The sequence below is a fragment of the Bubalus kerabau genome, chromosome 15 (genome assembly GCF_029407905.1).
Source record: "Bubalus kerabau isolate K-KA32 ecotype Philippines breed swamp buffalo chromosome 15, PCC_UOA_SB_1v2, whole genome shotgun sequence".
NCBI classification, from domain to species: Eukaryota; Metazoa; Chordata; class Mammalia; order Artiodactyla; family Bovidae; genus Bubalus; species Bubalus kerabau.
In genome coordinates, this window is record NC_073638.1 from 81,993,404 (window position 1) to 82,131,396 (window position 137,993).

At 55.4% G+C, this 137,993-nt stretch overlaps 6 protein-coding genes across 9 annotated transcripts; 1 reads left to right on the forward strand and 5 right to left on the reverse strand.

Annotated features, from left to right (window-relative positions):
• Positions 1-21,077: 21,077 nt before the first annotated feature.
• TNKS1BP1 (tankyrase 1 binding protein 1) lies at positions 21,078-45,205 on the reverse strand. Of its 4 annotated transcripts, none has more exons than XM_055547155.1 (13): positions 45,087-45,205; positions 43,089-43,305; positions 41,986-42,093; positions 40,296-40,926; positions 38,806-38,875; positions 32,902-34,602; positions 28,747-30,764; positions 23,748-24,090; positions 23,421-23,571; positions 23,187-23,314; positions 22,404-22,558; positions 22,112-22,184; positions 21,078-21,486 (listed from the first exon to the last, which is right to left on the reverse strand). In XM_055547155.1, the coding sequence occupies exons 3-12, from the start codon at positions 42,077-42,079 to the stop codon at positions 22,124-22,126; spliced, it is 5,352 nt and encodes a 1,783-aa protein (XP_055403130.1). In that variant the 5' UTR covers positions 42,080-42,093; positions 43,089-43,305; positions 45,087-45,205; the 3' UTR covers positions 21,078-21,486; positions 22,112-22,123. The 4 variants fall into 4 exon arrangements, with proteins under 4 accessions (XP_055403130.1, XP_055403131.1, XP_055403133.1 ...); XM_055547156.1 differs by lacking the exon at positions 45,087-45,205 and adding an exon at positions 44,237-45,030; XM_055547158.1 differs by lacking the exon at positions 43,089-43,305 and having other exon boundaries at positions 45,087-45,162.
• A 1,173-nt stretch (positions 45,206-46,378) lies between these two features.
• SSRP1 (structure specific recognition protein 1) lies at positions 46,379-56,366 on the reverse strand. The gene is made up of 17 exons (XM_055547159.1): positions 56,231-56,366; positions 55,648-55,770; positions 55,034-55,219; positions 54,007-54,112; positions 53,540-53,730; positions 53,223-53,453; positions 52,994-53,097; positions 52,778-52,906; positions 52,360-52,581; positions 51,468-51,540; positions 50,937-51,075; positions 50,814-50,859; positions 48,836-48,965; positions 48,271-48,441; positions 48,017-48,105; positions 47,135-47,321; positions 46,379-46,884 (listed from the first exon to the last, which is right to left on the reverse strand). Exons 2-17 carry the CDS (start codon positions 55,699-55,701, stop codon positions 46,813-46,815), a joined length of 2,130 nt encoding a protein of 709 aa, XP_055403134.1. The 5' UTR covers positions 55,702-55,770; positions 56,231-56,366; the 3' UTR covers positions 46,379-46,812.
• A 1,894-nt stretch (positions 56,367-58,260) lies between these two features.
• On the forward strand, positions 58,261-90,262 carry P2RX3 (purinergic receptor P2X 3). The gene is made up of 12 exons (XM_055548027.1): positions 58,261-58,379; positions 66,592-66,727; positions 67,227-67,298; positions 67,458-67,521; positions 68,664-68,757; positions 68,986-69,063; positions 69,819-69,960; positions 70,668-70,804; positions 87,686-87,779; positions 88,034-88,099; positions 88,644-88,721; positions 89,123-90,262. The coding sequence occupies exons 1-12, from the start codon at positions 58,261-58,263 to the stop codon at positions 89,231-89,233; spliced, it is 1,191 nt and encodes a 396-aa protein (XP_055404002.1). The 3' UTR covers positions 89,234-90,262.
• A 9,229-nt stretch (positions 90,263-99,491) lies between these two features.
• LOC129628712 (proteoglycan 3-like) lies at positions 99,492-103,254 on the reverse strand. Its single transcript, XM_055548171.1, has 6 exons — positions 103,230-103,254; positions 102,883-103,016; positions 102,161-102,453; positions 101,550-101,681; positions 100,309-100,420; positions 99,492-99,550 (listed from the first exon to the last, which is right to left on the reverse strand). The coding sequence occupies exons 2-6, from the start codon at positions 102,941-102,943 to the stop codon at positions 99,492-99,494; spliced, it is 657 nt and encodes a 218-aa protein (XP_055404146.1). The 5' UTR covers positions 102,944-103,016; positions 103,230-103,254.
• A 14,490-nt stretch (positions 103,255-117,744) lies between these two features.
• On the reverse strand, positions 117,745-121,203 carry LOC129629308 (proteoglycan 3-like). The gene is made up of 5 exons (XM_055549298.1): positions 121,143-121,203; positions 120,410-120,708; positions 119,800-119,931; positions 118,560-118,671; positions 117,745-117,803 (listed from the first exon to the last, which is right to left on the reverse strand). Exons 1-5 carry the CDS (start codon positions 121,201-121,203, stop codon positions 117,745-117,747), a joined length of 663 nt encoding a protein of 220 aa, XP_055405273.1.
• Positions 121,204-130,102: 8,899 nt separating this feature from the next.
• LOC129628572 (proteoglycan 3-like) lies at positions 130,103-135,767 on the reverse strand. Its single transcript, XM_055548029.1, has 5 exons — positions 135,601-135,767; positions 134,868-135,166; positions 132,208-132,339; positions 130,917-131,028; positions 130,103-130,161 (listed from the first exon to the last, which is right to left on the reverse strand). The coding sequence occupies exons 1-5, from the start codon at positions 135,659-135,661 to the stop codon at positions 130,103-130,105; spliced, it is 663 nt and encodes a 220-aa protein (XP_055404004.1). The 5' UTR covers positions 135,662-135,767.
• Between the last annotated feature and the right edge of the window lie 2,226 nt (positions 135,768-137,993).

Here is a 137,993-nt window from a genome sequence, read left to right on the forward strand (position 1 = left end):
TTTCCCAATGCAGGTCAGGGAACTAGACCCCGCATGGCACAGCTAAGACTTGGTGCAGCTAAATAAATAAATAAGCCATTGAAATGAATGAGTATTACGTCCTCGCCACAGCCTTAATTAACACCCCTGCCCCTCTGAGATCCAGGCTTCCTTTCTCCAGTTAGTCCCTATGACAGTTAATTTTTATCTCAGCACAACTTACAACAAGCTACTCTAGTTATCTTTGTCCCTCTTTCTAGATCATGACTCTGACGATAAAACCCAGGTCATATTCCTTTTTTATGCCAGGAGCCCAGACCATGAGCTGCTGCAGAGTAAGCAACCCATTGTGAATGGAGAGGAAGTGAGGAGAGTGAAAATGCATTCTGGTGGAGAGATATCCCCCATCACTACTGTTCAGAGAGCCATGTGTGTATTTTGGAGAACCAGTGTATCAATCAGGACTCTTAAATCACTGAAAAATTCATTCAGCCTTCAGGTACGGTTTGATCCAGGAGTTTACACACAATAGCCTCAGGATGTGACCTCTGTCCTTCTCTCAACACTACATTTTGCTGGGTTAGCCTTGGGGAGAGTTTCTCCCTGTACTTAAAAGCTTCCAGAAGTTCCAGGCTCATATTCTCCCAGCCATGAGTCCAGTGAAAAGAAAGATTCTATTGCCCCACAGTTCAAACAAAAGATCAGAAACCAAATCCCATCTGACCAATTGAGTCACCCCTGAACCAACCACAATGGCCCAAAAGAAGTGATGCTGGAATCGGTCAGGTTCAGGTCACTTGCCCAGCTCTGGAGCTGGAGCCAGCTGCGCTGAGCCTATGGGTTTAGAGCAGCTCGGTAACCAGGAGACAGGGCAGAAAAGACCCACTATGTTCATTCTGACTAATGTTTACAACTGAGCTCTATCCACACCAATTGTTTCCACTCTTCCCTTGGGAGTCACAGCTCCTGACCCTCCTATGAGGCTGCGAGCCGTGCAGCTGCAGATGGTGGTACTTCCCCTTCTCCTTGCCTCTGAGATGTAACTTCAGTGAAGCACCTCCCGGCTTCCCACCATCCTGCTCTCGTTCCACCAGCCCAGAAACTGGTGGACTGCAAGCCAGAGACCCTCAACTGTGGAGCCCCGAGGTGGACCGTCTCCCACCCCTCCCCATGCAACTCTTCGCATGGGAGAACTCACCCCCAGGAGAGGCGCTTAGCCTTGATGCTGGCTTCCTGTTACTGCCCTTTCCACCAAGACGTCATTGACCTTGGCTCCCTTCCAGATATTTCTGTTTTTCTAGCTCCTACTAAGGAGACAGCAGAACCATAAGAGAGTTTCTCCAATAACCCCAGTAATTTCAGGCTTTAACTCCCTGTTGGTTAGAGACACCCTTGCAAAATCCAGAGAGTGATGTTTTAATATTTTGTTGATATCATTGCATGGATGGATGGATGGACAGATGTGTGGATAGATGGATGCAACGCAGGCTGGATGAATCAGTTCTAGGTGCCTTCAGGACACTCTATCTCCACGTCTTTTCCTACTTACCATCTTAGGCTCCAGATTCCTGTAAGACTAGAGCACCCTTTCCTTTGTCCTGAGATCGCACATTCCTCCCTTGTAACAATGACTGATATTTACCATGGTTAATTATTACCAGACACTGAATAAGGCGCTCTCAGAATCTTCACCCATCTCCATGGGCCGATCAGGGAGCTGTTACTGTCTCTGCTATTGTCTTACATTTATGGTAAGGAAACCAAGATTTAGCGGTAATTTGTCCGAGACGCACAGCCAGGACTCCACGCACATGACGTGAACTGTGCTGTACGGCCCTGTGTGTGAGGAAACCTCAGCTCCATCCACACCATTGTTTTCATTCTTCTTTTAACAAGGCATATCTTACTGTCGCTGCTCTGCCTGGAGCAGGATTTTCCCTCCCCTCTTCTAGGTACACTGATAGCAGAAAATACATTTGTCGGGGCCATGCTAGGCTACATTGCTTACCAAATGTGGTTCATCACAACAAAATGTATTTATTAGAGATGGCTTCCAGCAGAGGGAAAAAGAGATGGAAGGGGAACACAGGAACTTTACTGCCTTGATCTGGAAGGAACACGTGTCCTTTCTGCTTACATTTCACTGGCCCTGACCAATTAGCGTGTGGACATTTGATAAACACATTCTGTCTTTGCCACAAAGAACCACACAGCTCCTGCCAAGGGTGAAGGATAAAAGGCCAAGACAATCAGCTCAGCCCACCAGTGCAGATGGGAGGAAGGGGATGAAGGCAAAAGGACCAAGATTCAAGAAGGTGGATGGGAAGTAGGCAGCGATGGGCCCGAGTCAAGGCTTGACCGAGTACGGCAAGCCCCAAACTCCAGTGTTTGGGCGGGGCCCCGTTGCTATTGTCTTGAATATTGCTCTGAAATGAGTGAGCCAATGCTGAACTTCTTGGCTAAGACTCGGAACTCTTGTTATCTAGATTTGAGGCTGCTAATTACAGGATTTGACCTGAACTAAGGGAACAATGCAATAAGGATAACAATTCCTGACTTTTCAGACTTTAGCGTTTACAAAGCGTTCTCACAGCCATAATCTCATCTGACCCTCACAATAACCCTATGACGTAGATGTGTTATCTCCATTGTAAGGTAAGGAAATTTGTAGGGAGATGATGTCATGGACCAAAATCACACAAAACCTGAGCATGCAAGGGTAGTTCTCAGGGCCAGTTTCCTGAACCCGTGCTCAGGGGTCCTTCTACAGCTCAGCCGCCTCCCAGGCAAACTTCTATGGAAATTGACAATGTGAAAATGAACATCAGCAGGGTTTGGATTCAAGAGCCTGGTCACTCTTGAATTTGAGAAGGAAGAGTTTCAGCCTGCAAGAGTTGAAGGCAGACAGCCTGCGTTTGAATCCCAGCTCTGCCACCTGCGGTCTGGGTGAGAGTTGGAGAGTCCACCCGTCCAGGCTCACTTCCCTCATTTGGAAAACAATGACAAAACTGTGCCTAATCCGCAAGGCCATGGTGGGGACTTAAGGAGATAACAAACATAAAATGCTTAGTACAATGTCTGTCTTGTCAAAGCTATGGTTTTTCCAGCAGTCATGTATGGATGTGAGAGTTGGACTACAAAGAAAGCCAGGCTTCAGCAATACGTGAACCGTGAACTTCCTGATGTTCAAGCTGGTTTTAGAAAAGGCAGAGGAACCAGAGATCAAATTGCCAACATCCGCTGGATCATCGAAAAAGCAAGAGAGTTCCAGAAAAACATCTATTTCTGCTTTATTGACTATGCCAAAGCCTTTGACTGTGTGGATCACAACAAACTGTGGGAAATTCTGAAAGAGATGGGAATACCAGACCACCTGACCTGCCTCTTGAGAAACCTGTATGCAGGTCAGGAAGCAACAGTTAGAACTGGACATGGAACAACAGACTGGTTCCAAATAGGAAAAGGAGTACATCAAGGCTGTATATTGTCACCCTGCTTATTTAACTTATATACACAGGACATCATGAGAAACGTTGGGCTGGAAGAATCACAGGCTGGAATCAAGATTGCTGGGAGAAATATCAATAACCTCAGATATGCAGATGACACCACCCTTATGGCAGAAAGTGAAGAGGAACTCAAAAGCCTCTTGATGAAAGTGAAAGTGGAGAGTGAAAAAGTTGGCTTAAAGCTCAACATTCAGAAAACTAAGATCATGGCATCCGGTCCCATCACTTCATGGGAAATAGATGGGGAAACACTGGAAACAGTGTCAGATTTTATTTTGGGGGGCTCCAAAATCACTGCAGATGGTGACTGCAGCCATGAAATTAAAAGACGCTTACTCCTTGCAAGGAAAGTTATGACCAACCTAGATAGCATGTTCAAAAGCAGAGACATTACTTTGCCAACAAAGGTCCGTCTAGTCAAGGCTATGGTTTTTCCAGTGGTCATGTATGGATGTGAGAGTTGGACTGTGAAGAAAGCTGAGTGACGAAGAATTGATGGTTTTGAACTGTGGTGTTGGAGAAGACTCTTGAGAGTCCCTTGGACTGCAAGAAGATCCAACCACGGCATCCTAAAGGAGATCAGTCCTAGGTGTTCATTGGAAGGACTGATGCTGAAGCTGAAACTCCAATACTTTGGCCACCTCATGCGAAGACTTGACTCATTGGAAAAGACCCTGATTCTGGGAGAGATTGGGGGCAGAAGGAGAAGGGGACGACAGAGGATGAGATGGCTGGATGGCATCACTGACTCGATGGACGTGAGTTTGGGTGAACTCCAGGAGTTGGTGATGGACAGGGAGGCCTGGCGTGCTGCGATTCATGGGGTCACAAAGAGTCAGACACGACTGAGAGACTGAACTGAACTGAACTGTATGCCCATGAGACCATTACCATCATCTATACTGTGCCATTGATATGTCTATCCATTGCCTCCAAAAGTTTCCTCCTATCCTCATCATTGTGTGTGTGATAAGAACACTTAATAACAGATCTACCTTCTAGCAAATTTTTAAGTATACGACACAGTATTATTAACTATAGACACAAGGCCATCCAGTAGTCCTTACTAATCTTGCATAACCTAAACTTTGTACCTCTTGATTAACATCTCCTCATTTCTTCACCAACTCCTGTCAACCACCAGTCTACTCTCTGCTGCTATGAGTTTTACAATTTTACACTATTTATGTAAGTGTTGGCATGTAGTATTTTTCTTCTGTGACTGGCTTATTTCACTGAGCATAAATGTCCATGTTGTTGCAAGTGGAAGGAGTTCCTTCTTTTTCACAGCTGAATAATATTCCGTTGGTGAAGGATGGGGAAGTCTGGCATCTGCAGTCCCATGGGGTCGCAAAATGTCACACATGGCTGAGCAACTGAACAATAGCAGATGCATGTTTTATGTCTTGGCTATTGTGAACACGCTGCAGTGACCATAGGGTGTGGGTATCTCTTCTATGTCCTGATTTCAATTCCTTTGTCTATATACCCAGAAGTGGGTCTGATCTGAAAAATCAGATCAATCGCTCAGTCATGTCCGACTCTTTGCGACCCCATGAATCGCAGCATGCCAGGCCTCCCTGTCCATCACCAACTCCAAATAGAACAGCACTATTTTTAATTTTTGGAGGAAACTCCATACTCTTCTCTTTGTCTCAGGATCAGCACTGGCCATAGCTGCCAATCCCGGGGTCTTCATCTCAGTTTTGCTGCCACTCAGACATACCTGGAGGAACAGGCAAGTTTGGCCGTGGAGTACAGAATCAAGCAGGGCAAAGGCTAACAGAGTTCTGCCAAGAGAATGCACTGGCATAGCAAACACCCTCTTCCAACAACACAAGAGAAGACTCTACACATGGACATCACCAGATGGTCAACACCAAAATCAGATTGATTACATTCTTTGCTGCCAAAGATGGAGAAGCTCTATACAGTCAGCAAAAACAAGACTGGGAGCTGACTATGGCTCGGATGATGAACTCCTTATTGCCAAAATCAGACTTAAATTGAAGAAAGTGGAGAAAACCACTAGACCATTCAGGTATGACCTCAATCAATCCCCTTATGATTATACAGTGGAGGTGAGAACTAGATTCATAGATTCAAGGGATTAGATCTGATAGACAGAGTGCCTGAAGAATTATGGACAGAGGTTCATGACATTGTACAGGAGGCAGTGACCAAAACCATCCCCAGGAAAAAGAAATGCAAGGAGACAAAGTGACTGTCTGAGGAGGCCTTACAGATAGCTGAGAAAGGAAGAGAAGCGAAAGGGAAAGATATCCCTAACTGGATGCAGAGTTCCAGAGAATAGCAAGAAGAGATAAGAAGGCCTTTTTAAGTGAACAGTGCAAAGAAATAAAGGAAAACAATAGAATGGGAAAGACTAGAAATCTCTTCAAGAAAATCAGAGATAACAAGGGAACATTTCATGCAAAGATGGGCACAATAAAGGACAGAAACAGCAAGGATCTAACAGAAGCAGAAGAGATTAAGAAGAGGTGACAGAAATACATAGAAGGACTATACAAAAAAGGATCTTCATGACCCATATAACCACGATGGTGTGATCACTCACCTAGAGCCAGACATCCTGGAATGTGAAGCCAAGTGGGCCTTCGGAAGCATCACTACAAATGAAGCTAGTGGAGGTGATGGAATTCTAGTTGAGCTATTTCAAATCCTAAAAGATGATGTTGTGAAAGTGCTACACTCAATATGCCAGAAAATTTGGAAAACTCAGCAGTGGCCACAGGACTGGAAAAGGTCAGTTTTCTTTTTGTTTTTAATTTTTTTTTTGCAATATAAATACATTTATTTATTTCTTGAAAGTGAAAGTGAAGTCACTCAGTCGTGTCCGACTCTTTTCCACCCCATGGATTGTAACCCACCAGGTTCCTCTGTCCATGGGATTTCCCAGGCAAGAATACTGGAGTGGGTTGCCATTTCCTTCTCCAAAAAGGTCAGTTTTCATTCCAACCCCCAGGAAAGGCAATGCCAAAGAATGTTCAAACATTTGTGCTTATTTCATTCACATGTTAGCAAGATAAGCTCAAAATCCTCAAGCTAGACTTCAGCAGTAGGTGAACTGTGAATTTGTAGATGTACAAGCTGGATTTTTAAAAGGCAGAGGATGAAACTGGAGCCTATTATACAGAGTGAAGTAAGCCAGAAAGAAAAACACCAATACAGTATACTAACGCATATATATGGAATTTAGAAAGATGGTAACAATAACCCTGTGTACGAGACAGCAAAAGAGACACTGATGTATAGAACAGTCTTATGGACTCTGTGGGAGAGGGAGAGGGTGGGATGATTTGGGAGAATGGTATTGAAATATGTATAATATCATATATGAAACGAGTCGCCAGTCCAGGTTCGATGCTTGATACTGGATGCTTGGGGCTGGTGCACTGGGACGACCCAGAGGGATGGTATGGGGAGGGAGGAGGGAGGAGGGTTCAGGATGGGGAACACATGTATACCTGTGGCGGATTCATTTCGATATTTGGCAAAACTAATACAATATTGTAAAGTTTAAAAATAAAACAAAATTTAAAAAAAAAAAAAAGGCAGAGGAACCAGAGCCAATATCTGTTGGATCATCAAAAAAGCAAGGGAATTTCAGAAAAAAAATCTACTTCTGCCTCATTGACTACGCTAAAGTCTTTAACTGTGTGGACCACAACAAACTGTGGAAAAAGAGATGGGAATACCAGGCCACCTTAGCTGTCTCCTAAGAAACCTGTATGCAGGACAAGAAGCAAAAGTTAGAACCAGATATGGGACAACAGACCAGTTCAAAATTGGGAAAGGAGTACGTCAAGGCTGTATATTGTTACCCTGCTTATTTAACTTCTATGCAGAGTACATCATGCAAAATGCTGGGCTGGATGAATCACAAGATGGAATCAAGTTTGCTGGGAGAAAGATCAACAACCTCAGATATGCAGATGATACCACTCTAATGGCAGAAAGTGAAGAGGAACTAAAGCGCCTCTTCATGAGGGTGATGGGAGGAGAGTGAAAAGCCTGGCTTAAAACTCAACATGCAGGATTTCCGAGGGGTCCGGGGGTTAAGAATCTGCCTTGTAATGCAGGGGACACTGGTTTGATCCCTGGTTGGGGACCTAAGATCCCACATGCCTTGGAGCAACTAGAGAGTCCATGTATCTCAATGAAAGGTTTCACGTAATGCAATAAAGATACCAAGTGCCACAACTAAGACCTGACACAGACTAATAAATACATACTTTTTTTTTTTAACTCAAAAAACTAGGATTATGGCACCCAGCCCCATCACTTATGGCAAGGAGATGGGGGAAATGTGGAAGCAGTGACAGATTTAATTTTGGGGGGGCTCCAAAATCACCATGGACAGTGCCTGCAGCCATGAAAGTAAAAGACACCTGCTTCTTGGAAGGAAAGTTATGACAAACTTAGACAGCGTATTAAGAAGCAAAGACATCAATTTGCCGACAAAGGTCCATACAGTCAAAGTTATGGTTTTTTCCAGTGGTCATGTATGGATGTGAGAGATGGACCATAAAGAAAGCTGAGCGCCAAAGAATTGATGCTTTTGAACTGTGGTGTTGGAGAAGACTTTTGAAAGTCCCTTGGACTGCAAGGAGATCCAACCAGTCAATCCTAAAGGAAATCAATCCTGAATATTCATTGAAAGGACTGATGCTAAAGGTGAAATTCCAATACTTCAGCCACCTGATGCAAACAGCTGACTCATTGGAAAATATCCTGATGCTGGGAAAGATTGAAGGCAGGAGAAGAAGGGGATGACAGAGGATGAGATGGTTGAATGGTGTCACCGATTCAATGGACAAGAGTTTGAGCAAATTCTGGGAGATGGTGAAGGACGGGGAATCCTGGCATGCTGCCGTTCATGGAGTCACAAAGTTGCACACGAATGAGCGCGTGAACAGCAACAAACATAGGGGCCATTTCATGCCATGCCAGTGTTAATCTCAAAGCATTCCTTTTAGGACAGTGGTTCTCAAAAAGATAAAGGGGACCGGAGGAAAGATGAAAGCATATCTAACTTTTGGAGGAAGCTGAGGCTTTTGAGGATTGAGAGAGTCCCACAGAGACTTCCCTGGTGGTCCAGTGGTTAGGACTCTGCACTCTCAGTCCAGGGGCCTGTGTTGGATCCTTGGTCAGGGAACGAGATCCCACATGCTGCAGCTGAGAGCTGGCACAACCAAATAAATAAAGCAAGTTTTTTAACTCTCTCTAAAAAAAAAGGAAAGAGTCCGACAGGTGCTTCTGACATGTACCTCCCCTCTATACCATATGAGACTCACTGATTTAAGTGAAGCTCGAGAAATGAGAAGCAGGACGATCTCATCTGTTTTCACCAGCACCAGGAATGTATATTGCTTCCAAGAGGTATCAGCTCTGCCCCAGGAATGAAGCAATGTTTTGTTTCTGATGCAATTCTCCAGCCAGTAAACACAGGATCGGAGAAGTTATGAAATGGCCTTTCCTAAAGACTCTTCCAAATCAACCGGGATAAGGAACTCATATGGAGAATATGTAGAGAACTCTTACAACCCAGTAACAGAAAGACAAATCGGAAAAGGGCCTGAAGAGACATTGCACCAAAAAAATATATACAAAAGGTCAATATGCAAATGGAAGGTGGCCATCATCGGTACCCATCAAGGAAATGCAAAGCAGAACTACAAACATACACCACTTCACACACGTGAGGACGGCTGGAATAAAAAAAAAAAGCTGTTGGTGAGGAGGTGGAGAAATCAGAACCTTCCTGCATGGCTGGTGGGAATGTAAAAGGGTGCAAGTGCTTGGAAAACAGCCTGGCACTTTCCCTAAAGATTAAACATTGAGTTACCGTGTAACCAGGCATTCCACTCCCGGGTAGGTACCCAACAGAAATGAAAACATATGTCCACACAGAAATATGTGCACAAATGAAACTGAAACTCAGGTGGGGTCTTGAACACAGTCTTCTAACTGAGGTCACACACACACACCTGGTCTCAGGACTTAATGAAGCTCAGGTTCCTGATGTCTCATCGCAGAAAGAATTCAGTGGGAAACAAACCGATAGGTAAGAAGTGGATTTATTTAAAGAAAAACACACTCCACAAAGCCTGGACCATCTCAGAAGGTGAGAGAGGCACCAGGGGATGAGGCTGTCAGTTTTATAGGAGTGGGTAATCTCATAGACTAATGAGTGGGAGAAGTATTCCAGCTATTTCGGGGCAAGGGTAGGGGTTTCCAGGAATTGGGCTACTGTGCACTTTTTGGCCTTTATTGTCAGACTGGCGACTGTCATGGCAGCTGTGGGTGTGTCATTTAGCTTGCTGATGTGTTACAGTGAGCAGATACTGAGGCTCACTGTCTAGTGGAAGTCAGTTCATCCACCATCGTGGACCTGTTTGGTTCTAATCAGTTTGTGTCGTGGCCTCGGGCTAGGTCACCCTTTCAGAGGGTGTGCCCTGGCCCCTTTCCCTCCTGTTTCACCAATATGTATAAAACCACTCTTCAGAACAACCAAAGAGTGAAAACAACCCAAGCTTATCAAAGAGAATGGAGTGTAGTCCTACACGGAATATTACTTGGCAATAAAAAAGGAAAGGTGCCTGCCACACATGGATGAACCTTCAAAACAGGCAAGGTAAAAGAAGCAGACACAAAAGCACATGCATGATTCCGTTTATATGAAATGTCTACAAGAGACATATCTATAGAGGCAGAAAGTAGACTCATGGTTGCCTGGGGTCGGGGGTTGGGGAGGGCAGACAATTATGCCCAAGGGGTGCGATGTGTCTTCATGACGTGACACAAATGTTCTGAACTGATGGAGTGTGTGCCACTCTGTGAATATCCTAAATGCCATTGAACTGCACACTTTAAATGGGTGATTTGTATATGTAAATTATATCTCAATAAAGCTGTTAGAAATAATAATATCAGTCAGACTGTTCCTGGTACATCTGCTTGAAGCAAGCACAACTTCTAAGCACCTGCATTCAGTCTAGGTTACGGAAAAAAAAAATCAAGAGCCTTCTGGAAGGCAGGACAGTTGTACTGCAGTACAACCTTCTAGACCCAGAGGGCTCCTCGGTGGCTGCAGCCCGGCAGGGCCTGGCTCACTGGGGCTGGAGGACACACTGCAGTGGGCTGCCCACCACACTGCAAAGACAGCAAGCCGGCTCTACTGACCTTGGACATGGCTGTGAGCCTAGGCCTGTCAGGAAGCCCTGCAAGGTCACGCATGGGCTCCAGACCTGCTCTGATGACAGAATTACAGAGTGAAAGGAGCGTGGGCATCCGCCAACGGTCAGATCCGACTTGGCACCACACCGCTTCCCTTTATTAGTTCCGCGACCTTAGGGTTTTTCTTCGTCTGAAAAAATTCAATAATAATTCCTATCATATACACTCCCCTCCTCCCCACTCCTTTTCCTTTTGTTTGGCTGGGCTGGCATTTATGGAAGGCTTACTCTGCACCAAGCTGATGCTGTCCACGCACTATTACCTCATTTAGTCTTCCCTGCAGTCCTGGACAAAGCCAGGGCTATTTTTTACTATGCCCTTTTTACAAAATCGGGGACTGGAGGCTCAGAGAGGTCAGACAGCTTCTCGGTTGTCACACAGCCAATAGGAGGGAGAGCCATTGTGCCACCTCTGTCTGTCTCTTTAAGTGCCATCCTACACTCCATCCCCCAGCAAGGATGATATTCACAGTGTAGGTAATGAGCATGACCCAGAGCTGCACTCTCAGAAAACAGTTCCAAGAGCCAGGATACCGAAGTCCCGCTCCTGGAGCAGGGTCTCCACCCAGCGGCCACCAAGAGGACCCCTGGAGGTGGCGGGGTGGGGATGATGGTGCTTTTGATACACAGGTCTCTTGAGCACTGCCTGGAGACGGAAATGGCAACCCACTCCAGTATCCTTGCCTGGAGAATCCCATGGACAGAGGAGCCTGGCAGGCTACCGTCCATGGAGTCAAAGAGTCAAACACGACTGAGCGACAAACACCCTCCTCTTGTGAGCACTCTGTGCCTGGAGCTGTGTTCTGTGTTCTCTGCACACCTCAGAGATTGTCTGTACTCCCCCAATATTCCACACATACCCCTTTTCAGGAGTTTCTGATAGGGAGGAACCACATCCTTACTAGGAGAAGGCTTTGGCTTCTGGGGTGAGGAAAGCAGAGGATCAGTGGACAACTGGCCTAAAACCAGTAAGACTAGGTCTGAAGAGCGGGCCACAAGATGAGACCACAGGAGGGCTCTGAAGCAGCTGGTAGGCTCCAGAAAGCAGATTTTCTTGCCATTTTCCACCCAGGGAGAAGACTAAATTCAGCCTTCCCAAATCCAGCCACTTCTCACCCCATATTCCAGTTTTTATTGGGGTAACCAACGACTCCCAAACCTGGCAACTTAAAACAGCCGTTTAATTATGCATTCCGTGAGTCAGGGATCTGGAACACAGGTCAATCAGGGCGGCGACTCGTCTTTGTTCCATGACATCCAGGGGCTCAACCGGGCAGAAAAGGCTGAGGATGACGGACACCTGGGGGCTGCAACCCTCAGGGACCCGCTGACCCACCTGCCGGACGCCTGGGCTGCACAGACTCCGAGACGGACGGAGCACCCACGTGGTCTCCCCTGCGGCTTGCTTCCTCACAGCATGGAGGTGGTGAGACTTCTTCCTTGGGGAGCCAGCACTCCAACCAGCAGCGTTCCAGCAAATCGGGCAGAAGCTGCCTCACCTCTTATGCCTCACCTCGGAAATCCAGCATCACTCTCCACACTCTTGGTCAAAGCGGTCACAAGTCACCCAGATTCAAGGGCAGGGACACATTGACAGGAGAAATGCCAAGGAATTTTGGGGCCAAGTTCAGGGGCATATAAGGAAGAGACTGAGGAGGGTTTGCCCTGTTTCCTGCAGAATCCAGTGGGAGAATCTCTCAGATGTAACAACAAGTGTCGAAAGAAGCCAGAGGTAAAAGTGTATGTCCCCTATGATTCCCTTTATGTGATGTGTGTGCGTGGTCAGTCATGGCTGACTCTTTGGGGCTCCATGTCCACTAGGCCCCTCTGCCTAAGGAATTTTCAGGCAAGAACGCTGGAGTGGGTCGTCATGCCCTTTTCCTGACCCAGAGCTCAAACCTGCATCTCCTGCATTGGCAGGTGAATTCTTTACCACTGAGCCATCCAGAAAGCCCACTGATGGACCTTCAAGGAGGAAACTAATCTACAGTCAGAATAGTGGTGTCCCGCGGGTGGGGTGCAAAGGCTACCAGGGAGAGAGTCTTCTGGGCTCTGTACCTTCTATATCTGGATCTGAGTGGTGGTTACACAAACTTATTCGTATGCAAACATTCATCAAGGCTCTGTGCTTAAAATTCATCAATCGGACACACTAGGTCAACAAACTGGTTTTTTTTTCCTTTAATCACCCAGCAGAAGTATTCACCTCACCCTCCATCCCCCGCCAGCCAGCTTCCGGTGCCTCCCCAGTCCTGGGTGGGCGGAGGCGCAGAAAGGCTCTTACTAGAGGCGGGTACCTGCTCCACGCCCTCATTTGGCCCTTCTGCCCCCATTTCCTTCTCGGTTTGGAATCCTAAAGCTCGTGGAGGAAGGGCCGGGCCCTCTTGTTAAGGAGGAGGAAGCAGTAAAGAGAACAGTGGAGGGATCTGAACGTGGGACTTCACACCTCCTCGGGGCCCACGCCCCGGGATGGCCCACGCCCTCCAGGCAGAGCTCAGCCCAGCTTCCTGTGGTTGGCGAGCAGGCCTGAGCGCTCATTGTCCACCGGGCTCTGCTTGGAGAGGTCTTCGTACAACCCTGCCCATCCAGATGGGACTTCCTGGACAGCAGGAAGATTTCCTACAAGACAGGCATCTGGGACTCCCACAGCGGGCGGGGCGGGGCAGAGCGGGGCGGGGCTCCCACACGCCCAGGACCAGGGTGGATGGGGGGCTGGCCCCTCCTTGGGGCGGGGCCCCGATGACCAGTCCTGCGGGGAGCAGTAGGCCTGTGAGGTCGCACCCCGCCCAGAATTTCCAGGGCGCTGGGAACAGGAACAGATGAGCTACTTTCACTTTCCAGCTTCGGACCAAGCGCGGGCACCACCAAGTCCTGTAAGATAAAGCTTAACACTGACAGCCAAGGCCTCTGCTGACCCAGGTCTGTCCACGCCCACCCCCAGCGGTCCTCCGAGTTCCACAAACAACTCCTGTTCCCACAGCCTGAACTGTGCCCTCCGCCCCGAAGTCACATGTAAAAACACCTGGGATTGGGACCATGTTTACAGACACCATCCTTAGAGAGGGCTTCTATGAAAACGAGGGTGTGTGGGTGGGGCCCCAAGCCAATATGATTAGTGTCCTTATAAGAAGAGGAAGAACTTCCCCGGTGGTCCTGTGGCTAAGACTCCGCACTCCCAACTGCAGGAGGCCCAGGTTCAATCCCCAGTCAGGGAACTAGATCCCGAATGCCACAAGACTTGGTGCCACCAAATAAATAAATACATATTTATAAAAAGAAGAAGAAGATTTTAGGACAGAGACACACGCAGAAGGAAGCCCATGTGGAAGACACAGGAGATGGTGGCCATCTACGAGCCATGGACAGAGGCCTGCTGCTTACGCTGCCTGGCCGTGGTGTTTTGTTATAGCAGCCGGGGCAGACTAAGACAGCTCCCATCGTCAGTGTCACATGTTTTCACCCTGACTTTGCCCAGTCTGACCACCCTCGATCCACCCACCTGGGGTGCTGTTCCTTCGCTCTTCTCCCACCCACCACCTGCCCCGGACAAGCTCCACCTTGCGCGCTTTGCTAAGTGGTTAACGATGTTTCCCTTCAAGCTCCCCCAGGTCAGCACAGCACTCTGCCCTGTCTTGCACTGTACCTAGTCACTACTGCTATCTCTAAGACACCGGATTTCAGTTTATCTCCTGTAGTCATCTCTCTTGACTGAGATGCGGGCTATTCCTGACTCATCTCCACATCCCCAGCATGAGTAACAGATGGCCCGATAAACGTCTGTGGGATTGCACTGCATGGAGAATCTGTGGAGGGTCTCAGCATAGCCCTGGCTGGGTCCCGGGCCCTCGGAGCTCATGACTTCCCATTCTGTGCCTCTGCCCTGCCCCCTGCACAAACACTCATGGAAGACTTTAAAGTCAGAGGAATTACAGTGCCTGAGGGGCTTCCCGGGAGACACTAGTGGTAAAGAACCCAACGGCCAGTGCAGGAGATGTAAGAGACGTGGGTTCGATCCCTGGGTCGGGAAGATTCCCTGGAGGAGGGCGTGGCAACCCACTCCAGTATCCTTGCCTGGAGAAAACCGTGGACAGAGGAGCCTGGCAGTCTACAGCCCATGGGGTTGCATAGAGTCAGACACAACTGAAGTGACTAGCATGCACACAGGATCATACAGAGTGCATGTTCTAAACCAGGAGCCCCAGGGAGGACAGTGCTTGACTCAAAGATACAGATTGCTAGCGACAATCCTGGCTGCCAGCAGCTGGAAACAGCAGACTTGGGGGCGGAGGCTGCTTTCTCATCTTCCTAGAACCCCAGAGCTCGAGTCAATGACTCTTCCCCCTGCTGGGTACAATCATTCCCAAACTGGCTGTGAACCTGAGGAAGCGTGTGTGTCTGTGTGTCTGTGTTAGACAGAGACAGGAAGGGGTGGCTATGTGTGTATCTTGAAGTTATGAAGACCCCAGACTCACCCGCGTGGCGAAGCATGGCTAAAAGCTTCTGGAACCCCAGAGAGAGCACAGCATTTGAAGTTCGGGCAGACCCGGGGCCTGAAGTCTTGCTCCTACCCTGCCAGGAGATGAAAGGAGCCGACACTTGGATGAGACGGCCCGCAGAGCGCCTGGCCTTGGGCGGGTGCATCTCCGATCTTCCCCTTCTCCTGACCTCTCTTGCCCTGGTGCCGGGTCCGGAGCACAGAAGGCATCCTGTTCAGAGCCAGGCCAGCAGGGGTTAACAGAAGAAAGGCAGGTTGCTTCTCGAAAACAAAGGGCCCGGTCAATAGACGCGCTGCAGCAGCCATTCATCAGTGAGGGCAAAGTCTCCGCAGGGAGCTGCCAGCGGCTTCTCTGAAACCTCTAGAACAGCGCGATCGGGAAAGCCAGGTTGAGGCTCCCAAGGCCCCATGGTGCGCCTGGGCTGGGGTCGATACCCGCGGAACACAGGGCTCCTCCTCTCTCTCCACCCCGTCGACCTCCTGGGGACAGACTCCAATCACATGTTGGAAGAGCTGGATCTCCCCGGCATCCACCAGCTCCTTCTTAAGCTGGGGTCCTTGTTAGGAACTCAGCCATCTGTGAACTTGGAGTGAGGGGAAAAAATGTTCACTAAGCATTTAGTAATGCCAACCAAAGTGCAGCGTTTCTTTCTGCAGTGAACACAGACGTCAAACCACAGTAGAAACAGGAGGACCTAGGACTCTCACTAGGACATAGCAGTTATCAAAAGACTGAAAAACAGATTTGTGCCATGGTAATATATGTGTTTATTTGTTAATGCATTAAACAAGATCTGGAGGTGGGTCCAGGAAGTACTGCAATTTTGAGGCTGTGTATGAACAATGGTTTGAGGATTCTGTCATGACTGTCATGAGCCAAGAAGACACTTGACAGCAGAGAAGTCTTCCCTGATGGCTCTGAAAGTAAAGAATCCACCTGCAATGTGGGAGACGTGGGTTCAATCCCTGGGTTAGGAAGATCCCCTGGAGAAGGGGGTGGCAACCCACTCCAGTATTCTTGCCAGGAGAATCCCATGGACAGGGGAGCCTGGCGGGCTACAGTCCCTGGGGTCACAGAGTCGGACTCTGTTGAGCAACTGACTTTCACTTTCATACTGTAGAAATGTGATTAACACTGCCTCAGCTAGATGATCGGGTGAATAAAGAGTGATAACTCATATGGATAGCAGGCACCTTCTTTTTTTTAATTTTCATTATTTATTTTTGACTGCGCTGGGTAGCATGTATCTTTGATATGATATCATAGGCATGGTGCTTTACTTCTTTTTTCTTTTTTAATGTTTATTTATCTGGCTGCACCAGGCCTTGGTTGCAGCATGTGGGGGTCTAGTTCTCCAACCAGGGATCGAACTTGGGCCCCATGCATTGGGAGCTCATTGGACCACCAGGGAAGTCCCCTGGCACTTTACTTCTACCTCCTAAAAACCTGTAACTGCTGTCTGATCAGGAGAAAAACATCACACTAACTCAAGTTTAAAGGACATTCTACAAGCACTCCTCAAAACTGCCAGGTCATCCAAAATCAGGCAGCTCTCAGAATCGGTCACAGCCAAACAGAGCCTCAAGAAATGACAGCAAAATGTAATGTGGGGTCCTGAGCGCGTTCCTGGAACAGAAAAGACGTCTCGGGCAAAGACTAAGATTCATTGGTTGTAATCCAAGCACAACGCTAATACCGGATATTAACATCAAGGAAAACTGGGTGTGGCTTGAGAGGAACTCTGTACTCCTTGCGCAATTTTAATCTACTCTAAAATAAAAAGGAGTCTTTTTTAAAAATGGTATAGCTGGGTGGTAAAGGGACGGGCAATTTCTTCTTCATTGTATGGATACTTCTCTGTGTTTTCTAAGTGGTCTACCATGAATCTGTTTTGCTTTTTCTCGTCAGAAAAATCAAAAAACTTAAGTCTTCAAAAAAAAAAAAAAAATGAATGAATGGGTGTTTGGCTCTTTGGAGACAGAGTGCCATATAAATGAAAGTAAAATTAGAGTCAGTCTTTGGGCAGCGCTTAAAACCCGCTTAATCATTCTGCACGCGGGAGGCTGCAGTCTCGAGGGCCTGGCCCTCTCCCCGGGGTGGAGTGCTGTCCGAGACAGGCCCCTTCTGGCAGGGGAGGGGCGGGGAGGCAGGGCAGCTGCTCAGGGGCCAAAGGCTTGTCACAGATGACCCCACACGTCTGGCTCGGCAAGGCCCCAAAGGCAAACCAGCCCTTGGGAAACCCTGTCCCCCACCAGCTTCCAGGCCCGGGCCAGCCTGCTCCAGGCATCTGAATCGAGATGGATCCAAAAAAGCTCCTCTGTTCCCCTCGCCTAAATAAACAAAAGGAAGAAGACAAAAGCAGCCAGGACCACGTTCTCTGTCTCAGGGACATTCATTTGCCACTATTTAGACCTTGAACAGCTCTGTAGAGCAGATCCTCTATTTTACAAAGCTGAGACTCGAAGTTACTTTAAATACATTTAATTTGAAAGTGAAAGTGAAGTCACTCTTTGCGACCCCATGGACTGTAGCCCACCAGGCTCCTCCATCCATGGAATTTTCCAGGCAAGGATACTGGAGTGGGTTCCCATTTCCTTCTCCAGGGGATCTTCCTGACCCAGGGATTGAACCCAGGTCTCCCGCATTGCAGGCAGACACTTTACCATCTGAGCCACATATAGTAAAACTGAGACTCAGGAAGGGTGCCTGAGGGTCAAACAGATAAAGTCTGACCTGCTTCACTCCGCCACTGGGACTGCCCATCTCTAAGCGTCTCAGGGATGGGCTGTGTCCCCGGCAGATGGCTGGACCACTTTGGGGTGTGTGTGTGGGGCGGGGGGGTAAGGATGCAGGTGGAAGGACAGCAGGCATCACTAGTGGACAGACGTCCCACAACACCCATCACCACCACCCAAGTACCAAGGGCACCACAGGCAGCCGTCAACTTGTTCTCAGACTCAGCCCAGCACGAACCTCAACCTCGGGCTGCAGGGAACGCGGGACAGTCCCCTACGCGCCACCGCGTTCAGTTCCCGAAGGCTTCTTCCTCCATCCTCTAGCATCCAGCTCGCATGTGGCCCAGGCTCTCGGTGAGGGCCGTGGAAGCAAGGAATCGGGGGAGAGAGCGCTGAGACATTTCTAATCATAACGAGACTGGGACCCGATTCTCTGGGGCTATCAACAAAAATCCCAGGACGGGACAGCTCCACTTTCGAACGTGTAGGAAAGGGTTTGATTCCTTTAGAAACACATTGACTTGTTGCCTTTAAAGGGGAGCCCTCGGGACTTTCCCTGGAGGTCGAGTGGCTCAGACTCAGGGCTCCCAGTGCAGGGGCCCTGGATTTGATCCCAGGTAGAGCAACTAGATCTTGCCTGCCGCAGCTAAAAGACCTCGCAGGCTCTAAGGAAGATCTCAGATCCCGCATGCCCGGTGCTGGTGATTTAGTCGCTCAGTCGTGTCCGGCTCTTGCAACACGATGGACTGTAGTCTGCCAGGCTCCTCCGTCCATGGGATTCTCCAGGCAAGAGTACTGGAGTGGGTTGTCATTCCCTTCTCCAGGGGACCTTCCCCACCCAGGGATCGAACCAGCGTCTCTTATGGCTCCTGCATTGGCAGGCAGGTTCTTTACCGACTGAGCTACAAGGGAAACCCCGCATGCCTGGAGCAGCCAGATAAAGAAATATTAATATTTTAAGATATCAGAGGACTAGCAATTAAAAAAAAAAAGTGATGCCCTCAAAAGTGATGCCATCTTTATTCTAATGACTCTTCTAAAGTTCACTCAACTCTTCAGAAATTGCCTTCAGGGTCACCTTTAACCAAAATCGATCAGCCTGCCTGACTGCCCAAGGAATTCCCCAATCCAGGCAACCAAGTGACTCTCAGTTTCCAAAACTCAAAGCCAGGTTCCACAGACCTGCCCCTCCGAGGCCCCTCCCAGGAACCCTTGCAGGGCGTAGGAACAGTTTTCTGACTGTCCTCAGACACTTGCCGTTCAGCTCAGAGGTTGGGTACGCCGCTCTCCTCTCTGGACCGGGAACGGGCGGTCCTCGGGCGGAGGGAGGCTGGGCCGCCCCGCCCCCCAGCCGTGGCTCCGCCTTCTCCGGAAGCAGGGCCGGGCGCTGGGACCGCCAGGCTCGGTACTCCCCACTAATGAGTCCTAAGTGTTTGCCCTGGGCCCCTGCCAGTTCTACTCCTGCGAGGAGGCGGGACGAGAGGTGAGAGAGAGGGAGGACAGAGCTCGTGCCAACCCGGCTCCGCCGGCTCCCAGGAGAGCTGGCACGGGGCCGCGCGGCACAGACGCACCCCGGGCACGGCCAGGCACCCAAGGAAGGGCCCCTGTCTCTCCCCTCCGCTTCAGGGGGCTTCCCCAAACGCCGATTCCCGGGCACACCTACTAGATCGCAATCCTGGGATGCGCGTGTTTAGTGAGCACGCTAGGAGGCTAAGGACCACGGCTCTAGGACGCCAGGGATGGGAATTCCAGGCTGGTTTGTGCATTTCTCTAGAGTCCACAGTGTTGGTCAAGACTCTCGAGTTACATTAAGACCCCCCATGCTCCCTAAAAATAAAAAAATATAAACCAAAAGGCTAAGAAGCTCCGGTGGGTGGGAGGATTTCTAAGTTCAGCTTTATCTACAGTTCAAGTGATTCTGTTTGGTCTCTGTCTTCCCTGGTGGCTCAGCTGGTCAAGAATCCGCCTGCAATACAGGAGACCTGGGTTCGATCCCTGGGTCGGGAAGACCCCTGGAGGAGAGCATGGCAACCCACTCCAGTATCCTTGCCTGGAGAATCCCGTGGACAGAGGAGCCTGGTGGGCTACAGTCTGTGGGGTTGCAAAGAGCCAGACACGACCGAGTGACTAATACCTGCACTTTCAAGGGGAGTCCACCCAAGTCTCTCCTTTCCCCAAAGCTCAGGGAGAGACGATCCCAGGCCGGAAACAGGCTGGCACCTCTCAGATGACAGAGAAGGCAGAGAAATAGGCTGAGGGACAGCTGGATGCCAATGGTCAGGGGTTAAAGTGGGAAAGACCAGGGCCGGGGAGACATTCTTGAACATATGGGTTCAAAGGACCCTTCGGGATCACAGGAACCAACACCCTCCTCCCATGAGGATGAATTTTTACCAGTATCTGGTTCTCTCTCTCTCTCCCTACAAACATTTAGACTACATTTCCCAGTCTCCCTCGCAGGTAGCAGGGGGCGTGACTTGAATTTTGGCCAGTGGACCATGGGTCTCCCAAAGGATCGACCCCTGTCTCCACTGGATGCTACAGAGACTCTGGGGCCCCTGACCATGGCTGAGCCACAACAGTGAAGGGGCCTGGGTTCTGCATGACTGTGAGGTTCACAGCCCTCCTCCAGGGGATCTTCCCGACCCAGGGATGGAACCCAGGCCTCCTGCATTGCAGGCGGATTCTTTACTGTCTGAGCCTCCAGGGAGGATGGAGGCCATACAGAATCACTTGAACCAAAGCTGAACTGGGAAATCATCCCATCCACTGGAGCTTCTTAAGCCTTTTGGGTTTTTTTTTAATCTTTAGGGAGTGTGAGGGCTATTAATGTAACTTGACAGTTAACCCACCCCAGATGGGACTATGATCGGAAAAGAAATCTTTGTGTGTTAAGCTATGTAGATTTGGGTTTTGTCCAAATCAGGAACCAGCCTAGTGTAACCAAGACATCCTCCTCCGGGTCCCCGAGCCCAGGGAGTGCTAGGGAAGAGACAGGCTGGGCGTCAGCGCAAGCTCCAGGCTGGGCAGGGCGAGAGCCGGCACCTCCTGGGTTCGGCCTCCGACAGGGACACACCACAACCACACACCACAACCGGGGCAGCACCAATTCCCAAAAAACTTTATTGTTTCAAGTGGCAAAACGTTATTGGTTTCTGTGGGGCCCCTGGCAGGGCGGAGGGAGACGTGGGGTGGGGCTGGGCTCCACCCGTTACAAAAATCAAAGGCTTTTATAAAAAAGGCTATAAACTGGTATCAAAAGAAAACCCAAGGGGGGCTGCAGGAGGAAGCAGAGAGGGAGGCGGGACGAGGGACCAACACCGTGGAAGACCGGTGGGGAGGGGCAGTGCAAGGGAGCTGGGACGCTGATACAAAGTGCATATCGGGGCCTCCCCCAACGCCCCCAGAGGCGGACGGGCAGAGGCTGTGGCCCGGGGAGGCTCAGCCGTCTCCCTGCCGGGGACCCCACAGGGATGGGCACTGCCTGAGACTGCCAGATGGGAAGAACCTGCAACAGAGAGAAGAGAAGAGGTTGGATGGGGACACGGGGGCAGAGGGGACATTTCACCTCCCTGCCCAGGCGCCCCTCTGCGAGGCCCAGCATGAGGAAGGCCCTGCTGGGGACCTCCAGCCTAGTGAGTGCCCCCCAGGGGTGCCAGACCAGAAGGGCAGGCCACCATCCTTGAGCCCTAGGAGAAAGGTGGGGTGGACGTCCCCAAGCCGAGGGACCCTGGACTCTGGAGCTTGGCCTTAGCCGTCTGCTCCCAGCCTCGGAGTGTTCGTGGCTCAGTCGTAACCGACTCTTTGCGATCCTATGGACTGCAGCCCGCCAGGCTCCTCTGTCCACGGGATTCTCCAGGCAAGAATACTGGAGTGGGTAGCCATTTCCTTCCAGGGGGTCTTCCCAACCCAGGGATGGAACCCAGGTCTCCCAATTGCATGCAATTCTTTATCAGCTGAGCCACCAGGGAAGCCTAAGAATACTGGAGTGGGTAGCCTATCCCTCCTCCAGCCTCGCAGACGAGGGCCATAAAAGCCAGGTCTGGGGCCTCCGGAGGCCTCGGGGCAGGGGCCCCAGCAGCCCTGAACCAGCCCCCAACCCCAGACAGGCCAAGTCCAGCCCCTGCCCGCACCTCAACGACTTCTTAGACCTTCTTCTTCTTCAACTTCAGGGCTTGCAGCCAGTTGGGCGATGATCCTTCTGACCTACAGGGCAGGGGGCAGAAGTCGGAAGGAGTCAGAAGCACCCCCTGCCCCTGGCCAAGAGGGGTGGCGTTGGGCTTGGCTGCAGAGACCAGCACCCTGGCACCAACTGAAGAGTGCCGACCCGCAGCATGATACCCTCTCCAAGCCTCTGTCTCTCTGTAAAGCAGGGTTTTCCTCTTAAGGCCGAGATGGGTAGTTCCTGGCACGCAGATCACCTACCCTGAGGACTTGTCTGGCTTGGGCGGGAGCGCGTGGGGCTTGCCCAGCCCGGGGACCTTGCAGGACTTGGAGCGCTGCATCGACTCCTTCTGGCCCGCTTTGCCCTCTGAGGGCTCCCCCTCGTCAGCCGAGCGGTTCCGCGAGCGCAGCTTGGCCTGAGAGGAAGCCGGGGCACAGATGGACGTCAGTGGGGCCGGTGTGGGCAGGGAGGGCCAGGACTTCTCCCCAGGGCGCGGCGTCCCCGGCCCAGGCCTGGACGCCCTCCACAGCCCTCTTACCCCGGGGAGGGGAAGTCGCTTAGCAACGACCTTCCCCGAGGGCAGGCTATGCCTGCCACCCCACAGGCCCTCGGGGAGACAGTGCTGACCTAAATCCAGCCTGAGCGGGCTGGGCGGGGCCAGCGGGGACGCCCCCAGGGTCTGCATGCCCTGCGCCCTCTGCCTGCAACATCTCCCCACCGCACACACTACACGCCTGCTAGAGCCTCGAAGCTGTGACCGGAGGCCTCCCCGAGCCCCGCAGCCAGCCTCCTGCCTCCCCCTGCGCGGCTCAGCCCTGCCCTACCCCCAGGGACACCTGAACCTCCACCCGCCACACCGCTGTCGCCCCGCCAGCCCGTGGGGTTTTGGGACCCAGACCCTCTGTGTTCTTCCCTCCATCCTGCCTCGCGCCCACCACGGGCACAGCAGGCACAGAGGACGGACAGGGTTTCGGGGCTTAGAGGGACAGACAAACGGACGGAGGGCAGGCTGGACGCCAGGGGGTGGCACGGCCAGAGGGTACCTTCAGGGCCGACGGGCTCAGGCCGGGGAACAGGCTGACTTTCAGGCCCTTAGTCACCCGTGTCCGGCGGTTCTGAGGCTCCTCGACCACCTCCTCATCCGAGGACGGTGTCTGTGAAGCCCGTGGCTCTGCAAGGGCCCGGGCAGGGGCTCAGCACAGGGCGGCAACCCCAGACCCCCCGCCCACCACCCAAAGGACAGCGACATGGAGGTCGCCAGGACAGCCCGGCCCTACCCGTGGAGTCTTGGAACAGCCTCGCATCCGACGCTGCAGCCTCCGACAGGCCCAGCGTGCCCCCGGGCCGGATGGCCGGGGCGCGGTGCCCACGCTTGCGCCCCAGGTTGGCACGGCTCCGGTACATGGCGCTGTCGAGGATCTCGGTGTCCTGTGGGGCATGGGGGTACAGACCACTGCCATGACCTTCGCAGAGCCGCCCCATCCCAGCTTCCCACCCCTCGGGCTGAGACCGCCCCGCCAAGAGGGAGGTCCCGGGGTGAGACCTGAGCTACAGCACCTACACACCCCTTCCAACCCCACCCCGACAAGAGCCCACCCACTGACCTCGATGAAGGAGAAATCCTGGCTGGGGGTGCTGGTCGGCGGCCCCTGGGGGGTCTGCTCGCCCTGACTGGACCCTGTGGCATCCCGGGTGCTGTTGACCGCGTCTGTCCAGCTGGCCTCCCCGTCCGGCTGCGGCCTCCAGGAAGGCAGGGGGTCCTGGCCGGACTCCCGGGGCTCCACTCGGTCCGCACCTGCTGCGGCCCCTTCCTCCTCTGACAGGGCCCTGGACCCCAGAGATGCCAACTCCTGCGGGGCCGTGGCCTCGGGGCTGTGGGCAGCCAGCCTCTCACCCGGCTGGCCTTGGGAGCCCATAGGTGGGGAGCGGGCAGGGTGATCACCAGGGCTGCGGGGACAGAACAGAGGCTGAGGTCATGCGGGGCCCACCCAAACCCCACCCCCCCAAACCCCACCCCACCGCCCCCAAAGCCCACTCCCTCACCCCCTCCACCCCACCCCCGCCCGCAGAGCGCCTTTCTCGGCCTGTTTCCCTGCGGCCCGTCCACGCCTCCCCCTAGACTGCACGCAGGGAGCGAGCTGGGCCAGCCCGGCGTGTTCAAATGCCAGGCTCCCCGCTTCCTGAGACGATGGGGGAGTCCCTTCACCCCCAGGGGGTCTGCTAACTACAGGGTCATCGGGGGCACAGAGTGAGACTCTGAACACCTTGCACAGAGCCGCGCGCGGGGGACCCCAAGAGCCTTAGGGTCTTCTAAGTACAGAGTCTCTGCAGGCGCGGAGTGAGACTGAACGCCTCGCACAGAGCAGCGCGGGGGGCGTGCCCACCAACGCGATCCTACCGCTGCCAAAGCTGTGGATCCTCCCGGGACGCGGTCCACCTGCCGAGCTGGCCTCTCAGCCCCGGCCCTCCAGCTCAGCCCTCTCTGCGCATGCCTCTGCACACGGCCCTTGTGGACGGCCGCGTACCCGACGTGTACCCGATGGCGCGCCTAGACAAGCTGCTTCTGCCCGGCAGGCACCCCTGCGCTCTCAGTCAGCCTGGATTCCCCCTGGGGGGCCCCCGGGCCCGCTCCCCCGCCCTGCACACCCTGGGCGCAAGGTGCCAGCCCCACCGCAAATCCAGGTGCTCTGTGCCCATGGCCCATCGGCAAGCAACTCGGGGACACAGCTACCTGCGTCCCCGCGCGGGCCAGGGCCTGGGACAGAGCTGACATCTACCGGGGAGGGGGGAGGGGGGATGCCACCGTGCCCCTGAACCGCGTCTTCTGCCCACTGCGCCCTCGAGACACGACCCGTACCATCCGGCACGCACGGCGTGCTCAGCAGCTCACGCTCTGCACCGGGGAGCCTGTGTGTGGCCCAGCTGCCTGCCTGCCCCTGAGACAGACACACCTGCACACACTCACAGCCCGTCTCCTGCGGGGAGGTGGGCACCGTTCACCAGTCACTCCTTCCACACACCGGCACAAGCACCACAGAGCCACAGCCAACACACAGACACGCACACACACTGTACGCACACACACACACAAGCACCGCAGAGCCACACCCAAGACACACACACACACCCTGTACACAGTGTATACACACACACTGCACACGGGCATGGAAGAGGCAGAGAAGCACCACAGAGCCACACCTCAGACACACACATCTCTCTCACACACACCCCATGCACACGGGCGTGGGAAAGGCGGGCAGTGCCTGGAAGCTAGGCCACGAGCCCCAGATCCCGGGCTGGAGGGGAAGAGCATGAAGCAGGTGAGTCAGTGCCAGGCCAGAAGCGGGGAGAGCAGGGGAGCATGTGTCAGTCTGTCCTTCCCCAGGAGGACACAGGAGGCCCCTGGAGGGAGGGAGGGGTAGCCTCCCCGGGCAGCTGCGCCCACCAGCCTTTCCAGGTGAGGTAGAGGGGAGGCTGGGGGCAGAGGGGAGGCTGGGGCTAGAGGGGACGCTTGGGGTAGGCCGGGGCCAAGGGGCTGTGGACCCGCAGATGGGTGGGCGGAGACGTCCACACCAGAGGGGACCCGGCGCACCCGCAGCCCCATGGGCCTTGGGGGAGGCCCTGCAGAGGGGTGGGGGGGAGCACACATCCCACCCCACTATCTGTACCAGATGCCCGGAGTGAAGGCCCGTCTCAACTGACACCAGCTCTGCCCCTTGCCCGTCAGGACTCTGAGGATCCCGAGGGCCAGGACTTGATCCAACACCATCCCCAGGACCATTCCAGGGACAAACACGGGAGTCCACGTGTAACAGACTCGTTTCCTTGTGCTCAAGGCTCCAAGACCCAAAATGAGAGCGGTCAGGACTGAAGCTGGAATGATGTGTGTATACGAGCAGCAGCTGACCTTGACCCCAGAGAGACAGGAAGAGAATGCCAACCACATGCAGGGGCCCGAGGGGATGCCAAGGAGCAGCATTCACAAGCTGTGGGCCCTTGAGAAAGCCAAGCTGCCTCTCTGGGGCTGCTTCCCCTGCTCACAGAACAAGGGGGCCAGCCCTCAGAAACCCATGAGGGTCCCCTCCCAGCCCACGAAGACCCCCCCAGGTGGCTGGGAGGCTGCTGTATCCCAGGGCCTGGGGGCTGGGGCAGGAGAGGGGGCAGTGCAGCAGCTCTCGGGGGGCCCAGGAGTGCTTCTCCCCTCAGGACAAGGAGCCCAAGACACGGGAGGGACACGCCGAGCGCCCACGCCGCTCTCGTCCCAACTGTTCGGACAGCAGTCCAGCCAATGGCCACCAGCCGGGGGGCCTCCATCCCACGCAGAACGACGACCAGAAACGTCCCCCAGGGCCCCACAACTGTCTACATCTGCCAAGCAGGTGTCAACACTGGCAGTGAGCACCTGGCCAGGGCTGACCACGTGTCTGCAGCTCTGCCACTCCCCGCACATGGACCCCCAGCCCAAAGGCCCCAAGAGGCGTTGGGAGTCAGTGATGCCCACTCGTCACAGGCGGGAAGCCAGAGCAGAGACGGGCCCTGCCCAGCCTCATGGAGGTGGTGGCAGAACCAGGCCCCAAACCTGGCAGACAGGCCCAAAGCCAGGGGCTCTGAGCTGTCCTCAAGGACTTCTCGTTACCGGGAGAACCTGCAAAGCTTCCTCCAGAGAGCAACTTTCCCGAGTGTAGAATTTCCCCAAGTCAGAAGCTTAGAACACCAGTCCTGTGGATATTAATCAAATAAGCTCGAGAAACACCGCGCTGGAGAACGGTAAACAGGTCTCCATTACTGCTGTATTTTCGGCGCCAAGAGCCCTACTTTCTAAGTCTGCCGTACGTCCACCGAGTACACGGTGTTCGCCAGATGTACAACACGGCCCAAAAAGCTGGGCGTTTTCAAGGTGTGACAGAGGCCAGAGATCACACAGCTGAGCTTCTCTGCCAGAACCCTGCCCCTTCCCCAACTCAGTCCCCCAGGCAGAACTTTTGGAAAGTTCTCTCTCCATCCTTAACAACAGGGGAGACTCTGTCCTCACTCCCCACCTTCAGAAACTCATGGAGGGCAGTGGGTCCCACTGCCTGCAAGTCCAAAAGCCGTGAAGGCATTTAAGACCCAGAAGTCGGAAAGTGGTACTGCTGACTGGGTGGCCTTAAGCGGCTCATACCACTCGACCTGCAAATCGGAGGTGATGAAAAAGCCACTCGACCTACAAATCGGAGGTGATAAAAAAACCACTCGACCTGCAAATCGGAGGTGATAAAAAAAACCTCTCCTGCTTCACAGGGCAGGTGTGAAGATCACGGAGGAGAGGTGTGCGGGATGGTGGAGTTGTGAGCATCCTGGGAAGAGGACTCGGGGGCAACCTCGGGCGGCCTACGCTCTCCCCGCACCCGGAAGGGACAGCTTACAGAGGTCCGGTCACTCGCGCTTCCCTGCAGGCTTTGCGCAGCCAGTGCCCCTCCAGCTCCCCACAGCAGCCTAGCCCGGAACTCCCCGGGGCCTTGCCCTGGCCCCAGGCTCTGCCCACCTCCCCTTGCCCTCCCCCGCCCTGTCCTCAGCCCCCATGCCTCCCCTGACACCTCCGACACCCCAGTCCCCTCTAGAGCCTTCCTGGCACCTCCAGCCCCCCAGCCACCAGCACCCCCTCCTCCACTGCAAACACAGCTTCCACCCAGCACCCCCTCCTGTCTCCCCTTCACAACACGTGAGACGCACCCCCCTCCACCCAGATGTGGCAAAGGTCAGACCTGCAACTCAAGTAAAGAGAATTAAACCCGATCTCAACAGAAGTGATGGCAAAATAAACATATGCCTTTTAAGCACCCTTAAGAGGGGTGAGACATCGCCCCAGTTGGTTTTACAACAGAAAAATTTCAGAGTCAGACTACGGTTGACTCATAAAACTGTTTTTTTTTGGAAAGTTCTTTTTCAGCCACCCTGGGTGTGGAGGCCAAAAGGTCACCGGGCCAGATACCAGGTCCCAATGTCCTTCAGATTCCCTTTTGAACCAGGGTTTATTCTCTGCTGGTGTGGCTGTTTTTTATTTATTTATTGGCTGCACTGCACGGTCCATGTGCAGGATCTCAGTCCCCTGACTGACCAGGGACTGAACTCGGGCCCACAAGCAGTCAAAGCGCAGAGTCCTAAACACAGGGCCACCAGGGAAGCCTTGCCCCTGGGGGCCTTAAGACAGGGCAGGCAAGAAGCACGGAGGTCCTCCCCTCTGGCAGAGATGAGCGCCACTGCCCGCTCCACGCTGGACCTGCCCAGGCCAGGATCATGCCAGGCCTCGCCCCCCAGGCCGGGAGCATCCGAAGCCTGCCAGAAACCATCCCGCACAGGACGGTTCCTCCAGCACCCACACAATCACGCTGCAGAAATCACACCTCAACCTCCACAGTCATCGCTTCAGAAAAAGAAACTCACCTGTGTGTGTGTGTCGGTGCTCAATTTAAGAAGTACATAAAGAAAAATTCACACTCCGAACCATCCCAGTTCTCTGAATACTAGACATTTTGGTGGAAGAGCAGCTTCCACCCCAGGTAGAAAGGGGGCCGTTTCCAGGGCGCTGTCACACCCTCCCACCCTGGGGTGTAGCTCCCTTACCTGGGTCCGAAGGCCGGGGACTCCTGAAGCCCGTATCCGTCCTCCTCCGGGCAGATGACCACGAGCGGCAGGAAGGGGTCTCCGTCCTCGGCGTCCGGCCCACTTATCTCGCCGACCCCGAGCTCCCTGGCCTCCGAGGGGCCTCGGGCCTCCAAGCCGGGGGCTGAGAGGTCATCATTCCCCACACCTGGTTCCAGGGGCTGGCTGATGTCCCCCACGCCACACTCCCTGGCTTCAGCCGGGAGCTCCACGTTCCGGAGCTCCGAGTCCTGAGCCCAGTCCACCTGGTCCAGCCCGCGACCCCGCGGCCCCTGAGAACTCTCCGAGTCTAGCTCACAGGGCACCTCCAGATGCCTCAGGCCTAGACTGTCGCCCCAGTCCACCCCGCCAGGCCCGAGCTCTTGGTCTCTCAGCTCGGGCGTCCAGTCTACCTGACCCACTCCACGCTCCCTCGATTTAAGGAACTCTCCCGCCTCCGCGCCCGACCAGTCAGTCTGCCCCACGCCACCCTCTCTGGCCTGGCTGGGGCCTCCAACCTCAGAAGTCCAGTCCTGGTCCCCGACTCCAAGCCCCCCGGGGGCCTCCGCCCCTCCACTCTGCGAACAGCGGACTAGCCCTGCATCAGTCACACCCGCGTGGTCTGCCCAGCCGGTCTGTCCCACGCCATCCTCCCTGGCTTCGCCGGAGCTGCCGGCGCGCACACAGCTGGACACCTCCAGGTTCCAGAGGCCCAGCTGGTCAGTCCAGCCCACAGCCCCCTCGGGGGGCAGGAAGGGGCCGCCTCCCAGCTGGCCACAAGGGCTCAGGCCGGCCCCACTTGCCCTGTCGTCGCCGATTATCCCAAACTGGGGGCTCTGCTCCGCGGCCTCCGCACAGAAGCCACTGCCCCAACCCCGCCGCCCCGGGCCGAAGGCTGCCTCTGGCTGGGCGCCCACACTGAGGCCGAAGTCTCCGGCCCAGCCCCGCTCCGCCCCCTCCCTGTCAGCTTCCCCTGGGCTCCGGGAGCCCCCCGCCTGCGGGCCCCCAACCTCCCGGGAGTCAGCGCCCCCTTGCCAGCCGCCTGGGTCCCTCTGCCCCGGATCCCCATCCTGCAGCTGGGGGCCGCTGGCAGGGAACACACCCCCCGCCTCGGCGGTCTCAGGCCAGCCCGCGTCCCTGCCAGCCGCCCCGGGGCTCACTCGGCCCGGGGTCTTCTTCTCAAACTCCGTGTCCTGCCGCTGGGCCTCCTCGAGGCTGAACCCAGCGCTCAGGGCTCTGGCTCCGAAGTCCCGGGTGAGGCCGCCGCTGTAGTCCGGCACCCAGGCGCTCCTGCCGAAGTCGCTCCTCCTGAACCCCGGGTCCTGCTGCCCTGCGTCCTGGCTGCTGCTGTACCTACCGAGCGGGTCCTTCTGCCCTGATTCCGGACCCTGCCCCTCTTCATCCCGGCTCGCGTAGGCGCCCAAGGCATCTCTCTTCCCAAAGTCCCAGTCCTGAAGGCTTGCGTCCCGACCACTGTAGGTCCCCAGAGAATCCCTCTTCCCGAACTCCTGGTCCTGGAGCTCTGCATCCCGGCTGAAATAGGTGCCCTGGGAATCCCTCTTCCCAAACTCCTGGTCCTGGAGCTCTGCGTCCCGGCTGGAGTAGGTGCCCTGGGAATCCCTCTTCCCGAACTCCCAGTGCTGAAGGTCCACCTCGTGGCTTTGCGGAGCGCTAGGCTTCCCGATCGCCCGGTCCTGGGTGCCGAGGCTCCCTGTGGCCCCCGCTCCACGCCCGTCTTGGCCGCCGACCTCGCCCTCCTCGCAGTCGAGGGCACGCCTGCCAGCCCATTCCCCAGAGCCCCCCTCCCCGACTCCATGCCCACACTCGCTGGCCCACTCCCTCTCTCGGAGGCCTGGGTCCCCTCGAGGGCTTGCAACTCCCAGGCCGTAGTCCCGAGAAGCATCCTGGGACCAGGTGGAAGGCCGGAAACCACCAGGATGTGGGCCTCCTGCAATTCCAAATTCACTCTGCAGGTCTTTCTGGGCCCAGCCGAGGAGTCCCTGGGAATGAGAGAGAGACACAAACGGGGCTTACAATTAGTCAGGGTGGCAATCGGTCCGGAGCGAGAATCAGTGCTGCCTAGTGCCCAACTCTGGCTTCGGAGAGCCTGGGTTTGGATGCGGGCTGTGTGACCTTGGGCAAATCACTTAAGCACTCTGGGTCCCCGGGGTCCCCATCGTTCAGTGAGGTCAGCTACTACGGCAGGGGGTAGGACGAGAGGGTTAAATGGAATCACTGAAGCCGAGGGCTCAGCAGAGGTCCCAGCACCCCGTGGGGCCTCGGCGGCAAATCCCGAAGTCCTGTTTACTGCCCTTGGGCAACACCTGGCGAAACGCCAGGAGCAGGGCTGCCTGGCAGAGGGGTCTTCCCAGGGCCGTGGGGGCAGGCATGCCCTCAGCGAGGAGCGGTGAAGACCCTGCGCCCCTCCACAGCTGCCCCTTTCCAAGGCAAGCTCCCCAGGGCACCCTTCACCCTTCCAGCCCACGTGAACCCCCAGCCCTGACCCCAAGGGAAGCTCCCTCCTGCCAGCGGCCGCCCTGCGAAGCTCTCTGGGTCCTCACCGCCCGCCCCAAAGGGACGGCCTCCTCCGGTTCAGGGAGAAGACCCAACCAGGGCTCCGGGCTCCCCACCCCGTCCGGAACTCCCTGACTCACTCGTGCGGCCGGGGGAGCCCTGGGCTCGGGGCTGCGGAGCCGGCCGGCCTCGTCCCGCAGCGCGGCGTTGGCCAGCAGCCTCTCCAGGACCGACATGCTGGGCTCCCGGTCCCCAGGCCCGGCCATGGTCCCGGCCTCCGGTCCCCGCCCGCCCGGGGCCCACTGGGCGCGGCGAGTGCCAGGACGGGGCTGGGCCGCTCCCCTCGCCCGCCCGGACCTGTCCAACTGCCCTGGCCCCCCTCCCTGAGAGCAGCTGCAGCTCTCAGCGGCCCCGCCCGGGAGCCAGTTGAGTCACCGCATCCCGGGACGGACACACCTACCACGGACGGACACACCTACCGCGCGAGCCCAGCGGCCTTAACTCCTTCCTGCTCGTCCCCCAGGCCCCGCCCAGAGGCCCCCGGCTCCTCCCTCCTCCCAGCCCCGCCCCTAAAAGTACGTTTCTATGGCCACCTGGAGCCCATCCCTGAGTCTACTGGGCAGCCCGGTAGGAGAAAGGGCACTGGCCCTGGAATCGGTGCTCTGGCCCTAGCCTGGCTGCCAGCTTACTGGGTAACCTTTGCACAAGGCTCCGCCTCCTCTGGGCCTCTACGAAAGCAAGTCTGAACTTCACAGTAAGAACACTCGCAAGATGCAACGCTCCCAAGCACTTGTGATGGGCGCTCGTCTGAGTACTTCACAGGCACTGCAACCATCACCCTGCGAGGTAGAGCCCAGCACCATTCTCCCCATTTTACAGACGCAGAAACTGAGGTGCGGGCAGGAAAGTCACGTGTTCAAGCTCACACGTGGGCCAGGAACAGGGCCAAGACAGCAACTCGGCCGTCTGGGTCCAGGACGCACGTCTAACTGGCTCTGTTGGTGCCCTTCATGAAACCACCAGTCCTCACGGACCGAACGCTCAAGGGTGCCAAGCCCTGCACCCAGCGCTTTCCACTTCTGTCTTGCCCACAACACAAGCCTAAGTGTCCTCGGTCGCTCAGTCGTGTCCGACTCTGCGGCCGCACGGACTGCAGCCTACCAGGCTCCTCCGTCCATAGAATTTTCCAGACAAGAGTACTGGAGTCGGTTGCCATGCCCTCCTCCAGGGGAGCTTCCCGACCCAGGGATTGAACCTGTGTCTCCCACACTGGCAGGCAGATTTTTAACTAGCAGTGCCACCTGGGAAGCCCCTAAGTCTATGAGGCAAATGTCATCGTTGTGAAAGGGCTCTGAAGCTTGGAGGTCTGGGTACGTTCCCGAGACCACTCAGCTGGTGGAAGCCGGGGTCAGATGCAGACTCAAGACTAGAGTCTAAGCAGCAGCCCACACCCTCTGCTCCGCCAGCTGAGCAGACTGTACGGACCTCCTGGGCAGGGGCAGGGGCAGAGGTGCCTGCTCACGGCTGGATCCCAAACTCTCAACACAGGGCATCCGCGTTGAAACAAGAGGCCCCCAAAAGCCCTTGACTTCCGTTCCAAACCCCGCCCAGGGCCCCCCTCACCTCGGAGCAGGCGCTGGGGGGCGGAGCGCCCTTCAGCTCAGACGAGGCGCCGCGCCGTGTGCTGGGCGGGGGCGAAGCCAGCAGGTCATCCAGCCACTGGGAGCCACTCTCGGGCCCCGCAGGCTCGGGGGATGCCCGGCAGGGATCTTGAACAGCTGTCCTGGATCGGGTGGTCTCGGCCAGGGCCAGGGCCACGGGGTCCTCCTCGGCAGACAGCGCCTGCCCAGGCTCGGGGGCGTCAACAAACAGGACGCAGGGCTGGTCCGGGGGCGCTGGCTGCTCCTGTCCCAGGACCGGCTCCAGGACGCGCAGGGCGGCCTCCCGGGTGGGCGGAGGGGGCTCCCGTTCCCCGTGTGTCTCCACCTGCGGCAAGGCTGGTGCAGGTGGGTGCCCTGCTGTTGGTGAGGACTCCAGAGGATAGTCCGCCCCACTGCCCGTCGGGCTCGGGGAGGAGCTCGGGTCGTCCCCCGGCCCCCGAGAAGCAGGTCTTCCTGGTCCCTCTGCAGCCGACGGGGCCCCTGACCTTGGCTGGGACGCGCCTTCCTCCCGGGTGGACGAGGGCCAGTCCCCAGCCTCCTCGTGGATGGACGTGGCCCCGCCTCCGGCCTCCTCCCTGGTGGACGCGGCCCTGTCTCTGGCCTCCGCAGCCTCCACAGCCCCACTTCCGGCCTCCTCACAGGCGGATGCAGCCCAGTCTCCGGGGTCCTCGCGGGTGAACGCGGCCCCTCCTCCGGCCTCCTCGCGGGCGTACGTGGCCCCGTCTCCGGGCTCCTCCCTGGTGGACGTGGCCCAGCCTCCGGCCTCCTCCCGGGTGAATGCAGCCCCGCCTCCAGGCTCCTCCCGGGTGGACGCGGCCCCATCTCTGGCCTCTGCAGCCTCACCTCCGGCCTCCTCGCAGGTGGACGCGGCCCAGTTTCCGGCCTCCTCACAGGCGGACACGGCCCCGTTTCCAGCCTCTGCGGCCTCTGCTGCCTCCGCGGCCTCGGTGATGGGGGAGGGTGGCGGGGAGTCCAGCCGCCACACCCCAAGGCCTGCAGGCCGCGTGGGGAAGGTCCATTCAAAGGACTGAGACAAGCTCCAGCTGGACTCGGTCCCGCTCCCCAAGGGGTGGTCCAGGGCGGACAGGCCCCCCGGGGCCTGGGGCAGGGTGGCCAGCGAGCCCCCCAGCTGCTCTCGGTCTGGGCCGGGAGGCCGCAGCACGCCTTCAGAAAATCGCCGCTGGGCCAGACCGCCGGCAGGGCAGTCCTCATCCCCCGGGGCCGCCCCGTCCCCGGATGCAAACGTCCGAGGCAGGTCTGGCAGCTCACCCGCTGCCGTCAGGGGCTGGGGCGCTGTGGCTGGGGACCCCTCGGGGCTGGGGTGCCTCGCGAGCTCCCCCACCGGGGAGCTGCCGGGTCTGGGGGCCTCCGAGGCCGCCACAGCTGGGACCCCTGGGCTCGCGGGTGGGTGGTGGGAGCCTTCCTCGGGGGGGCCCGCAGCTGGGGAGCCCAGAGTCTCGGGGGGCAGGGAGGGAGGCCCAGGAGCAGCAGGGCTCTGGGCCTCTGGACGGTGGGGTTGGGGGGGAGAGCCCCGCTCGAGGGAGTCAAGGCGAGGAGACTCGGGGCCCGAACCCAAGGCTTCGGCGGGGAGACCCGGGCCAGGGGCGCCTCCATTCTCCAAGGTGGGGCCTGGACTGGGGGGCACCCAGGGAACCTTGAGAACCTGCAAGACAAAGTCAGTAGCTGTCACTGCTCTGCCGGCTTGGGGAGGCCCCTGCCTACCCCCAAGAGACCCCAGCTCAGCGGCGGGCTGCCCGACACGCTCACTCCACGGGGGGAACCGGGGCTCGGGGGGACAGCCCCCCAGGACAACAGATAGAAGCTCCAGAATGACCTCAGGCATCCGAGACCGCTAGGGCCCCAGACCCCTCCCGCGTGGCCCTCCCCCCATAAAATGCACAGCGCTCTATTCCCAGGGGATCACTCAGACCATGCCCACCCGCATCCCCCAAGCCCAAAGCTCATGTGAGGAGTTACTAAGGGTCCAAGGTTCACGAGTCAAGAACACTGGCTTTGTGCGATTCCCTGGTGGTCTAGGGGCTAAGATTCCACGCTCCCAATGCGGGGGGGTCCCGGGTTCGATCCCTGGCCAGGGAACTATATCCCAAGTGTGGAAACTAAAAGTTTGCATGCCACAACTGGAGATCACGTGAGCTACAATAAAGATCAAAGATCCCGTGTGACCCAGTGCAACCGAATACATAAACAAATAAAATATATGTTTTTAAAACTGGCTTTGTAAAGGAAAGGCAAAAGGAAAACTAGAGAGTCTGGCTGTCTGGGTGCACAGCCTCAGGGTGGGACTCCACCAGGCCCAGGGCAGCTTCAGACCAGTTTCCGGGAGCAACTCACACCCCCTGCTCTGAGCATCCACGGTCCCAGCTCCGCCTGAGGGGCAGCAGGATCCGGGATTCAAGCCAGAAGCCCCGGGGGCCATGAAAGCACTGGTCTGAGACACTGGCACCTCCCCCGTCAGCTCTTCCCACGCAGGGTCTCCCCGACCCCCGGCATCCCCACCTGCACCCCAGGGCCAGGTCAACAACATCCACCTCGTGGTCAGGAGAAGACTGAGCAAGATCTGCACACCCGGCCGCTGTGAACAGCACAGGGGAAGAACACTCTGGGGCCCTGGGACCCCCAGCATTTGGCCCCCCTTCACCCCTGCACCGGCCTGCCCCAGGCCGTGACCTGAGTCTTGCTCTATCTGACCTCTGCCCTCCCCAGAGGTCACGCCCCCCGCCTTCTCTCATGGGGAGTCGTCTGCCCCATCACCACCTGACCCCTGGGCCTGGGCAGGGGGGCATCCTGTTTCCGCATCAAGGCCACCCTCCGATCCTTCCAGCCTGCACAGTCTCTGCAAATCAGGTTAATTTAGAGCCTGTGCCCTTAAACCACGCCCCCCAGGAACCCTCCTCCAAGAGCCCAGGACAGACCCCTTAAGACCCCTCTGCCCCCAGAGCAGAGCTCCAGGACCACAACCACTCTCCCGAGCACTGCCCCTGGTAAAGAGCTCACAGCAGTTCCCGAAGCCCCACAACTGACCCATCCAGCGTCCTGGCTCCGCTCCCTGACCTCCTCTCCTCCACTTCCCCGGAACCCACCTCTCTGAGGGTCCACCCTAGACCTGGTCCTCAGCCAGAGCCCCTCCCAGAGTGTCACATCTAGGTGACCTGCTCACCCATGTCCACCCCCGTCCATCCAGTGCCCTCTCTCCCTCCCCTCCGCCCATCTGAGAAGCGCGGTCACTCAGTCTCCTCCCTTCTCCCTGTCCCGACTCCCCTCTCTCCTCCACCGCTGTGTTCACACAGCTCCCTGTATTCCCTCCCTCACCCCAGTTTAACCTAATACAATACAGCTCTGCCCCAGCTCCAGGCTGCACCAGGGCAGCTGGAGACGAGCCCACCGCTGAGATGGTGGGTGCTGGGATGGTGGGTTCCCTGCAGCTGCAGCCACCCTGGGCTCAGCTGGGCCCCGAACACCTAGCAATCCCACGACATCCCCCTTCCACACACCCCCACCTCCCAGCTTTCCGATCCGGTCCAGTCCATCCTCAAACCTCCCCGCCTCCGCCCAGGCTCTCCAGGCTGAGGGCCTTGCTGTCCCTCCCCGAGGACTCAGAGACCCCCACCCAGGCACCCCACTCCCCGCCGCCAGCACGAGAGCCGTCCCTGCTCAGAGCTCAGGCCAAGCCCTCCTTTCTGTGTCCAGCATCACAGATTTTTTTCCTTCTCTACTGGACCGTTTCCATCAGCACACAAACTGCTCTCATTTCTTCTGGCTTAAAAAAAACACACACATGCTGCTGTCCACCCCTCCCATCCCTCCAGCTACACCCCTTTCCTTAAACCCGGGCTCTGTGTTCAGCACCTCTTACCTCAACGCCTTGGGCCCGGCCTCCGCTGAGCCCCCTCCAAACGGGCTCCCTTCTTCACTTTGCCACCCTGCCACTCTAGCCAAGTGCAGCCAAGAACCCCCTTGCAACCCCCGATTCTCAGGGGCGCCCCTTGACCACCCGCCCCAGTGCCTCCCCCAGCCCGGGCAGCTCCTGTGCTCCACGCCAGCAGGGTTCCCTCCCTCACCTCCGCTCCTTCCTGCATCTCCTGGGCTCCTCTGCCAGGCCTCCGTCTCCCTCCCACGCCTCACCCATGCCCTCGAGGGACCTCAGGGACCTCAGCCGACTCCACGGCCATCTCCATGGCCATCTACACACCGACAAGTCCCTGCAGCTCCGGACTCAAACACCCCACTGACCCCCTCGGACCCTGCTGGACGAGGTGTCTCCAACTCAACAGATCCAGAAGCAAGCTCCTCTGGTCCCTTTCTCTGTAAAGGGTAACCTCCCGACCACTTGGGCCACAGACCCCCAGTGGCACCCTTCACTCTCCACTCACTCCCAGCAGATCAGCCTGCCTGCAAGTCCCGTCCCCTCCACCTTCACACCAGAGGCCCCCCCGCCCACCGTCTCCCCCAGGGACTGCCTCCAGGATCCATAGCACCGTCGTCTCTCACCGGGGTGACCCCAAGAGCCCCCTGACTGGCCCCTGCCGCTGCCCTTGGCCCCTGGCCGAGATCTTGGGCAGGGAGACTCCTTGCAAATGGAGCAAGGTCATGCCTCTCCTCCAGCCCCTCAATAGCCTCTTTCCCTTCTGCGAGCCAGCGCTCCCCCGAGTGGCCCATCGCCACTCAGTTCTGCTGTCTCTGTGACCCAGACACCCCAGTTTCCTCGCTGGGTGGAGTCCACGTCCTTTGTAACTGCAGCTCCCTCTGCCAAAAAGGCTGTTCCCCAAACATCCAAGAGCTCACCCCATCCCCCGTTTCCTGGCAAGGAATTCCCGTCACCCTTGCCCCGGGACCCGTGCAGGTAGGTGTCCCGGGGGCCTGTCTGATGCTCTACCTGTCTGCCAGTTCACAGGGCTCCCGGTGTTGGAGTCTGCCTCCCTACATTAGAAGGCGTGTTCCGCGGGAGCAAGGGCTTCCCTCCTGGCTCAGACAGTAAAGAATCTGCCTACAAGGCAGAAGACCTGGGTTCGATTCCTGGGTCAGGAAGCTCCCTGAGAGACGGGAACGGCTACCCGCTCCGATATGCCTGCCCAGAGAACTCCGTGGACAGAAGAGCCTGGCGGGCTATAGTCCACGGGGTCGCAAAGAGTCCGACACGACTGAGCAACAGACACACGCTTCCCTGGAAGCAGGGGGACTGTGGATACTTTGCATGTGGCTGTCTCCCCAGCACCGGGATCACAATAGATGCTCGATAAATACGTTTGGACAAATGCACACACTCATGTCTCTCTCCCTGCTGGACGGGACAGCCTCCAGCTAGCAAGGGCTCTTGGAACAAGAGAGACCACCCTTCGCGTCATTTACTCAGGAACGCAGACTGTCCGCCCCGAGCACACCGTGGGCAGAGGGGCTGTAACAGGAGACCCCTGTGAAACGTCGCTTCACCTCTTCTGCGAGAGAGCAGACCTGGCCAGGGACCGTGCTGGACTCAAATCCTGCCTTTAGCCCCTGGGCAAGTTATTTGGCACCTCAAGCCCTGGTGTGCGCACCTCTTGTGTGGGACCTGAGGGGCCTACTGGGCCAGAGTTATGACCGGGGTTACGTCCGTCAATCCCCCCGCCCCCCCGAGGTTACCCAGCAGACAATAGGCCGTCCAGGGCAGTCATCCTGGACACTGTAGGAGCCTCAGGCCCTCAGCCACACTTAGCCAGGGTGGCCTGGAAGTTGAGAAATATAAGTCCTGGGGCAAATCACGTAAACCTCCTCCACAGCCTCTGTTTCCCCAGCTAAACTAAGGGAGGCGGGAGAGGCACAAACGAGACCCTTCCAGCTCAGAGACTGCGTCGTCGGGTGGGGAACTCACGTCGGTCGTGGGCTCAGAGACGGCCGGCTGGGCTAGGTCCCCATTGAAGGTCAGGTCTGAGGGGGACTTCCTGTGAGGGAGAAAGAAGGGAGACGGAGGCACAGATCAGAGAAGCCTGAGGCTGGTGGAGAAGGAAGGTAATCAGGGGTCTGACCGACGACCGGAACAGAACCCGACATGCACCCCGCCGGGGCACGTCCTCCTGGGGGACAAAGACCCTGGTGGCTCCCAGAGAGAGCACCCCAGAGGCAGCGGGTGTGTCCCACCTGCATGTCAGGGGGTAAGCCCCCCCAACCCCTCTGGGAAGAGCCTGCGGGGCCCCAGAGCCCTCGGGGCTCCTAGTAAGACCACTAAGCCCCAGAGCCCTTGAGGGGTTAAGGTTCTCTGGGCCAGGGCAGCTGGCCCCTCCCCAGCCAACGCTTCTGGAGAACTGCACGGGGAGGAAGACAACCAGAGGGATTTTGCAAGGTCGAGGTTGCTCCTTTCAAGCCAGGCTGGGAGCAAAAGAGAAGGAGAGCGGAACCCAGCCTGGACAGGGCGGGCTCCCTGAGAGCCCAGGGGGGATAGGAGGCCTCAGACGCCCACACTCCCAAGAGAGGCTGGCAGGCAACGCAAGCGAGGCTCTGGGCCTCCAGCTCGGCTCAGACCGTAGCAGGGCCTTCTCTGCAGCAGGAGCGGTGTCAGTGGGGCCAGAGAGCTGCGGGCCTGGGGGGCAACCGGCCCAAGCTGGCGCTCCCTGCCCTGAGGGTATTCCAGGCAGCTGGGACCCTCATGCCTCCTCCCCGGGGCCCAGGGACACGTCCAGGTCAGGAGCCCCCAGGACACGCTGGCACCGGCTCTGGGAAAAGGGATGCCACACGCAACGATCTCCAACCCAGCTGTGCAGCCTGTGCGCTCACACCCACTGGCCTGGCGTCAAGGGGCGTTCACTGCTTTCCTCTCCCGTTAGACTTCTCTTCACGGCCAGGCTGTGCCACACACATACACACACACCCACACACCCCCCAGCACCTGGCACACCGCTGCACCCACAGGATGGGCCAGCAGTTAAGAGCACACACTGGAATCAGAGAGGCCCTAATTCTAACCCCAGCTCTGTCTGTCACTTGCTAAGGGACCAGGGGAAGTCACTTTTGAGCCTCAGTTTCCTCATCTCTAAAATGGGCCTAATATTCCCTTCACTACACAGGATGGCTGTGGATTAAGTGAGGCAGCGTTTGGCTCTCAGTATGAAAAAAGCACTGAAAATAAACTTCCAAACTATATATCTGAGTTCTCCTACAAACACATGGACTCTGTACAGACGACAACAGAATAAAGCACACACTAACTTGGTCTGCAGGGGGGGAATGGTCCGTGACTCTGTCCAGGGTTGGCCCGCACGCACGCAACACAGCTAACCTCCAAGGGAAGATCACCATCTCACAGGAGACTACCCACCCTGTCCTCCAGGCTGGCTGCAACCAGACACATAGCCCCCCACCCCTCACCTCTGCTCGGGGGTCTTGCTGGGCTCCTCGGGGCAGTCGGCAGGAGACCCCGCGGGCCCCTCCTGGGACCATTCCTTGGAGAGGGTCCCAGCGTCTTCCCTGGGGCCTGGGGCCACGCCGTAGCTCCTGGGACCGTATCTGGAGCTGCCGTCGTGGTTGAAGGTGAGGCGGGAGCCCCAGAGGCGGTCGGGGCTAGCCGGGCCCTCCTTCCTGGGCTGGTCCATCTTGGCCAGGATCTCCTCCACAGTGGGCGCAGCGAAGCGCTCCGAGGCTGGGCGGAAGGGAAGGGGTGCCTTGCGCACGCCCCCGGGGGCAGCGCACCGGGCCGGAGGGGTCAAGGGGGGCGTCTCTTCTTTCCCAGGCTCCTCTCTCCCAGGCTCCCGAGTGGCTTCTCCCCCAGCCAGGGCCTCGGCCGCAGACCTTGGCGCAAACGGAAGGGGCCGCTTGTTGCCGCCATAGGGCTGGGGTCCTGCCAGCATGTTCATCTTCCGGGCAGAAGGCAATTCGGCCAGAGGACCCCGGGGAGGCCGAGGCCCAATGGGCACCAGCAGGCTGGGCTTGGCAGGCAGGGCTGGCTTGGCAGGCAGGGCTCGGGGTTTGGGCTTGACAGGGGGTTTGGCCCGAGGGTCACCTACCAAAAGGAAAGGGCTGGTTGAGCCGATGTCAGAAGAACAGGAGGCAGAGCTTCACCTCCCACCCTATGGACTCAGAATGTTCCTACACCCTTCCAGGTACAAGTCAAATGTCACCACTTCCATGAAGGCTTCCTGGATTTTCCACACACATCCCAGAAACATTTTCCCTCATCTCCAAATTCCCGAAATGTCTAGCCAGTCACCCTAACAAGTGAAAAGCCATTTAAGGGCCTAGCTGGCAGCTATTTCTCACTGTACCCACTTTACACCTAATACACATTCTTACCAAGTGAATGACCAGATGAGCAAACGAGCTAATAAATGAACACCTGCCTGCCCACACCAGGCAGTCAGTCCACCATCTCCCCCAGTCTGGTCCTTCCCTCGAGCATGCCACTCTGCTAAACTACATCCACAGCAAACTCGTTCTCCCAGCTCAGATTCCCTACCCTGCCACCCTGCTGCCCCCCTCCTCTGGGGCACACCCAGGCCACCTCCCTGCCACCATCCGCTGTGTGACCAGGAACGCAAACTCACTATTGACCTAAGCCAAACAGAAGGAAATCTGCTACAGAAGGGAAAAAAAAGACCAGAAACATACCTTCTATATAAGGCATTTCAATGCCAAATAAAAGACCTTGAATTACTCATGGCCACAGCCCTGCTAATAGGATATTTTATCACCCACTCATTCCACTCAGTGCAAGAAAGGCGTCTAGACAGGGAGCCAGGAGGCCTGGGTTCAAGCCCATAGGTGCATGCCCTTCCCCATCCCCCACCCCCAGGCCTCAGTTTCCTCCTCTGTCAAACAAGTGGTTTGATCTACATCCTCTCCAAGGTTAGCGTGTTCTCTGCTGGAGAGCTGTGATCTCAGACAGTTCTGAAGGGTCTCCACCAGAGCGCAGGACCTCTCAGGCTCATCCCGCTTGTCCTCAGACTCCTCCCTCTGTCCCCAACAGGGTCAGCCTTCACCCACCCACCCCCAACACCGAACGGGGGTTCGGGCCTCCAGCCCCCTTTCCAGCCAGCCCGCTCCACCTCGCACCCACAGGTACCTCGCTCGGACCCAGCGGATACCAGCTCCTCTTCCGGCTCGCGGGGCGCTAGGGAGGCCATGGCTGCGCCTTCCCTGGGAGCAGACACTTGCATCACATGCGGCAGGCCTGGGAGTGGGGGGCAGAGGGGTGAGCTGGGGGCGGCAGAAGACCCAGGAAAAGAGGGAGAACAGAGAGAGGACCAGAGGGCTGGGCGCTGGCAGCGCGCTTGGAGAGGGAGTCTCCGACTTCTGGCGGCCGGTGCGGGACAGGAAGCGGGCGCTTCAGGAGGGGGGCTGGGGGAGATCACAGGAGGTCCCCGGCGGCCACGTCCTCCCCTCTGCTGCCCGCCCCCCCCCCCCCCCGCGTCGGCTCTCCAAGTCCGTCTCCTAACCCTAAAGTCCCACAGGTCCGAGGAGCCGCCCCCTGCTCCCTCCTCCAGCCAGCTGTCCAGGGCACCCCACTTACCACTCCTAAGGCACCCCCCCACACACAGACACTCCTTGGGTCAGGGGGCCCCCGCTCGCGGGATCGACCCAGGGCCGGGGAAAGAGGGCTGCCAAGCCTGAAGTCTCCTGGTGAATCACCTCGCGGGAGACGGGAAAAACCCGCTCCTCCCCAACCTGGGCCCCGCCCCGCCGCCCGCCTAGCCCGCGGGCCTCCCCTTCCCGCTCCCCGGCCTGCCGCTGGGAGTGGTTCCCTCCCGGCCCCCCCACCCCCACCCCGAGTCCTCCTCCTCCCTCCACGTCCCTGCCCCGACTCCCGCCTCCTCCAGAGCCGTCTCATCCAAACACGGAAAAATAAGGAATAAAAAGTAAACATCTGGAATACATTTTTTTTTCCTTTAATTTCTCAATCGCTTTGGCTTCGGCTCGGAATTTGATGAGGTAAAGTCAGGGCCTAGTCCTGTTGCCATAGCAATGGCCTCCCACTGGATTTCCAGAGCCTCGCCAAGAGGAAGGAGGAGCCGGCCCAGGCCCGGGGCTGGGAGAATGAGACCAGGCTAGAGAACATCCGGGGGGCGGGGTGGCTTGGGGGGGAAACTCCCTAGGGCTCCCCTCCTGGGCCCGTCACCATGGGAGGGTCCACAGCCCACCAGAAGCAGCTACCTGGGCATCACTCACCAGCCTGGGCCTGACCCGAGGGCTTTCGAGGGAGGTTGCAGAAGAGATTTTAACCCAGGTGACAGAAGCCTATGGCCGAGAGCAAATGGGTGCCCCTCCTCTCGGCCTGTAACTGGAGCTCCAGGTCTGCTCCACCAGGATTCAAATGCTGGGTGGATCTCCTGCCTTCCAGCTCTGTGACCTTAGGCACTTTCCTCACTGGTCTAAACCTGTTTCCCTGTATGAAGAACACAATGAGACTTAACACAGCGGTTAAGGCTCCGTGCTTCCACAGCACACTGCAGGCGGCCCCAGTTCGATCCCTGGTCAGGGAACTGAGGTCCCACATGCTGGGAGGTGTGGCCAAAACTAAAAAAAAAAAAAAGAGGCTCACATGAGATGATCCATGCAGCTGCTGACCTCAGTGCCCAGCACCCAGTAAGTGGCCATTAAACGGTAGCTCCTATTAGGAGGCTTCCCTTGGAAACCATCTCGTCCTCTCCTCCAACCACAGGCTACCGCAGACCAAGCCTTGTCACCTGAAGAACCCAGTCTTGTCACCTGTTCTTCAGACACTTCACCACCTCCTCAGGTCCTATCCTGGATCCTGAAGCACCATCCCACCCTCAAGAGCCCCCAGGAATGACCACTGCCCTGCCTCCTTGATAGACCCCGCAGCCCTCTGTTCCAAAGGAAAAGCGATGTTTCCTATTGCCTGGCATGCATGGGGTCCCTGAGGACAACCCAACCCTCTCCAACCTGCAAGGGGCCCTGCCTTGCCCAGAGTCACCTACTCCAGCTGGTCTGGCAAGACAGCACCAGATCCAAAGAAGGGACCTCAGGTGCCCAACTTCCGGGAAAACCTCTCACTTCTGACCCTGCCCCAGCTTGTTCCCAGGATAGGAGGGACTAGGCAGGAGGGAAAGAGACATCCAGGCCCGTGCAAGTCCGGTCAGCCAAGTCCGGTGCAGCAGGCGCACTGTGGGTGGGTGAGTAACATTCACAGCCGGCCCGAGTGTGCGTGGAGGAGGGGCACGCGGCAGAAAACATAAAATTTAAAAAAAAAACGCAAGACTGTTTCCTTGTCCTTGAACGTTATTACCAGGGATACGTGGTGTGGGTGGTTAGAAATGGAGACCAGCTGGTCCAGAACCGAAAAACCCTTTCACCTGGAGGCTCAGCCGGGCGAGGAGCTGTAGCACACAGGAGGGAGAGCTCGTCCTCCCCCGCCAACTGAGGACGGGGTCTCAGCAGCTCAGACGCCCAGCGGGAAACCCGGGTGACCAGGGCCGGAGAGCAGAGCTGTGAAAATCTCAGCGGCTCTGAGCATCCCCCATGCGTTAAGAGTCCAGAGACCGGCTGGACCCTGAGGGCACAGGGGAGACACCAGGCGGCTCCTGCCCCGGGGCGGAGGCCCAAAGAAGCCTCGCCGCAGGCAGGGCCGCCTCCGCCGACCCTGAGATCTCCCGCCAGCCGGGTCCGGGGCCGGAGAGGACACTGCCGCAGGAGGGAGGGCCAACTGCGAGACGAGAGAGCCCGGGGCGAGGGGCCGTCTGGAGGGGCCCGGCGGGGAGCTCTGGGCACAGGGGGCCGCGGCTGCCGGGGGGAGGGGACGGCAGGCTGGAGGAGGGGGCGGCGAAGGCCCCGCGCGCGGGATGGGGCGCCGCCGGCGGACGGACGGACGGGGGCCCGGGGACGCGCGCCGGGCGGGGGCGGGCTGGGGCGGCCGGGGGCGTGCCGGGGGCGGGGGCCCAGTCGGGGAGAAGTGGGCTAGGGTCCCTCCGCCGGCTCCGCCCGCCGCGGGCTCCGCCTGCAGCCTCGGCCCCCCTTCCAGGGCTCGGTCGGCACGCGCTTCAGGCCCTGCGCCCCCGCGCGCACGCCCCGGCCCCCGGGCCCCCGGGCCGTGCAAACTTTCCTCGTGACCGGCCCCCGCCCCCAATCTCGGCTGCGGTCTCGACGCAAGAGCGCCCACCGCCCCCGTACCTCGCCCCCGCCCTGGACCCGCCCCCGCGCACTCACGCTCTCCTCCGAGGTCCAGCTCCGCCAGGCCCGCGCTCCGCACCCCGTCGTGAGTCTCAGCCGCCGCCGCCGCCGCCGCCGCGGGACCGAGCCTGGCGGAGTCCGGGCGGGGCCGCCCTGGGCCCGCCCACGGCCCCGCCCACAGCCCGGCGGGCCCTGCCCTTAGCCCCGCCTCTATCCCCGCCCAGGGGCGCTTTGGCCCCGCCCATGCCCCGCCCCGGGCCCGCCGGGCCCCGCCCCTGCCCGCCCACATCCCACCGGGCCCCGCCCCCGGGCGCCTGGCGAGTGTTGGGGCGCCTCGCCAGTGACCGCGCGCCGCCTAGTTCGCCTGGGCGCATGCAAATAAAGCCGCCCCCGGCCCACGAGGGCCCGCCCCGGTTCGGACCCCCGCGAAGCTGACGCAACTCGGCGCTGAGGCGGAAGGCCACCGAGACGGCGGCCTAGAGAGGAGGCGGCCCGGGCCCGGGCGGTGGGCGGGCTGCCGCCCTGCGGGGCCCGCGCGGGAGAGGTTTCCCCCGGCCAGAGCCAGGGGCCGGCCCCTGGGCTCTCCGCGCGCGCCGGCTCAGTCTGCAGCCCGCGGGGATGACCGCTCACCCTCGCGCGTCTCCTGTGGCGCCTGCCCCCGCCCTTCCCAGGTGGCACATCCCTGGTCAGGGAGGGCCCCTGGAGCGGGGCACTCTCTGCCTGGAGAGTCCCATGGACAGAGGAGCCTGGCGGGCTGCAGTCCACACAGGGTCGCAGAGGGTCGGACTCGACTGCAGCGGCTTAGCAGGCATGCCTGCCCCGCCCAACATAAATTCCTCCCAGCCTAACAATGCCGCATACTCCACAAGAAAGGCTTCACACATACTCCACCCCTTTCCCGAACCCCTATCAGGCTACACCCCCACCCCCACCCCAACACACAGCACTCTTCCCCCCCAATTCTGCGGGCTCAGGTTTCCATTCCCCCCCATTTGCGGGGAAGATTGGTCAATCCTGATTCCATTATCGAAAGACTTCCAAGACCCTGGACTCGCAGGTGATGAAGGCTGGAGCCGGAGCCGCCCTCTCAGCTTCGCTAATGGAGTGCCGCTGTGAGAGAGACGGCCTAATCAGATCAGCTGTCATTTCTAGACTCTCAGGTGGCCCATCCCACCAGAAGAGACTGAAAACCAATGCTTGTCCAGCCGGGAACAGAACAGGCTGTACCTGGAGACTCGCTTCCCAGCTGAAGGGTCAGATGAGTGCAGTAAACACCAGAAAGAGTGAGAGCCATACAGCGGGGTGAGAGAGAAGGCCTAAGGACGTGATTTCCAAAGTCAGTTCCCTTTATTAAATGTTCATTTTTCACAGACCAGAAATACAAAATAAAAGTAGAAATAGGCCCCGGTTAGGAGCTACAGACCTGCCCTCACAGGACCCCTGCCTGCGGCAACTTGTACAGGACAAGCAGCAGCTATACCCCAAAGGGCGGGAAGGCAGGGCGGGAAGGCAGGGCGTGCGGTGGGATCCAGCCCTGCCCTGGCCCCCACCAGATGTCTCCCCGGATTATAAACAGCCATCTTCTGAAGCCGCAGGGTGAGACGCCTCCCCTGCGGCCCCAGGGAAGTGCAGACTAGCGGGAAAGCTTGTTCAGATGGCACAGAACCCAAGGACTGCATTTCATAGGAGAAAACAGGTACCAAAACACGGGTGGGGAGACAGGCTGGGACGGGGCAAGCCCCAGGAGACACAATCTTCTTCTCTATTCATCAGATCCTGATGCTGAGTCTTCTGAGCTGGGGGGAGTACTGGCTAGTTCCTCTTCTTCGGAGTCCTGAAAGCCAAAGGTCTCTTACAGGGGAGAGGTACAGAGTCCAGGCCACCCTCCCCCCCAGCCACTTTTCAGAGAAGGACCCCCACTTGGCTACCCGCTCCCTGCACCCCAGTGTTAGCCTTCAGAAGCACAGATTCCACCCACCCGCTCCCCTTCATTACCCCTCCGTCCAGGAGCGTCTGTCTGTCCCGCCACCAGCCCAGCGGCCCCCACCCTTCCATGCCCCACGGCCCCCCAAGCCCCGCCACACCTCACTCCGCCTTCTCTTCTTTTTGCCCTTATTTTCTCCGGAAGAGCTCTCGTCACTGGACACAAACTCTTTGCTTTTGAAGCTCTCGCTCAGCTGCCTTGATGAAGACTTTGATGATGAGCCCCGGGAGGGTGTGGATTTCTTCTCCATCTTCACTTTGACTTTCTTCTTCTTCTTGGACTTGTCCCTAGGTGAGCAAGAGGGAAGGGGGTGCTGGGCCCTCGGGTTCCCCGCATCATCAGGGCCGAACCTCTCCTGGCTTTCACAGGGCCTTTCCCAATCCCAGCCACATTGCCCAGCTCACGCTAAACGTACACAACCAGGCGTGTCAGCCCTGAGTGCCCCAGGGGAGCTCATCATAACTGAATCACAGGAAGGATCAGGGGCTACAGCCTGAAGCAGCCCCATATGCAAAACTTGCTTAACGTCTGTTATTGGTGAGTCACTAAGTCGTGTCCCACTCTTTTGAGAGACCGCTGACTAGCCTGCCAGGCTCCTCTGTCCATGGCATTTCCCAGGCAAGAATACTGGAGTGCGTTGCCCTTTCCTTCTCTAAGGGATCTTCCTAACGTCTGTTACTTTACCTTTAAAATTTCATGTGAATTACGCTCCGTAATAATAATCATTTTTAATCCCCCCCACCCCTTGAAATAAAATTGAAGGAAAATATGGCTCTTAGGAAAATGAGCCGTATTTATCCAAGTTACTTTCAGAAATCCTCTAGCCCATTCCCCGTACCTGGGCAACTGCCTACCCCGATCTGAGCAGCACTGCCCTACTGCAGTCAGAAACGTGTCTGTTAACACCCCAATTCTCAACCTGGAACTGCAAAAATACCTGCCAGAAAAGCAGCTCCTGGGTCATTTTGTTCCCAACTCTCACCTCTTGGAGGACTCTCCACGGCCGCCTTCATATTCCTTCATGGCTTTTTCATATTCCCTCCTGGCATCCTCAGCCTTGCGATCCCACTCCTGAGTCACGCACACACAGGGAATGAAAAAAACAGGAAAATATATATATATATATATATATATTAGACCCCTGCCCCGATGCAGGCAAAAGCAGCACAGAACCATAGCCCTGGGCCCACCCACCTCCATCAGGTCCCAGGGTCCCGACTATCCGCAGCTCCTTACCTCCTTCTTCTCCTTGGACATTCCCTTCCAGATCTCACCCGCCTTCTTGGAGAGGTCCGTGACGCTGATGCCTGGATGGTCCGACTTGATCTTCTCCCGGCTGGCGTTCAGCCACAGCATGTAGGCAGACATGGGCCTCTTGGGGGCGTTGGGGTCCTTGCCCTTCTTTACCTGTGTAGGAACCCAGAGGCCGTCAGCCACCTACTGCCCACAAAGCTCCACATTCTCCCCAAGAGATGACCTGGAGCTCCTTCTTAGAGGGACACAATGGAGAAAAGACTGCGCAGCATCAGGCTAGACGGAGAGCCCCCAGGGATGGAGACCATGACCTCCACCGCTCTGCACCCCAGCCTAAGCTCACGTGGAACCCTCTCCTTGGGCTCCAGGACAGAAGCCTACTCCCAATTTGGATCTCCCAGAAGCTAACTGTCTCAAGGGCCAGACTGAAAATTCTCCAGGCTCCTCCTCAAGGCCAGCACCAGTCCGCAGGCCTTACCGGGGTGGGGGGAACTGCAGAAAGACTGAAAGAGGACGGCCACCCCCCACCGCCCAGCACAGTCTGCACCTCCAGGGGCTTCTTGCGGCTCTTGCGGTCCTTGGCCATCTTGGCCTTTTTAAGCTGCTTCCGTTTCTTCTCTTCCCGGTCGCTGTCACCCTCGTTACTGGAGGAGCTGGCGGAGGCGTTGCTGTCAAACCTGTCGAGGACAGCAGGGCTCAGAGAGAGGGGAGAGCCACCCACCAGCTTAGGACGGGAGGACAGCGAGCCCCAAGACCCCCGCCCAGGGAGCAGAGACGGAGCAGGGCTGCGGCGCGCATCCTCCTCTTGCTGACGTGCCTTCAACCACCCGGTCCCCACCCAGCCGTGGCAGCGGCTTCCTCGTCAAATCCATCAGCAAGACGCAAATGACGCAGGGGGGGCCTCTGCGGCTTTCTTGGGTCACGGCCTAACCTAGACCCCACGCCCCTGGAGACGAAGCCACGGTCTCATCTTGCCCAGAAAATGCCCCAGGTCCACTTCACCGCTTCCTCTGAGCTAACTGTTTTAACCCTGCAGTCTTCTCTGTTGAAGAGATAATCAGCTACCATGTAAAAAGTGGGGGGACCACCTTCAGTCCAACCCGGTACCCCTAAGCAGTCCCCTCCATCCACGCGCCCAGCCCCTCAGAAGGTGGAGCCCTTACGCCCGCACCACGGTGAGGAGCCCTTTCCAAGGCACTGTCGCAAGCGACTGCTCACCGACCCTCCCAAGTGTGCAGCAAGCAGAGCTAGTGCACTCCAGCAGAGTTTCCTTTTTTTCTTTTTGCTGCCCAACCTTTAATTCTTTTGGAACAAGAGAACTCCAATTTCCTGTTGGGAACCACCCAGCCCCATTCAGGGGGAGCGCACCCCAACCACAGGCTCTAAGCGGGGTGGGGGGGGGGGTCCATGGCTTAATTCCGGCCCATCAGAGCACATCTCAGAACGCAGACTCAGGAAGGGGAGGCAACCACACTATTCACCACTGCTCTGAAAAAAGCAGCGCTTCTGAGTGTTAAATTGTAGGACTGAGCCTACCCCATGCTGCTCAGGGTCATTTAGCAATGCATGCACCTATCTAAAAAAAAAGGAAATCAGAAGTAACAATTAATATTCCGCTCAACTTTTGAGCACCTGGATTCAGTCGTGGTGGTGGTGGTTTAGTCGCTAAGTTGTGGCTCCTCTGTCCATGGGATTTTTCCAGGCAAGGATACTGGAGTGGGTTGCCATCCCCTTCTCCAGGAAATCGTCCCCACCCAGGGATGGAGCCCGTATCTCCCGCATTGCAGGCGGATTCTTCACCGTCTGAGCCACCAGGGAAGCCTCTGGATTCAGGTGCCTGAGCCCAATCCTATCACCAGGCTCTCTGGTTCCATGACCTAATAAAACTCACTCTTACGCGAAAGTCAGTTTGAGTCATATTTCTGACATCGGCAATCAAGAAGTCTCCATAGAGAACTTCCCGGTGGGACACGGGTTTGATCCCTGCTCTGGGAAGATTCCAACACGCTGCAGAGCAGCTAAGCCCCATGAGTCACAATTCCTGAAGCCCCTCGCACCCTAGAGCCCCTGCTCCAAAACAAGACAGGCCACTGCAGTGAAAAGCCCGCACCCCGAAAGCAGAGAGCAGCCCCTGCTCGCCGCAACCAGAGAAAGCCTGCAACCAGCAACTAACACCCAGCCCAGCCAAAAATAATTTTTTTTTAAAAAGTCGTGATGGACACTACCATCTCATAGGGGAAGACACAGAGATGCATGCACCGCCTGACCTGAGGACCGCAGCTGGGAAGCAGGCAAGCTCTGCCCCTACCACCGTTCTCTCCACTGTCCTTTTCTGGTTTCAGGAGGCGCTTCGCACTTACAAAGCATCTTAACAACCTTAAAACATGTCCCTGTATCACTTCAGCAGCAGTCACTTTTCTACCCTCGGTCAGTAGGTAACTCCGGGACTTGGGAACGCCCAGAGGTATTCCGGTTCCTGAAGCTTACGGGCCACCCTCACCCCGCCGGGTAGACCCACGACTCACTCCTCTGCCACATCCTCCTCCTCTTCACCCGGGTTGAAGGACTCATCTGAAAAAGAGCACAGGCCGTGTGAGCTCCGCCCCCGGAAGACCCCACCCCGCTCCCCGCCAGGCCGCCCAGCCCACCGGTCTCCTCTCCCGATTCATCGCTGCTGTCGTTGGCGTTCTCCTCGCGGATCTTGCCCTCCTCCTTCATCCGTTCCAGGTAGGCGTCGTGCTGGTCTTCGTCCGAGTCAGCGTATTCGTCGTAGCTGGGGTTCATGCCCTGCAGGGCGGGCATGGGGCTCAGGGCCAGCCCCCCACCCCGCACCCGCGGAAGCTGTCCCCATGCCTGTGAGCAGCTGGGAGCAACCACGCCTGGAGCCCCAGGACCGCATGTCCACACACAGCTCGGCGCAGAGCGTCTGCCCGACTCCCTGGCGACCCGGTTAGTCCAAGCCCCTCCCGCGCCCGGCCCCCGGGGGGCCCCTGGGGGGCTGCGGAGCCTGCTCTAAGGTCATGCCAGGAAACCTGTACCCGGAGGGGAGAGGGTCTCACGCACCTCTTTTTTCTACAAGGGCGAGAAGAGAAGAAAGAGTGAAAAAGAAGCCGCACCAACCCCAGCCCCTTCCCCGACAGAGAGAGCAGGCGAGGCTCCTCCCAAGCACGCCCAGATACCTCTTTCAGCCCTCGGTTTTTGATGTTGAGCTTCTTGGCGTTGACGAAGTCGAACAGCTTGCCGTACTCCTCCCTGAGAGGAAAGGGGCCCGTTACCCAATGGGCAGGTCCAACACGGGCTGGGCTGCGGGCTGTCCTGACACCCCCCAGGGGCCGCATGACAGCTCGATTACGCCCAGGATCTCAAGAGACCCCTGGCGAACAACAGGCAGAGAAGAGTCAGGCGCTGGTCTTGAAGAAAACTTAAAGGATCTTCAGATTTCAGAGGAATAAAAGGCAGAAAGGAGTGTGTGCCTGTCCACCAACATGCTCAAGCAGTGGGGAGGCGGGCTGGGCATTTTGCTAGTCTGTAACCCAGCCTTCTGGAGAAGGCAATGGCACCCCACTCCAGTACTCTTGCCTGGAGAATCCTATGGGCAGAGAAGCCTGGTGGGCTGCAGTCCATGCGGTCGATGAGAGTCGGACACGACTGAAGTGACTTAGCAACAGCAGCAGCCCAGCCTTCTCAGGCTGCTATGAAGGTTGACTGTGAACGTGTCTGTGAAACATGCAGCCCCCAGCCGGCATTCAGTGAGCAGCTGCTGTCCTCGGGCACAGAGATCATTCAAGGAAAGAGGGAGATAGCATTTCCATTGTGCGGGAAGAGGAGGAGGGCTAGTACCAAACACACACGGCACTCGGATTTTTTTAAGTACAGAAAGCAAGCAATGCAGCGGCTGCCAAAGGCTAAGCACCCCAAGGGAGAAGGCCAAATTCCAGGCAGCAGAAGAGAAACTCTGCTCAAGGCTTGACGTGTCAGAGAAGAGTCACCGGCCTGGAGAGGCCGGGCCGCCCAGTGGAGGAGGCTGGGTCAGGGCCAGGGTGCCCAGGAGGGCTGGGCAGAGGCGCTCACCTCTCAATGCTGCTGAAGGTATACTGGGTGCCCTGCTTGGTCTCAATTTCAAAGTCAAAGGAACGCGTGGTGGTGGTCCCGCGGGCGAAGTTGACAAAGGAGATCTCGTCGAAGCGGATGTGCACGGGCGGCTTGTGGACGTAGATGAAGCCCCGCTCCAGGGGGTACAGCAGCCCTGAGCTGGCCTTGTAGGAGCAGGTGATGCACTGGGCCCCCGAGTGCCTGGGGAGGTGGCACGGTCAGTGCCGCCTGGGCAGCAGGCACACGGCGTGCCCCAGGTCCCCCGGTGTGTAAGCCTCAAGGGGCTGCCCCCTCCAGCGACCGCCCACCCAGGGCCCCGCGGGGTGGCGTTCCCAGCAGGGGTTAGTGCACCCCCCCGCCTCCCACAGCAGGCAGCGGCCCAGGCCGGTGTGCTCACCCTTGGAAGTTGCCCGGGACCGTGATCTTGCGGTTCACCAGCGCTTTCATGACCCGGCTGACCATCTCATAGAGGGATCCCGACATGTTCTTGGTGAGCCGCCCCTCAAAGCGCTTCTCCACCTCCTCCCTGAGGACAGCAAGAGGCGGGCGGGGGCGCTGCGGCCTTCCGCCCGTCCACCCGCCCCCTGCCCAGGCCAGGGACAGCCTCACTCACTCGTTCATGTTGAGCGTCAGGGAGATGTCCTCGTCCTTGGAGAAGAGCAGGATGAGGAAGTGGTAGCGAGTCTGACCCTGCTTGATGGGGGGGTCCAGGCTGATCTGCGGGGGAAGGACCGACCGGGTTCAGCGCCAGCCAGGGCTTGGAGGACCAGCTGATGAACTAGACAGACACGGGTGACATCTTCCTCCCAAAGACCTGGCGGGCCCCAGGGGTTCCAGCTTACCACAAAGAACATCTGGCGCTGGTCCTTGTGGGGCAGCAGGAAGAGCCGCAGCACCGTGGTGTAGGGGATCTTGTAGTCGAAGGTCTTGCCGTGCAGGTGCAGGAAGGTGGGGTAGATGCGGATGTCGTAGCGGCCTCGGGGCGTCAGACACTGCAGCTCCCGGAAGATGCAGATGGCGTCTCCGGTGGCCTGGATCACGTCCGCCTTTGACAGCACGTTCTGGGCGAAGGCCTGACGAAGCACACGCGGGTCATCGAGCCGCTGGGAGCCAGCCGCGGGGCTATCCAGGGCCCGCTCAGCACCGCGGAAAGCCTCACCTCGACGGGGTCCACGCCGTCCTCCTGGGTGGGCGGCACGTAGAAGCGCACCTCCATGAGGGAGACCTCTGCGTCATCGTTCTGGTGGAATTCCAGCGTCACCTCGTTCTTGCCGGTGGTGCACTGGGACACATTGCTGAGAGGGATCTCGAAGACCGGCTGGTCGCCAATGTCGAAGGAAAGCAGCTGCCCTGTGGGGAAAAGGCGGACGATCCATCCACAGGCCCTTCCCCTGGCTCAGCATAAACTGCGCTCCCACCAGACCGCAGGCTCCCTGTGGAGAGGGCCCAGGGGCTGTCTGTTTATCCCAGACCCCCTAATACACCGTTGGTCCTCGATAAACACACGATCGTTTACAAATGGACAAGAGATCAGAGGCAGTAGCAGAGAGAGAGCAAGACAAGTTAAAGGGGGAAATCTTTCATCTTTCCTCCTCCCCCGAAACCTCAATCTCCCGCAGGACTCACCACCAAACTTCACGGTTCCCCAGTTCCAGCCCTTCACACACAGGTCCTTCTCCATTAGCTCCAGGCGATAGTGAGTTTTGAAGAAATCAGAGAGTTTCTCAAACTCCTGTAGGGAGAGGAAAGAGAACCAGCCCAGTAAACTCCTGATGGCCTGAACACAAACTTGAATGTTCTGGGATTATCTGTTTCTGAGAAGCTGTCCCGGTATACCTTGTATCAGAAATCCTTGGTGACTTAAGAGTCACAGCTATAAAACTGTTTAAAAGACTGGGAAAAGGTTATTTCTCAGCCTGGGGGAGGAATAAAGTAAGGGGCTGACATTCCCAGTCAGGGGTCTCACAATGTTTTTTCTGAGTTTGTATAGGTATTGCTTTACCGAAAATGGAAACGAAAATGAAGTAAAGTCTTGAATGCACGCAGGTCACAATGGAAAAACAAAACCCAAACTAAAGCATCAGGTAAGACCCAGAACCTGGATAAAGACAACAAGCAGAAGACACCAAAAAAAAACAAAATCAAAACAGTAGAAAAACTTCTGGAGTCAGGGCACAAAGAAACTCCTGCTGCTGCTAAGTCGTTTCAGTCGTGTCCGACTCTGTGGGACCCCATAGACGGCAGCCCACCAGGCCCCGCCATCCCTGGGATTCTCCAGGCAAGAACACTGGAGTGGGCTGCCATTTCCTCCCCCAATGCATGAAAGTGAAAGTGAAGTCGCTCAGTCGTGTCCGACTCTTAGAGACCCCATGGACTGCAGCCTACCAGGCTCCTCCGTCCATGGGATTTTCCAGGCAAGAGTACTGGAGTGGGGTGCCATTGCCTTCTCCAGAAACTCCTGAGACTGACCCAAAACTGAACGTTGATTGCTTAACAGCTTCACTGGTGCTGCTGTAAGGAGCCCAAACCAGCGATCGCACAGTTACCAGAAGAAGGGGTAACTGTCTGTCTAGAGGATTAAAACTAAAGGAGATACATAGTCAAGAGGAGGTGATGGCAGTCAAGAGGGGGCGATGGCAACAGGGTGTCTCACCGATTCCCGGAAGCCGTCATACTTATAGACATGTCCGTTCTTCGTGAGCAGTTTAAGCCCGTGGCCCAGAGCCACCCGGCGCCAGATGCCTTCGGTCAGCTCCCCGGCCTGGATGTTGTCCACCTTGCCCGTCTTACTGTTCTTAAAGATGATGCCCTGGCGGCTCAGCCTCAGCCGACCATCATTCTGTGGGGTAAACAGGCCCAAATGTGTGGGGACGCCACAGAGCAGCAGACCAGGGTCAGTCCCACCTGGCGCCCCATCTGGGCCCGCCTGACATCCACAGACTGGAGCAGCAGCAGCCGTGAGGAGCCCTGAGGGCTGGTAAAGGGAGACAAGCCCGCTAGGACCCTTGGGCTCTAATCCTGGCTCAGGCATCCACAACCCTTGCAGGGTCTCACTTTCCAGGCTCCGGGACTGGGTATAGCAGCTGTGAGGCCCTCAAGTGGACCTGATTCTGGTCCTTTCCCTGGGCACCGCTTCTCAGTTGGGGGGAACCCTAAGCACACACGGGTACTCCTAGCCCTTTTCCAAACCAGCATGCCCATGCAGAGCATGGGCATGATCAGTGGCCCTGCAGGTCCACTCCCCTCCCTCCGCGGGGCCCTTCTCACCATGGAGCCCTTCACCTCCTGATACACGTCGTTGAACTCCAGGGTTTCTGCCATGCTGACCTAGCCCTGTTGGTACCCCCGAAACTCCTGGGTGGGCGCGCAGACGGAGGGCGCGCTGGGGATCTGGATTCGAGAGAGAGAGAGAGAGGTGGATAGGAAGGACAGACGCTCACGGTGCCCCCGGATGGGCCCGCTGCACCGGGCATGCGTCCTATCTCCTCCGCCCGGGGGCCCGGGCCCAGTCCTGGGGTGCCGGGCCCATTCCTGGGGGGTGCCGGGCCCATTCCTGGGGTGCCAGGCCTGCCCCAAGAAGTGCTGACACAACCCCCCACCCACAACCCGACACCCGACCTGGGCGCTGCACCGGGCGCCGCGGCACCGAACAGCGCAGCCCCCCGGGCCCGGCCGACTCAGCGCGCGGGGCGCCCCCCCCAGACCCCCCAGCGCCCCCAGAGCCACAGCTCCCCCCGCCCCCCAAAATGGACTCGCCCGCGGCCGCCCGCCTCCAACGCGGGCCGGCCCACCGCGCGCACCCCGCGGGGGAGCCGGGCCCGCGCCCTGCACGCGGCCGGCGACCACCCACCTCCTCGTGCCGGAGCCTCGCGGCCGCCGGCGCCCGGGCGGTAGGCGCGCCGGGGCGGGGGGACGGCGCGGGCGGGGGCCGGGCAGGGGCGCTGAGCAGGCTCTTCCCGCGTGCGCGGCCCCGCGTCCCGCCACCGGAAGCGCTGGCCACAGAGACGGCTGCCGGCTAGAGAGGCGCCGCCCGCGAGGCGCCCAGCTAGAGCGCCGGCAGCGCCGGAGGACCCGCGGGGCGTACCCGGCCCCTCCCGCCCGCGCGGCCGCTGACCCCGGCTCCGCCCGCCCGCCCGCGCTGCCCCCGACCCTCGGGCCCGGAAATCGGGGGCCCCTTAAACGCTAAAGACGCCTAGGCTTTTTAGAAGAGAATTTGCGTAGTGTTTTTATCAGACTGGGTCCCGAAGCGCGTGGCTCTTGCAATGAGGGCGTGTATCTCCTGTACAATAGTGGTTTCTGTAAAGCCGAAAGGAGTCTGACCCAAGAAGGAAAAGATTGGAAGAGTTGTGCAGAGAAGTGCCCCCTCCCACTGGCTTCCAGGAGAATGCAGGCGTTGATGTCGCTGTGACGGCACCACCCTCTCCTGTCCAGAGAGGACTGGGTCCTTTTGCAAATGAGCTCGCTGCACCCCCGAAACTTCCAGCAGCCCCTACAAGTTGTGAATTGCCTGGAAGGGGCTGGCCAGCGGCCATGCCAAGTTCAAGCGCTGGTGTCAGGTTAATCACGGAGCCACAACTGCTTTGAAAGCCTATCACCCTGGGACTGCGGAAGCCAGCCACCCCCACACCCCCACCTTCTAGAGTCCTGAGGTGCATCTTGCAAAATCAGAGGCGGCCGGACTTGGGAGAGATGTCTGGGTTTCTACGCTCCAACCTCTTTTTGCAGATGGGGAAAGCTGAGGCCCTTAGGGGAGGAGCCCTGGGGTCTCAGTTGGCGACAGAGTTGAAGACAGATCTACCACGGTCTAGCTCTCCTCTGTCATCCTCACCGTGACTCTGTATTTCAGAATGACTGACGATATGTGTCGTGCATGGAGACATTAGGGCAGAATGTTGAAACTTGAACATTTCTCTGACAGCCTGACCTGTGGTTAACCAGTAGCTTTGATCCTGGGACAAGAGACAAAGTAAACGCACCGTTGTTCCCAGAACTCATGGCTTTACCCTCTGGGTGATGGCTGTTCCCACACTCTCTAGCAACATAAATTCAACTAGATTCAATAAATATGCATTGAGCTCCGACACAGTGGTAGGATTTGAGGAAACTAGCAAGCAAGATGGAAACAGCTCCAAGCTTCCAGGAGCATGTAATCAAACAGATGATTCAGATAAATACACTGACAGTAAAACAACCCTCCCCCCAAAAAACACCCAGTGTTATAATGCAGTGCTGGAAGTAGAACTTCAGCCACTGCCAGGATGAATAGGAAATAGAAACTAAGTGACTCTTTAGTTACCCTCTCCCCTGAGACCAGGAGAAAGGTTCAGGAGACCACCCCTCCCCCCACCCACGCTGTCGATAGCAGCTCTTGAAAAGAGCGGAGTGTCTGTAGAATTGAGCGCTATAGGAAGACAGGAATAAACTCAGCTCAAGCAGGCTGCTAGGTGGGTGGGGTGGGGTATTGCAAGGGGCTTTCAGGAGAGCGTGGAGCAGCTGGTGAGCTGGGATGGAGACGCAGCACAAGAGAACAGAACCGAAGCGGTAGACAGAGTGCAGATAAAGCATAAGTCCCAGAGGGCCCCGGCCAGCTGCATCCCAGGCAATCAGGAGCCTGGGATTGGAGACCCCACCCCTGCCGTGACATCATAGGGGAGTGGGGTGGAGACCAACAAAAAGGGGGTCCCCCACCCTGGCCTTGGACTCTTGGCAGCCCACAGGGTGGAGAGCAGAGAGAAGCTGAGCCCCGAGCTAGGGTTGCCTGACTTAAAGGAACAGGCTCCTCAAGCCCCCTCTAAGCCGCCCCCCCCCCAGCCTCCATCTGGATGACCCCTCCCTCCTGAGTCCACCATCGGGTCTCTCCTGAGGGGTCATTCTCTCAGCATGAACTGCATCTCAGATTTCTTCACCTACGAGACCACCAAGTCGGTGGTCGTGAAGAGCTGGACCATTGGGATCATCAACCGAGCGGTTCAGCTTCTCATCATCTCCTACTTCGTGGGGTGAGTCTCTGGCCCCCAGGACCTAGAAACCTGAGATCCTAGTGACCCCGAGGGCCGCTCCCGGGTCCCATCCTCCCCTGCCTCCCCTCAGTGTTGCTGCCCAGCTGCCTAAGTGTCTCCCCTTTGGGGGGCAGCAGCCTCATCTGTGGGGACCTGTCCCAGGCACTGTCCTCCACTGTCATCCTCGGGGAGTTCTTTTCCCACTAAACCCTCCCAAGTTGGACCGTGGCCATCACCCCGAGGAGGGGCGCTCTTGCCCTTCCACCATCTCCCCTTCCCTCTCTCCTCTCCCCCAGCCCCAGCCCCAGCCAGAGAACAGACCCCCCCCCCACACACACACACATCTTCCCATTGCCTTTAATCAACTCTTCAGGGGTCTCAGAAAGATGAGGGAGCCAGGGGAAGGGAGGGGAAGGCGATGAGACAAGGGAGTCCGCGACAGGTTGACCAGGTGGATGGCGGAGAGGGCGCAGAGAAGGGGCGGGCTGGGCAAGATGCTGTGAGAATGCGGAAGGGGAGCCCTCGTTCTCTGAGCACAGGACGGGGAGGGAGGGCGTTAGAGTGGGGGACCCTGCACCTGTGGGGGGACGGGCGGCAGGCAGAAACGAGTGCAAACACCCTTCCAGGGAAGATATACTGCAGAGAAAGGAGGCTTTCCTGAGGATGACATAGGGGACTGCCCCCCTCAAGGACCAGAAATACTCCCCTTTGTCAGAGAGCATCAATGCCGTCCGCCTGACTTCATGCCCCAGAATCCATTCTGGGAGTTACTTAGGAGCCAGGGAAGTCCGAACACCCGCTCTTGGCCCCCACCTCTTGCAGATGCACAATGCACACACGTACACACACGTATACATGTGTACATACAAAGTACACACAAAGGTTCATGAAACAGACAATGGCCAGGGGGAAACACAGGTTCTGTCCTTCTAGTAGACGTTCAAATCAGGAAAGCAGGACAGAAACCTCGGAGGTCTGTTTCTTTTTTCCTGGCATGCGGGTCTCTAGCCTCGTGCTGTTCCTTGAGACAACGGGTCTGTGTGTGGGAGACAGAAAGCCACCGATGACCGTCCGGAGTTTGTGCCGGGAGGTCAAAGGAGACCCGTGTGCGTGTGGGCTGGGGCCGCGGGAGTGGACCTGCTGGCCTGCCAGGCAGGAGTAGTGCGTGGAAAGACGGGTGGCCGTGGATGAAGGAAATTTTTAGCAGCTCCACACGTGTGCTGAGAACCAGTGGGTTTCATTCATGTGGTGTGTAGACGAGGCTGCACATGCAATCTCCTCGCGGAGACATGAGAGGAGGGATTCAAGCTTTGGGATGAGATTAAATGGCTTTAAATGAAGTTCTGTTCCCACACTGGGGTTTCACGAGATAGGATGTTTGCATGTGCTCTCCGTCGGCATCTCCAGTGCCTGGCTTAAAGTTGGTTCTTAAGGCTCCACGTTTGCCTGTGTGTGCACGGCTGTGGTTCGTTGCCGCTGAATGGTCTATTGGTCCAGGTGAGCACAGAGCTACTTCAGCACCTTCCAGCCTGGCCTGGCTCTGTGGGCTCCAGGCCGGAGGCTGATGGAGGCGAGACCCAGCGGGCTCCATCGCCCCCGCCCCCCACTGCCCTTGTCTCTCCCCCTCCCTGATCCAGTCCAGCGCCCCGTTCTCAGTGCTGCAGCCGGCCTGCTGGGCAGGTGGGAGAGGCACTTTGGCGTCTTGACATCCAGCCCCATCCGTCTCCCAGTCTGACAGCTCCCCATGGAGCAGCGCCTGGCAATTCCATCAGCGCTCTCTTCAGCCCAGCCCCTGGTCTCAGCCGCATCTCTGTGCACCTGAGCCCGGATGCCCGTCCGTGGTCAGGAAGGTAGCAGGAGTGTATCGAGTGTGTTCTCCTGACACAGAGACGGGAACAGTGGGCCCAAGCACAACGGGTCCTCACCCCGATGGAGCTGACCCTGCCAGAGATGGATGCTAATCAGACCGTCTCCACGAGCAGATGTAAAATGGCAGCTGTGTCTCGGGGTTGAAGAAGGGGCGCCCAGCGCCCCGAGGGTCGCGGGTACCGAGGGGTTTGCCTTTGACCCGGCCGGGGAAGTAAGGGAAGGCTTTCTGGAGATGAGACTTTGAAGCCAACAGCTGAAGGATGAGTCAGAGCCACCAGGTGCAAGAAGGGGAGGAAGGGGGTTCAAGACAGAGAAGGCCGGCTCTGCCAGGTGGAAGAGCCTGGTGAATGCGGGACGAGAAGGGGTCTTGGTGGCTGGAGCAGAGGGAGCCAAGCAGAGGATGGTGGAGGACGGGGCTGCAGCCACAGGCGGAGGCTGGACCTCCGATCCTTCACTGCTGCAGAGGAGTGATGGACCGTGATGGAAGCTCCTGGTGCGTTTCAACCTCTGTGTGTGTGTGTGTCTGTGTGTGTGTAGGGGGAGAGGTGGGAAGCCCTGGCTGACACCCCAGGGATTGGCGTGGGCAGAAGTGGACGCAGGAGAAACCGTTAAAAGGCCAGGCAGTCATGCAAAGAAAGGTGACCGTGGCTCCGACTCAGGAGGATTTGAAAGGATTTTTAGTGCTTTGAGGTTAATGCTTGACTTGAATCGCTTCCATATTAGCCCTGCCAGGTAGACCAGATGCACAGCTTTACCTAGGGCATGAGCGACAGGAGCCAACTACTCCTCTTATGTACGTACAGCAATACACCGCCTGATCGCCTGATGGACTCCACACACACCCATGCACACACACACATACTGGCCTGAGCCTCAGCTGCTTGCCTGTGGCTCCCGCCCGTCCATCCCTGGCTTCCTGACCCGCCCCAGGTGCACGGAGGTGTCTCCGTGAGGACTACTGGGCCTTTCTCGTGCCTTTTCTGGGCCCAGCTGGTAATACGCAGTCTCCTCTGCAGTGGTGGGGAGGGGGGAGGACTTCCTAAAAGCCGACCCCTTGTCTGGATCCCACGGGCACCTAAGGAGGAAGGAGACGATCCCTGAGGCTTGAGTGCCCAGACGCACCAGCCAGTGCCCGGGCTGGGGTTGGTTCCCGGGGCCTTCCTGCAGGAAGCCCACAGCCTGGAAAGCAGGGGTGAGGGCCTCCCGCCTCTGGGGTGCCCCTTCCACCCCGGGAAGGGCCTGTTGGGGTTGCAGGCGCCCCCAGCCCATCGCAGCCCCGCACTGGCTCTCCCACTCCAAGACCCCCATCTGCACGGCCTCCCACTTTGGTTCATGACCTTCAGCCTCAGGTCAAAGCTTCCAAAGACGTCCATCATGTAAAGCCATTAACAGGGCGCATGGGGTCGGTGGGGATTGATCCAGTTTACAGAGAGGGGCGTGGGATCCCATGGCTTGCTTTCTGCCTGCCCCGTACCCATCTCCCCAGATAGGGAGACCTGGTCAGAAGCCTGGCTCTGACCCCAACAGGAGTGGGGTTCAGACAGGTCAGTTTCCGTCTCCACGTCTCAGCCCCCGTATCTGGACGATGCCACCTCTGAGGGTTCTGAAGGGAGGAGGTGACACATGGCAGTGCCTGGGCTGGGCGACTCGGGAAGCTGGTGACTGTTGCCATTTCTCAGGCTCCCAGCGTGCCCCTCTTTCCCTCGGCCCAGCTCACACCTTCCTGAGAGATCCGTCTGATGCCTGCAGGCATGCGTGCGCACGCGCACGCGCGCACACACACACACACACACACACCCCCTCATACCCTCCCGATCTCCTCCCTGACTCCCGGGAGGTGGACAGGACAGGACACTGCCCGGACTTCCAACCTGCACATCCCACCTGCCAGGGAGCTGCCGCCCACCTCCCGCTCTATAAATAATGAACCAGGAACGCGAGGAAAGAAGTCAGAGCAGCAGAGTCAGTGCCAAGAACTGGAGGCTCAGTGCCATCCCGTCTCCTCAGCCCTGGCCTCTGGAGACAGACTCGGCCCCTCTGTTCCGGAAATGAACACCACCCCCCCGCCCCCCCCTTCTCCAGCTGCCTGCATGCCCCAAGGGGGCACTGGAATGCTTCCGCTTGTTATTCAACTCGGAGGGGGAACCCTGCCTGGGCACAGAAAGGAGCCGTGAGGCAGGAGGAGGAGGAGGAGAGAGGCCGGACAGTCGTCCCTTGGGCCCTGGGCTCTTCCTCCTGAGACGTCCCTGAGCCGGGGGCCACTCTCCCGGGTGATGGGGCGAGGCCAGCAGGACAAGGACCAGGGCCCGGGGGGCGGGACCCTGCCAGGGGACCCCGCAGGGGTGATCCAGGGTCAGAGCATGCGCGCAGCTCGGCGAGTCGGTGCCCCGCCCCGGGCCTGGGCTCCTCCGTGTCCCGCCCCGGGCCTGGGCTCCTCCGTGTGTAGCGTGAGGATGATACCACAGCAGTCCCCTTGGGTGGTGAGTAAGGACTCCTGCCTCCTGAGCATGCCGTGCTGATCCTGCGGTGATGGTGGCCATCTGAACCCCACTTCTCACCCAAAGGTTCCCAGACTTGAAGGACAGGAGAGGCCGGTCATCTCACTGCTGGACACACAGAGGCGTGTCCGTTCCTCGGCCAGGCACACGGAGGGTCCAGGGGGTGTGTGGCCACCATGGCCCCAACCTGGGCGAGGGCACCACAGCCGCAGAGGTGCTCTGTCGGACCTCCCTCCCTACCTTGGCTCCAAGGGCCGCAGCCCACTGATAAAGCTCTTCTGGACGACGTCCCCGCTCTTCTGGATGACGTCCCTGTTTTCCATAATCATTCCCTTCCCTTCTGCTGGGATAGGAGATGGCAGGTGGGACGTCTCCATGAGCCGCCTTCTCTCCCGAGACCTCGATGATACCCCTCCCAGTTCAAAACACAGAAGGCAGGGAGAGGGAAGTAAAGCTCACCCCGCTGCAGACTTCCACAGAGGCATGGTGTTCCAGGGAGCGGTTCAGAAGCACACAGAGAACTCTTAATGGCTCGTTACTCAGGGCGCTGCCCGGAACAAGGCAGGAACAGCAAGGTAGGTGAGGCGCCCTCAGCCAGCGCTGGTGGTCACCACCCTTTCCCTCCCACTCAAGACAGCGTTCAGAACTCGGGCGCCGGCAACTTCCCTGGCGGTCCAGTGGTTAAGAACCTGCCTTCGAATGCAGAGGACCCTGGTTCACTGGTTCGATCCCTGGTCAGGGAACTAATATGCCAGGTGTCTTGAGGCAGCTGCGGTGGAACACCACAGCCAGAACCCCGTGTGCTGCAACTGGGGCCCTGCGTGCGTGCGTGCTCAGTCGCTTCGGTCGTGTCCGACTCTTTGCAACCCTGCGGACTGTAGCCCGCCAGGCTCCTCTGCCCACGGGATTCTCCAGACAAGAATACTGGAGTGGGTTGCCATGCCCTCTTCCAGGGGATCTTCCCGACCCAGAGATCGAACCTACGTCTCCTGCATTGCAGGCGGATTCTTTACCCCCTGAGCCACCCGGGAAACCCAACTGAGACCCTATGCAGCCAAATAATTAATATCTTTTTTTAAAAAGAATTCGGGGGCCCTAGGGAAGCCCCACTAGGGGATGACTGCAAACCCTCTCACTGAAAACTGAACGAGGAGCCGCTTGTAAAGTTCAGTCCCATAGGTAGGGCCCCACGAGTGACTACAACCCCAGCATGACCCATGAGTTGCTCCCCTCTGCATCTCCCAACATCAGGGGACCCCAGAGGTTAGAAAGCTCCCAGGCTTGCAGTCCCAGCCCCTGCTTCTAAGCCCCTTGGCTCAGGCTGCAGCCGCCTCCCAGCCCTCAGCCTCCCCCGCCCAGCCTTGTCTTCCCTGCTCCACGGCTTCCGTTCCTCCTGCCCGTCTTCATCTCACAGGGTTCCCCCACCGGCCATCGCCCTGGTGAGCATCAGACCCCAACACCATATTCCCCATGTGCGCCCCTAGATTCCCTGAGGGGTCACACTGTGTCTCCAGAGCAGGGCACATGCAGTGTTTTGCAAACATGTTGGAGGAGGTTCTATCATCTGCACAGCAGGAACAGTGAAGACGCCTCCCCACGTGCCGTCAGGAGCAGATGGAACTTTCACGAGTGGCCTTGAGGCTGAGAGTGGCCTGAGGCCCGAGGGCAGGGCGTTGACTTCCCGTGAAAAGGCGGGTACCTCCCCGAAACTCAGGGGAAAGCAAGGGACCGGGGCAGCCCCTCCTTGCTGCTGGAGAAGGCTGGGAGGCCCGTGAGGGAGGCAGGAAGGGAAGAAGCCCAGGACATCCTCCCTGACCAACGTGGTCCCTGTCTGCCCTGACACTGTGAGGGGGAGCCGCGTGACTGACAGCAGGCTCAACTGCTTGCCTCTCCGAAGCTGGTAAAGAGGCCAGGTCAGTGGAAGGGAAAGTTTGCTTTTGGGGGGATGCCAGATGCTCTCCAAAGGCAGACTCCCCACACCACCACCCCCACCTCGACAATCAGGGAGCTTCAGCTTTTATCGGCTGAAGGGGGCAAAGCTGCACGCAGAAACAGCGCCGTCAGCTCTGACTGTCATCTTCAGATTGGTCATCAGTGGTCTGACCGGCAGCGTCTCAATTGCTTTCAGTTCATCTTCAGTTCCAGGGTTGGTTTGTTTCGATTTTTTTTTTTTTTTTTTTTGAGGCCAGTTCTCAAAATTTTTGCAGCTCATGTCACGGCTATAGTCTGCTCACCACCTAATCAAATTCTTCCACCTGGTGGGGGGTTTCCATATCTACAAGACAGCTCGAAGATTAGGGCTCAGAGGGTTATCTCTAGCCCCTGCGCAGGAACTGAAGCTCCTGGGCTTTGCTAAATTATTACTTGGTGTCCTTTGAGTATTTCCCCTTCATGTCTGTGTTTTCTCACTTCTCTATTAAACTTGTTCTTTGGCTCAAGTGTCAGGGGGACAAGGACCATAGTTTCTTACTCCGTGTCGACCGTACCGGTAAATGTCCACTGGGTGGCAGCACAACCCAAGAAATAAGCGGCCCCGCCTCCCTCCCCAGCCACCCCGTCGCCTGCCAGGCGCGAGCTGCCGGGTCCCTGCCGTCCTCCCCGGTCCTTCTCATCCAGCGCCCAGGGCCTGCGTTGGCTTGTCCGCTGAATCCCTGACGTGTGCCAGCTCTTAAGATACAGCCGTTAGCAAAGCCTGGGAGGCACCGGGGTCGGAGGCACCGGGGTCAGAGGCCCGTGACCCTCGGCGTCCTCTCTCCGGAAGCCGCCAGAGAGAGAAAGACAGCACAGCTGAAAACTGGTTCTTGGAAAACTTAAAAAAAAAAAAACTTACTCTTTTAAAAATGCTTTTTTAAAAAAATTAATTACTTTTTGTCCGCGCTTGGTCTTTGCTGCTGCACACGGGCTTCCTCTAGCTACGGAGAGCAGGGGCCGCTCTCGAGCTGCAAGGACTTCTCGTCGCTGGGTCTTCTGTGCAGAGACAGGCCCCAGACCACCCAGGCTGCAGTAGTGTGGTACTTGGGCTCAGTCGCCCCAGGGCCGTGGGGTCTCCCCGGACTGGGGATTGAACCCGTGTCCCCGGCACTGGCAGGCGGAAGCTTAACCACTGGACCACCAGGGAAGTCCAAACATCTCACTCTTTTTATGTAAAAGGCAGAAAACAACAAACAGTATACAAATGGCATCTGTAGTATTAAAATTGCAAGGAGGGGTTCAATGAGGGGGGAAAAAGAAGTCTAAAAGGGCTCTTTAGTCGCAAAGAGTCGGACACGACTGAGCGACTTCCCTTTCACATTTCACTTTCATACATTGGAGAAGGAAATGGCAACCCACTCCAGTGTTCTTGCCTGGAGAATCCCAGGGACCAGGGAGCCTGGTGGGCTGCAGTCCATGCGGTTGCAAAGAGTCGGACATGACTGCGCGACTTCACTTTCATGCATTGGAGAAGGAAATGGCAACCCACTCCAGGGTTCTTGCCTGGAGAATCCCAGGGATGGGGGAGCCTGGTGGGCTGCCGTCTATTGGGTCGCACAGAGTTGAACACGACTGAAGTGACTTAGCAGTAGCAGTAAGGGGGAAGTGCAGAAAGGGGGAGAACGTGACTCTAAGCCAACCCTGGGCTGGCGCAGGCCTGCAGCCCAGGTGCCCCATGCCCTCTGGAGGTGGACAGGAAGCGGCCTTTCCCTGCCTCTGTCTGAGGGCCTCGCCCCTCCTCTGTTGCTCTCCACCCCCGTGCCCCCCACCAGGTGGGTTTTCCTGCACAAGAAGGCCCAGGTGCCCTGTGCCCTCTGGAGGCCCTCTGTCTGAGGCCCCTCCTCTGCTGCTCTCCACCCCCGCACCCCCGCCAGGTGGGTTTTCCTGCACGAGAAGGCGTACCAGGTGCGGGACACGGCTATCGAGTCCTCGGTGGTGACCAAGGTCAAGGGCTTCGGACGCTATGCCAACAGAGTCATGGACGTGTCTGACTATGTGACCCCACCCCAGGTACATCCCTCTGCCCAGCCCAGGACCCTGTGGGTGCCCCCATGCTGGGTAGGTTGGCAAGGAAGGGCCAAGGCAAGGAGCGCCGGTGGGATTCCCAGACCAGATGCGGTGGCATCAGGGATCCGGGGGACCCCTTCCCAGCAGCTGGGAGGTGCTGGGGGCTTGGGCCTGCCTTCCCACTTTGCTAGGCAGCACTGGGTGTCATGGAGTCAGGTTTCTCCCTGGCTCTGCTACAACCTGTCCTGAAACAAGGACAGCACCCTGGGGGGAGCAAAAAGGGTCGGGAGGATGTCTGGAAAGAGCTTGGCGTGGACCCCACCTTTGCCTTTTGTTAGCCCCGTGACCTTGGCCAGATCTCTGGGTCCAACCCTCAGTCTCCCCATCTGTACAGTGGGGATAACAGCCTCAGAGTTCTCATCTATACAGTGGGGATAACAGTTGTACTCACCTCTCAAATTGGCACTGTTGCATTTTCCCTCTCCCTCCTCCTCCTCCCAAGGGCACCTCTGTCTTTGTCATCATCACCAAGATGATCGTCACGGAAAACCAGATGCAAGGCTTCTGCCCAGAGGTGAGGGCAGGGCAGTGTGGTTGGGGGAGGCGTGGGGTTGAGGATGCAAGCAAAGGCCCAGGGTCCAGCCCCTGGAGCTGCGTGGGACCCCTCCACCCTCCAGCGCCCCCCCACTGCCCCCTGGGGTAATGGATCCTCCCCGCACCTGTCTCCCCACAGAGCGAGGAGAAGTTCCGCTGTGTGTCGGACAGCCAGTGCGGACCCCAGCGCTTCCCGGGGGGAGGTGAGTGCGGCCCCCTCCCCATCCTCTCCCAACCCCACGGAGTCAGCGGGACCCCAAGGGCAGCACATCCCCGCCAGGGGAGAGGGTGGGAATCAGGGGTCTCAGGGGCTGCTGCCCGCTCTGATGGAATTCCTCCATGTGCCAGCCCAGCGGGGGCTGCCCCCAGAGCTCCCAGTCCAGGGATGGGGTGCACACAGGTGTGCCCAAGGTGGGCAGGGCCGTCACGGACGCACAGTGGGACGCGGGGGCTGGGGGTAAGAGAGATTGGCTCCTGGTGTGTGCGTGCTAAGTCGCTTCAGTCGTGTCAGCTCTGCAACCCCACAAACTGTAGCCCACCAGGCTCCTCTGTCCTTGGGATTCTCTAGGCAAGAACACTGGGGTGGGCTGCCGTGCCCTCTTCCAGGGGATCTTCCCATCCCTGGGATGGAACCCAGGTCTCCTGTGGCTCCTGCATCACAGGCAGATGCTTTACCGCTGAGCCACCAGGGGAGGCCCTGGTTTCTGGTGGGTATCCCAAGTGGCTTCCTAGAGGCAGGGACATTTGAGATGGGCCCTGAAGAACAGGCAGGATTTGGCAGGCGGCTTCGAGAAGGGCATTCTAGGCAAGAGGAGCAGAAGCAGCCAAGGCTCGGAGACAGGAAAGAGCCTGCGGCGAAGGGGTCTCCGCGTGAAGGGGTCTCCGCGGTGAAGGGGTCTCCGTGGTGAAGGGGTCTCCGCGTGAAGGGGTCTCTGCGTGAAGGGGTCTCTGCGGTGAAGGGGTCTCCGCGTGAAGGGGTCTCTGCGGTGAAGGGGTCTCCGCGGTGAAGGGGTCTCGCGTGAAGGGGTCTCCGCGTGAAGGGGGTCGCCGTGTGAAGGGGTCTCCGCGTAAAGGGGTCTCCGCTGTGAAGGGGTCTCCGCCGTGAAGGGGCTCGGAACACGGGAGGGATAGGTCGTCCCCTCCGTTCCGCCCGGTCCAGGGCTGGGGAGGCGAGGCAGGAGGAGCTCTGAGGAGCACGGGGCCCCCAGTCCCCCTCCCTGGCCCGGCCTGCCCTTTCCCTCCGCCTGCGGGATCCCTGTGTGTGTTGGGGGGCGTCCCCGATGGGGAGGGGGGAAGGGGTGAAGGGCCGGGCATGCACCCAGCGATCGCGGCTCCACCCTCGCAGGGATCCTCACCGGCCGCTGCGTCAACTACAGCTCTGAGCTCCGGACCTGCGAGATCCAGGGCTGGTGCCCGGCAGAGGTGGACACAGTGGAGACGTAAGGACCCGGGCACAATCCGCGCCTCTGGGCCCCCCGGACCCGTCTTCCCCTGGGGCGGGGAAGGGGCCCTTGACAGAGTCTCCCCCAGCCCCGCTGTCCCTCAGACCCCGAGATACCACAGCCACGTGGCCGTCAGGAGGTGCTCCCAGGGAGGTAGGTGGTCCCTCCTCCTGGTTCCGCCTCCTTCCTCCCGAGCTCAGGGCTCCTGCTCTCGCCCACCCGCAGGCCTGTCATGATGGAAGCCGAGAACTTCACTATTTTCATCAAGAACAGCATCCGTTTCCCCCTCTTCAACTTCGAGAAGTGAGTCCTCAGTCCCGTTGGGTTCAGTCGCTCAGTCGTGTCCGCCTCTGCGACCCCTTGGACCGCTGCACGCCAGGCCTCCCTGTCCATCACCAACTCCCAGAGTTCACCCAAACTCATGTCCATTGAGTCGGTGATGCCATCCAGCATCCCATCCTCTGTCGTCCCCTTCTCCTCCTGCCCCCAATCCCTCCCAGCATCAGGAGTCAGCGCTTCACATCAGGGGCCAAAGGGTTGCGTTCTAGCTCCTTCCTGAAGCCAAAGACCATTGCAGCCACCTCCCCACCCCCGGGAGGGGACAGCCCTTCTTCCCCGCTCCCCAGGGGGAGACCTCCCCAGGGTGGACTCTGGGACCAGCTTCTCCGCCAGCCTCCTGCGCCGGGGCTGAGGACCCACATGGGGGCTTTGCTGGGCAGTAGGGGGTGGGGGCAGGGACAGCGGACTCTGGGCCTGGAACGGGGGATGCCTCCGAAGAAGGCAGGGTCCTTTCCTCACCACCTCAAGCCCACGTGTGGGTGGGGTGTCCCTTTTCCCTTGGGGCAGCCCTCTCCAGTGGTGCCCCAGTTCAGCCCCTCCTGGGTGGGTGTCCACGTGCAGAGCACAGCAGAGGAGCCGAGGATAAGGCCACCCACCCTCATGTAGGAGGGCAGCGGTGTGGGCCATTGGGAAGGCGCCGGGGCGGAGGTGGGGCCGCGAGCATCCAGAGGGCTGACGCTGGAGGGAAACCCAGGCTTCAACACCCCTCCACTCCCCAGGGGGAACCTCCTCCCCGACTTGACAGCCGCTGATGTGAAGACCTGCCGCTTCCACCCCGACAGAGCCCCCTTCTGCCCCATCCTGCGGGTGGGCGACGTGGTCAAGTTCGCGGGGCAGGATTTTGCCAAGCTGGCCCAAACGGTGAGGAGCCAGCCGCTCTTGCCTTGGGGGCCCAGGGGGCCCTTTGGCCGGTGGAGGGAGTCCTGGGGGCTGGGGAGGAGCTGCAGGGTGGCTGCACCCTGGGTGGGGGCACCCCAGACCTGTGCCCGCCATGCTCCTGCCTCCCTAGCTCCTGCCCATCCCCAGCCCCCCTCCCCTGCTCCTGGCTTCATGCTCCACGTGCAGGCAGAGGCCTCCGATCTCCCAGGAGCACCCACACCACGGGAAGATGGATCAGTGGTCACTTCCCTGCGTGGGAACTAAGGGACTAAAGATAACCAAAAGAAAAAACCCAGGGACGTCCCTGGTGGTCCGGCGGTTCAGAGGCCGCCTCGCAATGCCGGGACAGCAGGTCAATCCCTGCTCCGGGAACTCAGATCCCACCTGCTGTGGGGCAGCGAGGACCACATGCTGCAACTAAAGGGCAGGGCTCGACAAGAGCCAGCGCCACGGGGAGAAAAAAACACTGAAAGCAGGAATCAGAGAGGCTCAGGGGCTGTGACCCTCAGCTACAGCCCTTCTTTACTAAGCGACGCGTGACAAAGCCCTCTTCCTTCTCCCGACCTCTGCCCTCCACTTGGAGAATGGCAGGAAATCCCCCGTCCGTTTTGTCACAACGCCCCGCCAGCCCACCCCGCTGGGACCCACCCCGCCATCGGAGGGCTCAGTCCGTCCCCTTGTCCATCCAGGGCGGCGTCCTTGGCATTAAGATCGGCTGGGTGTGCGACCTGGACAAGGCCTGGGACAAGTGCATCCCCAGATACTCCTTTACCCGGCTGGATGGCGTTTCCGAGAAGAGCAGCATCTCCCCGGGCTACAATTTCAGGTAACCCCCGCCCCGTCCCCCAGGACTTTGCGAGAAGGAGACGGGCACCCTGACACGTCAGGCCGCAGTGCACCCCAGGAAGAGAAGGCACCACGTTCCCCCCTCGGGTTTCAGCTCAAAATCAGGGAGGACTTTCCAGCTGTCAGCCCCTCGGAGACCCTGTGCCGTCCTCCGAGCTCACCGCCACGGGCAGGGACCCTGCAGAGGGGTCACACTGCCAGCTGGCGGTTAGGCCCCGAGATCAGGGCCTCCTGAAACATTCACTTACGTGATTCTGAACCCATTCTGAGCTCCTCCAGCTCCGAAGCTGTGGGTCATCCCATTTGTCTCCTGCACCAGAATTTTCTGAGGTTTCTTGCTTCACCAAGCAAGGGTGATAGCTGGTATCCTCTTCTCAAAAGGTGGAAATTTTGTATCTCTGTCCGTAACCAAGAGATTTCATGAGTGACAAGTAATGATTATACTGTTCCTGTTAGCTCTTCAGTGACTTTCCAAACAAGAACTCAGTCTTTAAATACCATCTCATTTACATTCCCAATGGCTTTAAAACATAAGGGATCCCTCTCCCCATTTTGAAGAAAGGGAGAGAAGAGAACTCGGGGCGAACTATTGGGAACCAGCTGAAAACCCTTGAAAAGCCCATGACCTTCTATCCCCATTTCCTTATCTATGAACCTTATTATCTTGAGGAGCTGATCAGACAATGTGTGGAAGACTTCAGCTCTCTGGGGGAGTTTTCCCTTAATTTTTTAAGGTCCTGAAGTTTCTGGCAGGGCCCTGGTTAAGTACACAGTGTTATATACTGTAAACAGGCTAACGTAGGTAAGTAGGCAGGAATCAGGGAAAAAATATGATTAAGAATATATTTCAATTATATTATATATATATTCAAATTTTCTCTATTATAATGGTATTATCCAACATAATGGCATCCATAAGCAAAAAAAAAATCATTTTGCCTTTTTAAATTTTTGTTTGTAGTTTAAAAAAAATAGTTATCCATGCCATTATGGACAGAGGAGCCTGGCAGGCTACAGTCCATGGGGTCGCAAAAAGTTGGACATGACTTAGAGGCTAAACAACAACAACAAGCTTTACAATTAATAGTTTAAAATATGTGTGTATTCTCTGGAAAGAAGAATTTTTTAAAATTGAAAGTGCTTTTATAATCAACTCTAAACTTAAAAAAAAAAAAAAACCATAGGAAACAACACATAATTTAAAGTAGTTTAAAAATACTGTTTGGCTCCCTGGCAGAAATTGTCATATTTATTCAGTCAGTACATCACACTGAAATCAATACAAAGGATATTTGTATGGTGGCTTAAAATAGTAACATATTAATAAAAATTCTTGTGATCTAAAATGCAAGTCTTCATCTTCATAAATTCCCTCTGGCCACTGGGAATTCTTCAGCCCTCCAGCTAATTCATCTGGCAGGAGAGCTTACGAAGAGTAGAGCTAGGAAGAAGACCCCGACGATCGGTCTCATACAGCTTTAGAAGAAAGTCTTTCATTCAAAGAAGAACTGGTTTGGAGTTCTCATCTTCAGTTGGTCGTGCTGGGCTCACCCACACATACACTGCACCCCTACCCTCTGTCACCCTAGGCACCGCAGGACGTGAGTTAGACCTGTTTCTAAATAAGTGAAGTGAAAGTCTCTCAGTCGTGTCCGACTCTTTGTGACCCCATGGACTATACTGGAGTAGATAGCCTTTCCCTTCTCCAAGGAATCTTCCCAACCTAGGGGTCGCACCCAGGTCTCCCGATTTCAGGCAGATTCTTTACCAGCTGAGCCACAAGGAAGACCGGTCCTAAATAAGCCTGGGTTAAATGTGGGGAGACAGGTCAGAGGGTCTTTAAGGATGCTGCAAGCATAATCCCTGGGAGCCTAAGGGAAACTAAGATGTGGGGGTCCCAGATAGCTGACCCCACCAAAGACCTCCAGGCTAGATACTGTTTTTGTTCAGTCGCTCAGTCGTGTTCAACTCTTTGCGATCCCATGGACGGAAGCACGCCAGGCTTCCCTGTCCATCACCAACTCCTAGGCTTACTCAAACTCATGTCCATTGAGTCAGTGATGTCATCCAACCATCTCATCCTCTGTCGTCCCCTTCTCCTCCCACCTTCCATCTTTCCCAGCATCAGGGTCTTTTCCAAGGAGTCAGTTCTTTGCATCAGGTGGCCAAAGTACTGGAGTTTCAGCTTTAGCATCAGTCCTTCCAAAGAATATTCAGGACTGATTTCCTTTAGGGTGGACTGGTTGGATCTCCTTGCAGTCCAAGGGACTCTCAAGAGTTTTCTCCAACACCACAGTTCAAAAGCATCAATTCTTCATTGCTCAGCCTTCTTTATGGTCCAATTCTCACATCCGTACATGACTTCTGGAAAAACCATAGCTTTGATGATATGGACCTTTGTCAGCCAACTAATGTCTCTGCCTTTTAACACACTGTCTAGGCTTGTCATAGCTTTTCTACCAAGGAGTAAGCAGCTTTTAATTTCACGGTTGCAGTCACCGTCCATGGTGATTTTGGCTCAAGTGTGAAGAGGCAAAGGTGCTCTATTTGACCCTTATGGTTTAAGAGTTTCTAGAGAGCCCAAAGAGTCAGACACGACTGAGCGACTTCACTTTCACTTTTCACTTTCATGCATTGGAGAAGGAAATGGCAACCCACTCCAGTGTTCTTGCCTGGAGAATCCCAGGGATGGCAGAGCCTGGTGGGCTGCCATCTATGGTGTCGCACAGAGTCGGCCACGACTGAAGCGACTTAGCAGCAGCAGCAGCAAGCCCAAAAGGATAAAGGCACAGGGAGCATCTCTGTGGTCCTGGCTCTGCCCCCTCAGAGCACCCCCCAACTTCACTCCCCACTCCGGGGGAGCCAGCCACTGCCCTCGTGTTGCTGCAAACTGCAGGCACCACATGAACACCCAATGCTAAGCTGAGATCACCTGTCGGGGAGGCTCCTGGCCACCGATCCAAAACCTCGGAGAAGAGAACAAGGGTTAGGCCAGGCTCATTCAGCTCAGCCGCGGTGCGGATCCTGTGTGTCTGCTCCGTAGAGTCTCACGAGGCTCCTTGCCAAGTGTGTGAAGGGTCCCATGTGCGTTTACTCAAAGTTCCTCACCCCCTGCCCGGAGGACCTTCCCTCCTCCCACTTCACAGATGAGAAAGCAGAGGCCTGCGAGTGAAATACTTCTCTCGAGGTCACAGAGCCGGTAAGCGTGGGCGCCTGGATGCAAACCTGTTTTCTTGGCTGCTTTCCACCCCAACCAGGAAGGTTAGACACGTTCACCTTTAGGACGGTCAGGATGAATACATGCATCCCAACTTTAAAGACGAGGAATCTGAGGTCCAGGGAGGCTGAAAGATTAGTTGCTGCTGCTGGAGGCACCATTCCTAGCCCAGTCTTTTGTCTCCCAGTCAAATTCATCGGCTTCCTCATCTCCAAAAGAGGCTAGATTTTTTTTCCCCCCAACATCCTGCTGTTGCCGTTTGCTCTGGAGGGAATGAAATCATTCAGCCAAGATTCAGCTTTCTTTTAATCTGCAAACTCAGACGTTCAGAGGCAGCTAGAGACTCGAGTTTCCATCCTTAATTACTTCTGCAGCTCCTTTCCAAATGCCAGCCCCCACCCCAAGGATCTTGAGGATCTTTGCCTGCAGAAGTCAGAGACTTAGAGAATTGATAGCTGTCCAAGGCACCTCGACTAACTCGGCCATTTAATGGATAAGGAAGTAGACCCTCCAAAGGGGGAGGTCATGAGGCCAAGGTCACAGGTACATGTTAGAGGAGCCTTAGAGGTCATTTGCTCCCAGTTCCTATGGCAGTCTCTGCGATGCAGCCCCAGACGGGGTCTGTCCGTCACTGATGGCTCCAGTCATTGGAAAGGTGACCTCGTATTGAGCTAACACGCGTCTCCCTTCCACTCCCACCCAAAGCACCTGGTGCGGTCCATCTAAATTAATCTTTCTTTGTGTGATCTCCTGAAGGTTCCCATCTGTCCCTACCTGAAAGTGAGTGGAAAGATTTTATTTTTACTCCCAGGTCTCGTCAACGTGCTGTAAGGTTCCAAAGGTCATGCTAACTTAGTGTTTTCATGAAGCTTCTTTCCAAGTACCTTGAGAACGTGCAGTGGGTGGGTTCGTCCACATCAGTCCCAGACAGAGCTCAGCATTTCTGAAAATAGGAACTGGCACGACTTCCCTGGAGGTCCAGAGGTTAAGACTCCCCGCTGCCGATGCAGCAGACATGGGTTTGATCCCTGGCTGGGGAACTAAGAGCCCACAGACCATGCAGTGTGGCCAAAGGATTTTTTTTTAATTATTAATAAAAAAATTTAAGAAATAAGAACTGGCGAGGGTTACCAATTCCAGGGTGCGCAAGGTGACAGCCACCCCAGCAGAAGGGCTTCTGCATGTTGGGCGCCCCCACAGCTTAGCGGGGCAGGATTTTAACCAGAGAACTGACTGCATCCCCCAGAGGGCTGGGGCAGGCAGTGTTGTGGGGGCACTGACTGTCCTGCTGCCCGTGAACGGGTGTGTGCGTGCATTTGGGGATGAGTGCGTGAGAGTGAGCATGTGCATCAGTTGTGTGAGTCAGTGAGGCTGAGTGAAAGTGTGTCAGGGAACACATGTGAGTCTTTGAGTGGCTAGGCAGAGACAGTACAAAGATGAATTGAAAATCCTGTATCAGTCAGGGTCTCAGCAGGAAATGGATGGCACATGCCCACTGGGTAACTGGAGGAGAGCTGGGTTAAGGGAGAAGAGAGCCTCAAAGGACAGTGCATTGTCCACAAAGTGGGCAGCAACATAACGCTGGTGACGGTCCAGGTCTGAAGATAAGAGGGCAGGAAGTGGTTCCTGGCCCACAGAGCAGCCAGCAAGAGAAGCAAAGGCCGGGGCAGCCCAGGGCGGGGGGCCGGGCAAGGAGGAGGGGCGGGGCCAGGCAGGGAGGAGCAGATCAGTAGAGACACTCAGCACAAGCCTGACAGCTTTCCTCTGTGAGGCCCAGCTCTGCCCTACCTCCTGGAGGCCTCTGAGCCTTCCATGCCTGTAAGAAAACCTTGATTGCCCCAGAAAAATGCACGTATTCACACGTGTGAGCAACTTGGCAGGCGATTTCTTTCTGGACAGGATCCTCGATTTCTACGAATAAGGTGAAGTCCGCTCTCTGAATAGCAAATGCAAGCCAGAGGACTGCCAGGGAAGCACCCTCCCCTCCCCCAGTTCTGCTCCTTTTACGGGAAGTTAACCTCCTGGGCAGTTTGGCCATCTTTTTTTTTCTTTCTTTCTCTGCGTTTATATTCATACAGCATAGAATTCCAGGGCTTTGAAGACCTTGAAAAGCTTATCCCTGGACCTCAGATTAGGAGCCCCTCGAGTTAAGTAGGAAGAGCCCTCTCAGACCTCTTTTTGAGAGGATTTAGAGCTCATCATCTGCCTCTCACCCCCAAGGAAGGCTCACGAAGATTTTGAGACTTGCCCAAGGTTACACGGCCCAGTGAAGAGGACGTGAGTCCTCAAACCCAGGGACCTGATCTGCGGCCACTCAGCAGCTGTCAGGGATATAGTCACCCACCCCCACCCTGATTGCTGGAACGACAGAATCAGAACCATGCATTTAGCACAATCGGATTTCTCGTTCCTCCCCTGAGAGCTCCCAAGACAGCTCTGCTATACTAAAAGGCAACGCAGTTTTGGATTTCCTCTCTGAGTCTGGGACAGAAAACACTCGTTCAGCTGCGAGATGTTCCTCGTGCCGTAGGTGTTTCTAGCGATCGTTTGGTGTTGGAAACGTCCCCACCGCAGCTTTCATAAAACTCGGAAATCTGGCGTGTGTTCCGCCTCCATGTTGCAGCTCGGCAAGCTCCCGGGCCGATTGACAGAGACAGAATCGAACGGCACCCTTGGCTTTGAGCACGCTTTCTGCAATCTGGATTTTTTCTCCTTCCAAAAGCCATAGAAAGTGTGATAAAATCAGTCATTTCCATCATTTCTGCAGAAACACGTGCAGGTCCTCTCGGCTCGGGGGTAGGGGTTGGAATTCTCTCTCCTCCGATTTCATCTCTGCTTCCTTTAGCTTACTGTGAGAGGCAAGGCAGTTAGAGGGACCCTGAATTCATCCAGCCCTTGCTCACTCCTGTGTCTATCCACCCGCGCAACAGCCAACAGGATGGGTAGAGGCTACTGGCTGGCACTCACTCATGAGCCTGGGACTTGGCAAGTGCCCTTTGGGGATTACCCCGTTGACTCTGAAGAGGGAGGATTTTATAACTGGAAATCTGAGGCTCAGAGGTTGTGTCTATCTGTCCCCCCGACTACACAGTGCTGGAGCTGGAAGCCTCTGGCAGGCTGACCCCCGAGCTCGTGTTCGCGGCCCCAAGTACGCTGGCAGGACTGGTGTGGTCACCCCCATTTTACAGATGAGGAAACTGAGGCCAAAAAAAAAAAGATCACTCACAGGATCAGACAGCTAGTGACTTGGCTGTCTGGTATATCTTCCAGCTCTGTGTCCATTGACCTTTCCCTGCCTTGTTGAAGATAAATTAATAATAGTATTTTTTTTAAAAGAGATCCAACACACCACATTTTAAATGTCTGCCTCTGCGGTCGATTAGGTTCCGAGAACGTGAATCAATCGATGTAACCTGGGACGCTTCTCGCAGGGGAGGAGTCCCTGCCTGCTGGAAGGATGTTGCCTCAGCCCCATGCAAGGAGTCTGCCAGGAGAAATTTTCCCGTCAGTATAAAAAATCAACTGTAAAAGTATATTTCGGCTGGCAAAATTACTTCCCACCAGGCAGAAGCTTTGCTGAGAATGCCACCTCCCTCACTCAGACACCCAAATTCCAGGCCCAGGTTTTCCCTCGCAGGTTCAACCGGATCCTGCACGTTCGTTGCTGTTTCTCCTGCTGTTGTTACAGTTACGAGTCCCTGCTTTGGGAAGGAGTTTCCACCACTCCTTGGGAGATGGATCATTTCTAAACAGATGTCTGAGAGCTTCCAAGGGATTTGTACGTGATGATAAAAAACCCTTCTCCATTCAGTTTAGTGACTGAAAAATATCAGCTCAGCGTGGGAAAGCACCACTCAGGGTTGAAGTGAAGGGAAGTGAACGAAAGTTGCTCAGACTTGTCCGACTCTTTGCAATTCCGTGGACTATACAGTCCATGGAATGCTCCAAGTCAGAACACTGGAGTGGGGAACCTTTCTCTTCTCCAGGGGATCTTCCCAACACAGGGATTGAACCCAGGTCTCCCACATTGTAGGCAGATTCTTTTTCAGCTGAGCCACAAGGGAATCCATTCAGGGCTGGAGCTGTCCAAAGGTGAGCTGGGCAGCTCCCACCCGTGGGGCCTCCCCCTCACTGGAGGTGTTCAGGCAGTGGCAGGAGACCCGTCCAGGGTAAAGTGGAGAGGGCTTTGAGGCTTTCTTTTAACCTGCAGTTACAGCATGTGCTGGGCTTTGTGGCTGACCTGGAGAGAGCAGGACCAATTCCTAGGATCAAGGAATTTTTTTTTAACTTTTTAAAAAATTTATTTATTTTTAATTGAAGGATAATTGCTTTACAGTATTAGGTTGGTTTCTGCCAAACATCAGCATGAATCAGCCATAGGTATACATATGTCCCCTCCCTCTTGAACCCCCCTCCCGCCTCCCTCCCCATCCAGCCCCTCTAGGTTGTCACAGAGCCCCGGTTTAAGATAACTTTATCTGTTTATTATTCTTGGCCGCACTGGTTCTTTGCTGCGGTGAGTGGGCTGCTCGCTGCGGTGGTCTCACGGGCTCCAGGGCAGGTGGGCTCAGTGGTCGTGGAGCACGGCCTTACTGCCCCGCAGCTTGTGTGATCCTCCCAGACCAGGGATCAAATCCACGTTCCCTGTGTGGGCAGGACGACTCCCAACCATGGGACCCCCAGGGAAGACCCAGTCAAGGAATCTTTAATCTAGTAGAGACGATAAACCTGCACTCAAATAACGAGAATGTTTACACACACACACACAGATCTGGTGCTGGGGCGAGCCAAGAATAGTAAAGGCAAAGTAGAGGGCAAGCAGAAGGAAGGTCCAGGCGGTGGTTCGGGCCTTGCCACAAAAACTCTGTGATTTCTTGGCAAGCCCTCGTTCCCTCTGTGGGCCTCAGTGCCCCCCTCTGTAAAATGGGCTGGATACAGGTGACTATCTCTAAGCCCGATTCAGTGTGTGTGGGCGTCTGGGGAAGGGCTTTGGAGACTCAGGCCGCTGAAGCACGCGCTCTTTATTTGTAGACCTGTGATGTGTACCCTCCCCCCCCAAAGAATGAAGCTGCCACGCTGCCCTGCGGCAGCACCTCTGACAAGTGATGCATTACGGTAACTGACGCTTGTAACTTACTCATTGCTGCTGCTGGAGAGGCAGGAGGGCATTACGGTAACTGACGCTTGTAACTTACTCATTGTTGCTGCTGGAGAGGCAGGAGGAAGTACGCATGTGCACACGTGTGCGTGTGCACACACACACACACACACGCAAGCTTCTCAGTACTGTTAGGCCTCAGAAGTGTCTGATTCAGTCCTGTGCTGAGGGCATCCTATCTGGCCACAGAACAGGTGTCTCTGCGAGGCGCCTGGCGGGAAAGGCCCCTCTGAGCCCCCAGCTCAGCTGGGGTTTGTGAAGAAGCACACGCAGGGCTCCCACCCCTGGCCCCCCAGTCAGTGCAGAGGATGGAGCCTGGAACCGGCCACAGCCGCACAGCGACCCAGCTCCAGGCAGGACCCCAGCAAAGCGGCAGCAGCAGGTGGAACTCACACCCTACCTTCTGCTTCCCGCCCGCCGGTGCCTCCCACCCACCAGCCCCCCACTAGAACCCAGGGAGAAGTCGGGGGCAGGAAGGCAGCCTGTGGAGGTCGGAGAGCAGAGACTGGGTGCCCGGGGGGCTTCCCTGAAATTCCAGTGATTAAGACTCCGAGCTCCCAGTGCAGTGGGCGTGGGTTCAATCCCACTTAGGGAACTAAGATCCCTCCTGCCTCACGGTGCAGTCATAACAGCAGAGAGAGAGGCTGGGTGTTAAGACAGGTGACCCTTCAAACAGCTGGGCTCCGGGGGCCCCCTGTACCCCGAGGCCCAGCCCTGCCGGTCGGTGCCCCTCTACCAGGCTTTTCCCCGCTTCCCAGCTCAGCACGGGCAGGTGTCCGGGGTCTCTTCTCCCCCCAATAGTCCTGGCATCATCTCTTCGGAGCTGCACCGTGCTTTCCTCCTCGGCCGCCGTGTTTTCGCAGGCACCAGCTGAACCAGCTGCCGGCCTGCTCCAAGGCTGCAGCCAACGCTCCCTTCAAAGCCTCTTCTTGCAGGGAAGCAGCAGCGGGTGGGCAGGGAGCTGTGGATTCCAGAGGCACCATTTGGATCCCAGCTGTGCCCCCTTGCTGTATTTCCATGGTGCATCTGGGGAAACTGAGACCCAAGCCCTGAGCCCCAGGTTTTGTAGCTCATCCAAGTGGCAAAGCCAGAGTCCCAACCCAGGACAGTCTTATTCCAGGGCCCCTAAGCCACCAGCTGCTCCGTGGAGCTGCTGCTGTGAGAGGCCTCGATGAAATGACGGGTGTGGAAGCCGCCGGCCTGGTGCTTAGCGGGAGAAAGTGCTGCACGTATATTACTTCCTGCACTGTTCCCACCAATAGCATCTACTTCCCCACCCAGCCAGCTGTCAGATGTAAATGTTTCTGCTGGGGAGAGAAAGCCTTTGTTCCTGCCTTGTCTTAGCTCCACCTGACAAATGGGGAGAAGTCGGTAGGAGGAAACTTGGAGGCCAACCTTGCGAAGCTCCACTGTGAGATGTCAGGAATCTCAGAAATCCATTTACCCCTCTAGCACGCATTTACCCGACTCCTTGCTGAACTGGGCAGCCCCTTGGGCAAAGAGAGAAGGGGAGATCCAGCTTGTAGTTAATAGTCCCCAGTTACTGTTTTAGAAACTATTTCTGTATTATCTGGCCACAGTGGGTCTTTGTCGCCACACGCGGGATCTTCGTTGCGGCCCATGGGCTCTCTAGGTGTGATGTACGGGCCCAGGAGCTGCAATGTGGGCTTAGTTGCTCTGACCGGAGATCAGACCCGCGTTGCCTGCATTGCAAAGCGGCTTCTTACCCACTGGACCACCAGGCAAGTCCCGATAGTCCTAATTATTAGCTACAGTCTGGGGTGGCAGGTACTGGAGCAGAGGCCTGGATCCCAGCAGAGACAGGAAAGGTAGCCCAAAGGGTGTTAGAGCTTCAGTGCTGCACTTGTAAGACAGCATGTGTGCGTGCTAAGTCGCTTCTGTCGTGTCGGACTCTTTGCGACCGCATGGACTGTAGCCCACCAGGCTCCTCTGTGCCTGGGATCTTCCAGGTAAGAATACTGGAGTGGGTTGCCATGCCCTCCTCCGGTGGATTGTCCCGACCCAGGGATCAAACCTGCATCTCTTAGGTCTCCTGCACTGGCAGGCGGGCTCTTTACCACTAGAGCCAGCTGTGGCAGCCAGGGAAGCCAGCACGCTGGGGGGAAAAAAAAACAGCACTGATTTGTACTGCTTGCCGATTTCCGTGGTGTAAACGTGCCACCGTGGTCAATTTCGAGCCAAAGCACGTAGCCCCTGACCTCGGCAGTGGGAAGAGAGACACAGGCGGGCTCCCGGGGCGAGGTGCACCAGCCAGGGCTGCTTCCTTTCTGTCCTCCACCTGCCAAGTCGCTGAGCTTTTCAGGATGCAGCATTCTGCCCTCAAGAGGGCCTGCAGACCCCTCAGCCAGGAAAGCTGCCCAGCTCCGGCCATCTTACCTCTCAGCCCCCCACGCTTCAAGTCTCAGCATCCCCGTCGCTTTCGCAGGGCGCCTTCCTTGACCCGCCAGCCTCCATGCCGTGTGCTCGTGCGTCCAGCTTTCCCTGAGTGTGGGTCTGCGCGGCTCGCTCCTGTTTCACTTCCTCACCTGAGAGCAGAGCTTGTCGTGCGTCAGCGGCGCCTAGCACCACGCCTGGTGTGGAGCAGGGTGCTCTAAAGAGCTGCGGGGAGTACAAGTGCAGGCCCTGCAGCTGGGCCCCGCGGGATGAATAGGAGTCTGCGCGGTGGGGAACGGGAGGAGAAGGGGCATCAGGGGCGGAGGCACAGAAGTCGGCGTCCACGGAGCGTGTTCAGGGGGTCCAGAAAGCAGGCAGCGTGCTGTGCAGGCGGTGAGGGGCCTCTGGGGGTGAGGCTGGGACCGCAGACCTGGGGCTTGGCATTCCAGGCCGAGGAGTTGAATGCAGATACCGCCCTCACTGACCTCATTTCCTAGCCAAGAAGACCGGAGCCAGAGAGGCAGGAATCAGAGGACTTGGGGAAAGTCAGGGCTCAGCCATGGAGTGGGGCTTCCTGGGTGGCACTAGAGGTGAAGCATCTGCCTGCAACGCAGGAGGCATGAGACGAAGCTTTCATCCCTGCGTCGCGAAGATTCCCCTGGAGGAGGGCATGGCAACCCGCTCCAGGATCCGTGCCTGGAGGATCCCACGGACAGAGGAGCCTGGCGGGCTACAGTCCGTGAGGTCACAGAGAGTCGGACACGACTGAAGTGACTAGGCCTGTACGCAGGTATGGGGTAGCTCAGCCCTTCCGTTTACTTCTCTGTTTATTTTTTTATCTGTTGGCCACATCACACGGCTTGTGGGGTCCTGGTTCCCAACCAGGAGTCAAACCCCAGGCCCGTGACAATGAAAGCACCTAGTCTGAACCTCTGGACCACCAGGGAACCCCATGCCCTTCTCCTTTTTCGGTGAGGTGGCTGGGGTCTTTCTTTGGACGTCTCATGGCTCGCTGATGCTCTTTTTAAATGTTTGTTTTATTTGTTATTTACTCATTCAGCTGCTCCGGGTCTCAGCTATGGTGCGTGGGATCCTAGGGCGCGGCATGTGACCTCTTCGTTCGGCATGTGGGACCTAGTTCTCCCTCACCAGGGGTTGAATCCGGGCTCCCCGCAGTGGGGGCATGAAATCTTAGCCACTGGCGCACCAGGGAAGTCCCCTCGATTCTGTGGTTTCACGTTGCCTCGTTTGGGGGCATGAAATCTTAGCCACTGGCGCACCAGGGAAGTCCCCTCGATTCTGTGGTTTCACGTTGCCTCGTTCTCAGAATGAGGAAACGGACATGCCTTGAGCACTCACGATGTCCATCTGGGCACCATCCCGTCACCGCCCTTCCTGCGGCTCTTTTCACTGTCACTTATCAACCAAAGCAAAAAGCTCAGAGAGGTTGAGAGACTTGCCCGGGGTCAAAAAGCTGGTTAACGACAGCCGTGGACCCACACGTCAATCTCCTGGACTTCCTAAGAGGGTTTGTTCCTGGCAATGTGGTGTCCTTGGAATTCGCCCTCTCTGTACTCTTGAATGACTCCCCAGTGTTAGCTCATTCTTTGTCCTTCTACAAATACTTCTTCCCTCTGAGCCTCAGTCTTCTGAGCTGTGACGTGATGGTGGTGGTTTAGTCGCTAAGTCATGACCTACTCTTGCGACCCCGTGAACTGTAGCCCACCAGGCTCCTCTGTCCATGGGGTTCTCCAGGCAAGAATACTGGAGTGGGTTGCCATTTCCTTCTCCAGGGGACCTTCCCAAGCCAGGAATTGAACCCAGGTCTCCTGCACTGCAGGCAGATTCTTTCCCAGTGACTGAGCTATGAGGGAGGAGTTTCTAGTAGTCAGGGTAAGTACTGCTAGCTGCCGTAACAAATGGGCCCTGCAGCTCAGTGGCTCAGCAGAGGCTTATGCCTTGCTCAAGGTACCGTGCCCTGTGGGTCAGGGTGGGTGGAGAGCTGTGTGAAGTCCTCTGGGGGTCCTGCCACCCATGGGTCAGCCTCCTCTGGGGCCTGAGCTCTCCCCTGGCTCCTAAGCACCCGGCCATGAGGCTGGGAAGGATGAGGAAGGCACATGGCTCTCACAAACCCCAGCCCAGTGGTAACAGCCCTCACTTCCCTTCACTTGTCTGTTGACAAGAACTGGTCCGGGGGCCCAGGTAAAGGCGAGGGGGCTGGGAAACCCGGTCCAGCTGGGTGCCAAGACAGAAGATAACCCCTAGCCTGGTGCGCAGGGAGCCTGTCTCTGCCGCAGGGTGGGGCCAGATTGTGTGATTTCCCCCCACAACTGCAGCCACACGGAGTGCAGAAGTCAGGACGCCTGGGTCGCTCCCACGTCTGCAGCCGGGGCCTCCCCTCACCCCCTGGCCGAAAGCTCCCGCCCTCCCGGGAGGAGAACTCATCCCTGCCAAGCCTCCTCCGAGGGCATGTGGGCGGCGAGATAATGATCTGAGCGTGCTTATTGCCTCTTGGAAGGCAGGTGCTGGAGGGGAACCAAGTCCGCTTTGGTTCTTCTCTCTGTTCTCTTCACATTCCTTCCCAAGATAAATTTAGCCAGCCCCGCTCTGAGCGGCGGTACCCAGGATACCGACTTCTTGTTCTCCGAGCCCATGTCAGAGCGTTCCCCACGACTGCGGCTGTGAGCCAGGGACGCAGACCTCAGGAGCGCGGTCCCGGTCTCGCCCTGCGCCTCTGTGACCCCCGCCAGCCCCATCCCCAGCCCTCAGCTGCCGCTCAGACAAGGGCCCTGAGTGCTCCAGAGACCTGAGACAGAACTCAGAGCACAGAAGGGCTTTTAGATCAGGTGCTTTGTCCTTCCCAAAGAAAGAAAGGCAAGAACAAAAGAGTAATTACCGCCACTTAGCGCCCAGAGGCAAGATAGCTCTGGCTGAAAGCACAGACTGAGGAGTTGTACCCGTGCATCGGAATTCCAGTTCAGGCAAGCGACCTTGTCGACTGTCTCTCCATCTGCAAAATGGGCCAACACTGCCTTCTTGAAATTTCCCGAGCAGCTTGAGAGACGTGTGTATTTTTCTGCTGCTCTGTGAATGTGGGTGCGGAGATGGAGCTGGTTCATACGTTGCCTTGGGCCAACCTGAGAAAGCCACAGGGAGGACTTTCTGGAGCCTTCTGCCCACGCCAGACCCTTCTTCTGCAAACTTCCTGAACTCTCCCGCGAGGTCTGCTGGCAGAATTAGGTTCTGGGGCCTCTTCATTTTTACAGAGATGATTTCCTTTCTGGTGTTCGTCCTATTCTCTTACAGCTGGTGCGGTTCGAGTTTGGTGCTTTTTGCCTTGCTCTGTAAAGCTCTCTGCCGCCTCCACCCAGACCACACTGACCCTAATTTTCTTTTACATATTTCTTTATCTGACTGCACCAGGTCTAGTGGCGGCAGGCAGGATATAGTTTCCTGTCCAAGGATGGAGCCCCAGGCCCCCTGCACTGGGAGCGCGGACTCATAGCCTCAGGACCACCAGGGAGGTTCTGATACTTACCATACTTTTGAGGATGAGGTAGCTGCTGCCGTATTTCCTTATCCTCCAAATCTTTTTTTTTTTTTCCTTTTCGGCCACACTGCACATTTTGCAGGACCTTAGTTCCCTGACCAGGGATTGAACCTGGGCCCCAGCAGTGAAAGCACCAAGTCCTAACCACTGGCCAACCAGGGAACTCCCCCACCGAGGCTTTGCCCTTGGGGTTAAGTGGCTGCCCTTCTCGCAGCCTCCTTTCCAGGCCTGGGTTCGTTCTCCCTCTGGGTCTCACTGTCAGGAGGACCCTTTTGTCTCCCCAGCCTCTCCCTCCAGCTGCAGAGCCCCTGCAGGAAACACATGTCTGGCTCAGCCTCCCCAGAGGCTGTTTTCTCCCAGAACCCTTTCCAGCCTTTCCAAGGCCTCCGTCAGCAGGTGCTTCCCTTGGGCACAGGCAGAAACCGAAGGTGGGTCCCCTCTTGCCACGCGCCCTCCTGACCCAGACAGAGCTCTCCAGGCCCGAGCTTCCTGCTTGTAAAGTGGGGAAGGGGAGGGCCGGAGTCCCAGGAGGGAACAGTCAGGGCTCTCAAAAGGGGCGACTGCACGGAGGCACTCTTTGCAGAGGTGGGCAGGCTGTCCTGCGGGCTCTGGGCCTCAGGCGGGAGGCCAGCCTGGTTAGAGGCCCCGCAGAGGAGCTGGGAGACAAAAAGCACCCTGCCTGTCTTCCCTTCACCCTCTGGCCATGCGCGGGCACCTCCCACTGGCTGGACCAGCCCGACCCGAGGGCAGGGGGCTGGGCGGGAGTGGTCTCTGCAGAGAAGGACAGAGAGGACGTCTGACACGGAGGTCAGGAGTGCGCCCACCTTGGATGGTGGGCTCGGGGTCACCCCTCTCACTGACTGACCTGCGGAGGAGGCCTCAACACACCCCGGTTATAGACGCCAGAAGAGCCCACACCTGCAGCCTCTGGTGGTAGAACCAGGATTTAAGCTCGTTTCTGCCTGACCCCGGAGTTCCCAGAGCTGACGTGCATGCTGGCTGCATCCCTCAGTGGTGTCTGACTCTTTGCAATCATACGGAGAGTATCCCGCCAGGCTCCTCTGTCCATGGAATTTCCCAGGCAAGAACACTGGAGCGGGTTGCTAGCTCTTCCTCCAGGGGATCTTCCCAACCCAGGGACTGAAGTCTCCTGCACTGGCAGGTGGATTCTTTACTGATGGGCCACAGGGGAAGCCACCCAGCCAGCAGTGGCAGTAGCCAGCATTTACAACTTAAAGTGGCTCTTCCCCCCGACCTTCTCCCCCACCACCCCCACCCCCACCCCACCCCGTGATCCTTCCGTTATCTGTCCCCTCGGGCTCAGCACTTCATTTTCCTCTCCGCTGGACAGTTTGGAAAGCAAACATCCCTGGGAGGGGCGTCGTGTCAGTCGCTGGACACTGCCAGGGACTGAGTTTCTCAGCTGTCCTCTGTTCTGGGAGAGGCCCGGGAAACGCACTGGCTTTAGAAGCCAAAAGACAAATGCAATTCAAGTCCTTGCTGACAGTGAGATGGCAGGTAGACCCCTTCACCACCACAGGCATCCCCAAATGGTATGATACCCACCTCACTGTGTTCAGTGAGAATGAAATGTGATCACTCTGATCAGTCTTCCGCGTGGTTCCGGGCACACGGCAGAGAAAGCTCAGAGAGCGAGTTCTTGAACAGGAGTGGGGGAGGGGCGAATCCAGCACTAGGTCTGGGCCAGGGGAGTCACCCTGGGCCAGTCATCTAACCCCTAGAGCCAGTCACACCCTTATCCCACTGGCTTGTGAGATTCAGTGTCTAAAAGCATTTATTATCATCATCATCTCAGCCACCCCTGTGTCATGAGGGATCTTAGTTCCATTGGAAGCACAAAGTCCCAACCAGTGGACCGCCAGGGAAATTCCTAAAAGCACTTGTTAAAGCCGCTCTACAAAGCACTTTCGGAATCAGTGTATTCCTTCACAGTGTCGGCACCTGGGAGTCTCTCCCGGGGCTTTCTTTGTTCCAGACCCTGTTCTCAGCCCCTGACAAGTGTGACTTCATTGTTTTCATAGCAGGACTTCTGTATTATCTTACTCACAGATGAAGGAATCGGCTCTCAGAGAGGTTAAGTGACTGTCCCAAGTTGGGCGGCTGGCAAGTGGCAGAAGCAGGCTTTGAATCCAAGCGGGCCGAGACGCCCACGGCAAGGGGCACACCCGCCTGGGAGAGGACGCCCAGAGAAAGAGAACCGCGGAAGCCTGGAGTCCAGCGGGGCTCACTGGCCTCCATGTCACACTCACTTAGAGGAGTCATTTAGAAGGCAGCCTCCCGGGACCTAGTCCTGAGCTGCTGGTTCTCTGGGTTCAGGGCCGGGCCTGGAAATCTGCCTCCTTAACAAACCCTCCAGGTGAAGGCTGTGCAGGCGGACCACACGGGGAGGACCGCGGCCCGCCCCACCGTCAGGCAGGGCTGGGCTGTGAACGAGGGCTGCAGGGCTCTAGGGGACCCTGAGGGTTCAAGCAGGAGAGATGGGCGCCCGCAGCGGGCCTGCGCCTTCCCCTCTGGCCTCCAGGTTCGCTAAGTACTACAAGATGGACAACGGCAGTGAGTACCGCACCCTGCTGAAGGCTTTTGGCATCCGCTTCGACGTGCTGGTGTACGGAGACGTGAGTTCCGGGCCGGGGGCGGGGCGAGACCTAGGCCCTTTCCGGCCCGCCGTCGGGGGCGGGTGCTGCGGCTGACCGGCCCAGAGACCTTCACTGGTCACATTTCCGCAGCGGGGTGGGGGTGGGGGCGCCCACTGGTCCCCCGAGAGCCTTCTGGCTCCACGGCCGCCCTGGCTGGGAGTCCAAGTTTAGCCTCAGGCCTCACCCGGCCCTGCCGGGCGCCCTGCACGCTCACCTTGGTATTTGTGCACCAGGCTGGCAAGTTCAACATCATCCCCACCATCATCAGCTCCGTGGCGGCCTTCACCTCGGTGGGAGTGGTGAGTGCGGGCCCTCCAGGCTCGGTCTCGCCCTGGGCGGGCGGTGGGTGGGAAGCAGGCCAGCCTGGAGAAGGAGGGGGACGCCCTTTTCTGCCTGGAGCCATCCCCCCCGCGCTGGGCCAGCATCTCCTGTCCTGACACCCACGTGGCCAGCGCCCCCCCTGTTACCAAGTCCGAGTTCCCCATCACCGTGAAGGTGGCGGGGTTTGGGGTGGTTGGGGGAGACCCCAGGGTTCCCAGACCTGAGAGCCGAGCAGGCGCAGAGCCCGCTCCCCGGGGTCGGGAACAATCCCCCGGCCCCGCCCGTCCCCCGCATTCTCTCGGCTTCTCCCGGCGCATTTCAGGGTGGGCCCAGCCCCCGGAGCTGCGGAGGTGGGTCCCAGAGACAGAGCAAAGGCCTCGGGCGTTTTCCTAAAGGAAGGTCTGCCGGGCAGCTCTGGAGGGCGCGCCCCACCCCCAGGGCAGTCCTGCCCCCGCCCCAGCTTCCCCCCATCCTGCCCCTGACCCCGCCCGCAGCGCTCAGGGCCGCCCGCTGTTCCTCCAGGGCACCGTCCTCTGCGACATCATCCTGCTGAACTTCCTCAAGGGGGCCGACCAGTACAAGGCCAGGAAGTTCGAGGAGGTGAGTGGTGGGGGGCGGGGGGAGGGAGGTGTCCTCTACAGAGAGAGGGAACGGGGCAGGGAGGGAGCTGGACCCTGGACTGTCCTGGGTCCACGAAGGGGAGTTCACTGGGCCTCAGCGCACACCCGACGGGCGGACCTTGGCCGAGCGCGGGGCGTGGTCATCGCTCTCAGCATCCCCACCCATTCGTCGTCCCTCGGGGTTGGGCAGACCCTGCTTGCCTTGGGGTTCGCTTTGCCCTTTAGCTGCATGGGAAGAATCTTGGGGTCACATCCATCTGCCCTCGCTCCCCTCAGACCCGGCCGTGAGCCGCGACGGCTGAGTCCGCCACCCACACGGGGGCCCACGGGAGGACCCCACCCGCGGTCGGAGCCCACTCACGCCAGCCCTTCTGCCTGCAGGTGAGCGAGACCACGCTGAGGGTCCCAGCCTCTGCCCATCCCGGGGACACCAGCGACCAGACCACGGAGAAGCAGTCCACAGATTCCGGCGCCTACTCTATCGGCCACTAGGGCCTCTCCCTCCGCGCACGCTCAGCCTGCGGCGCCCAGCCTCCAGCCGGGAGACCCAGCGGGGCGCGGTGGGGATGCGAGGGGAAGCAGTTCTCATTTCTGCTGCCCACCCACAGGGGCCACAGCCGAGGCCTGGGTCTGACCGCCCCGCCACCCTGCAGACAGGTCCTGCTCCCACGAAGACCCCCGTCTCACCTGCACCCCCTGCCTCACCCCGCTCTGCTTCCCCAGACCCCCGGGGCGGTGGTACCTGGCCGTCCCCCTTCCAAAGAGTAAGAGATAAAAATAGGACTAACCATGGCCCACAGGAGCCCAAGTGCCAGGCACCTTCACACATGTTAGCTCATTTACTCCTTAGAATAGTCCTGCGAGGTAGATATTAGGTTCCCTTTTCTGAAGATAAGTGGAGGCTCAGAGAGGCTGAGTCGTTTGCCCAGGACACACAGCCAGGAATCGAGAGAGCTGGGATTTGGACCCGGGTCTGACTCATTTCATCACCCCCAGCCCACCAGGAGACAAGGCAAACCAGAGGCGTCCGCCCTTCCCCTTCAGCCTCCCCAACCTTGACCACGATCCCGTTTCCGCTTCCTCACGAGGGCGGCCCTTGCAGTCCCCAGCAACTCAGGCAGGCCCCGTGTCAGACGGGGGCGCGGGGTCCCTTTCTCTGACTTGGGTGGATCCCAGATGCAGAAGGAAACAGGAGACATAACCGTCGGTGAATTTTTCCTTCCCTCACCTCAAGCCGGAGAAGGGAACCTTCTCATTTTCTCTGGGACCCCCACAGGGTCATATACATCCAGGCCCCTCACTCGGGAGCCCAGCTAGGCACCTACTCCCCTGCCCGGGGCGGAGTAGGCTTCCCCACCTGGCGCCCTGTGCCAGGAGGTCAGCGGGTCTTCTCCATCACATGGACAAAAAGGTCGGTTGAGACCCAGCACCCCGTGAGCAGCCAGTCAGCGGGCCTATCCCCGCGGGGCCCAAACGAGGTGGTCGGCCTTGTGACATCAAAAACTAAAGGGACTTTAGGGACCCTCTTGTCTGATTCTCTTCCTTACAGATGAGCAAACTGAGGCCATGGAAATGGCTCGTCCGTGGTCCTGCAGTTAGCGAACCAGAGGCATCCTGCCGCTCGGGGCCGGGCAGCAGGGAGCCAGGAGCAGACGCGGGCAGCCTGGCCACCTCCCTGTGCCCAGTTGCCCCCTCCCTTCTGCAGTAGGGGCCCAGAAAGGTCACCAGGGGCAGGTCCAGTCGCTCAGTTGTGTCCGACTCTTTGAGACCCTGTGGACTGCATGTAGCCCACCAGGCTCCTCTGTCCACAGGATTCTCCAGGCAAGAATCCTGGAGTGGGTTGCCATGCCCTCCTCCATGGCATCTTCCCGACCCAGGGATCGAACCATGGTTTCTTAGATCTCCCCCTTTGCTGAGTGGGTTCTTCACCGCTAGCGCCCCCTGGGAAGCCCTTACGAAGCCTGAGGCATACACTCTGTGAGTCATCTTTTGGAAAAGACTACAACATGAGGCATGGAAATGGGCTCGTGCCACTGAACGGCTCTGGAGTGGGAGCTCCACCAGTTTCACAGGAGATGCCACAGAAAGATGGGCACCCAGGCCAGACCATGAGGTCTTAGCAGAGCTTGATTATACGGGGAGGGCTGGTCCCTCCAGAGAAGGTGCAGGGAAATGGGGGTCAGGGCACCGGAGGGAGTCGTTTAGGAAGGCCCCACCCCCGTGACCCCCACACCATGGGGAGAAGGGGTGAGATTTCCCCGCAGGGGGCCCGTCACCCCTTCTCCTGCTCTGCCTCAGTCCAGCCCCTGTCCTCAGGATGCTGGGGTGACGCTTCCCCAGGTACCAGCCAGAGGAGGAGGCAGCGTCCGGAGACCTGAACAGTAGAGGCATCAGTGAAGGCAGAGCTGACCTCTCCAGCCAGCAGCCCCACCCGCGTTCCCGGTGAACCCAGCTCTCAGGAGGCTGGGCCAAGGCTGGGGTCAGAGCAGTGTTTGTTCTCTGATGAGGGCATGGAGGCGGCTCCGTCCTGGGGGCACCCTCTCCTGCAGCCCCTCCCTTCCCTCCAGACTGCAACGGTCCTCCTACGGTGCCTCTGCCCATCCCGGGCCTGAACTTGTGGACGTGTGACCCTGATGTTGTGTTCCCCACCGCCGATTAGGTCACGGTTCCCTGTGCAAGACTCAGGGCTGGTATCAAGAGCAGTCCCAGTACTGACTCACCTCGGCCACATCACGTGTGCTCAGCACGCACGTCAGTGACTCCGCCCCAACCCGGATAAGCTTGCTGCCCCACACCCCTGCGCTGTGCTCAGTCGTGTCCAACTCTGCGACCTCATGGACTGCAGCCCACCAGCTTCCTCTGTCCACTGGAGTGGGTTGCCATTTCCTTCTCCAGGGGATCTTCCTGACCCAGGGATCAAACCCCCGTCTCCTGCATCTCCGACATTGGCAGGCAGATTCTTTACCACTAGTACCACCTGGGAAGCCCAAGCTTGCTGTGAGCCAGTGAAGTTGCTCAGTCGTGTCCAGCTCTTTGCGACGCCATGGACTGTAGCCTACCAGGTTCCTCCATCCATGGAATTTTCCAGGCAAGAGTACTGGAGTGGGTTGCCATTTCCTTCTCCAGGGGATCTTCCTGACCTGGGGATCGAACCCAGGTCGCTCGCATTGTGGGCAAACACTTTACCATCTGAGCTACCAGGGAAGAGCTTGCTGTGGTTTGTCATTAGCCTTGATAGAAAAATAAATTTGCAGTATGTGGGCATTTGAACCAGAACCCACGCTCATTCCTAACAGCTCAGCAGCAAAGCTTACATTCTGTGATAACCCACCATCGCCAAGCAGTGGGTTAAATGAGCGGTAGCCTTTGTCTAATTCAACTTTCATTTTGTTGAAGAAATTGAGGCTAAGGTCTTAGACTAAAATGGTAGATCTGGGACTCGAACCCAGACCTTTATGACCCTGGAATCTGGGATCGCGACTTGCGTGCCACATCCATCTGGGGAAAATGAAGAAATTTCTTGGCCCCTTCTTTTCTATATGTTAGGCAAAAACAGTTGCTGTTGCTGCAGGAACAAATTGTGAAATCTCAGAAAGTTGTGCAATGAAGTAGGTCAGACAGCCCTTCCACTTGGTAGCTATGCCGTCTGAGACTCATGAACCCCCAGATCACTACAGCAAGGGAAATGAGAACTGGAAGGTCATGGGTGACCATAGAGGGTCATTTAAAGGCCGGGCCTGGGATGTCCCTGGTGGTCCAGTGGCTACGACTCTACGTCACCCAATGCAGGGGGGCTGGGTTCGATTCCCAGTCAGGGAACTAAATCCCACACGCTACAACTAGGAGTTCGCATGAGCAATGAAGACTGAACATCCAGCGTGCCACAACTGAGACCCAGTGCAGCCAAATAAATAAATGAATATTTAATAAGCAAACAAATAAATGCCAGGCCTGGCCTTCGTATCACTTCCAACGGCCTCTCACTGGTCAGACTCAGTGCTGTGCTGCAGAACCCAGCTTTACTTCAAAGAATACCGGGGAAATATAGGCTTCCCAGGTCCCCAGGAAGAGAAAATGGTGAACACAGTACTCTCGGCTTCGCTGGCTCCTTGTTAATAGCTCTTCTTCTCCACAACCCCTCCCCCCAACATGTGTTCTAACTGTTACACACATTTTTCCCTTCTGTGTTACTTCTCACAAAACCTTTTTCTTGGCAAGTTATCAATCAGTCTCCCAGAGGTATTAACAGACAACACACTCAGGAGTTTCTTCTCCTAAGAATATTTGCTTTTTAGTCAAGGATTTCAAAGGTGAAAGGCCTGAAACAGCCAAAGGAATGAATATATAATGGTTGAACTTGAGGGTGAATAATAGGACTGGATACTTGAAGCACATCTTATCTACTACCCTGGCCTGCCTCAAGCAAGCTTCAGTCTGGAAGGATCTGAGCCCTCCTGCCATCCCTTTCTCCTCCCTCCCTCCTTCTCTGACCTTGGCTGGCCATATATTGGGACACTGGGATTAGCTAGAGCCCATTCCCCATCAAGGAGATAAGTGAAGGCTGAGAGGAGGGAATCTGGGTTCCCTGGTGGCTCAGACAGTAAAGCATCTTCCTGCAATGTGGGAGATCTGGGTTCAGTCCCTGTGTCAGGAAGATTCCCTGGAGAAGGGAATGGCAACCCACCCCAGTATTCTTGCCTGAGAATTCTCGTGGAGAGAGCGGCCTGGTGGGCTACAGTCCATGGGGTCGCACGGAGTCAGACACGACTGGGCGAGTAGCACTTTCCCTTTCACTGCCATTCAGCAAGACCCAGGAATACCAGTCCCAGAGCCACCTGTGCAGAGCTTAGCCTTCCCTCCCTGCCATCCCGCCCCAGCGCTCCCGCTTCTTTTAGAAGGACAGTCTCAAGAACCAGCTTGTTGGACTTCCCTGACAAAGAATCAGGACCTCGCTGATAAAGATTCCCTGGTGGCACAGCAGATAAAGAATCTGCCTGCCAGTGCAGGGACACAGGTTCGACCCCTGTGCCAGGAAGATGCCACATGCGGTGGAGCAGCTCAAGCCCGCGCGCCTAGATCCTGTGCTCTGCAGCAGGAGGAGCCCCCGCAGTGAGCAGCCCAAGCACCACAGTGAGGAGTGGCCCCCGCTTACTACAACCAGAGAAAGCCCGTGCATGGCAACGAGGCCCAGCGCAGTCAAAACGAGGTAAATCAATCCTAAAAAAAAGAACGAGGCTGTTGCAGTTTGCAAAGCAGGGACGTGGGTGTGACCTGACCCCAAAGCAGCTCCCCTTCCCTGCCCTTGGAGAGACTGAGATGCTGGATTAGGAGCCTCCTGACTCAATCTCCATGCAAAGCAGATGGACAGACCCCTCCACTGAGGACAGGCCTCTTCATCCCGAGGCAGTCCCCAGGACCCAGCCCTGGTGCGGTTAAGGCAATGCCAAGGCCCATTCTCCTACTTCCAGAGGCCTGCTCACGTCCGAGAGCCTCAACCCTGCGGCTTCAACACCAACCACTTCCCCTGCGGGTCTCCCATCCTGTCTCCTCCATCAACTCCAGCACCTTTAGAAGCAAAGCACAGCCTGCAAAACTGGATTCTCTTAAATATTTGTCTTCTTTGTTTCTTTTGGCGGCCCTGGGTCTTAGTCATGGCTCATGGGGTATTCATCGCGCACGCGAGCTCTAAGTTGCGGCAGGCATGTGGGGTCAAGTTCCCCAGCCAGGGATGGAACCCAGGCTTCCTGAATTAGAGAGCATAGTCTTACCCTCCGGACCACCAGGGAAGTCCCCAGACCGTGCAGTCCTAAGACCCCACGTCTCATCCGAGGCCTGTACAGATAGATACACACACACAGATACTCACACAAGTAGACCTGTATGCAGATCTGTTCAGACACATGCTGGCGCGTACACACACTCCCAAACATGCTGCCCAAAGACACAGTGGTGCACACGGAGGTGTGCGACACGGATCAGGTGTCTAAGGTACAAAGTGACACAGATGCACACACTCAGGGATGTACACAGACATGCGAGCATCTCCATAGAGATGTAGAAAATGTGCACACAAGCAACACACAAATACATGCTGACTCACACAGATTTATGCATATTTACAAGCACAGATTCACATATACACAGACATATACAGGTGTCTGAAGACTGACTCATGCACACACCAAGACACCTACACACCCGTGTACACGTGTGCCCCAGACATCCTTGAACACGCTCCCCGGGCCTCACATAGAGCCACACCCCCAGGAAGTCTCTCTCACTCTCTCTCTCACGACCCAGGGCTCTCTGCCCTCTGAACCCAGTTTGCAGTCTCAGCTTCCCGCTTCTTCAAGCTCTGATCCTTCCTGGAGCCCAGCCTGGGATGAAGCTAAGAGCAGGAACACTGTTCTGTCTCAGTGATCCCCAGACCGAGAAGATGGAAGAAGCCGGGAGACCCGGGGCTGGAGAGCCAGTCCTGGAGCCACCTGGCTGCACACGGCCTGACTTGGGCCCCGAGCCCCTCGGGGAGTGAGGCACCTCCCTGCTGAGACCATGGCCCCTCCAGGGAGGGGACGGAGGCTGGGGACAAGAGAGGGGATGCAGGATGGAGGGGAGCGAGGAGGACAGCCTCCCATGAGGATATGGTCGGGGAGCCATCTCACAGAGAGCTGGGCCTTGGACTCAACTCCAGGTGGCTGAATTAAAATCTGAATCAAAGCCACCCATTCCCATCCATTTTAGTTCAGGGATTCCTAAAATGTCAGTGTTCACCCTTAGCATCTCCTGCTTGACCACGTCCAATTTACCTTGCTTCGTGGACCTAACATCCCAGGTTCCTCTGCAATATTGTTCTTTATGGCACTGGACTTTACCTTCACCGCCAGTCACATCCACAACTGAGCCGTGTTTCCACGTGGATCCAGCCTCTTCGTTCTTTCTGAAGCTTTTCCCTACAAGCATATTGGGCACCTTCCAACCTGGGGGCTCTTCCGGTGTCCTATCCTTTTGCCTTTTCATACTGTTCATGGGGTTCTCAAGGCAGTAATACTCCGGAGTGGCCTGCCATCCCTTCTCCAGTGGACCATGTTTTGTCAGAACTCTCCGCCATGGCCCGTCCGTGTTGGGTGGCCCTACACGGCATGGCTCAGAGCTTCATTGAGTTAGACAAGGCTGTGGTCCATGTGATCATTTGGCTTAGCATTCTGTGATTGGAGTTTTCATTCTGGAGTCTTTGGGTTTGTAGTTCTCCCTTCTTCTGTCTGCCATCTGTCAGATAAGGATAAGAGGCTTGTGCAACCATCCTGACGGGAGAGACGGGCTGTGGGAAACACTCGGTCTTGCTCTGGAGGGCAGGGCCATGCTCATTATATTTTTAATCCAATTGTTTTCTGTGAAGTCCTACAAGAATTTCTAGGACTAACACACACAAAAAAGACATCCTTTTTGTCATAAGGCATTAGAACACAAAAGTAGGAAGTCAAGAGATACCTGGAGTAACAGGCAAATTTGGCCTTGGTGTACAGAATGAAGCAGGGCAAAGGCTAACAGAGTTTGCCAAGAGAATGCACTGGTCATAGCAAACACCCTCTTCCAACAACACAAGAGAAGACTCTGCACATGGACATCACCAGATGGTCAATACCGAAATCAGACTGATTGTATTCTCTGCAGCTGAAGATGGAGAAGCTCTATACAGTCAGCAGAAAGCAAGACTTGGAACTGACTGTGGCTCAGATCACGAGCTCCTTATTGCTAAATTCAGACTTAAATTGAGGAAAGTAGGGAAAGCGACTAGACCATTCAGGTATGACCTAAACCAAATCCCTTATGATTATATAGTGGAGGTGACAAATAGATTCAAGGGATTCTGTCTGGCACACAGAGTGCCTGAAGAACTATAAACAGAAGTTCGTAACGTTGGACAGGAGGCAGTGACCAAAACCATCACAAAGAAACAGACATTCACGACAGCAAAGTGGTTGCCTGAAGAGGCTTTACAAATAGCTGTGAAAAGAAGAGAAGCAGGAGGGAAAGGAGAAAGGGGAAGATATCCCCAACTGAATGCAGAGTTCCAGAGAACAGCAAGGGGAGAGAAGAAGGCCTTCCTCAAGGATGAGTGCAAAGAAATAGAGGAAAATAACAGAATGGGAAAGACTAGAGTTCTCCTCAAGAAAATTGGAGACACCAAGGGATCATTCCATGTAAAGATGGGCACAATAAAGGACAGAAACAGCAAGGACCTAGCAGAAGAGGATTATTAAGAGGTGGCAAGAATACACAGAACTATACAAAAAGATCTTAATGGGCCGAATAATCACAACACTAGAGCCAGACATCCTGGAGTGTGAAGTCAAGTGGGCCTTAGGAAGCATCACTACAAACAGAGTTAGTGAAGGTAATAGAATTACAGCTGAGCTGCATAAAATTTTAAAAGATAATGCTGTTAAAGTGCTTCACTCAGTACACCAGCAAATATGGAAAACTCAGCAGTGCCCACAGGACTGGAAATTGTCAGTTTTCATTCCAGTCCCAAAGGAAGGCAATGCCAAAGAATGTTCAAACCATACAATTACGCTTATTTCATATACTGGCAAGGTAATGCACAAAAGCCTTCGAGATACGCTTCAGCAGTATGTGAACCAAGAACTTCCAGATGTATAAGCTGGACTCAGAAAAGGCAGAGGAACCAGAGATCAAATTGCCAACATCCTTGGATCATAGAGAAAGAAAGGGAATTCCAGGAAAATGTCTGCTTTATTGCTAAAGACCTTGACTGCATGGATCACAATAAACTGTGAAATTCTTAAAGAGATGGGAATACCAGACCACCTGACCTGCTTCCTAAGCAATCTGTATGCAGGTCAGGAAGCAACAGTTAGAACTGGACATGGAACAATGGATTGGTTCAAAATAGGAAAAGCATTATGTCAAGGCTATATATTGTCACCCTGCTTATTTAACTTATATGCAGAGTACATCATGAGAAATGCCAGGCTGGATGAATCACAAGCTGGAATAAAGATTGCCTGGAAAAATATCAACAGCCTCAGATATGCAGATGACACCACCCTTATGGCAGAAATTGAAGAAGAACTAAAGAGCCTCTTGATAAAAGTGAAAGAGGATAGAGAAAGGAGAGAGAAAAAAGTTGGCTTAAAGCTCAACATTCAGAAAAATAAGATCATGGCATCCAGTCCCATCACTTCCTGCAAAATAGAAGGGGAAAAGTGGAAACAGTGACAGATTTTCTTTTCCTGGGCTCCAAAATCACTGCAGATGGTGACTGCCGCCTCGAAATTAAAACACGATTACTCCTTGGAAGAAAAGCTATGACCAACCTAGACAGCATGATAAAAAGCACTTTGTCACTTTGCTGACAAAGATCGGTATAATCAAAGCTATGGTTTTTCCTTTACTACTAAGTCACTTCAGTCGTGTCCAACTCTGTGCGAACCCATAGACAGCAGCCCACCAGGCTCCCCCGTCCCTGGGATTCTCCAGGCAAGAACACTGGACTGGGTTGCCATTTCCTTCTCCAATGCACGAAAGTGAAAAGTGAAAGTGAAGTCACTCAGTCGTGTCCGACTCCTAGCAACCCCATGGACTGCAGCCTTCCAGGCTCCTCCGTCCATGGGATTTTCCAGGCAAGAGTACTGGAGTGGGGTGCCATTGCCTTCTCCGAAGTACAAATGTGAGCATTGGACTCTAAAGAAAGCTGAGCGACAAAGCATTGATGCTTTTGAACTGTGGTGTTGGAGAAGACTCTTGGGAGAATCCCTGGGACTGCAAGCAGATCCAACAAGTCCATCCTAAAGGAACTCAGTCCTGAATATTCATTGGAAGGACTGATGTTGAAGCTGAAACTCCAATACTTTGGCCACCTGATGCAAAGAGCTGACTCATTTGAAAAGACCCTGATGCTGGGAAAGATGGAAGGTGGGAGGAGAAGGGGACGACAGAGGATGAGATGGTTGGATGGCATCACCGGCTCAATGGACATGGGTTTGGGTGGACTCCAGGAGTTAGTAAAGGACAGAAGGTCTGGCGTGCTGCTGTCCATGGGGTCGCAAAGAGTGGGACACAACTGAGCACCTGAACAGCAGCAGGCAGGTAGGAGAATGGAAAACAGGGGCCAGTCTCCGAGGTGAAAACAGCTCAGGGCTGGAAGAGTCAGGTGCCCCGAGAGACCCTTTCTCCTTGCCCCATCATGTGGGGGCCCCAGGCGGGACCTCATGGCTCCTCCCAGTTCTCAAATCTGACACAACCCCTGCATTTTGGAAAGCCGCCACTCTGCCCCTAAACCGCGGGCCTTATTGAATCCAAACAAAGAGGGCTCCTCAACAGAGGCGTCCTCCCCCAGAACCTGGGGGGGGCCCTTCAGGAGCCGGACCCCCGCCCATTCCCGGCTGTCACCAGGGGCCACTGCAGTGAAACCCCCCAGTGCCACCCACTCCTGCCCCGCGGGCAGGAGTCCCGCTCCAGCTGTTACTTTTCAAAGTCCCCCTGCCCTGCCCCGCAAAGCCAGAACAAGGGCTTCCAGGATTCTCCAACCCAGAGGACTCCTCCAAAGTGCGCAGCAAAGAGACAGCAGACAGGATATGCTGTGAGAACGTGGCTTTATGAACCGGGGAGGCTGGGGGTCAAGGGGGCCGAGGGTGAACCGGGCAGGCAAGGGGGTGGGGGGGTCAGGGGTGAGGCCAGGCCGGCAGGGGGGCCGGGGACGCGGGGGGCAGGGTCTCCAGCCTCCGGCTTAGAAGGAGCAGATGAAGGGCAGCCGCCTGTTGCACGGAGCTCGTCGCCAGTGACCCCCTGCAGGCAGAGAGCACAGTGATGTCAGTTCACCTGAGTGTGGCCTGTGTCCCCAGTGCCCGGCCAGGCACCTCTCAGCTGACCTTTGCAGGCCAAGCTGAGGGCCGTATGTCTCCCCATGTCCCAGCTAGCCACGATCACTGATCTCTTCTCTTGCAGAGGCAGTGTGCTAAGGGCTTCCTTTGGACTGTCCTTCCATCCTCACAGTGACGCCAGGAGGTCAGCGCTGCCAGCACTCCCACTTCACAGATGGGAAAACTGAGGCTCAGGGGAGTGATAACCTGCCCTGATCTCAGCAGACAAGCAGTAAATGGAGCCAGATGTGGACCTCGGCCATCTGACTGCAGCCCGTGTGGTCTTTGCCCCTGTTCTAAACTCCCACACGTCGAGCATCTGTGCTGTTGGGAGCTGGGGAATCATCTGTCAGCTGGCCCTAGTTGCCACTTCATTCCCATGTCCCTCGGCCACACTTCACATTATCGAGTGTCCCTCCTGTCTGTCCCACACTCTCTCCTTGTAACCGACCCGTCAGAGGAAGGGAGGGAGCCTCGCTGAGTCTGGAGGACACAGAGCCCCCAGCCCTGTCCAGGACCCCTCACTGTGGCTCTGAGGATCCCTGCACCTCAGCCCTGCTCACACACAGGGCAGGGTTCTCTAGTGGGGGAGGCTGTGTGAGGGGAGGCGTGTCTGTGCAGCTCACAGGGACGTCTGTGTGGGTCCACACCCCCCTACCTTGCCCAGGGGCCTGGCCCCCTCACCTCTGGTGCACAGGGCTACACAGCGGCCTCTCCCAAATGTAGGTTGTCCTGCAGCCCAGTATGCAAAATTCCAGTAACTCCCATCAGCCCAGAAAAATCTCCTGCATCGTAACTAGAGAAGAGAGAGGCTGGGTCAGAGGGCAGAGGTCCAGGAAGACAGATGCTGAGGCTCCTGAAAGTCCCCTGAGCATCCCTTCTGGATGTCTATAATCTCCTCTCACTGTGTCACCTGGCTAGGACCCCACCGTACAAACCCATCCCTGAGCGTCTTCAGGCAGTGACACGGAAGAGCAAACATCACTTCCAGCTCTCACACAGAGCAGGCTTCTCAAACTTCACTGAGCAGACACATCTCCTGGCGATCTGGTGGGAATGTGGATTCTGATTCGGGAGGTCTGGGGTGCGGCCCAGGATCCTGTATTTCAACAAGCTGCCGGGTGGTGTTGATACTCTGGTTCCAGGACCACAGCTGACAGCACTTACTCAGGCACCGCCCCAGGGTCACTCTGAGGGAAGGACCCCCTCACAGAGGAGGACACCGACATAGGGAGGCAGGCATTCAGCCAGTCATGCACAGAGCTGGGTATGAACTCTACTTCCTGACTCCAGGGACGGACTGATAGACATTTCACAGCCAGTTTGGTGGAAAGTGTGAGGCAGAGGAAAGAAAGAACCCTGTTTATGATAACTGTCCATTTCTCTGTGCAAACGCACCCACCAGGGCAGATTTCAAGCTGCAAGCGTGAAGCCACTGAACACGGGTGAGGAGGAGAAGCGCTCAGTCATCACGTCTCCTACGTCAGCACAAGCCGGCTTCCGGGGCCAGGATGAGGCTCGGTGGGGGCAGGTGGAGCCTTGAGGCACTCCGAAACCCCCGAGCCCCGGGGCCTTCCCTGGTGGTCCAGGGGTGAGGAAGCTGCCTGCCCTTGCAGGGGCCGTGGGTTTGCTCCCTGGTCCTGGAAGACCCCACGTGCCACACAGCCCCCACTTGTGCTCCCACCGCTGAGTGGGGCTCTTGATTCTGTGTGCCCCAAAAGCAAAGCCACCTCAATAAGAAACCCATGCCCCACAGCCAGAGGGTGCCCCAGCCACACCTAGATAAAGCCCGTGTGCAGGCAAATATGAATACAGGAAAAAGGCTTTTAAAAGATACGGGATTGACTTCCCAGTATTAAACCAACCTTTTTATAAAGGACAGAAAGAAAGAGCTTCCTCTCTCTGGACACTGGCACCTCACTTACCCGACCTCTGATGAAGCCTCCAATCCAGACCTGTGCGTAGTTGGTCGTTATGCTCAAGCGATAGATGAGACTGTTGACATAAAAGTTGTGGATGGAGGCGAGGTTGCCTCGGTAGCACTTCCTGCAGACTCTCTGCAGAGAGAACAGGCAGGAGAGAAAATTCACTGTTTTCATGTTAAGTTGCTGAGTCTCCAGGAAATTCCCACATCCATTTGCAAATCAGAAATCAGGTATCTATTGCTCCCCCTGAATCCCATCTCTTGTGCCTTTCTTTGGGCTTCCCTGGTGGCTCAGCGGGTAAAGAATCCGCCTGCAATGCAGGAGACTTGGGTTTGATCGCTGGGTTGGGAAGATCCCCTGCAGAAGGAAATGGCAACCCACTCCAGTACTCTTGCCTGGAAAATCCATGCACAGAAGACCCTGGTTGGCTACAGTCCATGGGGTTGCAAGTGTCAGACACAACTGAGCAACTTCACTTTCTTTCTTTCACTTTCTTTTCTGATGCATATTAGGCTAAGAGAACCATTAGTCTAAATAATAAGAAACAGAACATTGAATCCAACCCTATCTCTCCATCCCTGGTCCCTCATAGCAGCCTCGCTGCCATATACCTGAGCTTTCTTAAACTTCTTTGGGGTCCGCACCAGCGTGTAGCGGCAGGTCTTGCACTCAGGACTGCCCGGAAGTTGCACTGTCTCCTCTTCCTTGGGGCACTGCACATCCTCATCTAAGTCATCTGGGTCTGAGTCCCCCTCATCGTCGTGGGCGTCCTCGGCCTCCTCTCTCCCCAACTCAAGCACCTCACCACTCACGGCCAGCTCTCCTTGCTGCCCCCCTGAGCCTTCAGGATCCTGGCTCAGGTCTGCCTGTGTCTCCAGATCACCCAGATGGGGGGCATCCTTCTCTGGAAAAAATACCCCGCCATCAGACCAGGTACCACCTTCCTCCAGGACCACGGCCAGCTCTGATGGCTCCACCCAGTCTTCCTAGGGACCCCATCTGGAACCAAAGACGGGAGGGATCCCTTGGGGGTTGGATGAGCCAGAATTCTTGCAGCACGCACACAATTGCATGAGAACCTGATGCCAGTTGACACCACGTGCGGGTAATGTGGGCGTGAGAGATGTGAGAAGCCCTCATTTTACGGGGGTGTGTTTCCCTGCAAAGGAGCCCTGGGGGAAAGTTCAGGTCACAGCTCTGGGTCCAGGAGAAATCTAACTAGAGAGGGGCTGGGGCGACTGAACAGGGGCCTGTGGCCCTGGACTCACCAGAGCAAAAAACAATGCAAGAAAGATGAGAGGAAGATGGATGAGAAGGGAAGGGGAGCACACACCCAGATAGAGAGCAGAAACTGTCCCCAGCAGCAGAAGGGGCAGGAGCAGGCAGCCTTTCATGTTCCTGCAGTCTTGTGACAGATACGCAGCTCCACGTTCCCTCCTGGGGACTTCCCTTGTGTCTGCACGGCTCCTGGAACACAGTGGAGAGGCAGGGTCTGCTCAACTGGTAGATTAAAGAGCAAAGTAGAGAGCTTCCTTCTCTCCCAGCGAACAGACCCTGAGCTGGAGGATCAGGGAAAGATCAGGGGGTGTAAGCTCAAGTCCCTTTTCCTGAGAGCGCGTCACTGCTCCCTGGGCCAGCACTCAGCTCAGACCGGCTCTTCTGCAGGAACAGGCGACTCACCTTCAGGGCCAGAGTCACACACACTGGGGAAGAAGGGGAGGACAGGGGTCATTATGGTGCACAGGACCGGAGTCCCCAGTGGTTCCCATACAGAGCCCGGGTTCTTCCCAGCCCTGGACCTGTCCTCCCGGGGAAGCTGAGGGAGTCTTACCTCTTGAGAGTCTGAAGCCCCTGCTCCCAGCTTCTGGATGTTGATGCACAAAGCCCTTATACCGGGCTTTGGGGAAATGGGAAGAGGCCAGGAGGATTGCCCCAGACTTGGGGGTTGGACAGTGGGGCTGATAAGAGGTTGGCTCAGTCCTCCCACCCTTGGGCCCTGCACTCTGTTGGGACGTCAGGGACCTGCCTCTGTTTGGACATAGATGGCCTAACATCCTAGTGTGCTCCAGAAGCCCCCATGACTACTGTCCAGACTGAATTTTTATCAGTGCCCCTAAAGAGTCCAGGTCTGTACAATCCTCTTCAGCCCCAGAAGCAGCCTTCCCTGGGTCAGTTTTCCAGCAAATGCCATGGAGGATCCCAGGGAGCAGGGAGACCAGGGGAGGAGGGGGAGGTTAGGGGGAGGTTAAGGGGAGGCTCGGCCCTCCTGAGCTCTTGTTGGGCCATGTGTGCATGCTTCATGTGCGTCACAGCCCTGAATCCTCACCTTCCTCACCTCGGTCCCACGAGGACATGCGATCAGCCTGACTTCACTGATGTGAAGAAAGATTCAGAGAGGGCAGGTGACTTGCCAAGGTTGTGCGGGAAGTGGGGGAGCTGGGATTACTAAGCCTCTGGGGCTCAAAACCTTCTCTCCCTCTCTGTGTCTGTCTCTCCCCCTCTTTCCCTTCTTCACTCTCTTCCTGTTTCTCTCTCTCCTCTCTCTCCATCTCCTTCTCATCTTAAAGATGAAAAATGCATGCCCTTTCCTTTACACTGTGGCTCTCGATCAAGGCTCTCAGCCTTTGCACAATTATTGTTGGCAGTCAAATCATTCTTTGATGGGGGTCGGCGGAGGGGTTCTCCTATGTTTTGTAGAAAGTTCAGCACCGTTAAGTCACTCTGATACGTCTCCACACATTTCCAAATGTCCTCGAGAAAGCAAAACTGTCTCTCTCAGGGTCACTGACCTAGTTCAGGACTTGTTGTCCAGCCTAGAGGCGGATCTCATAAGGAAGCAACAGCTGGATGGAGACGTTCGTACTGAGTCTTCCCATTCTCTGTGGGCCACGCTTCCCTTCCAATCCACCAGCCCCCACGGTTGGCACAAGAGGCAGCAAATGAGGCACTCAGCTTAGTTGCAGAGTTCAAGGGGACACGAAAGAATTCAGTAGTCACGATAAATAAACATTTCATGCAATCTTTCTTAAAAGTCAGAATCACTGCAAAAGTACCATGATGAACAAATGTCAAGATAGTCATCAATCAAGTTCCAGCCACATTCACTGCAATCCAAGGAGAGGCCAGCAAGGGCTGAGGCTTGATTTTGCCAGACGTCATGGCCCAGAGCCCATGGACCCGTCAGGGTGTTGCCTCTGCTCTGAGGTAGCCTAGCTGGGCAGTGTATTTTTGTACCTTCGATTCCAGCCCAGCGCTCAGGGCACCAGTGATGGGTCACCTAGGCTTTCTTGCCTGGCCTCTGCTCTCCCCAGGGCCCTGAAAATGGAGAAGTGTCTGAGAGGCCACTTCTGGGCTGATTACAGAGTAACGGTCTCAGCCCTTATCTCCCGGGGCCAACGGACCCGACCCTCAGCTTATCTACCTGACTTGGGGTTGGGGGGGATTGGTCAGTTCCAGAGAGGGAAAACCTGGTCTTCAGATTTCAAGCTGGAGACTTCCCTTGGAGGAGTGGAGGCCTAGGCACTCCTCCATTATTCTCCCAGTCCTGGGCCCAGGCCAAGGACACCATTCCACACAGCAGTTGGGATGACCAATAACTTCAGCTGGTGTTGCAAACCAAAGCCATGATAAGCTTTTCAAGCGCTGTTTCTTGTAAACATCCCTGTTTCACACATTAGGAAACAGCCTATAAGAGAGCTGAAATAAGTTGCCCAAGACCACACAACAAGTCAGAGACAGGCCTTCTGGCTCCTTATCCGCCTGCCTACCCTTGGCCTCCTGTCCCTGGAATCCCATCCCTCTGGCCGGCCCCTCCCCTAAGCTGACCCAGAGCAAAGACACCCCAGTGACTTCAGGGACTCCCTTGACATCATGATGACGCCTGCCCAATGTGAAATGGGAAAGAGCTTTCTAGGCCTTGCCACGAGGCAGGAGGAGTCTTAGTTCCCCAAGCAAGTACCGAACCCGCACGCCCTGCAGGGGAAGCTCAGGGTCTTAACCATGGGGCTGGAGCTCCACACCATCCCAACGCCATGCTTCATTAAGGCTTTTGCATCCTTATCCTACCTTCTTAATCTCTACCTTCACCTGAGGGCCTTAGGTACCGCCGTTCTAGTCGACAGCTCCATCAGAGAGGGGAAGTGACTTGCCCAAGGCCACACGGCGAGTTCGAAGACGCATGTCTGACCCTAGTGAGTGACTCCCATGACCTTGCTATCTTTGATTCGCTCAACTGTTACCCCTCAGGTAATGGCGCCTACCTTTTCAGCATCCGTGAAACCCCACCTCTTGAGCTTACCGCGTGCATCTCTGTTCGTAGGGGTTTCAGCTCTGCCCCTTGTGTGAGGTCCGTCAGCCCCACATCTTGCAGAGGGCAGTGTGCTGTGATGTAGAATGCAATCGCCACTCCAGAGGCAGCCACTTGGGTCTCAATATTCCCATCCACAAACCAAGGCTGATGACAGGATCTACCTCTAGTGAGATCCACTCCAGTAACGCTCTGAGGACAGTACCAGGCATGTGGGCTTGGGGTAGCGTTTGTCAGGAAACCAGGACCCAGCTGCCCCCCTGGTCAACTAGTAAGCACCGAGAGTTGGCTGAGTGCCAGCTCCAGCCCCAGTGGATCCAGGGAATTTGAAGCAGGGACGGCGTCAGCAAACTGGATGCAATAGCTTTAATTAAATATTAATTAGAGATATAGAGTAATAGAATAAGGATAGCTCAGTAGGAAAATTCAGCGGAGAAAAGAGGCTGAATAACTTGGTTTACGCGGAAAGCTAATAAAATTCCAAGACAAGGAATTTGCGTCACCTGCGTAGGCCGCAGGCATCCTCCCATTCTCCTGAAGGAGAGGAGACACTAAGGCCTCCCCGGTCAGATCTTAGAAGCCCAGGCATAATTAGTAGGCTTGATGAGCCTCCACGCTCCAGATGGGAATTCAGCCAGAAGGTGAGAGAAAGAACGACATGGGGAGACCAAGCCTTGGTGAACAAGGCCCGCACTTTATTTTCCAAAGTAGTTTTTATACCTTAAGTTGTGCATAGAGGATAATGGGGGAAGGGGTAGAGTCATGCAACGACAGCAGTCCTTGATCCTTATCGAAGCCAGGCTTTCTTCCTGCAAACTTATCATATGCAAAATTTAGGTGATTTACATCATCTTCTGGCCAGGAGGCCTGTTAACATTTTATGATCCTTTCTTCAGAAAACTTATTTTTCTCTAAAGGTGTTGATTCTAAAGGCAGGTGCCACCCTCCAAAAGCATTAGATAAAGTTGCATTCCTATAGGGCAAAGGTATGGTGGGCTATAACAAGAAAAGAATTAACTCAAGGGTCCAAGGTTACAAACATTAAAGCTACTACTTACATTGCTATACACCAATTATAGTAATCAATACACTCCCAGGGACACAGTAGGTAAGAGATATGGAAACTTAGCAGCAAACATTGGCCCAAAAAGTGAAAAACTCTTCACCAATACAATTTCTAATCAATCTTTTAACTGCTCAAAGGAATCTGTATTTAGACAGTTTAGAACATCTCATGCCTCTCACGGTTGGGAGTCTGTGCACAATCACATGTGGCCGGAAGAACCTGTTCAGGCAGGCTAGAGGACTTCCAAAGGAGTTGGTAGGTTGAAACACTCTTGTCATGCCCAGGAACTTTATTAACTGCAGCTGTAAGTTAACTCTTTTTCAGAGACAGGTGGTGGGGGACAGCCCCCTGTAAAGTCAGAGGTGTAGGTGAGAGCACAAAGCAGTAAAGTAGGCAAACTCTGGTTTTGGGGGTAGATGCTCGAGAGTATCCAGGGAGACTCCTGAGGCTCGATCCCGCCTTGCGTATGCCGAGCCTCCTTCCTCGTGACCTTTGCCATGGGCGGAGTTCCTCACACTGGCTCCTGGCAGCTGAGGGCCCGCTCTCTGGATTTCAGGATGATGTAAGGAACTCCAGGGACTCTGCTGTAAAGACACCAGCTGAGCTGCCCAGAGCTTAGTTAGCATCATTTTGGAGGGGAAAGGTGACACGCAAGCCCATATGTGGGGATATCAGGCCAGTGCTCTTATTGTATTTAAAATGTATTTTAAGGATGTTTAAGATGCAGCCTGTCGCCTGCACTGCATCGTAGACTGCTCGGGGAATTGTCACAGAGGAGATTTACCATGTGATGGAGCCCATGTCAAGACACAGAATCTTTCCAGGAGCCCAGATGCCTCCTTGTTGATTTAACCCCCCAAAGAGAGAAGTCACACCTCTGCCACCAACACACCACCAACAGAAGAGATTTGTGAGGAACAAGATGAGGTCTCCCTGAGCACAAAGTCAGAGCCCAGCACATATTTAATGCTTAATAAACGAGGGACTTTGTTGCTCTTTATTATTAATTCTGGCACAAAAAGAAGCAACGCCTCCCCGCACCAGAACACAAAATCCCCGAGGACAGGAGTGAAAGCTCTGCCCTGGCACAGGGCTGAACCCGTGAGTCGTGTCGGAAAACCACCGTCATGGAAATCTAGACAACAGCAGGTACAGTGGACCTCAGTTTGATTTCTTAATTTTTCACCTCACTCTGCAAACTTGAGTAAGTAGCCTCTCCTATCGGGGCCACACTCAAAACATTAAGGTTCTTGATTTGCTTAAGGCCTAGGGGTGGGACTTCCCTGGTGATCCATTGGCTGAGACTCCAAGCTCCCAAATCAGGGGCCGGGGTTCCATCCCTGGTCAGGGAATTAGATCCCACTTGCTGCCACAAACAGAGCCTGCGAGACACAGCTACTGAGTGCCTGAGCTCTAGAGACCGGGGGCCATAGCTAGAGAAGCCTTTGAACTCCAAAGAAGACCCAACACAACCAAATCAAATGCACAAATAATGAAATAATTTTTAAGTGAGGTTTTTCCTTTGCCTCTAAGACTGTTGGACCTTTTATATTTCTGTGAACTTCAGCAGTTCTGGAGAAAAGCGTTTCACGGCACTGACGCCTTACTTTCTCACCGCAGCCCCAGCAGAGGGTTCAGGACGCCCTCCTTCCTCACATCCGACTGGGACTCCCTTGGGCCCAGTGAGGTTGGAATCCTGTGCCCCAAGGGGAACACAAGAGTAGAGGACTCGGGGCTTCCCTGATGGTCCAGTGGTTACGAGTCCACCTTGCAAGGCAAGGGACACTGGTTCAGTCCCTGGTCTGGGAAGATGCCAGGTGTCGCGGGGCAACTGAGCCCCTGGGGTGCAACTAGAGGGCAGTCCTCACTTGTTGCAACCAGAGAAAGCCTGCGCACAGCAATGAAGACCAGCACTGCCAGATGCAAATGATTTTTTTAAAAGGTAGTGAACGGTCTCCTTCCTCCCCTCCAAGTTGTATCCCATGTGATCATGTCCAGGAAGCAGCCAACACTTCCAGCCATGAAATCCTGCTGACTGAAAGGACTCACTCTGGAGATCCTTGCATCCCTCCGTGGGTCCCATTCCGATGGTCAGCCTGGGGCACAATCCAGGTCACCACTTCTCTAACCTGGTTCTGTCAAAGGGACAATAGTTACTGATCACACAAGGCCATCCTCAAAGTAGCCTGCCACAGCTAGGGGCTTCCCGGGGAGCACGAGTGGTAACTAAGCCGCCTGAAAAGGCAGGTGACATAAGAGACATGAGTTCAATTACTGGGTTGGGAAGATCCCCTGGAGGAGCGCATGTCAACCCAGACCAGTATTCCTGCCTAGAGAATCCCATGGATGGAGGAGCCTGACCAGCTGCAGTCCATGAGGTCACAGAGAGTTGGATATGACGGAAGTGCCTTAGCACACATGCCTGCACTCGCGACAGCTGGGGTGCTTTACAGATGCACAATAAGCAGAAACAAGAAGCAGATTCTTTTGTGTTCCTGGGAGAAGGAAATGACAACCCACTCCACTATTCTTGCCTGGAGAATTCCATGGACAGAGGAGCCTGGCAGGCTTCAGTCCATGGGGTTGCAAATAACTGAACACAGTTGAGCAAATTTCACTTTGTGCTTGTATTGCAATCATCCTTATGTTCCCGAAGCTGTGTCTTATCATATTCTGAGATCTCACGCAGAGTTGTACATATTTTAATAGCAGTTTGACTTATGCTGAGTCCAGATACAGACCCTGAAACAGGATTTGAGCAAGTAGAGTATTTGGGAGGTGCTGGATCTCAGAGGAGGGTTCACACGGGAAAGAGAAGGCAGCCAATACACTGTGTGTGATAAAGCCAGCTTCCTCAGTGGATGAGTGCAAGTTGATCCTGCTGGGAAACCCCGGGAAGCGGTGCCCAATACATGCCCCAGAATTTTCCACTCGAGGGGGCAAAGGACTGCAGTTCTCACACACTCACTCCTGGGAGCTGTGGACTGTTCCCAGGGACTTGTTAATATCCAGGCACACTAAGGCAATAGCCGTTTATGGGAGAAAAAGCCCTCAGACATGGAGATGCAAGTACAGTGCGGTGAGAGTCCAACTTGAAGACTGGAGACGGGACCAGGGAAGTCCCGCCAAAGGTTTAGGATCAGGATATGTGTCTGGAAGTTCCGCTCGGTCTCTGACTGTACGACCTGGGCAGGAAGATGAGCCTGACTCCTCATCCGTAGGATGGGGTGGCCACGCCTGCCCTCCTCTTGTCAGAGCCAGAGGGATGCGTGTGTCCCTGGGATGCAGAGAATGTGAGGGTGACCATCGCTGTGGGTCTCCACTTCAGCTGGCCAGCAGGTGTCCAGCATCGTCCAGCCCCTCTTTAAGGGTCGATGCCGGGCAGGCAGCAGCAGCAGCAGGCAGGGACAGGCCAGCGCTGCCCACCTGCTTCCCTTCACCCCAGGCCGCAGCCCCTCTCCTTCCCTCCCGCCTCCTCAGGGGTCGCTGGATACCCTTCACTAGCTTGCCATCAGTGCCTGGAATTTGCGTCCCGGGCGGCCGGCCATCCCGGGGGCAGCGGCTGGATGTGTGGCCCTGGGCACCTGATGGGAGGTGGGAGAGGGGTGACCGACAGCAAGCCTGGAGGAGGGGCTCTACGAAAAGCCCATCCTCTGGAGAGGGGCCTTTCTGGATCTCTAGACTCATCTCCACTGTGGTGTGGGGTGGGGAGGGAAAGACCCTCCTGGGGCTGAGTCAGGGGAACAAGAGGCTGAGAACACTTCCCTCTGTGTCTTCACAGGACACCCTGCAGTCACTCACTGAGGCTCAGCCTCCTGTTCCCCTCTTTCTACCAAGGTGGATCATCTGGGCAGCCTCCACCTGGGCCCTCCCACCCCCAGCAATAAAAGTGTGTTCCTGAAACAGATTTCTTTTCCTTCCAGACACTGATCTTCTCTGCTTAGCCCCACCCAAGAGCTTTCTGCCTTGTAAAGATCATGTCTCCCCACCCTACTGTGTTCCATAAAAAGGACTAGAAGTTATCACTCTGAAGGAGACTGTAGTGTGGGGTCCATGGGGCCTTCTTAGAGAGAGAGGAAGGGGCCCACGTGTTGTTTCCATAGGACACCCCATTACTGGGCACGTGCTTTGCAGGTGCTACCAGTGGCGGATGTGACTGCTGATGGAAGGAAGGTCCGATGCTATAAAGAGCAGCAATGCATAGGAACCTGGAATGTTAGGTCCATGAATCAAGGCAAATTCGAAGTGGTCAAACAGAAGATGGCAAGAGTGAACATTGACATTTTAGAAATCAGTGAACTAAAATGGACTGGAATGGGTGAATTTACTCAGATGACCATTATATCTACTACTGTGGGCGAGAATCCATTAGAATAAATGGAGTACCCATCATAGTCAACAAAAGAGTCCCAAATGCAGTACCTGGATGCAATCTCAAAAACGAGATTTCAGAATGATCTCTGTTCCTTTCCAAGTCAAACCATTCAATATCACGGTAATCCAAGTCTATGTCCCGATCAGTAATGCTGAAGAAGCTGAAGTTGAATGGTTCTATGAACACCTTTAAGACCTTTTAAAACTAACACCCAAAACAGATGTCGTTTTCATTATAGGCGACTGGAATGCAAAAGTAAGAAGTCAAGAAACTCCTGGAGTAACAGGCAAATTTGGCCCTGAAGTACAGAATGAAGCAGGACAAAGGCTAATTGAGTTTTGCCAAAAACTATGTTCTTTGCAGCCAAAGATGGAGAAGCTCTATACAGTCAGCAAAAACAAGACTGGGAGCTGACTGTGGTTCAGTTCATGAACTCCTTATTGCCAAATTCAGATTTAAACTGAAGAAAGTAGGGAAAACTACTAGACCATTCAGGTATGACCTAAATCAAATCCCTAATGATTATACAGTGGAAGTGAGAAATAGAATCAAGGGATTGGATCTGATAAATAGAGTGCCTGAAGAACTATGGACAGAGGTTCGTGACATTGTACAGGAGACAGGGATCAAGACCATCCCCAAGAAAAAGAAATGCAAAAAGGCAAAATGGCTGTCTGAGGAGGCCTTACAAAGAGCTGTGAAAAGGGAAGTGAAACGCAAAGGAGAAAAGGAAAGATATACTTATTGGAATGCAGAGTTCCAGTGAATAGCAACTAGAGCTAAGAAGGCTTTCCTCAGTGATCAGTGCAAAGAAATAGAGGAAAACAACAGAATGGGAAAGACTAGAGATCTCTTCAAGAAAATTGGAGATACCGAGGGAACATTTCATGCAAAGATGGGCTCGATAAAGGACAGAAACCATATGGACCTAACAGAGGCAGAAGATATTAAGAAGAGGTGGCAAGAATACGCAGAAGAACTGTACAAAAAAGATCATCATGACCCAGATAATCACGATGGTGTGATCACTCACCTAGAGCCAGACATCCTGGAATGTGAAGTCAAGTGGACCTTAGGAAGCATCACTACGAACAAAGCTAGTGGAGGTGATAGAATTCCAGTGGAGCTCTTTCAAATCCAAAAAAATGATGCTGTGAAAGTGCTTCACTCAATATGCCAGCAAGTTTGGAAAACTCAGCAGGGGCCACAGGACCAGAAAAGGTCAGTTTTCATTCCAATCCCAAAGAAAGGCAATGCCAAAGAATGCTCAAACTACGGCACAATTGCACTCATCTCACATGCTAGTAAAGTAATGCTCAAAATTCTCCAGGAACCGTGAACTTCCAAATGTTCAAGCTGGATTTAGAAAAGGCAGAGGAACCACAGATCACATTGACAACATCCTCTGGATCATCAAAAAAGCAAGAGAGTTGCAGAAAAACATCTACCTCTGCTTTATTGACTATGCCAAACTTTTGACTGTGTGGGTCACAACAAACTGTGGAAGACTCTTCAAGAGATGGGAATACCTGACCACCTGACCTGCCTCTTGAGAAGTCTGTATGCAGGTCAGGAACCAACAGTTAGAACTGGACATGGAACAACAGACTGGTTTCAAATAGGGAAAGGAATACGTCAAGGCTGTATATTGTCATCCTGCTTACTTAAATTATATGCAGAGTACATCACGAGAAACGCTGGGCTGGAAGAAACACAAGCTGGAATCAAGATTGCCCGGGGGAAATATCAATAATCTCAGATATGAGTTGACACCATGTTTATGGCAGAAAGCGAAGAAGAACTAAATAGCCTCTTGATGAAAGTGAAAGAGGAGAGTGAAAAAGTTGGCTTAAAGCTCAACATTCAGAAAACCAAGATCATGGCATCTGGTCCCATCACTTCATGGCAAATAGATGGGGAAACAGTGACAGACTTTATTTGAGGGGGGCTCCAAAATCACTGCAGATGGTGACTGCAGCCATGAAATTAAAAGATGCTTGCTCCTTGGAAGAAAAGTTATAACCAACCTAGACAGCTTACTAAAAAGCAGAGATATTACTTTTCCAACAAAGGTCCATCTAGTCAAGACTATGTTTTTTCCAATAGTCATGTATGGATGCCAGAGTTGGACTCTAATGAAAGCTGAGTGCCGAAGAATTGATGCTTTTGAACTGTGTTGTTGGAGAAGACTCTTCAGAGTCTTTTGCACTGCAAGGAGATCCAATCAGTCCATCCTAAAGGAGATCAGACCTGGGCATTCATTGGAAGGACTGATGATGAAGCTGAAACGCCAATACTTTGGCCACCTTATGTGAAGAGATGACTCACTTGAAAGATCCTGATGCTGGGAAAGATTGAAGGCAGGAAGAGAAGGGGACGACAGAGGGTGAGATGGTTGGATGGCATCATCGACTCAATGGGCATGAGTTTGAGCAAGCTCTGGGAGTTGGTGATGGACAGGGAAGCCTAGTGTGTTGCAGTCCAGGAGGTCGCAAAGTGTTGGACACGACTGAGCGACTGATCTGGCTGAATGGAGCTCACCACCCCCACTGCACACACTCACCCCAGGAGAACCCAGGCTCCTGCATGAGGTCCTGGTGGTTAAGAGTATGAACTTAGGGTCAGGCAGTTGAGGGGTTGGTACTGGTTCCATCTTTCTTCGTTTGAGATACGAATGCACCACTCACATACCTCATGGGGTCATTATGAGGATTGAAGGACATAATGCACAGAAAATGCCTAGCCCAGAACACTCAGTGAGCTCCCGGCAAAAGAAGCAATCCTTCGATCATCATTTGCATCTTGCAGAAAGGACAGCATTGAGAATGTCACAGTAGGGCAAGACTGCAGGCTCGCAGGAGCCTCAGCCATCCCTGCAAGTCCCGCTCTAGAGTCCCTGCTCCTTTACAAGCAGAGATCCTGAAACAGGGGGTGGCCAGGGAGGAAGGTGGCTCTGCGACTCTGATCCCAGAAACTGTAGAAAGGAGTCAAGACAGAAAGGCTAAAGGCCAAGGAGACTGACGCAGATGAAAAGCTGAAGTTGTCCCAAGTAGAAGACCCAGAAGTAGAGAGAATTTCACCTGGGATTTGTCCTGCAATGGAGAACGCAACTGGACACACACACACAAGAGCCACACCTTTCGGTGACCTTGAGAGTGAGGTGGAGAAAGAGAAAGCATAAGTAGATACACACACTCAAGGATGTACACAGGCATACAAGCATCTCCATAGAGATGTAGAAAATGTGCACACAAGCAACACACAAATACACTCTGACTCACACAGATTTATGCATATTTACAAACACAGATTCACATATGCATAGATATACACAGGTGTCTGAAGACTGACTCATGCACACATGAAAACACCTACACACCCGTGTACACGTGTGCCCCAGACATCCTTGAGCATGCTCCCCGGGCCCCACGGAGAGCCACACCCCCAGGAAGTCTCTCTCACTCCCTCTCTCATGACCCAGGGCTCTCTGCCCTCTGAACCCAGTTTGCAGTCTCAGCTTCCCACTTCTTCAAGCTCTGATCCTTCCTGGAGCCCAGCCTGGGATGAAGCTAAAAGCAGGAACACTGTTCTGTCTCAGTGATCCCCAGACCGAGAAGATGGAAGAAGCCGGGAGACCCGGGGCTGGAGAGCCAGCCCTGGAGCCACCTGGCTGCACACGGCCTGACTTGGGCCCCGAGCCCCTTGGGGAGTGAGGCACCTCCCTGCTGAGACTGTGGCCCCTCCAGGGAGGGGACGGAGGCTGGGGACAAGAGAGGGGATGCAGGATGGAGGGCAGCGAGGAGGACAGCCTCCCATGAGGATATGGTCGGGGAGCCGTCTCGCAGAGAGCTGGGCCTTGGACTCACCGCCAGGTGGCTGAATTAAATTCTGAATCAAAGCCGCCCATTCCAGTCCAATTTAGTTCAGGGATTCCAAAAATATCAGTGTTCACTCTTAACATCTCCTGTTTGACAACATCCAATTTACCTTTCTTCGTGGACCTAACATCCCAGGTTCCTCTGCAATATTGTTCTTTACAGCACCAGACTTTACCTTCACCACCAGACACATTCACAACTGAGCTGTGTTTCCACATGGGCCCAGCCTCTTCCTTCTTTCTGAACTACTCCCCAGTAACATACGGGGCACCTTCCAACCTGGGGGCTCTTCCGGTGTCCCATCCTTTTGCCTTTTCATACAGTTCACAGGGTTCTCAAGGCAGCAATACCGGAGTGGCCTGCCATCCCTTCTCCAGTGGACCACGTTTTGTCAGAACTCTCCGCCATGGCCCGTCCGTGTTGGGTGGCCCTACACGGCATGGCTCAGAGCTTCATTGAGTTAGACAAGGCTGTGGTCCATGTGATCATTTGGCTTAGCATTCTGTGATTGGAGTTTTCATTCTGGAGTCTTTGGGTTTGTAGTTCTCCCTTCTTCTGTCTGCCATCTGTCAGATAAGGATAAGAGGCTTGTGCAACCATCCTGACGGGAGAGACGGGCTGTGGGAAACACTCGGTCTTGCTCTGAAAGGCATGGCCACGCTCAATATATTTTTAATCCAATTGTTTTCTGTGAAGTCCTACAAGAATTTCTAGGACTAACACACAAAAAAAGACATCCTTTTTGTCATAAGGGATTGGAACACAAAAGTAGAAAGTCAAGAGATACCTGGAGTAACAGGTAAATTTGGCCTTGATGTATAGAATGAAACAGGGCAAAGGCTAACAGAGTTTGCCAAGAGAATGCACTGGTCATAGCAAACACCCTCTTCCAACAACACAAGAGAAGACTCTACACATGGACATCACCAGATGGTCAATACCGAAATCAGACTGATTGTATTCTCTGCAGCTGAAGATGGAGAAGCTCTATACAGTCAGCAGAAAGCAAGACTTGGAACTGACTGTGGCTCAGATCACGAGCTCCTTATTGCTAAATTCAGACTTAAATTGAGGAAAGTAGGGAAAGCGACTAGACCATTCAGGTATGACCTAAACCAAATCCCTTATGATTATACAGTGGAGGTGACAAATAGATTCAAGGGATTCTGTCTGGCACACAGAGTGCCTGAAGAACTATAAACAGAAGTTCGTAACGTTGGACAGGAGGCAGTGACCAAAACCATCACAAAGAAACAGACATTCACGACAGCAAAGTGGTTGCCTGAAGAGGCTTTACAAATAGCTGTGAAAAGAAGAGAAGCAGGAGGGAAAGGAGAAAGGGGAAGATATCCCCAACTGAATGCAGAGTTCCAGAGAACAGCAAGGGGAGAGAAGAAGGCCTTCCTCAAGGATGAGTGCAAAGAAATAGAGGAAAATAACAGAATGGGAAAGACTAGAGTTCTCCTCAAGAAAATTGGAGACACCAAGGGATCATTCCATGTAAAGATGGGCACAATAAAGGACAGAAACAGCAAGGACCTAGCAGAAGAGGATTATTAAGAGGTGGCAAGAATACACAGAACTATACAAAAAGATCTTAATGGGCCGAATAATCACAACACTAGAGCCAGACATCCTGGAGTGTGAAGTCAAGTGGGCCTTAGGAAGCATCACTACCAACAAAGCTAGTGGAGGTGATAGAATTCCAGTTGAGCTGCATAAAATTAAAGTGCTTCACTCAATATACCAGCACATTTGGAAAACTCAGCAGGGCCCGCAGGACTGGAAAAGGTCAGTTTTCATTCCAGTCCCAAAGGAAGACAATGCCAAAGAATATTCAAACCATACAATTATGCTCATTTCATATACTGGCAAGGTAATGCACAAAAGCCTTCAAGCTAGGCTTCAGCAGTACATGAACCGAGAACTTCCAAGTGCATAAGTTGGACTCAGAAAAGGCAGAGGAGCCAGAGATCAAATTGCCAACATCCGTTGCATCGTAGAGAAAGCAAGGGAATTCCAGGAAAAAAAATGTACTTCTGCCTCATTGACTACGCTACAGCCTTGACTGCATGGATCACAGTAAACTGGGAAATTCTTAAAGTGAGGGGAATATCAGACCACCTGACCTGCCTCATGAGAAATCTGAAAGCAGGTCAGGAAGCAACAGTTAGAACTGGACATGGAACAACAGTTCAGTTCAGTGGCTCAGTCGTGTCTGACTCTTTGCGAACCCATGGACTGCAGCACGCCAGGCCTCCCTGTCCATCACCAACTCCAGGAGTCCACCCAAACCCATGTCCATTGAGTCGGTGATGCCATCCAACCATGTCATCCTCTGTCACCCCCTTCTCCGCCTGCCCTCAATCTTTCCCAGCAAAGGCAGATGAGAGCTTCCAGGATTCTCCAACCCAGACGACTCCTCCAAAGTGGGCAGTGAGGAGACAACAGTCAGGAGATGCTGTGAGAATGTGGCTTTATGATGCGGAGAGGCAGGGGGGCAGGGGGCAGGGGTGAGACGGGGCAGGCAGGGGGGCCAGGGGGCAGGGGCAGGGTCTCCGGCCTCCGGCTTAGAAGGAGCAAATGAAGGGCAGCCGCCTTTTGCATGAAGCTCGTCGCCAGTGACCCCCTGCAGGCAGAGAGCACAGTTCTGTCAGTCCACCTGAGTGTGGCCTGTGTCCCCAGTGCCCGGCCAGGCACCTCTCAGCTGACCTTTGCAGGCCAAGCCAAGGGCCATATGTCTCCCAATGTCCCAGCTAGCCACGATCACTGATCTCTTCTCTTGCAGAGACAGTGTGCTAAGGGCTTCCTAAGGATTGTCCTTCCATCCTCACAGTGACACCAGGAGGTCAGGGCTGCCAGCACTCCCACTTCACAGATGGGGAAACTGAGGCTCAGGGGAGTGATAACCTGCCCTGATCTCAGCAGACAAGCAGTGAATGGAGCCAGATGTGGACCTCGGCCATCTGACTGCAGCCCGTGTGGTCTTCGCCCCTGTTCTAAACTCCCACACGTCAGACAGCTGTGCTGTTGGGAGCTGGGGAATCATCTGTCAGCTGGCCCTAGTTCCCACATCTTTCCTGTGTCCCTCGGCCACACCTCACATTCCCGAGTGTCCCTCCCATCTGTCCCACACTCTCTTCTTGTCACTGTCCCGTCATAGGAAGGGAAGGAGCCTTGCTGAGTCTGGAGGACACAGAGTCCCCAGCCCTGTCCAGGACCCCTCACTGTGGCTCTGAGGATCCCTGCACCTCAGCCCTGCTCACACACAGGGTGCGGTTCTCTAGTGGGGGAGGCTGTGTGAGGGGAAGCATGTCTGTGCAGCTCACAGGGGCGTGTGTGCGAGTCCTCACCCCTACCTTGTCCGGGCACCTGGCCCCCTCACCTCTGGTGCTCAGGGCCACACAGCGGCCTCTCCCAAATGTAGGTTGCCACCTGGCCCAGTATGTAAAATTCCAAGAACTCCCATCAGTCCAGCGATATGTTCTCCACAGGCACTAGAGAAGAGAGAGGCTGGGTCAGAGGGCAGAGGTCCAGGAAGACAGATGCTGGAGCTCTTGAAAGTCCCCTGAGCATCCCTTCTGGATGTCTATAATCTCCTCTCACCGTGTCACCTGGCTAGGACCCCACCATACAGACCCACTCCCAGCGGTTTACAGGTAATGACACGGAAGAGCAAACATCGCTTCCAGCTGCCACGCCGAGCAGGCTTCTCAAACTTCACTGAGCAGACACATCTCCTGGCGATCTGGTGGAAATGTGGATTCTGATTCGGGAGGTCTGGGGTGTGGCCCAGGATCCTGTATTTCAACAAGCTGCGGGGTGATGTTGATACTCTGGTCCCAGGACCACAGCTGACAGCACTTACTCAGGCACCGCCCCAGGGTCACTCTGAGGGAAGGACCCTCACAGAGGAGGACACCGACATAGGGAGGCAGGCATTCAGCCAGTCATGCACAGAGCTGGGTATGAACTCTTGTCTCCTGACTCCAGGGACGGACTGATAGACATTTCACAGCCAGCTTTGGTGGAAAGTGTGAGGCAGAGGAAAGAAAGAACCCTGTTTATGATAACTGTCCATTTCTCTGTGCAAACGCACCCACCGGGGCAGATTTCAAGCTGCAAGCGTGAAGCCACTGAACACGGGTGAGGAGGAGAAGCGCTCACTCATCACGTCTCCTACGTCAGCACAAGCCAGCTTCCGGGGCCAGGGTGAGGCTCGACGGGGGCAGGTGGAGCCTTGAGGCACTCCGAAACACCCCCGCCCCGGGCCTTCCCTGGTGATCCAGGGGTGAGGAAGCTGCCTGCCCTTGCGGGGGCCGTGGGTTTGCTCCCTGGTCCTGGAAGACCCCACGTGCCACACAGCCCCCACTTGTGCTCCCACCGCCGAGTGGGGCTCTCGATTCTGTGCGCCCCAAAAGCAAAGCCACCTCAATAAGAAACCCATGCCCCACAGCCAGAGGGTGCCCCAGCCACACCTAGAGAAAGCCCGTGTGCAGGCAAATATGAATACAGGAAAAAGGCTTTTAAAAGATACAGGATTGACTTCCCAGTATTAAACCAACCTTTTTATAAAGGACAGAAAGAAAGAGCTTCCTCTCTCTGGACACTGGCACCTCACTTACCCAACCTCTGATGAAGCCTCCGATCCAAACCTCTGCTTCATTGATCTTCGTGGCCAAGCTCTGAACGTGACGGTTGAATTTCAAACTGTGGATGGAGGCGAGGTTGCCTCGGTAGCACTTCCTGCAGGCTCTCTGCAGAGAGAACAGTGGGGAGAGAAAATTCACTGTTTTCATGTTAAGTTCCTGAGTCTCCAGGACAGACCCCACATCCATTTGCAAATCAGAAATCAGGTATCTACTGCTCCCCTGAATCCCATCTCTTGTGCCTTTATTTGGGCTTCCCTGGTGGCTCAGCTGGTAAAGAATCCACCTGCAATGATGGACCTGGGTTTGATCCCAGAGTTAGGAAGTTCCCCTACAGAAGGAAGTGTCAACCCACTCCAGTATTCTTGCCTGGAAAATCCCATGGACAGATGACCCTGGTAGGCTACACTCATGGGGTCGTAAAGAATCAGATACGACTGAGCAACTTCACTTTCTTTCTTTCACTTTCTTTTCTGATGCATATTAGGCTAAGAGAACCATTAGTCTAAATAAGAAGAAACAGAACATTGAATCCAACCCTATCTCTCCATCCCTGGTCCCTCGTAGCAGCCTCGCTGCCATATACCTGAGCTTTCTTAAACTTCTTTGGGGTCCGCACCAGCGTGTAGCGGCAGGTCTTGCACTCAGGACTGCCCGGAAGTTGCACTGTCTCCTCTTCCTTGGGGCACTGCACGTCCTCATCTAAGTCATCTGGGTCTGACTGTGAGTCCCCCTCATCGTCGTGGGCGTCCTCGGCCTCCTCTCCCCCCGACTCCACCACCTCACCACTCTGGGCCACCTCTCCTTCCTGCCCCCCTGGGCCTTCAGGATCCTGGCTCAGGTCTGCCTGTGTCTCCGGACTGCCCACATGGGGGGCATCCTTCTCTGCAAAGAAGAAACAACCCGCCATCAGACCAGGTACCACCTTCCTCCAGGACCACGGCCAGCTCTGATGGCTCCACCCAGTCTTCCTAGGGACCCCATCAGGAACCAAAGACGGGAGGGATCCCTTGGGGGTTGGATGAGCCAGAATTCTTGCATCACACACACAAATGCATGAGAACCTGATCCCAGCTGACACCACGTGCGGGTAATTTGGGGGTGAGAGATGTGAGGAGCCCTCATCTTCACGGGGATGTTTTTCCTTGCAGAGGAGCCCTGGGGGAAAGTTCAGGTCACAGCTCTGGGTCCAGGAGAAATCTAACTAGAGAGGGGCTGGGGCGACTGAACAGGGGCCTGTGGCCCTGGACTCACCAGAGCAAAAAACAACGCAGGAAAGACGAGAGGAAGATGGATGAGAAGGGAAGGGGAGCACTCACCCAGATAGAGAGCAGAAACTGTCCCCAGCAGCAGAAGGGGCAGGAGCAGGCAGCCTTTCATGTCCCTGCAGGCTTGTGACAGACACACAGCTCCACGTTCCCTCCTGGGGACTTCCCTTGTGTCTGCACGGCCCCTGGAACACAGTGGAGAGGCAGGGTCTGCTCAACTGGTAGATTAAAGGGCAAAGTAGAGAGCTTCCTTCTCTCCCAGCGAACAGACCCCGAGCTGGAGGATCAGGGGAAGAGCAGGGGGTTGTCAGCTCAAGTCCCTCTTCCTGAGAGCGCGTCACTGCTCCCTGGGCCAGCACTCAGCTCAGACTGGCTCTTCTGCAGGCACAGGTGTGCTCACCTTCAGGGCCAGAGTCAGACACACTGGGGAAGAAGGGGAGGACAGGGGTCATTATGGTGCACAGGACCGGAGTCCCTGGTGGTTCCCATATAAAGCCTGGGTTCTTCCCAGCCCTGAACCTGTCCTCCCGGGGGACTGAGGGAGCACTTACCTCCTGAGAGTCTGAAGCCTCTGCTCTCAGCCTCTGGCTGTTGGTGCACAGAAGCTGCCCTTATACCAGGCTTTGGGGAAATGGGAAGAGGCCAGGAGGATTGCCCCAGGCTCGGGGGTTGGACAGCGGGGCTGATAAGAGGTTGGCTCAGTCCTCCCACCCCTGGGCTGTGCTCTCTGCTGGGATGTCAGGGACCTGCCTCCTGTTTGGACATAGATGGCTTAACATCTTAGTAGGCTCCAGAAGCCCCCATGACTACTGTCCAGACTGAATTTTTATCAGTGCCCCTAAAGGGTCCAGGTCTGAACAATCCTCTTCAATCCCAGAAGCAGCCTTCCCTGGGTCAGTTTTCCAGCAAATGCCATGGAGGATCCTGGGGGCAGGGAGATCAGGGGGAGGAGGGGGAGGTTAAGGGGAGGCTCGGCCCTCCTGAGCTTTTGTTGGGCCGTGTGTGCACGCTTCCTGTGCGTCACATCCCTGAATCCTCACCTTCCTCACCTCGGTCCCACGAGGACATGCGATCAGCCCGACTTCACTGATGTGAAGAAAGATTCAGAGAGGGCAGGTGACTTGCCAAGGTTGTGCGGGAAGTGGGGGAGCTGGGATTACTAAGCCTTTGGGGCTCAAAACCTTCTCTCCCTCTCTGTGTCTGTCTCTCCCCCTCTTTCCCTTCTTCACTCTCTTCCTGTTTCTCCCTCTCCTCTCTCTCCATCTCTTTCTCATCTTAAAGATGAAAAATGCATGCTCTTTCCTTTACACTGTGGCTCTCGATCAAGGCTCTCAGCCTTTGCACAATTATTGTTGGCAGTCAAATCATTCTTTGATGGGGGTCGGTGGAGGGGTTCTCCTATGTTTTGTAGAAAGTTCAGCTCCGTTAAGTCACTCTGATACGTCTCCACACATTTCCAAATGTCCTCGAGAAAGCAAAACTGCCTCTCTCAAGTTCACTGACCTAGTTCAGGCCTTGTTGTCCAGCCTAGAGGCAGATCTTCTCATAAGGAAGCAACAGCTGGAGTGGAGACCTTCGTACTGAGTCTTCCCATTCTCTGTGGGCCACGCTTCCCTTCCAATCCACCAGCCCCCACGGTTGGCACAAGAGGCAGCAAATGAGGCACTCAGCTCAGTTGCAGAGTTCAAGGGGACACTAAAGAATTCAGTAATCAAGATAAATAAACATTTCATGCAATCTCTCTTAAAAGTCAGAATCACTGCAAAAGTACCGTGATGAACAAATGTCAAGATAGTCATCAATCAAGTTCCAGCCACATTCACTGCAATCCAAGGAGAGGCCAGCAAGGGCTGAGGCTTGATTTTGCCGGACGTCATGGCCCAGAGCCCATGGACCCGTCAGGGTGTTGCCTCCGCTCTGGGGTAGCCTAGCTGGGCAGTGTATTTTTGTACCTTCGATTCCAGCCCAGCGCTCAGGGCACCAGTGACGGGTCACCTAGGCTTTCTTGCCTGGCCTCTGCTCTCCCCAGGGCCCTGAAAATGGAGAAGTGTCTGAGAGGCCACTTCTGGGCTGATTACAGAGTAACGGTCTCAGCCCTTATCTCCCGGGGCCAACGGACCCGACCCTCAGCTTATCTACCTGACTTGGGGTTGGGGGGGATTGGTCAGTTCCAGAGAGGGAAAACCTGGTCTCCAGATTTCAAGCTGGACACTTCCCTTGGAGGAGGAGTGGAGGCCTAGGCACTCCTCCATTATTCTCCCAGTCCTGGGCCCAGGCCAGGGACACCATTCCACACAGCAGTTGGGATGACCAATAACACCGGCTGGTGTTGCAAACCAACGCCATGATACGCTTTTCAAGCACTGTTTCATGTAAACGTCCCTGTTTCACACATTAGGAAACAGCCTCTCAGAGAGCTGAAATAAGTTGCCCAAGACCACAGGACAAGTCAGAGACAAGCCTTCCGGCTCCTTATCCGCCTGTCTACCCTTGGCCTCCTGTCCCTGGAATCCCATCCCTCTGGCCGGCCCCTCCCCTAAGCTGACCCTGGGCAAAGACATCCCAGTGACTTCAGGGACCCCCTCGACATCATGATGATGTGGCCCAGTGTGAAACTGGAAACAGCTTTCTAGGCCTTGCCACAAGGCAGGCGAAGTCTTAGTTCCCCAACCAAGGATCGGTCCCACACGCCCTGCAGGGGAAGCTCAGAGTCTTAACCATGGGGCTGGAGTCTGGACATAACATTTCTGGAGCTCCACACCATCCCAACGCTGTGCTTCAGTAAGGCTTTTGTATCCTTATCCTACCTTCTTAATCTTTACATTCACCTGAGGGCCTTAGGCACCGCCATTCTAGTCGACAGCTCCATCAGAGAGGGGAAGTGACTTGCCCAAGGCCACACAGCGAGTTCGAAGATGCATGTCTGACCCTAGTGTCTGACTCCCATGACCTTGCTGTCTTTGATTCGCTCAACTGTTACCCATTAGGTAATGGCACCTACCTTTTCAGCGTCCGTGAAACCCCACCTCTTGAGCTTACCGCGTGCATCTCTGTTCGTAGGGGTTTCAGCTCTGCCCCTTGTGTGAGGTCCGTCAGCCCCACATCTTGCAGAGGGCAGTGTGCTGTGATGTAGAATGCAATCGCCACTCCAGACTCAGCCATTCGGGTCTCAATATTCCCATCCACAAACCAAGGCCAATGACAGGACCTGCCTCTAATGAGATCCACTCCAGTAATGCTCTGAGGACAGTGCCAGGCATGTGGGCTTTGTTAGGAAACCAGGACCCAACTATCCCCCTGGTCAACCAGTAAGCACCGAGAGTTGGCTGAGGGGCTGCTCTCTGGATTTCAGGATGATGTAAGGAACTCCAGGGACTCTGCTGTAAAGACACCAGCTGAGCTGCCCAGAGCTTAGTTAGCATCATTTTGGAGGGGAAAGGTGACACGCAAGCCCATGTGTGGGGATATCAGGCCAGTGCTCTTATTGTATTTAAAATGTATCTTAAGGATGTTTAAGATGCAGCCTGTCGCCTGCACTGCATCGTAGACTGCTCAGGGAATTGTCACAGAGGAGATTTACCATGTGATGGAGCCCACGTCAAGACACAGAATCTTTCCAGGAGCCCAGATGCCTCCTTGTTGATTTAACCCCCCAAAGAGAGAAGTCACACCTCTGCCACCAACACACCGCCAACAGAAGAGATTTGTGAGGAACAAGATGAGGTCTCCCTGAGCACAAAGTCAGAGCCCAGCACATATTTAATGCTTAATAAACGAGGGACTTTGTTGCTCTTTATTATTAATTCTGGCACAAAGAGAAGCAACGCCTCCCCGCACCAGAACACAAAATCCCCGTGGACAGGAGCGAAAGCTCTGCCCCAGCACAGAGCTGAACCCGTGAGTCGTGTCGGAAAACCGCCGTCATGGAAATCTAGACAACAGCAGGTACAGCGGACCTCAGTTTGATTTCTTTCTTTTTCACCTCACTCTGCAAACTTGAGTAAGTAGCCTCTCCTATCGGGGCCACACTCAAAACATTAAGGTTCTTAATTTGCTTCTTAAGGCCCTGGGGTGGGACTTCCCTGGTGATCCATTGGCTAAGACTCCAAGCTCCCAAATCAGGGGCCGGGGTTCCATCCCTGGTCAGGGAATTAGATCCCACTTGCTGCCACAAACAGAGCTTGCGAGACACAGCTACTGAGCGCCTGAGCTCTACAGACCAGGGCCACAGCTAGAGAAGCCTTTGAACTCCAAAGAAGACCCAGCACAGCCAAATCAAATGAATAAATAATAAAATAATGTTTAAATGAGGTTATTTATTTGCCTCTAAGACCCTGGGACCTTATGTTCTTCTATGTATTTGAGGAGTTCTGGAGAAAAGGGCTTCACAGCGTTGATGTCTCACTTTCTGCTCACTGCACCTGCCCCAGCTAAGGGGGTTCAAGACACCCTCCTTCCTCACCTCGGACTGGGACTCCCTCGGCCTCAGCGAGGTTGGAATCCTGTGCCCCAAGGTGAGCACAAGAGTAGAGGACTTGGGGCTTCCCTAATGGTCCAATGGTTAAGAATCTGCCTTGCAATGCAAGGGACAGTGTTTCAGTCCCTGGTCTGGGAAGAGCCCACGTCTCATGGGGCAACTGAGCCCCTGAGCTGCAACTAGAGAGCAGTCCTCACTTGCTGCAACTAGAGAAAGCCTGCGTGCAGCAGCAAGGACCAGCACAGCCACAAAGAAATGATTTTTTTTTTTTTAAGAAAAAATAAAAGAGTCAGGGATGGTCTCCTTCCTCCCCTCCATGTTGTATCCCATGTGATCATGTCCAGGAAGCAGCCAACACTTCCAGCCACGAAATCCTACTGACTGAAAGGACATGCTCTGGAGATCCTTGCATCCCTCCATGGGTCACATGCAGATACTCAGCCTGATGGAAGCAAGGTCCAATGCTGTAAAGAGCAAAATGGAATGGGAACCTGAAAAGTTAGGTCCATGAATCAAGGCAAATTGGAAGTGGGCAAACAGGAGATGGCAAGAGTGAACACTGACATTCTAGGAATCAGTGAACTAAAATGGACTGGAATGGGTGAATTTAACTCAGATGACCATTATATCTACTGCTGACGGCAAGAATCTATTAGAAGAAATGGAGTACCCATCATAGTCAACAAAAGAGTCCCAAATGCAGTACTTGGATGCAATCTCAAAAACAACAGAATGATCTCTGCTCATTTCCAAGGCAAACCATTCAATATCATGGTAATCCACGTCTATGTCCCGATTAGTAATGCTGAAGAAGCTGAAGTTGAATGGTTCTATGAATACCTACAAGACCTTCTAGAACTAACAACCAAAACAGATGTCGTTTTCATTATAGGGGACTGGACCACAAAAGTAAGAAGTCAAAAAAACACCTGGATTAACAGGCAAATTTGGCCTTGATGTACAGAATGAAACAGGGCAAAGACTAAGAGAGTTTTGCCAAGAGAACGCCCTGGTCATAGCAAACACTCTCTTCCAACAACACAAGAGAAGACTCTACACATGGACATCACCAGATGGCCAACAGTGAAATCAGATTGATTATATTCTTTGCAGCCAAAGATGGAAAAGCTCTATACAGTCAGCAAAAACAAGACTGGAAGCTGACTGTGGCTCAGATCATGAACTCCTTATTGCCAAATCCAGACTTAAATTGAAGAAATAGGTAAAACCACTACACCATTCAGGTATGACCTAAATCAAAACCCTTATGATTATACAGTGGAAGTGAGAAATAGAATCAAGGGATTGGATCTGATAAACAGAGTGCCTGAAGAACTATGGACAGAGTTCATGACATTGTACAGGAGGCAAGGATCAAACCATCCCCAAGAAAAAGAAATGCAAAAAGGCAAAATGGTTTTCTGAGAAGTCCTTATGAATAGCTGTGAAAAGAAGAGAAGCGAAAGGCAAAGGGGGAAAAGGAAAGCTATACCCATTTGAATGCAGAGTTCCAGAGAATAGCAAGGAGAGATAAGACAGCCTTCCTCAGTGATCAATGCAAAGAAATAGAGGAAAACAATAGAATGGGAAAGACTAGAGATCTTCAATAAAATTGGAGATGCTGAGGGAACATTTCATGCAAAGATGGGCACAGTAAAGAAAAACGTATGGACCTAACAGAAGCAGAAGGTATTAAGAAGAGATGGCAAGAATACACAGAAGAACTGTACAAAAAAGATCTTCACGACCCAGATAATCACGATGGTGTGATCACTGACCTAGAGCCAGACATCCTGGAATGTGAAGTCAAGTGGGCCTTAGAAAACATCACTACGAACAAAGCTAGCGGAGGTGATGGAATTCCAGTTGAGCTCTTTCAAATCCTGAAAGATGATGCTGTGAAAGTGCTGCACTCAATACGCCAGCAAATTTGGAAAACTCAGCAGTGGCCACAGGACTGGAAAAGGTCAGTTTTCATTCCAATCCCAAAGACAAGCAATGCCAAAGAATGCTCAAACTACCACACAATTGCGCTCATCTCACCTGCTAGTAAAGTAATGCTCAAAATTCTCCAAGCCAGGCTTCAACAGTATGTGAAACGTGAACTTCCAGATGTTCAAGGTGGTTTTAGAAAAGGCAAAGGAACCAGAGATCATATTGCCAACATCTGTTGGATCATTGAAAAAGCAAGAGAGTTCCAGAAAAACATCTATTTCTGCTTATTGACTATGCCAAAGCCTTGCGTGGAATACAACAAACTGTGGAAAATTCTTAAAAAGATGAGACTACCAGACCACCTGACTTGTCTCTTGAGAAATCTGTATGCAGGTCAGGAAGCAACAGTTAGAAGTGGACATGGAACAACAGACTGGTTCCAAATAGGAAAAGGAGTACGTCAAGGCTGTATACTGTCACCCTGCTTACTTAACTTATATGCAGAGTACATCATGAGAAATGCTGGGCTGGAAGAAGTGCAAGCTGGAATCAAGATTGCTGGGAGAAATATCAATAACCTCAGATATGCAGATGACACCACCCTTATGGCAGAAAGCAAAGAAGAACTAAAGAGCCTCTTGATGAAAGTGAAAGAGGAGAGTGAAAAAGACTCAACATTCAGAAAACTAAGATCATGGCATCCGGTCCTGGCACTTCATGGGAAATAGATGGGGAAACAGTGGAAACAGTGTCAGACTTTATTTTTGGGATCTCCAAAATCACTGCAGATGGTGACTGCAGCCATGAAATTAAAAGATACTTGCTCCTTAGAAGAAAAGTTATGACCAACCTAGACAGCTTATTAAAAATCAGAGGCATTACTTTGCCAACAAAGGTCCATCTAGTCAAAGCTATGGTTTTTCCAGTAGTCATGTATGGATGTGAGAGTTGGACTATAAAGAAAGCTGAGTGCTGAAGAATTTATGGGTTTGAACTGTAGTGTTGGAGAAGCCTCTTGAGAGTCCCTTGGACAGCAAGGAGAGCCAACCAATCCGTCCTAAAGGAGATCAGTCCTGAGTGTTCATTGGAAGGACTGATGCTGAAGCTGAAGCTCCAATATGTTGGCCACCTGGTGTGAAGAACTGACTCACTGAAAAGACCCTGATGCTGGGAAAGATTGAAGGCAGGAGGAGAAGGGGACGACAGAGGATGAGATGGTTGCATGGCATCATCGACCCGATGGACATGAGTTTGAGTGAACTCTGTGAGTTGATGATGGACTGGGAAGCCTGGTATGCTGCAGTCCAGGGGGTTGCAAAAAGCTGGACATGACTGAGTGACTGAAGTGACTGAATGGACATCTCCACCCCTACACCACACACTCACCCCAGGAGAACCCAGGCTCCCACATGAGGTCCTCATGGTTAAGGGCATGAACTTAGGGTCAGGCAGTTGAGGGTTTGGTATTAATTCCATCATCTACTAACTTCCTTTGTTTGAGATCTGGATGCACCACACACATACCTCATGGGGATATTATGAGGATTAAAGGACATAATGCACAGAAAATTATTAGCACAGAACATTCAATGAGCTCACAGCAAAAGATGTGGTCATCATTTGCGTCTTGCAGAAAGGACAGCATTGAGAATGTCACAGTAGGACAAGACTGCAGGCTCGCAGGAGCCTGAGGCATCCCTGCAAGTCCTGCTCTAGAGTCCCTGCTTCTTCATGAGCAGAGATCCTGGAACAGGTGGGTGGCCAGGGAGGAAGGTGGCTCTGTGCCTCTGATCCCAGAAACAATAGAAAGGGGTCAAGTGGAGAAAGAAAAGCTGTAGGCTGAGATTTCCTCAGATGAAAAACTGAATCTGCCCCAAGTTGAAGAGCCGGAACAAGGGGACCAAGGACCGAGGACTGGCTGTAAGGATGACAGCGACTGTCTAGAGAAAGGAGAGAGGGGGAAGCCGTCCTAGAAGCTGGGACCTTTGAGCACAGCCACAGACGGCTAGGAGAACGTTAAAGAGGGCCCGATACCTGAGGCCAGACCGCACAGGGGCTGGAGGAGTGGGCCACCCCGGGAGAGACCCCTTTCTCCTCCACCACGTGGTGACCCCAGGGGGCACTCACGGCTCCATCCAGCCCTCCAGTCCCCCTCGCCGCCTCCACTTGGAAAGCCACCACTTCTGGCCACACCCCGCATGCCTTGCTGAATCCGAAGAAAGAGGGCCAGTCCCCCCCCCAACCACCAGACCCTGGGGGGGCCTTTGGGAGCAGGACCCCCGCCCGGTCCCGCCGGCCCCGAGGGGCCACTGCAGTGAAACCCCTCAGTGCCACCCGCTCCTGCCCCGCCGGCAGGAGTCCCGCTCCAGCTGTTACTTCTCAAAGTCCCCCTGCCCTGCCCGCAAAGCCAGAACGAGGGCTTCCAGGATTCTCCAACAGAGAGGACTCCTCCAAAGTGCGCAGCAAAGAGACAACAGTCAGGAGATGCTGTGAGAACGTGGCTTTATGACCCAGGGAGGCTGGGGGGCAAGGGGGCCGTGGGTGAGACCAGGCAGGCAGAGGGGCGGGGCGGGGGGGGGCAGGGTCTCCGGCCTCCGGCTTAGTAGGAGCAGACGAAGGGCAGCCGCCACTTGCATGAAGCTCGTCGCCAGTGACCCCCTGCAGGCAGAGAGCACAGTTCTGTCAGTCCACCTGAGTGTGGCCTGTGTCCCCAGTGCCCGGCCAGGCACCTCCCAGCTGACCTTTGCAGGCCAAGCCGAGGGCCGTATGTCTCCCCATGTCCCAGCTAGCCACGATCACTGATCTCTTCCCTTGCAGAGGCAGTGTGCTAAGGGCTTCCTTTGGACTGTCCTTCCATCCTCACAGTGACGCCAGGAGGTCAGGGCTGCCAGCACTCCCACTTCACAGATGGGGAAACTGAGGCTCGGGGGAGTGATAACCTGCCCTGATCTCAGCAGACAAGCAGTGAATGGAGCCAGATGTGGAGCTCAGCCATCTGACTGAAGCCCGTGTGGTCTTTGCCCCTGTTCTAAACTCCTGCAGGTTGGGCAGCCGTGCTGTTGGGAGCTGGGGAATCAGCTGTCAGCTGGCCCTAGTTCCCACATCTTTCCCATGTCCCTCGGTCGCACCTCCCATTCCCGAGTGTCCCTCCCATTTGTCCCACACTCTCTCCTTGTCACCGTCCCATTATAGGAAGGGAAGGAGCCTCGCTGAGTCTGGAAGACACAGAGCCCCCAGCCCCATCCAGGACCCCTCACTGTGGCTCTGAGGATCCCTGCACCTCAGCCCTGCTCACACACAGGGCAGGGTTCTCTAATGGGGGAGGCAGTGTTAGGGGAGGCATGCCTGTGCAGCTCACAGGGGCGTGTGGGCGAGTCCACCACCCTCCTTGTCCGGGCGCCTGGCCCCCTCACCTCTGGTGCTCAGGTCCACGCAGTGGCCTCTGCCATTCCCAGGCTGCCCTCGGGCCCAGTATCCAAAATTCCAGCGACTCCCATCGGTCCAGCGAAATGTCTTGTATATGGACTGCAGAAGAGAGAGGCTGGGTCAGAGGGCAGAGGTCCAGCAAGACAGATGCTGGGGCTCCTGAAAGTCCTCTGAGCATCTCTTCTGGATGTTTATAATCTCCTCTCACCGTGTCACATGGATAGGACCCCACCGTACAGACCCATCCCTGAGCGTTTTCAGGCAGTGACATGTAAGAGCAAACATCACTTCCAGCTCTCACACAGAGCAGGCTTCTCAAACTTCACTGAGCAGACACATCTCCTGGCGATCTGGTGGAAATGTGGATTCTGATTCGGGAGGTCTGGGGTGCGGCCCAGGATCCTGTATTTCAACAAGCTGCCGGGTGGTGTTGATACTCTGGTCCCAGGACCACAGCTGACAGCACTTACTCAGGCACCGCCCCAGGGTCACTCTGAGGGAAGGACCCTCACAGAGGAGGACACCGACATAGGGAGGCAGGCATTCAGCCAGTCATGCACAGAGCTGGGTATGAACTCTACTTCCTGACTCCAGGGACGGACTGATAGACATTTCACAGCCAGCTTTGGTGGAAAGTGTGAGGCAGAGGAAAGAAAGAACCCTGTTTATAATAATTGTGCATTTCTCTGGCGTAAATGCACCCACCATGGCAGATTTCAAGCTGCAAGCGTGAAGCCACTGAACACGGGTGAGGAGAAGTGCTCACTCATCACGTCTCCTACGTCAGCACAAGCCAGCTTCCTGGGCCAGGATGAGGCTCGGTGGGGGCAGGTGGTGCCTTGAGGCACTCAGAAACACCCGAGCCCTGGGCCTTCCCTGGTGGTCCAGTGGTGAAGAAGCTGCCTGCCCTTGCAGGGGCCATGGGTTCGATCCCTGGTCCTGGAAGATCCCACATACCACAGAGCAACAAAGCCTGAGAGCCAAAACTCCTGACCCAGGGCTCTAGAGCCCCTGACAGCAACTGTGAAGCCTGTGCACCCTAGAGCCCATGGTCTGCAACGAGAGAAGCCACCCGGTGAGAAGCCGGAGCATCACAACTGGAGATCAGCCCCTGCTCGCTGCAGCTAGAGAAAGCCTGCTGTGTAGTAACAAAGACCCATCGCAGCCATAAAAAAATAAAAAAAAATTTTTAAGATAGTGAATTGATTTTACAGTATTAAACCAACTTGAAAAAGAAAAGAAAGACCTTCTGATAGCAGGAAATTTGCCTTCATTTACCCAGAGCTTGATGATGACGCCGATCCAGACCTTTGCTTGATTGAGCCTTCTGGCCCAGCGTGAGATGCAATTATCAAAGAGGAGGTTGTGGATGGAGATGAGGTTGCCTCCGTAGCACTTCTTGCAGATGCTCTGCACAGAGAATAGTGGGGTAGAAAATTCACTGTTTCTTGCAAGTCCCTGAGTCTGCAGAAACCCTTCTTAAGGAGCAACGCAAAGAAATCAAGGAAAACGATAAAATGGGAAAGACTGAGAACTCTTCAAGATAATTGGAGATATCAAGAGAATATTTCCTGCAAGGATGGTCACCATAAAGGACAGAAAGAGTAAGGACTTAAGAGAAGCAGAAGAGAATAAGAAGAGGTAGCAAGAATACACAAAAGAACTATGCAAAAAAACGTCCTAATGATCCAGATAACCATGATGGTGTGGTCACTCACCTCCAGCCAGACATCCTAAGTGTCAAGTCAAGGGGGCCTTGGGAAGCATTACTACAAAGAAAGCTAGTGGAGGCAATGGAATTCCAGCTGAGCTATTTCAAATCCTAAAAGAAGATGCTGTGAAAGTGCTGCACAGAATGCTCCTGCTACTGCTGCTAAGTCGCTTCAGTCGTGCACAGAATATTTGGCAGCAAATTTGAAAAAACTTCAGCAGTGACCTCAGGACTGGAAAAGGTCAGTTTTCATTTCAGTTCAAAAGAATTGCAGTGCCAAAGAATGTCCAAACTGCCGTACAATTGCCCTCATTTCACATGTCAGCAGGTGAAAGCTCAAATCCTTCAACCTGGGCTTCGAGAGTGCACGCCCAGAGAACATTCAGAAGTACTGGCCGGGTTTAGAAAAGGCAGAGAAACCACAGATCAAACCGCCAATATCTGTTGGATCCAGAAAACATCCATTTCTGCTTCATTAACTAAGCTAACGACCTTGACTGTGTGGATCACAACAAAGGACTGTGGAAAATTCTTCAAGAGACAGGAATCCCAGACCACCACCTGATCTGCCTCCTGAGAAGCCTGTGTGCAGGTCAGGAAGCAACAGTTAGAACAGAACATGGAACAACTGACTGGTTCCAAATTGGGAAAGAAGTATGACAAAGCTGTTTATAGTCACCCTGCTAATTTAACTTATATGCAGAATACATCATGTGAAATGCTGGCCTGGATGAATTACAACCTGAAATCAACAATACCAGGAGAAATATCAACAACCTCAGATATGCAGATGATATCATTCTAATGGCTGAAAGTGGAGAGGAACTAAACAGCCTCTTGATGAGGGTAAAAGAGGAGAGTGAAAAAGCTGGCTTAAACTCAACATTCAAAAAACTAAGATCATGGCCTCAGGTCCCATCACTTCATGGGAAGCAGAAGAGGATAAAGTATAAACAGTGACAGATTTTCTTTTCTTGGGCTCCAAAATCACTGTGGAGATGACTGCAGCCGTGAAATTAAAAGACATTTGTTCCTTGGAAGGAAAGCTATGACAAACCTAGAGCTTTTTAAAGCAGAAACATCACTTTGCCAATAAAGGTCCCTTTAGTCAAAGGTATTGTTTTTCCAGTAGTCATGTGTGGATGTGAGAGTTAGAACATAAAGAAGGCTGAGCACCAAAGAACTGATGCTTTCAAATTGTGCTGGAGAAGAGTCTTGAGAGTCCTTTGGACTGCAAGGAGATCCAACCAGTCCATCCTAAAGGAATTCAAACTTGAAGATTCATTGGAAGGACTGATGCTGAAGCTGAAGCTCCAATACTTTGGCCACCTGATTCTAAGAGCTGACTCATTGGAAAAGACCCTGATGCTGGAAGGGATTGAAGGCAAAAGGAGAAGGAGTCTGTAGAGGATGAGGTGGTTAGATAGCCTCAGTGACTCAGTGGACATGAATCTGAGCAAACTCCGGGAGATAGAGAAGGACAGGGGAGCCTAGCGTGCTGAAGTTCATGGGGAAAAAGGAGTCGGACATGACTTAGAGACTGAAGAACAACAACGGACTATTCTAAATGCTTTTCGTGTATTAGCTAACCCTCACCTCAACTCCTATGTGGGACCATACATTGCCATCTGACAAGTGAAGACACAGGAGCCCGGAAAGGTGAAGTGACTTGTCCAAATGAAACAGCTGATGAAGGCAGCTCTGGGATTTAGCACAGGTACACCTCACTCCAAAGCTTTTTATCTAAACCAGTGGATCTCAAAGTGCAGTCCCTAGACCAACAATAACATCAACTGGGAATGGGTTATAAATATAAACCCTTACACCCCAGATTTGCTAAACCTGAAATTGAGGGGATTCGCCCAAGAGAGCTGTGTTCTAATCAGACTTCTGATATGCATCCTGGGACTTCCCTGGTGGCTCAGATGCTAAAGAGTCTGTTTGCAATCGGGGAGACCCAGGTTTGATCCCTGGGTCAGGGAAGAGCCCCCGGAGAAGGAAATGGCAACCCACTCCAGTATTCTTGCCTGCAGAATTCCATGGACAGAGGAGCCTGGTGGGCTATACTCCATACGGTCGCAAAGAGCCAGGCACAGTTGAGTAACTAACATATTCTGATGCATGTTATGCTTAGAGAACCACTTGTCTAAATAATACGGAACAGAAGGTTGAATCCACTCTGTCTGCCCCACACCCAGACCAACACAGCAGCCTCCTTGCCACTTACCAGAGCTTTCCTAAATATGTTTGGTGTTTGTACCATCAGGTAGCGGCAGCTCTTGCATCCAGGGGTCCCCAGAAGTTGCACTGTCTCCTCTTCCTTGGGGCACTGCACGTCCTCATCTAAGTCATCTGGGTCTGACTGTGAGTCCCCCTCATCGTTGTGGGCGTCCTCGGCCTCCTCTCCCCCCAAATCAAGCACCTCACCACTCAGAGCCAGCTCTCCTTCCTGCCCCCCTGAGCCTTCAGCATCCTGGCTCAGGTCTGCCTGTGTCTCTGGACTGCCCACATGGGGGGCATCCTTCTCTGCAAAGAAGAAACAACCCGCCATCAGACCAGGTACCACCTTCCTCCAGGACCACGGCCAGCTCTGATGGCTCCACCCAGTCTTCCTAGGGACCCCATCTGGAACCAAAGAAGGGAGGGATCCCTTGGGGGTTGGATGAGCCAGAATTCTTGCATCACACACACAATTGCAGAGAACCTGATCCCAGCTGACACCACATGCGGGTAATTTGGGAGTGAGAGATGTGAGGAGCCCTCATCTTCACAGAGGGTGTTTTTCCTTACAAAGGAGCCCTGGGGGAAAGTTCAGGTCACAGCTCTGGGTCCAGGAGAAATCTAACTAGAGAGGGGCTGGGGCGACTGAACAGGGGCCTGTGGCCCGGGACCTACCGGAACAAAAAATAATGCAGGAAAGATGAGAGGAAGATGGATGAGAAGGGAAGTGGAGCACTCACCCAGATAGAGAGCAGAAACTGTCCCCAGCAGCAGAAGGGGCAGGAGCAGGCAGCCTTTCATGTCCCTGCAGGCTTGTGACAGACACACAGCTCCACGTTCCCTCCTGGGGACTTCCCTTGTGTCTGCACGGCCCCTGGAACACAGTGGAGAGGCAGGGTCTGCTCAACTGGTAGATTAAAGGGCAAAGTAGAGAGCTTCCTTGTCTCCCAGCGAACAGACCCCGAGCTGGAGGATCAGGGGAAGAGCAGGGGGTTGTCAGCTCAAGTCCCTTTTCCTGAGAGCGCGTCACTGCTCCCTGGGCCAGCACTCAGATCAGACTGGCTCTTCTGCAGGAAGAGGCGTGCTCACCTTCAGGGCCAGAGTCAGACACACTGGGGAAGAAGGGGAGGACAGGGGTCATTATGGTGCACAGGACCGGAGTCCCCACTGGTTCCCATACAGAGCCTGGGTTATTCCAGCCCTGGGCCTGTCCTCCTGGGGAAGCCGAGGGAGTCTTACCTCCTGAGAGTCTGAAGCCTCCGCTCTCAGCCTCTGGCTGTTGGTCCACAGAAGCTGCCCTTATACCAGGCTTTGGGGAAGTGGGAAGAGGCCAGGAGGATTGCTCCAGGCTCAGGGGTTGGACAGCGGGGCTGATAAGAAGTTGGCTCAGTCCTCCCACCCTTGGGCCCTGCACTCTGTTGGGACATCAGGGACCTGCCTCCTGTTTGGACAGAGATGCCCCAACACCCTAGTAGGCTCCAGAAGCCCCCATGACTACTGTCCAGACTGAATTTTTATCAGTGCCCCTAAAGGGTCCAGGTCTGTACAATCCTCTTCAGTCCTAGAAGCAGCCTTCCTGGGTCAGTTTTCCAGCAAATGCCATGGAGGATCCCAGGGAGCAGGGAGACCAGGGGGAGGAGGGGAGGTTAAGGGGAGGCTCGGCCCTCCTGAGGTCTTGTTGGGCCGTGTGTGCACGCTTCCTGTGCGTCACATCCCTGAATCCTCACCTTCCTCACCTCGGTCCCACGAGGACATGCGATCAGCCCGACTTCCCTGATGTGAAGAATGAGATTCAGAGAGGGCAGGTGCCTTGCCAAGGTTGTGTGGGAAGTGGGGGAGCTGGGATTACTAAGCCTTTGGGGCTGAAACCCTTCTCTGTCTGCCTGTCTCCCCCTTTCCCTTCTTCACTCTCTTCCTGTTTCTCCCTCTCCTCTCGCTCTCTCTCTGTCTTTCTCATCTTTAAGATGAAAAATCGATGTTCTTCCCTTTTCGCTGCCGCTCTAGTGAAGGTTCTCAGCCTTTGCATCTTAAGGTTTGCAGGTCACACGGTTCTATGTTGGAGGCTGGGGGTGTGATCTGTCCTGTGTCTCATAAAGTTTAACAGCATCTTTGGATGTCTGCCCACTGGAAGTCAATCGTGCCTCCCCCAGTCAGGCACTAGGATATGTCCCCACACATTTACAAATAACGATGGAAAGTAAAACTGTCCCTCTCAGGACCACTGATGTAGAACAGGCCATTTCGTCCAGCCTTGAGCCCTATCTGCTGGCAAGGAGACAGCAGGTGGAATGGAGAGCTTCCTACAAGGTCGTTTGGACGCTCCGTGGCCGCCCTCCTGCCCAGCCGCGCTCCCCATCTCCCACCAGCTCCGTGTCACCACTGCGGCGAGCAGTGAGGGGCGGCGAGGGAGACACCAGCCTCGGCTGCAAAAGTTCAGGGGACACAGAAGTATCCAGTAGTCAAGATAAATAAATACTTTGTGCAATTTTTCTTAAGTATCAGCATAAACGCCAAAGTACCGTGATGAACAAAATGTCTAAATACTGATCAAGGTCCAGCCACATTCACTGCAGTCCAAGGAGAGGCCAGCAAGGGCTGAGGCTTGACTCTGCCAGACGTCCCGGCCCTGAGCCCGTGGACCCATCGGGGTGGGGCCTCACTCTGGGATACCCTCGTGGGACAGTGCATCTTTGATCCTGTACTCCTGCCCAGCCGTCCAGTGCTCAGGGCACTAGGGACAGGGCGCCCAGAGGCTGACCAGCCTGGATGCCTGCCCCTGCTCTGCTCTCCCCAGGGCCCTACAAATGGAGAAGTATCTGAGAGGTCCCTTCTGAGCTGATTGCAGAGTAACGGTCTCAGCCGTTATCTCCCGGGGCCAACGGACCTGACCCTCAGCTTATCTACCTGACTTGAGGGTCTGGGTATTGGTCAACTCCAGGATCCTAAAACCTGATCTCTGGATTTTACGCTGAAGAATTCCCTTGATGGGGAGCGTGGAAAGCTAGCCCCACTTCGCGTACTCCTCCAAGTCCATAGGGTCCAGGCCAGGAGGATCGTTTCTCTCAGCAGTCACAATGAGCGATAAGGTCAGCTGGTGTCATTAGCCAGCAACATGACAAACTTCTGGGAAGAG

Excerpts from the sequence above, each read along its gene's own strand:
- LOC129628712 (XM_055548171.1), bottom strand. The coding sequence starts at position 102,943 with ATGAAAGGCTGCCTGCTCCTGCCCCTTCTGCTGCTGGGGACAGTTTCT. Across the intron at positions 102,454-102,882 it reads AGTTTCTGCTCTCTATCTGG|AGAAGGATGCCCCCCATCTG; the intron begins GTGTGTGCTCCC and ends TATTTTTTCCAG. Across the intron at positions 100,421-101,549 it reads GAGGCTTCATCAGAGGTCGG|TTACGATGCAGGAGATTTTT; the intron begins GTAAGTGAGGTG and ends TCTCTTCTCTAG.
- SSRP1 (XM_055547159.1), bottom strand. The coding sequence starts at position 55,701 with ATGGCAGAAACCCTGGAGTTCAACGACGTGTATCAGGAGGTGAAGGGC. Across the intron at positions 48,966-50,813 it reads GAGGAGGATGTGGCAGAGGA|GTTTGACAGCAACGCCTCCG; the intron begins GTGAGTCGTGGG and ends TGTCCTCGACAG. Across the intron at positions 47,322-48,016 it reads CGTGGAGAGTCCTCCAAGAG|GGACAAGTCCAAGAAGAAGA; the intron begins GTGAGAGTTGGG and ends TTGCTCACCTAG.
- TNKS1BP1 (XM_055547155.1), bottom strand. The coding sequence starts at position 42,079 with ATGCAAGTGTCTGCTCCCAGGGAAGGCGCAGCCATGGCCTCCCTAGCG. Across the intron at positions 40,927-41,985 it reads ATCCGCTGGGTCCGAGCGAG|GTGACCCTCGGGCCAAACCC; the intron begins GTACCTGTGGGT and ends TCCTTTTGGTAG. Across the intron at positions 24,091-28,746 it reads TCCCCGGCCTTCGGACCCAG|CCCTGGTGATCACCCTGCCC; the intron begins GTAAGGGAGCTA and ends CTGTCCCCGCAG.
- LOC129629308 (XM_055549298.1), bottom strand. The coding sequence starts at position 121,203 with ATGAAAGGCTGCCTGCTCCTGCCCCTTCTGCTGCTGGGGACAGTTTCT. Across the intron at positions 120,709-121,142 it reads AGTTTCTGCTCTCTATCTGG|AGAAGGATGCCCCCCATGTG; the intron begins GTGAGTGCTCCC and ends TCTTCTTTGCAG. Across the intron at positions 119,932-120,409 it reads AGAAGTTTAAGAAAGCTCAG|AGAGCCTGCAGGAAGTGCTA; the intron begins GTATATGGCAGC and ends TTCTCTCTGCAG.
- P2RX3 (XM_055548027.1), top strand. The coding sequence starts at position 58,261 with ATGAACTGCATCTCAGATTTCTTCACCTACGAGACCACCAAGTCGGTG. Across the intron at positions 69,064-69,818 it reads CCCCTCTTCAACTTCGAGAA|GGGGAACCTCCTCCCCGACT; the intron begins GTGAGTCCTCAG and ends TCCACTCCCCAG. Across the intron at positions 88,100-88,643 it reads CCTTCACCTCGGTGGGAGTG|GGCACCGTCCTCTGCGACAT; the intron begins GTGAGTGCGGGC and ends CTGTTCCTCCAG.
- LOC129628572 (XM_055548029.1), bottom strand. The coding sequence starts at position 135,661 with ATGAAAGGCTGCCTGCTCCTGCCCCTTCTGCTGCTGGGGACAGTTTCT. Across the intron at positions 131,029-132,207 it reads GCGTCATCATCAAGCTCTGG|TCCATATACAAGACATTTCG; the intron begins GTAAATGAAGGC and ends TCTCTTCTGCAG. Across the intron at positions 130,162-130,916 it reads CGTGGACCTGAGCACCAGAG|GGGGTCACTGGCGACGAGCT; the intron begins GTGAGGGGGCCA and ends CTCTGCCTGCAG.